This window comes from Mobula hypostoma, chromosome 14 (genome assembly GCF_963921235.1).
Source record: "Mobula hypostoma chromosome 14, sMobHyp1.1, whole genome shotgun sequence".
Taxonomy (NCBI): domain Eukaryota; kingdom Metazoa; phylum Chordata; class Chondrichthyes; order Myliobatiformes; family Myliobatidae; genus Mobula; species Mobula hypostoma.
This window is the reverse complement of record NC_086110.1, coordinates 76,164,837-76,283,314: the sequence shown is the minus strand read 5'-3', so window position 1 is coordinate 76,283,314 and position 118,478 is coordinate 76,164,837. Positions and strand designations below refer to the sequence as shown.

The 118,478-nt window shown below is 45.4% G+C and overlaps 2 protein-coding genes across 3 annotated transcripts; both read left to right on the top strand.

Annotated features, from left to right (window-relative positions):
• Positions 1 to 9,349: 9,349 nt before the first annotated feature.
• On the top strand, positions 9,350 to 48,585 carry LOC134356360 (protein SSXT-like). The gene is made up of 9 exons (XM_063067263.1): positions 9,350 to 9,477; positions 12,354 to 12,430; positions 21,463 to 21,547; positions 27,034 to 27,151; positions 34,786 to 34,986; positions 38,327 to 38,428; positions 42,677 to 42,796; positions 44,588 to 44,715; positions 48,451 to 48,585. Exons 1-9 carry the CDS (start codon positions 9,409 to 9,411, stop codon positions 48,475 to 48,477), a joined length of 927 nt encoding a protein of 308 aa, XP_062923333.1. The 5' UTR covers positions 9,350 to 9,408; the 3' UTR covers positions 48,478 to 48,585.
• Positions 48,586 to 63,050: 14,465 nt separating this feature from the next.
• On the top strand, positions 63,051 to 114,262 carry uba2 (ubiquitin-like modifier activating enzyme 2). Of its 2 annotated transcripts, XM_063067258.1 has the most exons (18): positions 63,124 to 63,229; positions 66,652 to 67,078; positions 71,810 to 71,893; positions 73,393 to 73,463; positions 81,719 to 81,783; positions 83,160 to 83,260; positions 84,709 to 84,830; positions 86,381 to 86,448; positions 89,768 to 89,889; positions 93,940 to 94,039; positions 99,632 to 99,795; positions 102,533 to 102,626; positions 103,718 to 103,830; positions 105,728 to 105,883; positions 106,896 to 106,992; positions 108,138 to 108,243; positions 110,658 to 110,794; positions 113,079 to 114,262. In XM_063067258.1, exons 4-18 carry the CDS (start codon positions 73,459 to 73,461, stop codon positions 113,249 to 113,251), a joined length of 1,623 nt encoding a protein of 540 aa, XP_062923328.1. In that variant the 5' UTR covers positions 63,124 to 63,229; positions 66,652 to 67,078; positions 71,810 to 71,893; positions 73,393 to 73,458; the 3' UTR covers positions 113,252 to 114,262. The 2 variants fall into 2 exon arrangements, with proteins under 2 accessions (XP_062923327.1, XP_062923328.1); XM_063067257.1 differs by lacking the exon at positions 66,652 to 67,078 and having other exon boundaries at positions 63,051 to 63,229.
• The last annotated feature ends 4,216 nt before the right edge of the window (positions 114,263 to 118,478 follow it).

Below are 118,478 nucleotides of genomic sequence, written 5' to 3'. Positions count from 1 at the left end.
CCCAGCATGATCCACTGTGAAAGTATCATCCTGTTTACGAATCTTAGTAATTTGATGTTTAACCGAATCGAATTTCAAATGGTTAGCCAGTAATTTACCCGATTTATCACTATGAATATAAAAATCACTCCTAGTTCTCATTAATTGATTTTCGATGGAGGATGTTAATAATAAACTATGTTCCAATTAGAATTCAACTCTATGTTTGTACAGCTCCTTACTGGGAGAAATAGCATATTTTTTATCGACTTCTTTAATTTTATCAACCAACAAAAGTATTTCATTGTTAACACGTTTTTTCAAACCAGCCGAATAGGAAATGATCTGACCACAGATATAAGCTTTAAAGGCATCCCAAACAGTTCCATTGGAAACTTCGTCCGTAGTATTAGTTGAAAAAAAGAAATCGATCTGCTCCTTTATAAATTTGACAAAATCTTGATCTTGAAGCAAAATAAGGTTAACCAGGATCTTGCGCAAGAGGGCAAGAAAAAGAGTGGTGGAGCTGTGGTAGGGGATTCCATGGTGAGGGGAATAGAGAGGAGCTTCTGTGGCCACAAACGGGACTCCCGTATGGTGTGTTGCCTCCCGGGTGCAAGGGTCAGAGATGTCTCGGGAGAGGCTGCAGGGCATTCTGAAAGGGGAGGGTGAGCAGCCAGCTGTTGTGGTGCGTGTAGGTACCAACGATATAGGAAGAAAGCGGGATGAGGTCCTACATCCGAATTTAGGGAGCTAGGAGATAAAGAGTAGGACCTCAAAGGTAATAATCTCAGGATTATGACCGGTGCCACGTGCTAGCCAGAGTTGGAATAACAGGATAGCTAGGATGAATATGTGGCTTGAGCGATGGGGCAGGAGGGAGGGTTTCAGATTCTTGGGGCGTTGGAACCTCTGGGGGAGGTGGGACCAGTACCGTCCGGACAGTCTACATCTGGGCAGGGCTGGGATCAATGTCCTATGGAGATTGTTTGCTAGCGCCGTTGGGATGGTTTTAAACTAATATGGCAGGGGGATGGGAACCCACACAGAAAAGATGAGGGAAGTGATGCAGAGACCAAAGCTAGAGTTAGTGAAGAAAAAAGTAAGAGTAGAGTGCATAAAAGTAAAAAGCAAAAATCACACAGGTCACTAGATTCTAAAAGGACATCGAGTATAAGGACACTTTATCTAAATGCCCGTAAGTATTAGAAACAAGATTAGTGAACTTGTGGCACAGATCAGTACCAAGTCATATGATTTAGTGGCCATTGCAGAAACCTGGCTGCAAGGTGGAGATGACTGGGAATTAAATATCCAAGGGTATCAGGTAATACAGAAAGATAGGCAAGAAGGCAGAGGAGGTGGAGTGGCGCTCTTAATTAAGGATGAGATCAGGGCGATTGTGAGAGACAATATAAAATCTACCAAGCAGAATGTTGAGTCCATCTGGGTAGAGATTAACAATAGTAAAGGGGAAAAAATCATTGGTGGAGTTGTCTATAGGCCACCTAATAAAAATATTGCAGTAGCAGAGGTGATTAACCAAGAAATAACTGAGGCTCGTGAGAATGGAATGGTAGTTGTCATAGGGGATTTTAATTTCCACATAGACTGGGTGAATCAGGTTGGTCAAGGAAGTGCTGAAGAGGACTTCATAGAATACATCCGTGATGGCTTCCTTGAGCAGCATATTAGTGAACCTACAAGGGAAAATGCTATCTTAGATCTAGTCCTGTGCAATGAGACAGGTAAGATTAACGATCTTGTAGTCAGGGATCCTCTTGGAAAGTGTGATCATAGTATGATTGAATTTTTCGTACAGATGGAGGATGAAATAGTTAGATCTAAAACTAGTGTGTTATGCTTGAACAAGGGAGACTACAACAGGATGAGGGAGAAGTTGGCTGATGTGGATTGGGAGCACAGGCTATTTGGTAGGACAGCTGAGAAACAGCAGAATACTTTCAAAGAGATTTTTCACAGAGCTCAACAAAAGTAAGGACAGTAAGTGTGGGGAGAGCCAGCCTTAGATAACTAAGGAAATAAAAGATGGTATCAAATTAAAAGCTCATGTGTACAAAGTCACAAAGAGTAGTGGGAGACTGGAGGATTGGGAAAACTTCAAAAAGCAACAAAGAACAACTAAACAAGAAATAAGGGAAGATAGAGTATGAAAGTAAATTAGCACAAAATATAAAAACAGATAGCAAAAGTTTTTATAAATATATAAAGCAGAAGAGGGTGGCTAAAGTCAACATAGGTGCCTTGGAAAACAAGAAGGGGAAATTGATATTGGGTGATAAGGAAACGGCTGAGGCATTGAACAACTATTTTGTGTTGGTCTTCACGGTGGAGGATACGTCTAATATGCCAAAGAATGATGTTATGGATGAAATGGGAGGTGAGGACCTCGATAAAATCACTGTCACTAAAGGGATAGTGATGAGCAAACTAGAGGGCCTGAAGGTAGATAAGTCCCCTGGTCCTGATGGGATGCATCCCAGGGTGCTGAGGGAATTGGCGGAGGTTATAGTAGACGCGTTGGTAATTATTTACTAAAATTTTCTAGACTCTGGGCAGATCCCGGCAGATCGGAAGACAGCAAATGTCACACCACTTTTTAAAAAAAGCATGTAGGCAAAAGACGGGCAACTATAGGCCAATTAGCTTAACATCTGTAGTCGGGAAAATGCTTGACGCTGTCATTAAGGAAGAAATAGCAAAACATTTAGAAAGGAGTGGTTCCATTAGACAGACGGATTCAGAAAGGGCAGGTCCTTTTTGACAAACATACTGGAGTTCTTTGAGGACATAATGAGTGCAGTGGATAGAGGGGAACAGGTGGATGTCGTATACTTGGATTTCCAGAAGGCGTTCGATAAGGTGCTGCACAGGAGACTTATGAATAAGATACAGATGCATGGAGTCGGAGGAAGTGTATTGGTATGGATAGTGGATTGGTTAACGAATAGAAGGCAGAGAGTTGGTAAAAATGGGTGTTTTTCCGGTTGGCAGTCAGTGGTGAGTGGTGAGCACGGGTCAGTGCTGGGCCCGGAGCTGTTTACCATTTACACTGATGATTTGGAAAAGGGGACTGAGTGTAGCATAGCAAAATTCACTGATGACACTGTAGGGTTCTCAGTAATATTAGCTGGACTGTTAACTGTTAATCGCTTATTACCAAAATGACTTCTCGTACTGTTAACTGCTGAGCAAGGTGTTCTCTGTAACAGCAATGTTTGGGTTATGCTATGTGATAATGGAAATTGTATTCATTTGCTAGCCGATGGAAGTCATGTTATGTTATCTTGTATATGTGTGCTGAGTTGAGGACGCGGGATTTTTTCAGGAGGCGTGCGGAGAGGATGGATGTGCAGGGAATGGACAGTGGTTCCAGGGCGGCAGATACTGGACCTCGGGGTTGGGATGGTGGCCAGAGTCTCGGAAGGACATTGTGGATGGAATCAGAGGCGTGAACTCCAATGTGTTAAAATCTTATATGCACAAGACTGATAAGTTACTTATGTGGCACCTTTTCTTTCAGTTGTTGCTACTAACCCATCACCAAAATTTGCTATAAAGTATAATTCCTTACTCGCACTTAGTATATTGTTTGATATTTGCGTCGTGGCTGATCATTGGACGCCTCACACCGTATGCGCACCAAAGCATTTGCACTGTTTGGCGGGGTTGACGGCTATTCATCCTAGGCAACGGGAGTCAGTTGGAGCAAAGGCCATTACAACACTAAACTGAGTGGAAGAGCAAATTGTACAGAGGATGTGGAGAGTCTGCAGAGGGATTATAGATAGGTTAAGTGAGTGGGCCCAGGTCTGGCAGATGGAATACAACGTTGGTAAATGCAAGGTCATGCACTTGGAAGGAATAATAGAAGAGCAGATTATTATTTAAATGGTGAAAGATTGCAGCATGCTGTTGTGCAGAGGGACTTGGGAGTGCTTGTGCATGAATCGCAAGAAGTTGGCTTGCAGGTGCAACAGGTTATTAAGAAGGTAAACAGAACATTGGCCTTCATTGTTAGAGGGATTGAATTCAAGAGCAGGGAGGTCACGCTGCAACTATACAGGGTACTGGTGAGGCCGCACCTGGAGTACTGTGTGCAGTTCTGGTCTCCATACTTGAGGAAGGGTATACTGGCTTTGGAGGCAGTGAAGAGGAGGTTCACCAGGTTGATTCCAGAAATGAAGGGGTTAACCTATGAGGAGAGATTGAGTCGTCTGGGACTATACTGTCTGAAATTCAGAAGAATGAGAGAAGATCTTATAGAAACATACAAAATTTTGAAAGGGATAGATAAGATAGAAGTAGGAAAGTTGTTTCCATTGGTAGGTGAGACTAGAACGAGGGGACATTGCCTCAAGATTCAGGGGAAAAGATTTAGGATGGAGATGAGTGGTGAATCTGTGGAATCCTCTGCCCAGGGAAGCAGTTGAGGCTTCTTCACTAAATATATTTCAGATACAGTTAGATAGATTTTTACATAGTAGGGGAATTAAGGGTTATGGGGAAAAGGCAGGTAGATGGAGCTGAGTTTACGGACAGATCAGCCATGATCTTATTGAATGGCGGGGCAGGCTCGATGGGTCAGATGGCCTACTCCTGCTCCTATTTCTTATGTTCTTATTTAGGCCATTCAGCCCATTAAGTCTGCTCTGCCATTCCATCATGGCTGATTTATTAACCCTCTCAACCCCTTTCTCCTGCCTTCTCCCTGTAACCTTTCATGTCCTGACTAATCAAGAACCTATCAACCTCCATTTCACATGTACCCAATGACTTGGCCTCCACAATGAATTCCACAGATTCACCACCCTCTGGCTAAAGAAATTCTTCCTCATCTGTGTTCTAAAGGGATGCCCCTCTATTCTGAGGCTGTGTCCTCTGGTCCTAGACTTCTCCACTATAGGAAACATTCTTTCCACATTTTCTTTATCCAGGCCTTTCAATAGTTGATACGTTTCAATGAGAATCCCCCCCCCCCCACATTCTAATAAACTCTCATGAGTACAGGCCCAGAGTCATTAAATGCTCCTCGTATGTTAACCCTTTCATTTCTGGGCTCATTCTCGTAAACTCACACTACCGTGCCGCTCACATGGACACAGATTATGTCAATTACGATAGGCAGAAACCCTGCATTGAGTGGGAAAACATTGCAGAGGCATGTGTAGGGAAAGTCTCCTTGCCAAATCAAATAGAAATTGTTAATCGGTTTATTATTAAGATACAGTGATAACATTGTTTTGCAAGCTATGCACAGATTATTTCCTCACATCAGTGCCTTGTAACAGAAGGGGAAAACAGTAACAGAACTCAGAATAAAACGTTAGTGACCGAGAAAGTGCAGGCAGACAATGAGGTGCAAGACGATATGAGGTAGACTGTGAGGTCAAGAGTACATCTTGTTGTACAAGATGATCATTCAAGGGTCTTAGAACAGCAGGAAAAGGCTCTCCTTCAACCTGGCGATACATGCTTTCAGCATTTTGTATTTTTTGCCCGATGGGAGGAGGGAGTTGGGAGGTGAAGAATGACTACAGTAGGTGCGGTCTTTGATTGTGCAAGATGCTTTACTGAAACAGTGAGAAGTACAGATGGTCCATGGAGGGGAGGCTGGTTTCTCTGATGTGATGTCCCGTGTCCACAACTTTCACAATGGAGTTGGAGTAGAAAAATGGAATGAATGCAGCCCGGGCAGAAGTGCCCATGTGACGCTGACAATGGTCGGAATTGTCAGCAAATGCAATAAAATCATTTCTGTCTGAGGAAGCAACATCAATGCAGCTGTTGATGTACTGGAAAAAAGTGTTGAGCTCACCAATGCCTCTACCTTCTTGGGAGGCTGAGCAGGTCTGGACTTTGCACATTATTTTTTTTTTAATTTTATTTTTATTTGGATAAGGAATTCACAAATATGTACTTTTTTCACACAGATAACCTTTTCCATTTTTTTATATGTATAAAACTACAATTATTTATACATTCTTAAGTACACATTGAGATGATATAAAAGGAAAATAAACACTTGAATAGATAATTATGTACTGTGGTAAATCTAACCTATTAGGCTAAGTAATGGAATTAGTTGTTAAGAAAAATGGTAATAATAGTTTCCATATAACCCTTCTGGACCATTTCCACTGGTCCAAAATGTTGTATATAAGCCTATGTAACAACCATTGTAGGTGTTTATATCCTAATTTGTTCATGCTTGCTCCTGCCCGGGACTTTGCACATTAATACACATCATTCTGCATTGCACAGTAGAGAGTATCCTAACAAGTGACATCACTGCGTGGTATGGAGACTGTACTGCGGTGGACAGGACATCATGGAAACTGTACTGCGGTGGACAGGAAGGCTCTACAACGGGTCGGCAAAATTTCACAACGTATCACTGCCGCCAGCCTACCCACCATCAGGGACATCTGTGCAGAAAGGTGCCAGCAAATTGCCAGTAACATCATGAAGGATCCCACCCACCCTGCTCAAGGATTGTCTGTCCCACTCCCATCAGGGAGGAGGCTACGTAGCATCCACGCCAGGACCACCAGACTCAAAAACAGTTACTTCCCCCAAGCGGTAAGGCTGGTTAATACCTCCACTCACAAACCCACCCCTCCACACCCCCAATCACCACTATATCATTTCCTGTCAATCACTCATATGTCTAGCACCACCTCATGGACAAACAATTAATCTATGAATACAAGTATTTATATTTATTGTGTTTTTATTATTGTGTTCTTTATCTTATTGTGTGTTTTTTTTTGGTTGCATTGGGTCCTCAGTAACAATTACTTCCTTCTCCTCTACACTTGTGTACTGGAAATAGCATTACCGCACTTGAATTTTCATTCTATGTGTTGTTGGTATACCAGAAAGAATTCAGGGAGCGGCCTCCAAGTGTCTCTGAAACTTTGACTCTCACTCTGTTCCAAAGGAAGAGGTGTGAACTGAGGTTGTGTGACTTCTCTCAGCTACACCTTCGTTCTGTAGAAAATGAGTGAAATTGGAGACTTGAGGGATGAGCAGGTGCTGGGATCAGGAGTGACAAACTGCTGGAGGGAATCACTGGATCCAGTACAATCTGTGTTGTGTTTGGGGGGGGGGCAGGAATGGGGATGGGAATGTCAACAAGATCTGGCAATCATGGAACAATGTGAAATTGACAACACAAGATTCTGCAGATGCTGGAAATCCAGAGCGACACATACTGAAGGAATTCAGCAGGTCAGGCGGCATTTATGGAGAGGAATAAACAGTCACTGCTTTTGGCTGAACCCTTCATCAGGACTGGAAAGGAACAGGGAAAAAGCCAGTACGTCCTTCCTGATGGCAGCAGCAAGAAGACAGCCTGGCCTGGATGGTTGAGTGGCGGGGGGGGGGCGGTCCTTGATGATGGATGCTGCTTTCCTGTGACAGTGCTCCGTGTAGATATGCTCAAAAGTTGGGAGGGCTTTACCTGTGATGAACTGGGTCATATCCACTACTTTCAATCTCCATTTTAAATATACCTAATGATTTGGCCTCCACAGCCACCTGTGGCAATGAATTCCACCGATTCACCACCCTCCAGCTAAAGAGATTCCTCATCTCTGTTCTAAAGAGAACTCCTTCTATTCTGAGGTTGTGCCCTCTAGACTCACCCATTACCACTCCATGTCCACTCTAGCTAGGCCTTTCAGCATTCGATCAGTTTCAATGTGATCCTACCTCATCCTTCAGAATTCCAGTGAGTCTACAGGCCCAGAGCCATCAAACGGTCCTCATGCATTAACTCTTTCATTCCCAAGATCATTCTCGTGAACTTCCTTTGAACACTTCCCAATGCCAGCACATCCTTCCTTAGATAAGAGGCCCAAAACTCTTCACAATACTCTACGTGCAGCCTGACCAGTGCTTTCTAAAGTCTTAGCAATATGTTTTTGCTTTTATATTCTAGACCTCTTGAAATGATAACATTGCATTCGCCTTCCTTACCACCAAATGAACCTGTAAGTTAACCTTTAAGGAGCCCAGCATGAAGACTCTCAAGCCCATTTGTACTTCCAATTTCTGAATTCATTCCCCGTTTTGAAAATAAGCTACACCTCCATTCCGTTTGCTAAAGCACACGATCATACACTATATTCCATCTGCCACTATTAGTTGGTGCAAGAAGTGAGAGTGAGGCAAAGTCTCATCTGTAACTGGAGGGGGAAGGATATCAAAGTGATAACTGGTGTGGAGTGGAGTGGAGAAAAATGGGGAGGGACGGTGAGAGTGGGAGGGAGGGAAAGAGAGTGTGCCTGTGATAATAAGGGCAAATGTGGGAGGGGAAGTGTCAGGATGATGGAGAATGAATGATGTATGATTGAGGAGAGTGAGTGCCAGTGAAGGAGGAAGGACTGAGAAGGGCATAGTGAAAGGTTGAAAGGAGAGAGAGAGAGTCAGAGTGGTGTGAGGAAGAGTGAGAAACGTCAAAGTGATGGGGGGAGAATGCACAGAGGGAGGGATAGAGGGTCCTAGTGACAGGGGGGCAGCTTGGAGGGAGGGTCAACAGGATGGTCATGAGGATGGTGGGGTGGGAAAGACAGAATCAAAGTTATGGGGGGGCAGTTTGAGGGACAGAGTCGGAGTGATGGGGTAAGGTTGTGGGAAAAGGGAAGGTCATGAGTGATCAAGAAGGAGGAGGAAAGAATGAGGGTCAGAATGATGGGAGGAGTAGGAATGTGTCAGAGTGATGGGAGAGGGAGTGTGATAGAGAGGAGGGTGGGAGTGACGGGAATGTGGTGGAATGGAGGGAGCAGAGGGGTCAGAATGACAAGATCACAGTGATGGGGATGGAGAGAGAGGGACAGGATCAGAGTGACGGGGAGGGAGGGAGATGGTGGGGGCAGAGGGAGAGGGACAGGATCAAAGTGATGGGGATGGAGGGAGATGGTGGGGAGGGACCAGGATCAGAGTGATGGGGATGGAGGGAGATGGCGGGGAGGGACAGGATCATAGTGATGGAGAGGGGGGAGATGGTGGGGGGTGGAGCGGGAGGGAACGGGATCAGAGTGATAGGAAGGGAGCTAGTGGGGGCAGAGGGAGAGGGACAAGATCAGAGTGATGGGGATGGAGGGAGATGGCGGGGAGGGAGATGGTGGGGGGCGGAGGGAGAGGGACAAGATCAGAGTGATGGGGAGGGGGGAGATGGTGGGGAGCGGAGGGGGACAGGATCAGTGATGGGGAGGGGGGAGATGGCGGGGAGGGACAGGATCAGAGTGATGGGGAAGGGGGGAGATGGCGGTGGGGGGAGGAATGTACGATCAGAAAGATGAGGAGGGAGGCACTGAGGGTGGGAGTGACGGATGGAGGGAGGTGTCACCCACAGGGGAGGAGCCGCCGCCGCCGACTGTCGGAGGAACTGCTGTCCCCGCCATGTCTGTGGTATTTGTGCCACAGCGGCTGCGGAGCAAATGTGAAATAAACCAGGCGACCATCCAAAAGGTGAGCGGGGCTGTGGGCCGCGCCGAGGCCTGGCTCCCGGGCCTGGGGCTGTGCGTGCGGCGGGCGGCTGCGGCCTGGAGCCGGGAGCCGGGATGGTGCTGCCACTCCGGGAGACGGGCCGTGAGCCCCGCGCTCTCAGGCTGTGGGGTGCCAGGCCCGCGTTGAACTTTAGTCGGACGCGATGATGTGGAAGGCGGGATGGAGCAGTGGATCTGATCCCGGGGTGAGGAGCGGCACGCAGTTTTTGGTGGAAGGCTTGGTTCGAGTTTGGGGGAGGGATTTTGGTCTTCAGCTTGCTCAGGAGGGTGCTGGGGTGGACGTTTGTCTTAGGTGTCAAAGTTGGGGGTCGGTTTCTAGGGTGGGATTTGGGTCCTGAGGTCGGTGGGTGGGATGGGTGTTGTGGATCAGGTTCTCGGGTGAATGTTGATGCTAGTTAGGGTAGGTTGGGTGACAGTGGGGATTGGGTGCTGGTTTGGATGGAGTGGGTGACAGTGGGGATTGGGTGCTGGTTTGGATGGAGTGGGTGACAGTGGGGATTGGGTGCTGGTTTGGATGGAGTGGGTGACAGTGGGGATTGGGTGCTGGTTTGGATGGAGTGAGTGACAGTGGGGATTGGGTGCTGGTTTGGATGGAGTGAGTGACAGTGGGGATTGGGTGCTGGTTTGGATGGAGTGGGTGACAGTGGGGAGTGGGTGCTGATTTGGATGGAGTGGGTGACAGTGGGGATTGGGTGCTGGTGTGGATGGAGTGGGTGATAGTAGGGATTGGGTGCTGATTTAAATGCAGTGGCTGTGTTGGGTGCTGGGGTGAGTGCGGTTAGGCTTTGAGTGCTGTTTGGATTGGTAGGTATTTTGGTTGCTGGGTTGGGTAGGAATGGTGATTGTGTGTTGGTTCAGGTAGAGTTGATGTTTGTGTTGGGTGCTGGGTGAGTTTTGTAATTCAGTTGTGCATCCAGATACTTGTAATGAGCATCTCTGCCTTCATCACCTTCTCAAGTTTCAGATCATCGCCCTCCTTTGGGTGGAAAGAATAATTCTTCTATCCCTTCCTAAACACTCCCTCTGTACCTTAAACTTGTATTTCCTTTAGTAAGACCAGTTATATTTTGTAAGTCAGATACAATAATGTCTAAAACATATTTGGACAGGTAATTGATTGATAAAAAGCATAGAGGCACACAGGCCTAGTGTAGGCAAATGGGATTAGTAGGCATGATTAGTATAGATGAGGTGGACGTCGTGGTGCCGTAGAACTCTATGATTCTAGGTTACGAGGATATAATCTCTAACAAACATCCCTCTTTGAAAGTGTATAAAGTTCAGTGAATTGCAGTTAGTAACACAACCGAGAGTCCTGCCACAAGATAAATTTGGATGCCACCATAGTGTAGCAGTTAGTGCAAAGCTATTACAGCTCAGGACATTCCGGAGTTGGAATTAAATTCCGGTGCCGTTCTGTAAGGAGTCTATGTATGTTCTCCCCGTGATCGCTTGGGTGTGCCCTGGTGCTGCGGTTTCCTCCCACAATCCAAACAGGCTGCTTAATTGGTCATTGCAAATTGTCCCGTGATTAGGTTAGGGCTAATCGGGGTTGTGGGGTTACTGGGACTTTGTGGCTCGAAAGGCCAGAGGACTGACTCCACGCTGTATCACTAATTAAATGAATAGTGTTTATAGACAGTAAGACACAGGAGCAGTGCTATCATTCAATCATTATCCCTCTCAACCCCATTCTCCTGATTCTCCCCCAAGCTTTCACACCCTGACCCTCCGCTTTAAATATACCCAATGATTTGGCTTCCGCAGTCCAATGTGGCAATGAAATCTGCAGATTCACCATCCTCTGTCTAAGCAACTTCCTTCTCATCTTTGTTCTAAATAGATGCCCTTCTATTCTGAGCTCTGCCCTCTGGTCCGAGACTCGCCCTCTATGGGAAACATCCTCTCCACATCCACTCTATTGAGGCCTTTCAGTATTTGGTAGCTTTCAATGAGATTTACCCCCTACCCCCCATTCTTCTAAACTCTAGCGAGTACAAGCCCTGAGCTACCAAACACTCCTCGTTTGTGAAGCCTTTCATTGCCGGGATCATTCTTGTGTATATTGGTACATACACTGCAACTTCCTTGCCAGGGCATGGAAACTCAATCGAATGTGTGGACTCCATCAAACTCTGCCTTGCTATGGACTTGTATAAGAAGAAGTTATTCTAAACTGCCATCTAATGAAGTCCAGTAAGCCATTTGTTTTCTCTTGAAGCCACTTGATCAGATTTAATATCATGGACGTATGACTTGAAGTTTTAGTAGCTCAGGAATAAATCATTCAGCCGGCATCTCCAACCTGCTCCATCAGTCAGTGTCCTGACTGAAATCTGTCTAACGCTGTTACCTCGTGGACTGTTTGTCCCATTCTCACCAGGGAGGAGGCTACGTAGTATCTACATTAGGATGGCTAGACTCAAAAACAGTTACTTTCCCTAAGTGATAAGGCTGTTGAACGCCTCCACCCACAAACTCACCCCTCCACACCCACAACCACCACTACTTTATCATTTCCTGTCAGTCACCTTATGTACAGACGCTCCTGTGCCAAGTGCCACTTTATGGACATACAATCAATCTGCATATATGAGCTGTCATATGTATTTATATGTATTGTGTTCTTTATCTCATTATGTTTTTTTTGTGTTGTATCAGATCCTGAAAAACAATTATTCCATTCTCCTTTACACTTGTGTACAGAAAAATGACATTAAACAATCTTGAATCTTGGATGTTAATGTCCCTGGGTCGAAGGCTGTATGTTAATCAACAATTTGTTACTATTGATTAGTTGTGACCGTTAGTAAAAGTGGCATTTTTTTGTGGTTTCAGTTACTTGATGAGAACAACCAGTTAATTCAGTGCATTGTGGAGTATCAGAACAATGGCAAAGCTGCAGAGTGCACCCAGTAAGTCACTGACTTTGTTTCTTTACTTAGAGATACAGCACAGTAACAGCCCCTTCCAGCCCAACGAGCCCCCACTGCCCAGTTGCACCCTGTGGCCAGTTAACCGACTAACCTGTATGTCTTTGGAATACGGGAGGAAACTGGAGCACCTGAAGGAAACCCACGCTGTCACGGGGAGAACGTACCAGCTCCTTACAGAAAGTGGCAGGAATTGAAACTGGGGTGCTGGCACTCTAAAGCAATGTGTTCGTGGGAGGGAAAATTGGTCCATCTGTGTGTGGGAGGACGGGAAATAGGCTTGTATTCCGTCATTGCATTGTTGTTGCTTGTGTTGGCCTGCTGGACATTGTGGAAATGCTATGTTGGTGTGGAATGTGCGGCAATACTTGGTTTGTGTTGGTTGCTGACACACACAGAGCATTTCAATGTATGTTTCAATATACAGGTGACGAATGAATCCAACAGCATTAATACTCAGAATCTGAATGAGTTGCTAAGTTTGTCATTATATTTAAAATGAATACAAAATATAAATTACGGAATTGTAAAGCTCATCATTTAAATATCAACTTACAATAAGTTCAAGGTATGCTTACTTACCTCCAGAACAAGGGGTCACAGTTTGAGGATAAAGGGGAAGCCTTTTAGGACCAAGATGAGGAAAAACTTCTTCACACAGAGAGTGGTGAATCTGTGGAATTCTCTGCCACAGGAAACAGTTGAGGCCAGTTCATTGGCTATATTTAAGAGGGAGTTAGATATGGCCCTTGTGGCTAAAGGGATCAGGGAGTATGGAGAGAAGGCAGGTACAGGGTTCTGAGTTGGATGATCAGCCATGATCATACTGAATGGCTCGAAGGGCCGAATGGCCTACTCCTGCACTATTTTCTATGTTTCTATGTTTACCTAAGCCCGTCGCCCCACTTGGGGCACAGTCTGTGGAAAGCAGCTTCCATAGCACTCTGTCCTGGGCCGGTTTTTCACATTATAGCCAGGTGTACTCCTTTGAAGATCCTTCCTCTCCCCGGGATGAGGTCTTCGGGGCTTCTGTTCATATTTCCTGTCCCAGAGGTGAGGTCTCCGGAGCTTCCGTTGGTATTTCTGTAGTTCTAGGTTTTTACAGGATGGGGTTGCTAGCCCCATGTACAACCCTCCTATTGCAGCCAGCTTGAGACCGTCTGTGGCAGAGTAAAGTTCATGGGATGACAGGTAGATTTACCTCATGATGGGGAAGTGAAGATATTGAGACTGTTTTCCTCATGATGGGGAAATGGAGATATTGAGACTGTTTTCCTCATGGGGGGGAAGTGGAGATACTGAAGCTGTTTTCCTCATGGGGGAAGTGGAAATACTGAGGCTGTTTTCCTCATTGGGGGAAGTGGAGATATTGAGGTTATTTTCCTCAGGGGGGAACTGGAGACCTTGAGACTGTTTTCCTCATGGGGGGGAAGTGGAAATATTGAGGCTGTTTTCCTCGGGGGAAGTGGAAATATTAAGGCTGATTTCCATAGCATTGGAAAGGGTATGGAGGAGATTTACCAGGATGCTGCCTGGTTTTGAAAGTATGCATTATGATCAGAGATTAAGGGAGCTAGGGCTTTACTCTTTGGAGAGAAGGAGGATGAGAGGAGACATGATAGAGGTGTACAAGATAATAAGAGGAATTGATAGAGTGGATAGCCAGCACCTCTTCCCCAGGGCACCACTACTCAATACAAGAGGACATGGCTTTAAGGTAAGGGGTGGGAAGTTCAAGGGGGACATTAGAGGAAGGTTTTTTACTCAGAGAGTGGTTGGTGCGTGGAATGCACTGCCTGAGTCAGTGGTGGAGGCAGATACACTAGTGAAGTTTAAGAGACTACTAGACAGGTATATGGAGGAATCTAAGGTGGGGGCTTAAATGGGAGGCAGGGTTTGAGGGTCGGCACAACATTGTGGGCCGAAGGGCCTGTACTGTGCTGTACTATTCTGTGTTCTATGTTCCTCATGACAGGGAAATGGAGATACTGAAGCTGTTTTCCTCATGACAGGGAAGTGGAGATACTGAGGCTGTTTTCTTCATGACAGGGAAGTGGAGATACTGAGGCTGTTTTCCTCATTGGGGGAAGTGGAGATACTGAAGCTGTTTTCCTCATGACAGGGAAGTAGAGATATTAAGGCTGTTTTCCTCATGACGGGGATGTGGAGATATTGAGGCTGTTTTCCTCATGACTGGGAAGTGGAAATTTTGAGGCTGTTTTCCCCATGTAGCTCTGTCCTCGCTTCCTCTCAATTAACAAACCACTACCCTGTGGTTACCTCTTTCTGATTTTGGAAATAGAAATTTCCTGCTAACTATGCTGAGGTCTTCATTAATTTTATAGACAATGAATAGATGTCTTGTCTCCCCCTAGCTCCTAAACGACGCCAGACTCATTAGCCCAGGAAAATCTCTGCACATTCACTGTTGCAGTCACACCTTCTCTGTGCCTTTCTGCACTCTGAAATGATAACTTTTCAGCCTGTTCCTTCTGCTCTGGCCATTGAAGTTTCTCATGTACCTTCCTCACCATTTCATTCACCCACCCAGCCGCCAGGTATCATAAAGTCATAGAGCACTACAGCAGAGAAACAGGTCCTTTGGCTGAGCTATCTATCTTCCTCATCCCATCAACCTGCTCCTGGACCATTACCCTCAATTGTGGAGCTGCTGTGGGAATGTTTTAAGGGTCAGTGTAGTGAGTGTTCAGTCTGTATACAATCCGTGGTGTATCTCGGTGGGGGTGGGGGTATGTTTAATGGGGGGTACAGTAGCAAAGTGGTTAGCACAACTCTTTACAGAGCCGGCGATCGTGGTTCAATTCCAGTCACTACCTTTAAGGTACGTTCCTGTCTCCCTGTGACCGTGTGGGTTTCCTCTGGGTGCTCCGACTTCCCCCCACATTCCTAACACGTATGGCTTAGTGATAGTAAGATGGGCCGCACTGTGCTGGCACCAGAAACATGGTGATACTTCTGAGCTGCCCCGGCACATACTCAGACTGTGTTAGTCCTTGAAAGATACAGTGAAATGCATTGTTTGTGTCAGTGTACACGTGACAAATAAAGCTCATCTTTAATGATTGAATTTGCCTCCTGGGTGAAATGGTTGATGTATTGTAGAGTCATGCTGCGGGGTTTGGGAGTGTAAGAACTGCTTTAGTCAAGAGTATTAACATGTCTGGGCTCGATTGTAACCTAATGCCAGCACCCAGGATTACTGCTGCTGTTGGCACAGATATTCGGCAGAAGGTTTCATTCCAGTCTGACGGGTTTGTGACAGAAAACTCACTGTTCATGTTCTCCAAAGCTTCTTGTATTTCTGTTACACCTTTCTTAGCTCTGTGCACCCTCGGAGCACCTCGCTATCCATAAAATGACCCAGTCCGTCAGTAAAGCCCTCTCCACAATTGAGTGTATCTATACAGAGTGCTATAGCAGGAAAGCAGCATCCATCATCAGAGATCCCCACCACCCAGGCCATGCTCTCTTCTCACTGCTGCCATCAGGAAGGTGGTACAGGAGTCTCAGGACCCATACTAGGAATAGTTGTTACCCCTCAACCGTCAGGCTTCTGAACCAGAGGAGTTAACTTCACTCATCTTCACAACCTCATCACTGAACTGTACCCACAACCCATGGACTCACTTTCGAATACTCTTCATCTCATGTTCTCGATGTTTGTTGCCTATATATTTAACATTATTATTGTTTCCTTTTTAATTTTTTTTATTATTTGGACAATTTGTTGTCTCTTGCACATTGGTTGTTTGTTCATTCTATTGGGTGCAGTCTGTCATTGATTCTGTTGTGTTTCCTGTATTCACTGAGAATGCTTGTAAAAAAATGAATCTCAAGGTTCTATAAGGTGACATATATGTGCTTTGATAATAAATTTATTTTGAACATTGAGTGTGTTCAAAATGTTACAAGTTAAATATCAGGTTTACATTCAAGTTTATTGTCATCTGTACATATATACAAGCAAATGAAACAATGTTCCTCTACACCACGGTGCACCCACAAAACATGTATCACACACAGCACATAAACAAAATATTACTACAAATAAGTTAACAGTAGACAGCTTGCTGTTTTAGTGACAAAGCTATTCATTAGTCTCACAGCCTGGGGGAAGAAGCTGTTCCCCAGTCTGACAGTCCCAGTCCTGATGCTCCTGTACCTCTTTCCTGACAGTAGTGGGTCAAAGAGATTGTGGGATGGGTGATACATAACACAAGGGAGGAGCATGATGGAATATACTTCATTTGTCTGGATAAGCTCAATACCCTTCAGAACAAAGTAGTCTATTGACATCTATCCACTATACTAAACATTCATTCTCTTTACTCTGGCACAGAGTAAATTGTAATTCAAAATTCATGGAGCACAGGTAAACAGTAAACAGCTTGCTGTCCTAGTCATGACACCTCAGTGGTGTCAGGGTATTCATTAGTCTCACTGCCTGAGGGAAGAAGCTGTTAACTCAGTCTGGCAGTCAGTCCCTGTCCTGGAACTCCTATATCTCCTTCCTGACGGTAGTGGGTCAAAAAGATTGTGGGATGGGTGGTAGGGATCCTCACCAATGCTTTGGGCCTTTCATCGACAACACTCCCAGTAAAAGTCACAAATGGGTGGAGGTGGGGGGAGTCTCCAATAATCTTCTCGGTGCTGTTTACTGTCCTCTGTAGGGTTTTGCAGTCCGATGCCCTGCAGCTCAGTACCACACAGTGATGCAGCCAGACAGGACGGTCTCGATGGTGCTCCTTTAGAAAGGAGTCAGAATATAGGCAAGGAGCCCAATCGCCTCAGAAAGTGTAGATGCTGCTGTGCTTTGACTAGTGAGGTGGTGTTGTGGGACCAGGTTAGATTGTCTGTTATGTGCAAACCAAGGAACTTTGTGCTCTTCACTCTCCACAGCAGAGCCGCTGATGTCCAATGGAGAGCGGTCGTCCTGTGTCCTCCTGAAGTCCACAATAATCTCTTGTTTGGTCCATGTTGAGACGCAGGTTGTCTTTCACGCACCCTGTGACAAGCCTCTCTACCTCCTCTCTGTATGCTGACTCACCATTGTTGCTGATGAGGCCAACCACTTGTATCATCGGCGAACTTGATGATGTGGTTTGAGCTGGGTCTGGCAGTGTAGTTGTGAGTCGTCGGTGGACTGAGCACACAGCCCTGGAGGGCCAAACGCTCAGCGTGGTGGAACTTGCAATGTTGCTACCAGCTTGGAATAACTAGGATTCTTCCATCAAGAATTCCAAGATCCAGTTACAGAGAGGGGTTTTGAGTCCACCAAGGACAGTTTACCCACCAGCCTCTGAGGGATGATCATCTTAAACACTAAGCTGAAGTTAATTAACAATGTCCTGGTGTATGAGGTGTCATTTTCCAGATGGGACAGGATGGAGTGCAGGACCAAGGCTATGGCATGACCAGTGGACTGGTTTGCGTGGTAGGCGAACTGGAGCAGGAAATGTAGTAGCCAGTTGGTGCACAGCAAGCTCCCAGGAGCAGCAACAATGTGATCAGGAGCTGAGAGTTGTTGATGTCTTTGCAACAATAAATCTGGGCACTTGACATGATACGAGCACCAGAGTCAAGGATAGCTATCATCAGGTTCTTGAACCAATCTGCACAACCCCAACACTACCTCAGTGACACAGCACTACAGACCACCTCTTGCAATGCCATGGACTTGTCTTTAATTACATACAGTACAGGCCTTTCAGCCCACAATATTGTAGTGGCTCTTTAACCTAGTCTAAGATCAACCTAACCCTTCCCTTCCACATAGCTCTCCATTTTTCTGTCACCCATGTACCCATCTACGAGATTCTGAAATGTCCCTAATGTATCTGCCTCTAATTCTACCCCTGGCAGTGGTTTCCATGCACTTAATGTATTTGTTAAAAAAAAACCCTGACATCCCCACGTATACTTTCCTCCAATCACCTTGCTATGAAGAGCACAAAGTTCCTTAGTGTGCACATAACAAATGATCTAACCAGGTCCCACAACACCTCCTCACTAGTCAAGGCACAGCAGCATCTACACTTTCTGAGGCGATTGGGCTCCTCGCTTATATTCTAACTCCTTTCTAAAGGAGCGCCATCGAGACCGTCCTGTCTGGCTGCATCACTGTGTGGTACAGAGCTGCAGGGCATCGGACTGCAAAACCCTACAGAGGATAGTAAACAGCATGCCCACTCACATTAGCCATTTCCACCCTAGGAAAAAGTCTCTGGCTGGCCACCCTATCTATGCCTCTTGTCATCTTTTATACCTCCAAGTCTCCTCTCATTCTCCTCTCCAGATCTCAAGCTTGCTCAACCTATCCTCATAAAACATGCTGTCTAATCCAGATAGCATCCTGGTAAATCTCCTCTGCACTCCCTTAAAGCTTCCACATCCTTCCTCTCATGAGGTGACCGGAACGGAATATAATATTTCATGTGTAGTCTAACTAGGGTTTTGTAGAGTTGCAACATTACCTTGTGGCTCTTGAACTCAATCTCCCGATTAAGGAAGGCCAACACACCATAACCCTATCAACTTGCATGGCAACTTTGAGGAATCTATAGACATGGAACCCCAGATCCCTCTGTTCCTCCTTGCTACTAAGAATCCTGCCTTAACCCTGTACTCTGCCTTCAGGCACAACCTTCCAAACTGAATCACTTCACACTTTTCACCTTCACTCTCTTTGGGTATCATCAAAGGCTCAGAACAACTTGAGTGCCATTTTGATTGATGCCACCTTCACCCCAGCTGCCAGAGAAGGGCAACTTAAGGTTCTCATTGCCAGGGTTTGGTGGGTGGGAATAAACGTGGGGAAGAGCTCTCGAGAAGCCTCTGACAACCAAACTGTATCAGTACCTGCTGTTCCTTTGGATTTATCAGTTGCATAGCGAGGGGGGCGGGGCCGCTACATGGGCAATAGCTTGCTCTTTATGTCATACTGCCCTGGCTTGCATATCACGTAGACAGCCAGGAAGCAGCATCCGTGGACAACCCTGACCAATGGAGGGCCTCAATTGAACAAAGCATCTCAAACCGTTCTCCTAGGAGTATTCTCAAACTCTGGGGCTAGCTCAAAACAGTTTTCCTGCGAGTGTTCTCAAACTCTGAGGCCAAGTTGCAGAAAGTGATGCTGGAAGAGCGGGATATTGAAGGAGAAGGAAGGTTTCTGTAGGGTGCTTCAGGACCAGAGCATGAGTGGCCGAAAGCACAGTCACCACGAGTGATGTGACAAGATTGGTGACGTACAGGGACCTTGGGAGGGGTGAGCAGGGATATTGGTTGCAAGAATGAGGCAGTCCATGGTATTCAGTTGTCATTTGCCTGTATGGCTCCACACTGTTGAATTATCAGCATGGTAGCATAGTGGTTGGTATAACATAAGACAGCGTCAGCAATTGGGGTTCAATTCCCATCACTGTCTGTAAGGAGTTTGTACGTTTTCCCCATACCCATGTGGGTTTCCTCTGGGTGCTCCAGTTTCCTCCCATCTTCCAAAGATGTAAGGGTTAGGGTTAGTAAGTTGTGGGCATGCTAGCTTGGTACTGGAAACGTGAAGATACCTGCGGGCTGCCCCCAGCACATCCTCAGACTGTGTTGGTCATTGATGTAAACAACGTATTTCACTGTGTCTTTGGATGTACATCTGACAAATAAAACTAATCTTTAATGTTTAATCTTTGCCACAGGATGATGAGGAGTGGGGAAGGGATGCATTAAGGTCTGGGGGGGAGGGGGGGGAAGATATCCATTCCAGAGCCCACCTGTCACCCTGTAGTCCTTGGCAGCACTGTCCGTGGTGCACGACCATAGGACATTGGAGCAGAATTAGCCCATCTGAGCCAGAGTCTGCTCTGCCATTCAACGTTGGCTGATTTATTATCCTTCTCAACCTCATTCTCCTGCTTTCTCCCCATAACCTTTGACACCCTGACTGATCAAGAACCTATCAACCACCGAATAAACTCTTCTCAGGCTTCCAGCCAGGTACAAGTATCAATTTTAACCAATGTTTCGATGACAAACTCTGCCATCTTCATCAAGGATGACGCCTAGACATATTCAGTCCGGTGGTATATATACCCCCATTACCTGTGCCTCCTGATTGGTTAATCCTCACCCAATCGGGTTTCCGTTGTCCTACCTTGTTTACAATTGATTTCCAGCTCTTACTTAGAACAAGACCACTGTCTTTGTTAAAGTTCTTTTTCTCTAGTTTTATTTCAATGGCTTCCTTCACCAGGCACTCCCAAGGCCCATTGACATGGCACAGTAGTTTCAAGTTCAAAGTACGTTTGTAATCAAAGTATGTATGCCATATACAACCTTGAGATTCATCTTCTTGCAGAAAGCCACAAAACAAAGAATCACAATAGAATGTGTGAAAAAGAAAGAACAAATCAAGCAAACAATAAAAAAGTAAACAATTAACACACAGGCATGAACCGGGTCCCAGAAACTGATATCACAGCCATGGAGACGGTTCAGCACTGCAGCTGGATCTGGAGCTGACGGCTGCAGGCCACAGCTGCAGAGTCAACTCAGTTCTGAGGCGAGTGAAGTGTCTTCGAGCAGTGAGCTGAGCAAAGGTTCTTCCTTTGCCCTCGCCCTGACACCTTGATCTTTTTAAATCTGGCTTGGCACTTAAAGTGGGCTAATAGTTGGTTTGTTTTTCACTCTTGGGTCTGGGCTCTGCTGCTGCCTTAATCTGGACCCAAGTCCACTTCAGTCATGGCGACAGTGGCCATCCCTGCATACTTCACCGTCCAGTTCGCCGAAACAACAGGTCATACAGACAACTCAAAAGCACACCTGCCAAAGGGAAATCACAGGTTGCAAATTGCAGTGATCATAGTTCTAAAAAAAAGAATATTCAGTAGAACTGTTAGTGGTTTTGTTAGCTGTCCACCAAAGGTTGCCATGTCTTGCCAGGGCCACTTGGGACTGGGCAGAAAGTTGTTTAAAGAATAAAAAATCTTATTGTTTCCGTACAGGTACCAGCAGATCCTGCATAGGAACCTCATCTACCTGGCCACAATAGCAGATTCCAGTCAGAATGTGGCAAGTGCCCATCCTGTGGTAAGTGATAGCAAAGTGAGAGATTGAGGGAAGCCAGACTGCTCGAACCCAGGAGATCTTTGGCCTGGCCTATCCTGTCCTGTCTGCCTCCTGCCTGGCTCTCTTACTTCTGTACCCCAACTATTAATATACCAATGGCTTATTGAGAAAGTAAGGAGGCATGGGATCCAAGGGGACATTGCTTTGTGGATCCAGAACTGGCTTGCCCACGGAAGGCAAAGAGTGGTTGTAGACGGGTCATATTCTGCATGGAGGCCGGTGACCAGTGGTGTGCCTCAGGGATCTGTTCTGGGACCCCTACTCTTTGTGATTTTTATAAGTGACCCGGATGAGGAAGTGGAGGGATGGGTTAATAAATTTGCTGATGACACAAAGGTTGGGGGTGTTGTGGATAGTGTGGAGGGCTGTCAGAGGTTACAACGGATCATTGATAGGATGCAAAACTGGGCTGAGAAGTGGCAGATGGAGTTCAACCCAGATAAGTGTGAGGTAGTTCATTTTGATAGGTCAAATATGACAGCAGAATGTAGCATTAATGGTAAGATTCTTGGCAGTGTGGAGGATCAGAGGGATCTTGGGGTCCCTCAAAGTAGGGCACTCAAAGCTGCTGTGCAGGTTGACTCCGTGTTTAAGAAGGCATAAGGTGCATTGGCCTTCATCAATCGTGGGATTGAGTTTAAGAGCCGAGAGGTAATGTTGCAGCTATATAGGACCCTGGTCAGACCCCACTTGGAGTACTGTGCTCAATTCTGGTCACCTCACTACAGGAAGGACGTGGAAACTATAGAAAGGGTGTAGAGGAGACTTACAAGGATGTTGCCTGGATTAGGGAGCATGCCTTATGAGAATAGGTTGAGTGAACTCGGCCTTTTCTCCTTGGAGCGACAGAGGATGAGAGGTGACCTGATAGAGGTGTACAAGATAATGAGAGGCATTGATCATGTGGTTAGTCAGAGGCTTTTTCCCAGGGCTGAAATGGCTAGCACAAGAGGGCATAGTTTTAAGATGCTTGGAAGTAGATACGGAGGAGATGTCAGGGCTAAGTTTTTTACATAGAGAGTGGTGAGTGCGTGGAATGGGCTGGTGGCGGCGGTGGAGGCAGAAACGATAGGATCTTTTAAGAGACTCCTGGATAGGTACATGGAGCTTTGAAAAATAGAGGGCTGTGGGTAAAGCCTAGGTAGTTCTAAGGTAGGGACATGTTTGGCACAGCTTTGAGGGCTGAAGGGCCTGTATTGTGCTGTAGGTTTTTTTATGTTTCTATGTTTCTGATTATTTTACCCCATCCCATTGCCAACAGTCATATGCCAAACGTGAATTTTTCCATGCTTAAGTCAATGTAAATTTATTATCAAAGAACTTGTGACATAGGAGCAGAATTGGTCCATTTGGCCCATTGAGTCGAGGCTGATTTATTATCCCTCTCAACCCCCCATTCTCCTGCCTTCTCCCCATAACATGTTACCATATACTACCTTGAGATTTACTTTCTTGCAGGCATTTACAGGTAAATAAAGAAATACAACGATTTAGGAAAAAGATGTGCAAAAGGCACGGTGGTGTAGCAGATACAGTGGCATGCAAAAATTTGGGCATCCCTGGTCAAAATTTCTGTTACTGTGAATAGCTAAGCGAGTAAAAGATGAACTGATTTCCAAAAGGCATAAAGTTAAAGATGACACTTTTCTTTAAGCAACACTCACAACATGCTGGAGGAACTCAGCAGGTCAGGCAGCATCTGTGGAAATGATCAGTCACGGTTTCAGGCCGAAACCCCTCTGCCCCTTCCCTCTTCAGTCCTGACGAAGGGTCTCGGCCCGAAACATTGACTGATAGTTTCCACGGAATCTGCCCGACCTGCTGAGTTCCTCCAGTGTGTTGTGAGCATTGCTTTGACCCCAGCATCTACAGAGTATTTTGTGTTTACACTTTTCTTTAATATTTTAAGCAAGAAAACTTTTTTATTTCCATCTTTTGCAGTTTCAAAATAACAAAAAAGGAAAATGGCCCGAAGCAAAAGTTTGGGCACCCTGCATGGCAGTACTTAGTAACACCCCCTTTGGCAAGTATCACAGCTTGTAAATGCTTTTTGTAGCTAGCTAAGAGTCTTTCAGTTCTTGTTTGGGGGATTTTCACCCATTCTTCCTTGCAAAAGGCTTCTAGTTCTGTGAGATACTTGGGCCATCCTGCACGCACTGCTCTTTTGAGGTCTATCCACAGATTCTCGATGATGTTTAGGTCAGGGGACTGTAAGGGCCATGGCAAAACCTTCAACTTGTGCCTCTTGAGGTAGTCCGTTGTGGAATTTGAGGTGTGTTTAGGATCATTATCCTGTTGTAGAAGCCATCCTCTTTTCATCTTCGGCTTTTTTACAGACAGTGTGATGTTTGCTTCCAGAATTTGCTGGTGTTTAATTGAATTCATTCTAACCTCTACCAGTAAATGTTCCCCGTGCCACTGGCTGCAACTCAAGCCCAAAGCATGATCAATCGACCCCCGTGTTTAACAGTTGGAGAGGGGTTCTTTTCGTGAAATTCTGCACCCTATTTTCTCCAAACATACCTTTGCTCATTGCGGCCAAAAAGTTCTATTCAAAAGGTTCAAAGGAACATTTAAACAAGCCTGATGCATTTTGAAACAAGTCCTGTGGACTGATGAAGTCAAAATAGAAGTTTTTGGGCGTAGTGAGCAAAGGTATGTTTGGAGCAAATTCTGGAAGCAAACATCACACCGTCTGTAAAAAAGCTGAAGATGAAAAGAGGATGGCTTCTACAACAGGATAATGAACCTAAACACACCTCAAAATCCATAATGGACTACCTCAAGAGGCACAAGCTGAATGTTTTGCCATGGCCCTTACAGTCCCCTGACCCAAACATCATCGAGAATCTGTGGATAGACCTCAAAAGAGCAGTGCATGCAAGATGGCCCAAGAATCTCACACAACCAGAAGCCTTTTGCAAGGAAGAATGGGCGAAAATCCCCCAAACAAGAATTGAAAGACTCATAGCTGGCTACAAAAAGCATTTACAAGCTGTGATACTTGCCGAAGGGGATGTTACTAAGTGCTGCCATGCAGGGTGCCCAAACCTTTGCTTCGGGCCCTTTTCCTTTTTTGTTATCTTGAAACTGTAAAAGATGGAAATAAAAAAGTTTTTTGCTTAAAATATTAAAGAAATGCGTCATCTTTAACTTTATGACTTTTGGAAATCAGTTCATCTTTTACTCGCTTAGCTATTAACAGTAACAGAAATTTTGACCGGGGTGCCCAATCTTTTGCATGCTACTGCTTTACAGCGGCAACAACCCAGGTTCAATCCCGCCACTGTCTGTAAAGAGTTTTAAGGTGGCAACAACCCAGGTTCAATCCCGCCACTGTTTGGAAGGAGTTTGTACGTTCTGCCTGTGACCGTCTGGGTTTCCTCCCACATTCCAAAGACATTTAGATTAATTGGTCACATAGATGTAATTTGGCGCTGCGGTTCGTTGGGCCTGTTGTCATGCTGCATCTCTAAAGAATTAAATAAATGAAAGAATAGGCATGTCCTTTTTCTAAAAAAAAGTTTTGCTTTTACTAATCTACTGTATTTTAAAGTAATTTGCTTGTTCGGCATTCCTGGCTCAGCACAATGCGAAGATATCCCTTTGTTACTAACATGTCCAGACAGACAGAGGCCTCTCTTTGTATATTTGTTCCAGCCTATGTCGTATATTTATCTATTTTCCTGGAGAGTTGTTGCCTGGTCTTGCAGTGGGACTCACGACACATTTAAATTATAGCACTGTGAAGGATTATTTTGCTCCACTTCTTAATATACAATCCTACTGTTGGGCTGGATGCAGTCCATCTGTTTACATTTGGTGTCCCAATTATAGTTCTATTAATTTGCTCGTTGTCTAAATTCCAGCTTATTAAATTGTCATGTTAAAATTTAAATAACTCTGGAAATTCTGATCAATGTATCCTCACTTTCCAATGTATTTCCGTTCCCTTGCACAGAATCCATCAAGTCTTCGGGATTAGTTAACCTCAAGTATATAATTTCCTCTGTATAGCTTTCCCTTGCTGTAATTTCTCCACTCCTTGCTGTTCTGCGAGAAAGGAGAGTAAATCAGCATTTAATAGAGCTGGCTGTATAAGATTATATTTGTTATAATCTAATCTCTTAACATTGTCAGTTATGTGGGAGGGAAGGGTTAGATTGATCTTAGAACAGGTTGGAAGGTCAGCACAACGTTGTAGGCTGAAGGCCAGGTACTATGCTGCAATGTTATGTGGTCAGTATTTCCTTTTGGGTGCCATGGTAGCATAGCAATTAGTGCATTGCTATTACAGCTCGGGCTGTTTCGGAGTTCAATTCCTGCACCATCTGTAAGGAGTTTTTTTTGTTCTCCCCATGACTGTGTGGGTTTCCTCCAGGTGCTCCAGCTTTTTCCCCACAGTTCAAAGATGTACTGGTAGGTCATTGGAAATTGTCCTGTCATTAGGCTAGGGTTAAATTGGTGGATTGCTGGATGGTGTGGCTCATTGGGCTGGAAAGACCTGTTCTACGTGGTATCTCTAAATAAAATAGAAAATAAAAACAGCACAATACCACCAAACAAACCCCGCCCTTTGACTCCCTCTCCCCCACCCCCACCATCAGAGATCACTAGTCCTCACCCTCAGGGCCCGCCGACTGTGCTCCTTGGCTATGAGGATCAGAGGTTTTCACCCTTAGTACCTCCATCCTCATCGAACTCACTGGAGTCCGACATCTGGACCTGCTGACTGACCTCTGACCCCGAGGCTCTCCGACCTCAGGGATCACCAGGCCTCTTCATCGGGACTACTGTTAAGGAATAGGGGTCGTTTAGAGTCGAACACTTGACCCGCTTTCCTTGGTCAGGTTCTCTCTACTGAGGTGTGATCAGAATCGGGTTTAATATCATTGGCATATGTCGTCAATGTGTTGTTTGTAGTAGTACATTGCAATACATTATAATGAAACTATAAATTACCATAAAAGGTATGTATAAATTTTAAAAATTAAGTATGTGGTGCAAAAAGAGAGGGAAAAAATAATGAGGTGGTGTTCATATGTTCACTGTCTATTCGTAAATCTGATGGTGGAGGGGAAGAAGCTGTCTTAAAATATTGAATGTGTGTCTTCAGACTCCTGTACCTCTTCCTTGATGGTAGCAATGAGAAGAGGGCATGTCCTGGGTGATGGGGGTCCCTAGTGCCCATGATGGAGCTGGTTGAGTTTGCAACTTTCTGCAGCTTTTTCCATTCCTTTGGAGTGGCCCCTCCATACCAGACAGTAAGAATGGTCTCCACGGCACATGCTGAAGTCCAGATTTACCATCACAAATAGTGGACACACTAGCCCATCCTACCCTACTGCACTATCATAGTGCCTCTCTTTCTCCTGATTGCCTGCCTTCAAGAACTCGTTGACCTCAGCAGAAGATACCTGCGACATCTAACATGTTCTCAACTTCAGGTGCTCAACCAGCCAATGGCAATGGGGCCAGGGGTAATGGATCCTGTCGGGAGAGCTGGAGATCCCATGGGAAGCGGAACTCCTCCCCCTGGACAAGGGAACCCTCATCAAATGGCAGGTGAGACTCTGATCTCTGGTGGAGCCTTTGGTTTGGGGAGAAGAGGAGGAGGTGGGGGCAAGGCTGGAGCAGGAGATGGCTTTACATCTTTACTTTCCTGAACTTCTGTCAACTTACTTTTTCTGGGAAGGGTGTAGCGAGAGGTATGAAACATCGAGACGAAGACTAAGCCCCCAGAAGCCAGCATTATCCAGGCAAGGATCGACTGCAGATCGAGTGCAGACACCCCAGGCAAGAAAGGTTTCCTAGGGACAATTACTTCACTAACTTCAAAGTGCCATTGGTTGTCAGCTTGTAGTTTCTATTGACTTTAATACCTGTATTGTGAATGGTGATTGTTCTTGCAAGTAAGGAATTCAAACATGCGTACTTTACCAAATGGTCATTATCCGTAACTGCTTGGCAATTCTGTGTAAATATGAATTTCTCTGTTCAGAATTTAGAACAGTGTAGTGACAGGGGCCATGCTGTTCACTTTGAGCACAACGAGAGTAAAGTGCGATTGAGTCATAAATGTGTGTGTTCCAGATCTAGTAACTTTATTTCTTTATCAATATTGACAGCACTGTTGATCAAAGTTCAAAGTAAATTTATTATCAAAGTACTTATAGGTCACCATAAACAACTCTGAGATTTATTTTCTTGTGGGCATAATAAATCCATAATTGAATAATAGCCAAAATAGAATTAATGGAAGACCGCACCAACTTGTGCATTCGACCAGAGTGCAAAAGACACAAACTGCAAGTACAAAAAGAAAGAAATAATAATAATAAAATAAACAATATATATTAACATGAGATGAGGAGTCTTTGAAAGGTTGTGAGGAACATTTCAGTGATGAAGTGAAGTTGAATGAAGTTATTCTCTTTGGTTCAAGAGCTAAACAAGTTCAGATCCCAGCCTGACTGTCCAGAAGACCAGTCTGTAAAAGTGACCATGGAACAATGCGATTGTGTTGAGACAAGGGAAAATCTGAGCAGCAGACACCAGATGCTGGAGGAGCTCAGTAGGCCAGGCTGCATCTAGGAAAAGAGTTCAATCGATGTTTCAGGCTGAAACCCTTCAGCAGGGCTGGAGAAAAGAAGCTGAGGAGTAGATTTAAAAGGTTGGGGGAGAGGAGAGAGAAAAACACAAGGTAATAGGTAAAAACTTAAGGGGGAGGGGATCAAGTAAAGATCTGGGGGGGGCCCCCTCCTTCACCATTTCCCATCCGCTTTTCCCCCCTCTCACCTTCTCCTTGCCTACCCATCACCTCCCTCTGGTGCTCCTCCCCCCTTTTCTTCCATGTCCTTCTGTCTCTTTTACCAATTTATTTCCCAGCTCTTTACTTCATCCCTCCCGCTTCAGATTTCACCTATCACCTGGTGTTTGTCTCTCTCCCTTCCCCCACCTTTTAAATCTATTCCTCAGCTGCTTTTCTCCAGTCCTGCCAAAGGGTTTCAGCCTGAAATGTCGACAGTACTCTTTTCCTTTGGTTGTGTTAAAACCTGTCTCTTGCTTTACACAGGGGTCTTTGGGTGCAAGCCCACAGATCCCTGAAAATGGCAACACAAGTAGAGAGGTTGGCAAAGAAAGCATAGAACATGCTTCCCTTCATCAGTTAGGGCAGTGAGTACATAGTAAGTCAGGAAGTCATGTTGTAACTGTATGAAACGATGGATGAGTGGCATTACATGCAATTCAGATTGCCGCAGTACAGTCCACGGATGTGTAGACTTTGGAGAGAGTCTGGGAACGTTTTCCCAGGGTGCTGCCTGGATTAGAGAGTTTTGGCTATAACAAGAGATTGGACATACCTCTCTGCTTTTCCCTCTATTTCCCGAGGAGACTGAGGTCCTTTAACATCTGCCGGACGATGCTGAGGATGTTCTACGAGTCTGTGGTGGCCAGTGCGATCATGTTTGCTGTTGTGTGCTGGGGCAGCAGGCTGAGGGTAGCAGACACCAACAGAATCAACAAACTCATTCGTAAGGCCAGTGATGTTGTGGGGATGGAACTGGACTCTCTCACGGTGGTGTCTGAAAAGAGGATGCTGTCTAAGTTGCATGCCATCTTGGTCAATGTCTCCCATCCACTACATAATGTACTGGGTGGGCACAGGAGTACATTCAGCCAGAGACTCATTCCACCGAGATGCAACACAGAGCGTCATAGGAAGTCATTCCTGCCTGTAGCCATCAAACTTTACAACTCCTCCCTTGGAGGGTCAGACACCCTGAGCCAATAGGTTGGTCCTGGACTTATTTCATAATTTACTGGCATAATTTACATATTACTATTTAACTATTTATGGTTCTATTACTGTTTATTATTTATGGAGCAACTGTAATGAAAACCAGTTTCCCCCGGGATCAATAAAGTATGACTATGACTATGACTATGACTAACGCAAGGGGAGATCTGAGAGAAGTTTACAAAATTATGAAGGGATAGAAAAGGCAGTTCACATTCAAGTTTAATTGTCATTCAACCATACAGATAATTTACATATTACTATTTAACTATTTATGGTTTTATTACTATTTATTATTTATGGTGCAACTGTAAGGAAAACCAATTTCCCCCCGGATCAATAAGGTATGACTATGACTAAATACAGCCGAATGAAACAGAGTTCCTCCGGGGCTGAGGTGTAGAGCACAGAACCAACAGTCACACACAGCGAACAGCACAGTAACAGCAACAGAAGAACATATGGTTACAAAAATAATGCAGTCCAAGCCCCGAGTGTCACGGACTGTAGATTGATGGTGCAGGGGATGTTGCCCTGGAGTCATGTTTCTTCAACAACAGCCCATCACACGTGAGTGCAGCTGCAGACGAATGCAATCCAGCTTGTCTCCCACAGAGTGAACGCCAGAGGGCAGCCCCAACCCAGCACACCCACAGATGCTCTCTTCCTGGGATCTGAATTCTAGAGCTCATTTAGATTTATAGATTTAATTAGAAAGTTTGAAAAAGAGATGTGGGGTAAGATTTTGTTTTAAGAGTAGTGGGTACCTGGAATGCACTGCCAGGGGTGGTGGGTGTACAGACGTAATAGTAGCATTTAAGAGGCTCTTAGAAAGACACATGAATAGACAGGGAATAGATGAAATATGAGGGCAAACTAGTCAATAATATAAAGTAGGATACCAAAAGATCTTCAGTTACACGAAGAGTAAAAGGGAGGTGAGAGTTGATATTGGACCACTGGAAAATTATGCTGGTGAGGTAGTAATGGGGGACAAAGAAATGGCAGATGAACTTAATGGGTACTTTGCATCTGTCTTCACTGTGGAAGACACTAGCAGTGTGCTAGAGGTCCGTGAGTGTCAGGGAGCAGGAGTGAGTATCATTGTTATTACAAAGATAAATGTGCTGTGCAAATACAAAGGTCTTAAGTCACCTGGGCCACATGGACTACGTCCCTGAGTCCTGAGAGAGATTGCTGAAGAGATAATGGATGCATTGGTCATGATCTTTCAAGAATCACTTGATTCTGGCATGGTCCCGGAGGACTAAAAGATTGCAAATGTCACCAAATTCTTTAAGAAGATAAGAAGGTAAAAGAAAGGAAATTACAGGCCAGTTAGCCTAACCTCAAGTGGTTGGGAAAGTGTTGGAGTCCATTATTAAGGACAGGGTTTCGAGGTACTTGGAGACTAATGATAAAATAAGTCAAAGTCAGCATGGTTTCTGTGAAGGGAAATCTTGCCTGACAAAAAAGTTAGAGTTCTTGAGGTAGTAACAAGCAGGGTGGACAAAGGAGAGGCAGTGGATATCATTTACTTGGATTTTCAGAAGGCATTTGAAAAGATGCCACACATGAAGCTGCTGAACAAGATAAAATCCTATGGCATTACAGGAAAGACATTGGCATGGATAGAGGAATGGCTGACGGGCAGGAGACATTGAGTGAGAATAAAGGGAGCCTTTTCTGGTTGGCTGCTAGTGTTCCTCAGGGGTCAATATTGGGATCGCTACTTTTCACATTGTTTGTCAATGATTTGGATAATGGAATCGATGGCTTTGTGGCAAAGTTTGCAGATGATATGAAGATAGTTGGAGGGGTAGCTAATGCTGAGGAAGCAATGCAATTGCAGTAGGACTTAGACAAATTGGAAGAATGGGTCCATTGTTATTTGTCAATTATATCAATGATCTGGATGATAATGTGGTAAATTGGATCAGCAAATTTGCTGATGATACAAAGATTGGAGGTGTAGTGGACAGTGAGGAAGGTTTTCAAAGCTTGCAGAGGGATTTGGACCAGCTGGAAAAATGGGCTGAAAAATGGCAGATGGAGTTCAATACAGACAAGTGTGAGGTATTGCACTTTGGAAGGACAAACCAAGGTAGAACATAGAAATGGTAAGGCACTGAGGAGTGCAGTAGAGCAGAGGGATCTGGGAATACAGATACAAAATTCCCTAAAAGTGGTGTCACAGGTAGATAGGGTCGTAAAGAGAGCTTTTGGTACACTGGCCTTTATTAATCAAAGTATTGAGTATAAGAGCTGGAATGTTATGATGAGGTTGTATAAGGCATTGGTGAGGCCGAATCTGGAGTATTGTGTTCAGTTTTGGTCACCAATTTACAGGAAGGATATTAATAAGGTTGAAAGAGTGCAGAGAAGGTTTACAAGGGTGTTGCCGGGACTTGAGAAACTGAGTTACAGAGAAAGGTTGAATAGGTTAGGACTTCATTCCCTGGAGCGTAGAAGAATGAGGGGAGATTTGATAGAGGTATATAAAATTATGATGGGTACAGATAGAGTGAATGCAAGCAGGCTTTTTCCACTGAGGCAAGGGGAGAAAAAAACCAGAGGACATGGGTTAAGGGTGAGGGGGAAAAAGATTAAAGAGAACATTAGGGGGGGCTTCTTCACACAGAGAGTGGTGGGAGTATGGAATGAGCTGCCAGACGAGGTGGTAAATGCAGGTTCTTTTTTAACATTTAAGAATAAATTGGACAGATACATGGATGGGAGGTGTATGGAGGGATATGGTCCGTGTGCAGGTCAGTGGGACTAGGCAGAAAATGATTCGGCACAGCCAAGAAGGGCCAAAAGGCCTGTTTCTGTGCTGTAGTTTTTCTATGGTTTCTATGGGTAAAAATGTGGCAGATGGAATACAGTGTTGGGAAATGTATGGTAATGCATTTTGGTAAAAGGAACAATAGTGCAGACTATTATCTAAATGGGGAGAAGGTTCAAACAACAGAGGTGCAGAGGAACTTAGGAGTCCTTGTGTAAGGCTCTCAGAAGGTTAATTTATAGGTTGAGTCTGTGGTAAAGAAGGGAAATGCAATGTTGGCATTTATTTTAAGAGAAATAGAACATAAAAGCAAGGAGGTAATGCTGAGCCTTTATAAGACACTAGTCAGGCCGCACTTGGAATATTGTCAACAATTTTGGGCCCCACATCTCAGAAAGGATGTGTTGTCATTGGGGAGAGCCCAGAGGAGGTTCATGAGGATGATCCCAGGAATGAAGGGATTAACAAATGAAGAGTATTTGGCAGCTTTGGGTCTGTACTCACTTAAATTTAAAGACTGCATGGGATTTGTATTGAAACTTACCAAATTTTAATAGGACTAGATAGGGTGGACATGGAGAGGATGTTTCCTCTGGTGGGGGTATCCAGAACTAGAGGATACTCTCAACCTTTTAGAACAGAGGTAAGGAGGAATTTTTTTAGCCAGAGAGTAGTGAATCTGTGGAATGCTCTCTGAAGACCGTGGGTATATTTAAGGCAGAATTTAATTGTTTCCTGATCAAACTCAGTGCAGCAAAGAATATGGTGAGAGGGCAAGTGTATGGAGTTGAATGGGATCCGGGATCAGCCATGATGGAATGGTGGAGCAGACATGATGGGCTGAATGGCCTAATTCTGCTCCTCTGTCTTATAGTCTTATGAGCCGTAGTGCCCAGCAACCTACCAATTCAACCCTAGCCTAATGGTAGGACAATTTACAATGACCAATTAACCTACTAATCTGTAGGTCTTTAGACTGAGGAAGGAAACACAGTCATGGGGAGACATACTAACTCCTTACAGAGGACCGTGGAATTGACGCCCTGAGCTGTAATAGCGTTGTGCTAAATGGGATTTGACACAAGAGATTCTGCAGATGCTGGAAATCCAGAGTAACACACACAAAATGCTGGAGGAACTCAGCGGGTTAAGTAGCATCAATGGTGGGTATTCCCAAACTGGGTTCCACGGACCCCTCGGTTAACGATAGGTCATTGTCAATCTATGGAGAGGAATAAACTGTCGACATTTCCGGCAAAGACCCTTCATCAGGACTAGTTGGGATTCGTTTAATTTGCTATCATAGTGGGCACAGACATGATGGACCACAAGGCCTGTTCCTGTACTGTACTCTTCAGTGTTCAGTCTGGTTCAATAATCAGAATTATCTTTAATGTCATGGGCATATGTCGTGATTTTTTCGTTTTGTAGCAGAAATGTGTTACAATATATATGCAGCAGAGATATGTTACAATATATAATTAAAGACTGTAAATTACTGTAAGGAATGTAGTTAATAAATTAAGTAGTGCAAAAAGAGAGCAGAAAATAGTGAGGTAGTGATCATGGGTTTATTGTTCATTCAGGAATCTGATAGCAGAGGGAAAGAAGCTGTTCCTGAAACATTGAGTGTGTGTCTTCAGGCTCCTGTACCACCTCCTTTGATGGTAGCGATGAGAAGGGGGCATGTCCTGGGTGATGGAGATCCTTAATGCTGGGTGCCACCTTTTTGAGGCATGTTGTTCAGTCTGTCTGAAGACCCACAACAGCATGGCTCCCACTCATCTACCATCAGAAATAATCAAATGAAGCTTCACTGTAAGAGTTATCAAATCAATTTCAGCAGTCCCTCCAATTTCAGCTTTGCTATTCATTTGGAGGTTTTCATCTAGTTTGTGGGTGTGTGTGGCAGGACAGAAGCAGTGAGATTGTCTTAACCCATAATAAATAAAATGATTGGACCCAGATCACATGCAAACTTATGGCTCAAACATACCTTATTTTACTTGTGCACAAGGAGAACAGCATGGGCCCTGTCACTGCACTGCTTTGAACAGAGAAATGTTGTTTTATACAGAATTTGCTCATCAGTTACGGGTATTGACCATTTGGTAAATTGTGTATGTTTGAATTCTTTACTTGCAAGACCAGTCACCATTCACAATAGGTGTGTTAAAAGTCAATGGAAACTGTGAGATGACAACTGATGACACTTTGAACTTAGTAAAGCAATTGTCTCTCAGTTGTGTGAGTTTCACATCCTTCCATTATTCCTATCTTGTCTGTCTCTGGCGCCACCTACTGTGTAAAGAGAACTATGTTCTTCAAAGATTTTTCTAGAAAAGGTCTCTTTTCAGAGGCCCCAGTCGTCCAGTTAAATACAAATTGACATAGTCACCCTTGCCTGTCTTGTCTAGTGGTCTCACTTCAAAGACCTCCCTTATCTGGATTGACTATACAGCGCTGCAGTCAACCTCATATGGAAATTGTCTTTAACCCTTACCATACCGCAACTCCCACAAAATCAATTGTCTCCTGGGAAAAGTAATAGGAAGAACACTTTTGTTGCCTCCAACTAACCTTTGTTTTTCTCACCTCCCCCCCCCACGACAGGTGGCGCCCCCTTTCCCCAGGCTCATTGCCAACAGGTTGCACCCAGCACTTCGATGGGTTTACCTGCTGGTAGCCACGGCAACATGGGGAACTTCAACCAACCGGCAGCTCCTCCACAGAACATGCCAGCCCAGGAGCAGATGGGGATGAGCATGGGCTCATCCCTGGCAAATCACCTGCAGCCAGGCCCTCACAACCCAGGTAGGTGTCAGATATTTATTCTAAATACAGGAAATTCAGAGCAACACACACGAGATTCAAGATTGTTTCATGTCATTTCCAGTACACGAGTGCAAAGGGGAACAAAATAATTGTTACCCTGGATCTGATGCAGCACAAAACAAAACACGAGAATATAAAGAGCAAATATTTTTTGAAAATAAATACAAATACATAAGATATCTTGTATACATAAATTAATTGCATGTCCATAAAGTGACACTAGGCACAGGTGTGTCTGTATATCAGGTGACTGACAGGAAATGATGAAGTAGTGGTGTTTGGGGGTGTGGAGGGGTGGGTTAGTGGGTGAAGGTGTTGGTCAGCCTTACTGCTTGGGGAAAGTAACTGTTTTTGAATCTGGTGGTCCTGGCGTGGATGCTATGTAGCCTCCTTCCTGATGGGAGTGGGACAATCAGTCCTTGAACAGGATGGGTGGGATCCAGAATACTGGAGGAACTTAGCAAGCCAGGCAGCATCCGTGGAAGGGAATAAACAGTTGATTTTTCGGGCTGAGACCCTTCATCAAAGGGAGGAGAAAGAAGCCAGAATCAGAAAGTGAGGGGAAGGGAAAGAGTACAAGCTGGCAAGAGATTGGTGAGACCAGGTGAGGGGGATGGGGAAGGTGGGTGCGTGGGGTGGGGGATGAAGTGAGAAGCTGGGAGGTGATAGCATGAAGAGGTAAGAGACAGAAGAAAGAGGAATTTGATCGGAGAGGAAAGTGGACCATGGGAGAGAGGGAAGGAGGAGGGGCACCAGAGGGAGGTAGTAGGCAGGTAAAGAGAAGAGAAGGTGTGAGGGGGGATCCAGAATAGGAATGGAAAAAGAGAGAAGGGAGAGGGGGAGAAATTCCCAGAAGTGGAGCAATTATCGGCCTGTGAGTTTGACGTCAGTGGTGGGTAAATTAATGGAAAGTATTCTTAGAGATGGTATATATAATTATCTGGATAGATGGTCTGATTAGGAACAGTCAACATGGATTTGTGCATGGAAGGTCATGTTTGACAAATCTTATTGAATTTTTTGATGAGGTTACTAAGAAAGTTGATGGGGGTAAAGCGGTGGATTTTGTCTATATGGACTTCAGTAAGGCCTTTGACAAGGTTCCACACGGAAGGTTAGTTAGGAAGGTTCAATCGTTAGGCATTAATATGGGAGTAGTAAAATGAATTAAGATGGGAGACGCCAGAGAGTAGTGGTGGATAACTGTGTGTCACATTGGAGGACGGTGTGTAACAGTGTGCCTCAAGGATCTGTACTGGGTCCAATTTTGTTTGTCATATATATTAATGATCTGGATGATGGGGTGGTAAATTGGATTAGTAAGTATGCAGATGATACTAAGATAGGTGGCGTTGTGGATGATGAGGTAGGTTTTCAAAGCTTGCAGAGAAATTTAGGACAGAAGAGTCGGCTGAAAGATGGCAGGTGGAGTTTAATGCTGAAAAATGTGAGGTGCTACATTTTGGTAGGACTAATCAAAATAGGACATACATGGTAAATGGTAGGGCATTGAAGAATGCAGTAGAACAGAGGGATCTAGGAATAATGGTGCAGAGTTCTCTGAAGGTGGAATCTCATGTGGATAGGGTGGTGAAGAAAGCTTTTGGTATGCTGGCCTTTATTAATGAGAGCATTGAGTATAGGAGTTGGGATGTAATGTTGAAATTGTATAGGGCATTGGTAAGGCCAAATTTGGAGTATTGTGTACAGTTCTGGTCACTGAATTATAGGAAAGATGTCAATAAAATTGAGAGAGTACAGAGGAGGTTTACTAAAATGCTGCTTGGGTTTCATCTCCTAAGTTACAGAGAAAGGTTGAACAAGTTAGGTCTTTATTCTTTGGAGTGTAGAAGGTTGAGGGGGGACTTGATAGAGGTGTTTAAAATTATGAGGGGGATTGACGTGGATAGGCTTTTTTCATTGAGAGTGGGGAAGATTCAAATAAGAGGACATGAGTTGAGAGTTAAAGGGCAAAAGTTTAGGGGTAACATGAGGGGGAACTTTACTCAGAGAGTGGTAGCTGTGTGGAATGAGCTTCCAGCAGAAGTGGTTGAGGCAGAAAATTAAATTGGATAGATACATGGACAGGAAAGGAATGGAAGGTTATGGGCCGAGTGCAGGTCGGTGGGACTAGGTGAGAGTAAGAGTTTGGCACTGACTAGAAGGGCCGAGATGGCCTGTTTCCATGCTGTAATTGTTATATGGTTATATGGTTAAATCGGTATCACACCATGAGGTGTTCCTCCTCCAACCTGAGTAAGGCCATGGGCCAACTTGTCAGAATGGGAATGAGAAGTGAAATGAAATGAGGAGCGACTGGGAGATCCAGCCTTTTGTGGCGCATGGAGCAAAGGTGCTTGACGAAGCGGTTCCACAAACTATATCAGGTCTCATAACGTAGAGGAGGCTGCAGCAGGAGCATCAAACAGAGTAAATGACCCTGAATTATTCTCTTGCTCTCATTGCGTTTGAGGACGTGCAGATGCAGCTATGTGTGCTGTGAAATCAGCCAGATGGTAGTTGTTGATGAGAGCTCGTTCACTGGGTTAATGACGACAGATTTCATTCATGTGGAGCACACGACTGTCTGACAGCTCCAAGGTCATCTTGCATTAAACAGATTGTAAATACTCGGATGCTGTGGTATGATTTTTATTTGCAGTCTTGGGAAAATTGGCCCCATTACAGAACCTAATATGACTGGTAGTTTTGTATGTTAGTGTTCACTCCTGACCCTGATCTGGGTAGTGTCTGTTTATCGCCATTGTAAAAGAAGGTGGCATCCATGATTAAGCCCCCCTCGCATCACTCAGGACATGTCCTTTCTCATTGCTGCCATCAGGGAGGAGGTACAGGACACACTCAACATTTCAGGCACAGCTGCTTCCCTTCCACCTTCAGATTTCTGAATGGACAATTAACCCATCAACACTACCTTAATATTTTTTCTTCTTCTTTTTCAATGACTTATTTAATATATATGTATTGTTGTGCCATAGTTTATTATTATTATTATATATTACAATGTACTGCTGCTGCAAAACAACATATTTCACAACATATTCCAGTGATGTAAAACCTGATTCTGAATTTCCCCAGTCTTAGCTACACATCACTCCCTGAATGATTTTAAGAGACTCTTACACAGACATGTGGATGGAAAACAAAATGGAGAGCTACTTGGGAGTGAAGGGTTAGATAGATCTGGGAAGAAGTTAAAAGGTCGGCACAGCATTGTGGGGCGAAGGGTTTGCTGTACTTCTCTGTTCTGTGGTCATGGTTTGAGCCTTTTACCCTTGTGTTTACCTGTTGGTGTCAGCTCCACCACAGCAGCAAGGATCCCAGGGAGAATTCTTCACCCAGCAGTTCAAGCAGTCGCAGGCGCCGGCCGACGGAATGAACCTACAGCTCTATTCAGAAGGTAATCCAGCAACTCCGGTTAGGGACGTAGTACAGGTTTCCCCCACCGTCCGAAGGTAGAGCGTTCCTATGAAACAGTTTGTAAGCCGGAATGTCGTAAAGCGAAGAAGCAATTACCATTTATTTATATGGGAACATTTTGTGAGCGTTCGCAGACCCAAAAATAACATAGAAACATAGAAACATAGAAAATAGGTGCAGGAGTAGGCCATTCGGCCCTTCGAGCCTGCACCGCCATTTATTATGATCATGGCTGATCATCCAACTCAGAACCCAGCCTTCCCTCCATACCCCCTGACCCCTGTAGCCACAAGGGCCATATCTAACTTCCTTTTAAACTTCCATAACCTACCAGATTATGCCAAATAACACATAAAACCTAAAATAACAGTAACATATAGTAAAAGCAGGAATGATATGATAAATCCACAGCTTATATAAAGTAGAAATACTTTCCACAATCATTGCCTGAACTGTTCTCCTTAGTGAAAATCTCACGCAAGCGCCGTTGGCAAAAACACGATGCAAGCGCTCTCCAGTAACCTTTGAGCTATGAAGCTGCCAAATCGTACCAAACAACACGTAAAAATACACAGCCTATATAAAGTAGAAATAATGTATGTACAGTGTTGTATCACTTACGGGAATCGGGAAGACAGCTTGCCGAGCACACTGAAGGTGGTGTGTTAGACTGAGTCATCGGAGCTTGGGTGGCGCAGTGGCCCCCACCCTCTGGGCCGCCAACTGATACCGATCCGCGAAGCATGCAGGGGTACAGCGGTGGCCGGGAGGCACACAGCACATCTTTAAGAAAAAAGCCGAAATAAACATGCTAATTAATTACGTGCCGGGCGGCCCCTAATTAATTAGCATGTTTATTTCAGTTTTTTTCTTAAAGATGTGCTGTGTGCCTCCCGGCTACCACTGCATTCTCCGTGAATCAGTATCTGTCTGCTGCCTGGGGGTTGGGGTGGTGGGACACTGGGGTGTCATCTCATCGTCGTCTGTTTCCATCAGGTCAAGCAGCTCATCTTCTCCTATGACTGCCGGCCTTGATGTCGAAGGTCGAGGTTTGTTGTCTGCTGTGGCTGATGTGGAAGGCTTGCCTGACTGCTGAGCCTCGCGCATTTTTAGATCATACAGTTCTTTGTAAAGACTCAAACCATCTTGCAAATATGCCCTAAACCGACGTACCCTTTCAAAATTAAAGTCGTACTTTATCATTACTCATTCGGTTTCGATTGTTATCCTTTCCTCTTCCAATTGCATCAGCTCTTCATCTATCAGTTCTTGGTCATGGGATGCCAAAACCTCTTCAACATCATCTTCGTCAGCTTCCACAAGCCAAACTCACTTTGTCCTTAATTCATTCACCACGATCGAAACGCTTAATTATGTCTAGTTTTACGCTGAGTGTAACACCCTTACAAGCTCTTTTAGGCTTTTCCGATACCTTAGAACTCATCTTGCAAACAGATGCTCACATGCACGTGTTTAAGCAATGCCGGCTAGAATGCTGTTCCGAATCCGGGGGAGAGCATCTGCTTGGGGCGCGCGCTGATTTTTATCACACGCTGCTTTTTTTGTAACAGTGAAAACACCTTCTGTTAGCGAAAACAGGGAACTAATGTAGGTCTTTCGTAACAGGTTTTGTAAAGCGAACGTTCAAAAAGCGGGGGGAGGGCACCTGTATAAGGAATCACAGGGGTTGGGTGTTCAGCTCCCCCATTCCATCACATCATGGGTGATCTCAGCTCCAGGCCAGGAAGCTTTGCAAGTCTCTACCGCAGAGAGCTGTGGAGACAGAGTCACTGCACAGCGACTCTGTCAGCAAGATGGAGGCTGGCAGGGATTCATTCTGCCAAGGTGGGCACAGGAAGAGCACGGGAAAGTGGCTTTGAGGCCAACGTTGAATCAGCCATGGCCTTACCAAATGCAGGCAGGCTTGATTGTTCATTACTGCCACAGTACCAAGATACAGTGAAAAATTTGTCTTGCAGTAATTCATTACACAGTGAGGTAGTACAAGTGATTCAAAGTACCTTTATTATCGGTGTGCATACATTATACAACAGAGTGCAGACTAAAGTGTTACAGTTGGGAAAGTAGTGCAGGTAGTCAATAAGGTGCAAATTCATGACGAGGTACGTTATGAGCATTCCACCAGGATGCTGCCTGGATTAGAGAGTATATTTTATGAGGACAGGTTGAGCGAACTAGGGTTTTCTCTTTGGAGCAAAAAAGGATGAGAGGTGTCTTGTGAGAGGTGTATACAATGATAAGAGGCATAGATAGATTAGACAGCCAGAGACTTTTTCCCAGGGCAGAAAGTTTAATGTGATTGGAATATAGCATAGGGGGCGTCAGAGGTAGGCTTTTTAACAGAGTGATGGGTGCACAGAACACCCTGGCAGGGGTGGTGGTCGAGGCAGGTGCATTAGGGATATTTAACAAACCCTTAGATAGGCACATGGATGAAACGAAAAGTGGAAGGCTAGGTGGAAAGGAAGGGTTGAATTGATCTTGGAGTAGATTAAAAGGTCGGCACAACATTGTGGGCCGAAGGACCTGTACTGTTTGATGTTATTGTACTTCAGGACTCTTCACTAGTCATAACAGCAAGGTAGAACCTGAGGTTGAGCCTGGTGATAAACGCTTTCGGGCTTTTGTATCTCCTGCCTGACGGGAGAAGAGAGAATGCCCAGGGTAGGCAGGGTCTTTGATTATGCTGCTTCTTTACTGAGACAGTGAGAAGTGTAGAGAGAGTCCATGGAGGGGAGGCTGTGTTCACAACTCTCTGCAGTTTTACAATGGCCTCCTCCTCCTGTTCCTAACTTTCCTTGTGATTTAATTGAAGCTTTAAAATAGAAAAGATTGAAGGGAATGAATAAGAGAGAGAATCTGTTAGCTTGGCCTTAATGTGTTTTGTTTCAATCTGGGGTGTGGTTTAGTCCATTTTTATCAGGGACCATTTTATCTGCAAGGTTTTGAAAATGGAATTCTGTTAGAGGGGCTGGGGTGCACAGGAGCATAGCAGTTAGAGTAACACTTTATAGTGATAGCAACCTGGACTCAGTACCCACCAGAGTCTGCGAGAAGTTGTACGTTCTCCCCGTCACTGAGTGGGCTTGCTCTGGGTGCTCCAGTTTCCTCCCATATTCCAAAGACATACGGGTTAAGGTTAGTGAGTTGTCGGCACCAGAAGCACGGCGACATCCTCGGACTGTGTGGGACGTTGACACAAGCACTGCATTTCACTGTGTGTATTAATATAGATGTGACATATTAAATCACTCTAATCCCAGTAGGGAGTAGAGGAAATGTTGGCACAACATCGCGGGCCATGTTCTATATTATCAAACTCAGGGATCTCGTAACTGTGAGGTGGAACCTACCCTTGAGCCTGATGGAGTGTGCTTTCAGGCTTTTGTATTGTATTTTAGAGAGACAGCATGGAATAGGCCCTTTGAACTGTGCCACGCAGAAACCCCCAGCAACCTCTGATTTAACCCTAACCTAATCACAGGACAATGACAATGACCAATTAACCTACTAACTGGTACGTCTTTGGACTGTGGGAGGAGACTGGAGCACCCGGAGGAAAAACACACGCGTTCTGTGGGGAGAACGTACCAAGTCCTTTCAGAGGATGCTGGAATTGAACTCCAAACTTCGACCTCCCCCCCTTGCACTGCCCATTATGCTACTGTGGCGCAATGGAAGAGGTGGTAAAGAGAGAATGTCTGGGTGGGGGGGAGTTTTAATTATGCTGGCTGCTGTACTGAGGCAGTGAGCCCAGTGGAGTTGAGCGATTGTTGGTTCAGCTATCGATCTTCAGAGCCCTGTGCTTAGAATGGCTGTGAGCGGAATGCTGTGGCAGTGAAAGGAGACCTTTCAGCTGGGCTGATATTTTTAATTTAATTTTATTTTATTTGGAGATGCAGTGCAGAACAGGCCTTTCCAGCCCAAAAAGCTGCACTGCCCGGCAACCCATCGATTGAACCCTAGCCGAATCTCGAGACAATTTACAGTGACCAATTAACCTACTAACCAATACGCCTTTGGACTGTGGGAGGAAACCCACGCATTCACAGGGAGGACGTACAAACTCCTTGCAGAGCTAAACTCTGAATCCTGACGCCCCGGTCTGAAATAGCGTCACGCTATCCGCTACGCTTCTGTGTCGCCCCTTGTCGCGGCTTTCAGCAAGGAGAATTTGCCTTGCCTGATGTTCGTTCTCTTCTTGCAGGTAACAACTGGTTTGGACCCCAGCAGGGGCCTTTCCAGCAGAACTCCAGTGCTCACCAGCAGACCTTCTTTCAGCAGTTCCCCAACCAGCAACCACTGACCAGCACTCCTCAGGAATTCAGTGAGTCACCCGGTGCACAGATTCTGGGATCCAGCCCCGGAGGAGGGAGAGAGCAGGCTGTATTAACCCTTATACTGAGCCCAGTCTCAGCTGCACTGAAGACAGGCACAGTTCAGTCATAAGGGGCAGAATGGGGCCGTTCAGCCCATTGGGTCTTCCATTTATTATTCCGCTCATCACCATTTTCCTGTCTTCTCCCCGTAAGCTTAAACGCCCATTTTAACCAAGAACCTATCAACCTCCACTTCAAACATACCCAATGACTACTGTCTGTGGCAATGAATTCCACAGATTCACTACCCTCTGGTAAAGAAATTTCCTCTTCATGTTCTGAATGGACATCCCTATATTCTGAGGCTGTGCCCTCTGGTCCTAGACTCCTCTTCTATAGGAAACAGCCTCTCCACATTCAGTCTATTTATAAGACCATAAGACATAGGAGCAGAATTAGGCCATCTGGCCCATCGAGTCTGCTCTGCCATTCAATCATGGCTGATCCTTTTTTTTTCCTTCCTGAACCCTAGTTCCCAGCCTTCTCCCCGTAACCTTTGATGCCATGTCCAAATCAAGAACCTATCAATTTCTGCTTTAAATACACCCAATGACCTGGCCTCCACAGCTGCACGAGGCAACAAATTTCATAAATTCACCACCCTTTGGCTAAAGAAATTTCTCTGTATCTCTGTTTTGAATGGACACCCCTCCATCCTGAGGCTGTGCCCTCTTGTCCTAGACTCCCCCACCATGGGAAACATCCATTCCACATCTACTCTCTCTAGGCCTTTCAACATTCGAAAAGTTTCAATGAGATCCCCCTTCATCCTTCAGAATTCCAGCGAGTACAGGCCCAGAGCCATCAAAGGTTACTCATGATAACCCTTTCATTCTTGGAATCATCTTTGTGAACCTTCTCTGGGCCCTCTCCAATGCCAGCACATCTTTTCTGAGATAGGGAGCCCAAAACTGTTCACAATACTCAAAGTGAGGCCTCACCAGTGCCTTATAAAGCCTCAGCATCATATCCTTGCTCTTGAATTCTAAACCTCTTGAAATGAATGTTAACATGACATTTGCCTTCCTCACCACCGACTCGACCTGCAAGTTAACCTTTAGGATGTTCTGCACAAGGACCCCCAAGACCCTTTGCATCCCAGGTTTTTGGCCTTTGAATATTTGTTATGCTTCAATGAAATCCCCCTCATTCTTCTAAACGCTAGCCAGAGCTATCAAATGCTCCTCACACATTAACCCTTTCATCCTTGGTCTCATGAACCTCCTCTGGACCCAAACCAGTGCCATCAAATCCTTTTTTAGATATACAGTGCACACAAAATGCTGGAGGAACTCAGCAGATCAGGCAGCACCTAGGGGAATAAACACTTGATGTTTTGGGCTGAGATCCTTCATCAGGAGTTTTTAAAAGATAGAAACGTAGAAAGATAGAAAACCTACAGCACAATACAGGCCCTTCGGCCCACAAAGCTGTGCCAAGCATGTCCTTACCTTAGAACTACCTAGGCTTACCCATAGCCCTCTTAAGAAAAAGTCCTGATGAAGGATCTTAGCCCAAAACATCAAACGTTTATTCCCCTATGTGCTGCCTGATCTGCAGAGTTCCTCCAGCATTTTGTGTGGACTGTATATCTGAGATAAGGAGCCCCAACCTGCTTACACTGCTCCAGTACAATCTGACCAATTCTAAATCTACCCTCAACACTGCAATCTTCTGACCCCAATGATTCCTGACCGCTCAGTTCATCGACTAATTGACTTATTTTCTGCTTCTTACAGATCCTGCACAGAACTCTCAAGGACAATTTAGAAGCTTTCAGCAAGATCCGGGGCAACAATACGCAGCGTACAGACCCCAACAACCTGTCGCAAACGCAGCCCAGCCACAGGCCTTCCAGTATGGGCAGGTACGGGAGGGTGCAGGGCCCCAGTCAGAGAGATAGCTGGGCAGCATGGTAACGCTGTTACCACCAGCAACACGAGTTCAATTCTGCCTGCCAGGAGATTTTACACTTTCCCTGTAACCGCACGGGCTTCTCCTAGTGCTCCCATGGACGTATGGTTTAGGGTTAATGCTATGTCGATCAATCCCTGCCTTTCCAAACAGCAGTTACCATAACGCTATTACAGCGCCAGAGACACCGGTTCAATACCTACCATTGTCTCCCACGCCCTAACAATGGCTGGGGTCGTAGGTCAATTGATCACGTGGGTGTAATTGGGCAGCATGGGCTTGTGGACCAGAAGGGCCTGTTGGTAAATAAAATAAAAAGTAATAAAATACGTCAGAGGCCTCCATTGCTTCGAATCAACCATGGATGTTGCGTCCCAGCTGTATACGTGATACACAAGCTAGGGTGGTACAACATGGAGAGCAAGCTGTTGCCCCTGCAGCAGGCTCTCCCCCTCTCCACACAGCTGATGAATCCAAAGGAACGGCAGAGACTGATAAAGTTTGGCACCAGTGGTGTCACAGGAGTTACCAGTCAGCATTGAACTCAATGTAGGACTGCCTTAGGGACTGCAGCTCCGGATTTTCTCTCGGGGTTATTCTTGAAGCCTTCCACTTGAGTGGGTATAGCCACAAGGCAGTGGAGATCAGCGTTTTCCTTCTAAGTGAGCTGCCAACTACAGCTGACAAGCCCCATCTGCCTGAAGTGACTGGCTTTAAGGCACCAGTAACCTGCCTTTGCCCCTTCTCCTGTCAGTAGAAATTGTTCCACTAGTCTTAGTAGCTAAACCACACGCGAAGTCCAAGAGCTGGACTTGGTTGTCAGAGGCTATCTGAGAAACACGCCATTAGGAGCATTTAATAGGTAGTGGGAGCTTTTCCCAGTACACCCACCCTCCGGCTATAATAACCTTAAGGAGCCTTTAAGAAATGTAGGTGTTTCACGTTGGTCCTAGGCCCTCTGGTTCATCACTGTCTTGCCTTCATTATTTTTCACGTTGGTCCTAGGCCCTCTGGTTCATCACTGTCTTGCCTTCATTATTTTTCCTCACCACCTATTCTTTCTCAACCCTCAGTGGTGACAGGGCTGTGGTTTTTCCTGAAGTAGGGTGGGTTTCTGATCAGGGGGAGCACCCTGCATTTGCAATTAGTGGTTCCCTGGAATTCCTGGTTATTTTCATCAGGCAGGTCCTGGTGTTTTCTGGCAGTGAACACAGACAGTACATTACAGCACAGTACAGGCCCTTTGGCCCACATTGTGTCAGCTTTTTAAACTACTCCGAGATCAATCTAACCCTTTCCTCCGTTTTTGCATCATCCAGTTAGCCTATCTAAGAGTCTCTTAATGTATCTTCTTTTCCCACCGCCCCGACAGCATTTCACACACCCACCGCCCCTGACAGAGCATTTCACACACCCACCACCCCCGACAGCACATTTCACACACCCACCGCCCCCGACAGCGCATTTCACACACCCAACACCCCTGACAGAGCATTTCACACACCCACCACCCCTGACAGCACATTTCACACACCCAACACCCCTGACAGAGCATTTCACACACCCACCGCCCCCGACAGCGCATTTCACACACCCACCGCCCCCGACAGCGCATTTCACACACCCACCACCCCTGACAGCGCATTTCACACACCCACCACCCCTGACAGAGCATTTCACACACCCAACACCCCTGACAGCGCATTTCACACACCCAACACCCCTGACAGAGCATTTCAGACACCCACCACCCCTGACAGAGCATTTCACACACCCACCACCCCGACAGCGCATTTCACACACCCAACACCCCCGACAGAGCATTTAACACGCTTACCGCCCCCAACAGCACATTTCACACACCCACCGCCCCCGACAGCGCATTTCACACACCCAACACCCCTGACAGAGCATTTCACACACCCACCGCCCCTGACAGAGCATTTCACACACCCACCGCCCCTGACAGAGCATTTCACACACCCAACACCTCTGACAGAGCATTTCACACACCCACCACCCCTGACAGCGCATTTCACACACCCAACACCCCCGACAGCGCATTTCACACACCCACCGCCCCCGACAGCGCATTTCACACACCCACCGTCCCCGACAGCGCATTTCACACACCTACCACCCCTGACAGAGCATTTCACACACCCACCACCCCGACAGTGCATTTCACACACCCAACACCCCTGACAGAGCATTTCACACACCCACCACCCCTGACAGCGCATTTCACACACCCACCGTCCCTGACAGCGCATTTCACACACCTACCACCCCTGACAGAGCATTTCACACACCCACCGCCTCCAACAGCGCATTTCACACAGCCACCATTTCCTGTGTGGAAAACATCCCCTCTGACATCCCCCCCTTTACTTTTCCCCAATCAAATTAAAATTATGCCCTCTCGTATTAGCCTTTTCCATTCTGGGGGGAGAAAGTCTCTGGATATTCACTCTATCTATGCCTCTTCTCATCTTCTACACCTTTATCAAGTCATGTCTCATCCTCCTCCTCTCCAAAGAGAAAAGCCGAGCTCACTCAACCTTTCCTCATATGACATGCTCTGTAATCCAGTCAGCATCCTGGTAAGTCTCCTCTGCACCTTCTCTAAAGTTTTCACATCCTTCCTGTAATGAGGAGACCAGAACTGAATGCAATATTCCGAGTGTGGTCGAACCAGTGTTTTGTAGAGCTGTTGGTTTTTATATTATTTGTCAATCTAGAGTCTCTCCGGGGTGGATGGCACTGGTCTCAGGGTAGTCAGTGGTCTTTGGCTCCCTAGCTCATGGACAGAAGATTGATCCAAAACCAAAGTTTGAAGTACATTTGTTATCAAATTATGAACACCATATAGAACATTGAGATTTGTCTTCTTGCAGACAGCCACAAAACAAAAAAAACAATAGAATTAATGAAAAACCCCACACCACAAAGACTGTCAAATGTCCACTGTGCGGAAAACAGAAGTACAAAAAATCGTGTAAGACAATAAAAAAGTAAACAAATAGTACTCAGAACTGCAGAGTCCCCAAAGTGAGTTCATAACCATGTTGCCAGTTCAGCGCTGACAAGAAATGCTGACAGTCCAGGAGCCCCATGGCAGTAGGCCACAGCTGTGGAGCCCGGTTCAGCGCTGGGATGAGTGCTAATGGTTGTGGGGTCAGTTCAGTGTTGAGATGGGTAAAGCCTCAAGGAGCAGTGAGCCAAACATTGGTCCGTCCTCTGCCCTCGACCTTGGCGCCTTAATCTTTTAATCTGGCTCAGCACTTAAATAGGCTAAACATCAGTTTGTCTTCCAGTCTCGGGCCTGGGCCCCCCAGCACCTATCTGGCCCAAAGTCCGCTCCAGCAATGGCCGCTGCAGGTGTACCTGCATTCTCGAGAATCCAGTTTGCCAAATCCTTCAGGATACCACAAAAATGCAAGGTTGTACAAAGGGTTCAAATTCACATCCCCCAAATGGAAATTACAGGTAGTGGATTACAATGATTGTTGTCCAGCAAAAGTATACTTAGTAGAATTATTAGCAGTTTCCTTAACTGCCTGTAAAGCGTCATTGTGTCCCACCACTGCTATCGTCACTACCTTTTGTAATCATCATGTTTACCACCCTCTCCCCACCCCCCCTCCGCTCCCGTTTGCCTTTGTGACCTGAGCATGCTTTACTGCAGGGAGCTGCCTTTGGAGGATTCCAGTGACTGGACGTGGACTGAAGGACTGCCTCTCACTGCAGACACCGGTGCAGCACCATCAGGCAGAGCTCTGGAAGCCAGGGAGCCCCTTTCCACCTGGATGCAGCCCTGGGATGCTGAGCAGCAGCAGCACCTGAAGACAACCTGCTCAGCCCCTCTCAGGGGACGTCATTGCCACCTCCAGTTTGTGTCTGCCCTGGAGACCTCAGCATCCATCCATGGGTTATCCCACGTGTGGCCTCCCCATTTCTCTACCTTCTCACTCCCTTCTGCGCACACTTTCTCCCACCCTCTCTGATCCCTTTGCTATCAGATGTATTTAAACCACATTTCCCCCCGCCCTCAATCCCCTGGCTGTCACACTTTCCCTGCCCCCTCACTCCGACCCAAATTCCCTTACTCATCATTCTGCCCTCTCGCATTCTCTCCACTCCCAAACTCTCTCCCTTCATCCCTTCACTCCCCTCCTTCCTGTTCGCTCTTTCCCCTCATCCCTACTGACACCCGCCATACTGTCGCTCTCTCCTCACTGCTACACTCCCCTGTCTCCTCCCTCTTCTCCTCCATCCCTATCACTTCACAGTCCTCCTCACTCTCTCCCTCACCCCCTTCTGTCCTTCACACTTTCCCCACCATCTCTCCTGCGTTTTGGAATCTTACTGGTACATTGTACCGATCTCAAGGAACGGAGTATCATCCAGAGGTTTCTTGTGATCTGATCTGGATCACCTCCATCCCCATTCCCTTCTCTCCTGCCACAACCCCCCCCCCCGGCCGTCCGCTTCTCCCGCGCCCCCCCCGGCCGTCCCCTCCCGCCATCTCCTTCCCCCGCCCCCCCATCCCCTTCTCCCGCCCCCCCCCACCGTCCCCTTCTCCCGCCCTCCCGCCGTCCCCTTCTCCCGCCCCCCCCTTCTCCCGTCCCCCGCCGTCCCCTTCTCCCGTCCCCCGCCGTCCTCTTTCCCCATGCCATTCCCTTCTCCCCCCCTCAATCCCTCAGATTAGGCATACTCCTCCTGTCTTTCTCCATCCTATAAATCTTTGCGAATCAAGCATTCTCTGGAACGAACCAGCTCCATCAGCCTCCACTGCCTTTTCAGATGGAGGGTCCCCAATTAGAGCAGCTTGCTCATTAACAAAAATTCCCGACGTCTTCCCTCTCCTCTTTCAGCCGAGGAGTGGTTGGTTAAGCTCATCACTTCTAATGGGGCTTTGGCTGCTGACAGAGTTCTCTCTCCTGAGCCAGTCTTTCACATTGTCTCCAGGTGTAGCCTGTCTTCAAAGATCCTTCCTCTCCCAGGGACGAGGTCTCTGTCGGTATTTTTGTGACATTTTTATGGGATGCGGTTTCTAGCTCCTTTCACAGCTGGGCTTGCGATGTCCATGGCGGTGCCTTCATCACAAATCCTCCTGCCACTGGAGATCCCCCCCCCTCCCCAAACTTAATCGATCCCTGGCCTTCAGCAATCTCCCAAGCATGGAGAGCGGGGCAGCCTCTAGCACCCCTCTGGAGGACAGAGAGGGACCAAATCCGTGAGAACCCGTGGCCTCAGCCATGGAGACGCTGTCTCCCACCTGTAACCTATGCCATCCCCTCCTCCGTGTCCTGGGCTCTGCTGCTCTCAGAGTGAGGCAGCAAACGCGAGCAAGCCCACTCAAAGCACATTGCTGATAAGACCATGCTGGAAGAGGCCACATGTGGGCGAGTGACCCTGGATAGAAACCTGTGGCTGCTCACCCACACTGGGGATCGTTACAAAACGGTTTTAATTTTGTAAAGTTTAATCATTTGGGTATCTGGTACTTTTTAGGGTGATGTGATTTGTGTCGTATTGTGAAGTTTAAAATGGTTTGGAAGAGTGAGGTTGAATTTGTATCTGGGAATATGTTGGGTGTGAGAAATGCAATTGTTAAATTGCAGCTAATTATTAAAGTGTTGTTAATAACGTTTATTGTTGATGTGTGATTTAGAGATGCACTGTGGAACTGGCCCTTCCAGCCCACCAAGCTGTGCTGCCCAGAAACTCACCAATTTAAACCCTAGCCTAATCACAATTCACAATCACCAATTAACCTAATCACTGGTCTCTGGTCTGTGGGAGGAAACTGGAGCACCCTGAGGAAACCCACCATGGGAAGGAACGTACAAGCTCCTTACAGGGAGTGCCGGAATTAAACTCCCAGCTGTAACACCCAGGACTGTAATGTGCTAACCACTACGCTACCATGGCACGTGTAACTGAACTGACTCATTCCAAACATCCTCTCCATTTCCCCTTTGTCTACTTGCTTACTTAAGCCCATCACCCCTACTGGGGCAGAGGCCACTGACAGTAGCTCGCCAGAGTCCTCTGTCCCGGGCCAGGCTTTCACGCGTCCCCAGGTGTAACCCATCATCAAAGATCCCTCCTCTCCCAGGGTATGAGGTCTGGGGAGTTTCTGTAGCTCTGGCTTTTTACGGAGTAGGGCTGCTAGCCCCATGGCCAATCCTCCTTTCGCACTTGGGCTTGGACCAATCATGGCAGAGTTCCACTCTTTCTAGGCTTTAAATATTAGATATTCAATGAGATTCTCCCCCCCCCCCCATTAAACTCCATTGAGTAAAGACCCTGAGCTGTCAAATGCTCCTCATATATTAACCTGTTCATTCCCAGGATCATTCTCATTAACCACCTCTGGACCCTTGCCACTGTAGACACATCCTACAGCAGTTCCCCAGTGTTATTTCTGAGCTACACTCTCTGGGGGGGGGGGCGTGGTTGGAGAAGTGTTGAAAGCATTTAATTGGAGTAAGGGGAAATACGAAGCTATCAGGCAGAAACTTTTAAGCATAAATTGGAACCAGATGTTCTCAGGGAAACGTACGGAAGAAATGTGGCAAATGTTCCGGGGATATTTGCGTGGGGTTCTGCATAGGTACGTTCCAATGAGACAGTGAAAGGCTGGTAGGATACAGTTCACTTCACTTACGACTGTGTACCTGCATTTAACACCAATACCATCGTCAAATTCGCAGACGACACAACGGTGATCGGGTTGATCTCCAACAGAGACGAATCAATGTACAGAGCGGAGGTACAGAACTTAGTGAGCTGGTGCTCAGAGAACAACCTGTCTCTTAATACAGCAATGACTAAGAAGCTAATTATCAACTTTGGAAAGTCACGGGATGACGAGTGCACTCCAGTCTACATTAACGGAGACATAGTGGAGAGAGTGACCAGTTTCAGGTTTCTGGGAATACATATCTCAGAAGACCTGACATGGTCCCTAACACCACAGCAATAGTTAAGAAAGCACAGCAACGCTTGTTTTTCCTCAGGACGCTGAAGAAAGCTGGTCTACCTGAACAGATGCTGGTGACCTTTTACTGCTGCACTATAGAGAGCATCTTAACATACTGCATCTCTGAGTGGTATCTCAGTTGTACAGCAGCTGATAGGAAAGCACTTCAGCGGGTTGTCTCTAGCATACAGAAGATCTTTGGGACACAGCTCCCAGCCCTGGAGGACACCTACAGCTCTCGCTGCCTAAGGAAAGCTACAAGCATCTGTAAGGACAATACACACCCATGCAATCATCTGTTTGAACTTCTTCCATCTAGCAGACGTTATAAGATTTTCTATGCCCGCACTTCCAGACTGAAAAATAGCTTTTTCCCCAGAGCTATAATTGCTTTGAACCAATCGATTAAGCATCATCCATAAATTTGTTATATTGCTACTTTAATACTGGTTTTATGGCTGTCACGCATCTCAGTTGTGCTTTTGTACTGCTGGACTTGGCTTGTACAGGCTGGTTACTTAATTTTATTTATTGTTTGTTTTATTTATTTTATAGCATTGAGTATGAGAGTTGCAAACTCATTTTTGCTGTATTGGTGCATGACAAATTGTACTATGCAATGACAATAAAGATATTTCATTTCATTACAGGAACCGTGGTGTACAAAGGCTGTTGTAAATCTAGTCTAGAAGAAAAGAAGAGCTTATGAAAGGTTAAAAAATAACAACTAGGTAATGATAGAGATCTAGAAGATTATAAGGCGAGCAGGAAGGAGCTTAAGAAAGAAATTAGGAGAGCCAGAAGGGGCCATGAGAAGGCCTTGGCAGACAGGATTAAGGAAAACCTGAAGGTATTCTGTAAGTATGAAGAGCAAGAGGATACGATGTGAGAGAATAGGACCAATCAAGTGTTACAGTGGGAAAGTATGTATGGAACCAGAGGAGATAGCAGAACTACCCAATGAATACTTTGCTTTAGTATTCACTACGGAAAAGGATCTTGGCGATTGTAGGGATGACTTGCAGTGGACTGAAAAGCTTGAGCATGTAGATATTAAGGAAGAGGATGTGCTGGAGCTTTTGGAAAGCGTCAAGTTGGATAAGTCACCGGGACCAGAGGAGATATACCCCAGGCTACTGTGGGAAGCGAGGGAGGAGATTGCTGAGCCCCTGGCAATGATCTTTGCATCATCAATGTGGACGGGAGAGGTTCCGGAGGATTGGAGGGTTGTGGATGTTGTTCCCTTATTCAAGAAAGGGAGTAGTGGTAGCCCAGGAAATTATAGGCCAGTGAGTCTTACCTCAGTGGTTGGTAAGTTGATGGAGAAGATCCTGACAGGCAGGATTGATGAACATTTGGAGAGGCATAATATGATTAGGAATAGTCAGCGTGGCTTTGTCATACCTTACGAGCCTGATTGAATTTTTTGAGGATGTGACTAAACACGTTGATGAAGGTAGAGCAGTAGATGTAGTGTATATGGACTTCATTAAGGCATTTGATAAGGTACCCCATGCAAGGCTTATTGAGAAAGTAAGGAGGCATGGAATCCAAGGGGACCTTGCTTTGTGGATCCAGAACTGGCTTTTCCACAGCAGGCAAAGAGTGGTTGTAGATGGGTCATATTCTACACGGAGGTTGGTCACCAGTGGTGTGCCTCAGGGATCTGTTCTGGGACCCCTACTCTTTGTGATTTTTATAAATGATCTGAATGAGGAAGTGGAGGGATGGGTTAGTAAAATTTGCTGATGACACAAAGGTTGGAGGTGTTCTGGATAGTGTGGAGGGCTGTCAGAGGTTACAGCAGAACATTGATAGGATGCAAAACTGGGCTGAGAAGTGGCAGATGGAGTTCAACCCAGATAAGTGTGAGGTGGTTCATTTTGGTAGGTCAAATATAATGGCAGAATATAGTAGTAACAGTAAGACTCTTGGCAGTGTGAAGGATCAGAGGGATCTTGGGGACCGAGTCCATAGGACACTCAAAGCTGCTGCGCTCTGATGGTGGTGTCTGAAAAAAGGATGCTGTCCAAGTTGCATGCCATCTTGGTCAATGTCTCCCACCCACTACATAATGTACTGGTTGGGCACAGGAGTACATTCAGCCAGACTCATTCCACCGAGATGCAACACAGAGCGTCATAGGAAGTCATTCCTGCCCGTGGCCATCAAACTTTACAACTCCTCCCTTGGAGGGTCAGACACCCTGAGCCAATAGGCTGGCCTGGCATTTACATATTACTATTTAATTATTTATGGTTTTATATTGCTTTATTTATACTCTATTCTTGGTAGGTGCAACTGTAACAAAAACCAATTTCCCTCGGGATCAATAAAGTATGACTACTATACTAAGTTAAGATGGCCTTCATCAATCATGGGATTGAGTTTAAGAGCTGAGAGGTAATGTTACAGCTATATAGGACCCTGGTCAGACCCCACTTGGAGTACTGTGCTCAGTTCTGGTCGCCCCACTGCAGGAAGGATGTGGAAACTATAGAAAGGGTGCAGAGGAGACTTACAAGGATGTTGCCTGGATTGGGGAGCATGTCTTATGAGAATAGGTTGAGTGAACTTGGCTTTTTCCTTGGAGCGACAGAGGATGAGAAGTGACCTGATAGAGATGTATAAGATGATGAGAGGCATTGATCATGTGGATAGTCAGAGGTTTTTCCCCAAGGCTGAAATGGCTGGCATGAGAGGGCACAGTTTTAAGGTGCTTGGAAGGTAGGAGTAGATGTTGGGTAAGTTTTTTATGCAGAGAGTGGTGAGTGTGTAGAATGGGCTGCCAGCAATGGTGGTGGAGGCAGATATGATAGGGTCTTTTAAGAGACTGCTGGATAGGTACATAGAGCTTAGAAAAATAGAGGTTTCTGGGTAACCCTAGGTAATTTTCTAAGGTAAGGACATGTTTAGCACAGCTTTGTAGGCCGAAGGGCCTGTATTGTACTGTAGGTTTTCTATGTTTCTCAGGCTGGTGTCACGCTACACCAAAAGGTTCACGAACTCAGCTCACTAAGTCAGAAAGTCACAAACTCCAAATATCTACTTAAAACTATTTATTAGGACAGAGCAAGTATTAAAATACTTACAGTATCTAGCATGCACGGGTACCTCTCCTTGCACCACACCTCCCAATCTACCGAGCCGTGGCACCGTTCATGCCCAGCCCATCGGTGAAGCCTGGAGAACTACCCCAATGCTCTGCTTGTGTACCCTATCCAATGATATGGAATACTGCAGTGTGGACCAATATTGGCAACATCTCAAAGCACTGAACCAGACCATTCTTCACCAGCCCCACCCTTGTGTTCAAGTAACATTCATGTTCTCATGGTTCTTCCCACAGGCTATTGCATTCTTATACTGTGTTCCCATCGTCAAAATCAAAGCTCCTTCAGCCACTTCTGTTACGTTCAAAGCCACAGTGGTGGTGAGACATTGGACAAACACAAATATGAACACTTTACAATACAGTCCACAATGGCGGTGAGACATTGGACAAACACAAATATGAACTCTTTACAACACAGTTCACAGCGGGGATGAACATTAGACAAACACAAATGTGAACTCTTTACAACACAGTCCACAATGGCGGTGAGACATTAGACAAACACAAATATGAACACTTTACAATACAGTCCACAGTGGTGGTGAGACATTGGACAAACACAAATGTGAACTCTACAATACCGCTGAGGCCACCCCAGTCTCATCAGGGCCAGACAATAAGAACCATCAGACATAGGAGCAGGTTTAGGCCAATTGGCCGGTTGAATCTGCTGTGCCATTCTGACACAGTTTACTTATTGTTCCCTCTCAATCTCATTCTCCTGCCTGCTCCTTGTGAGCTTTCCAATGAGCTTCCTGTTGAGTGGAGTTAATCAGGATGAACTAAGGTCACCCATGTTAAGAATTAGTGGACCGTACCTGTGTTGGTGAAGGGTTGGAGGCTGACTCCCAAGGCGTCTCTGACTCATTTGCTGAAGTCAACAACAGCATAGGCCTTGTCCTCATCTTCCATTCCATCATTCAGATGCCTATCACCCCTACCGGGGCATAGGGCACCACCAGCAACTTGCCAGAGTCCCCAGACAGGGCAGTCCTTCACCTTGTTTCCAAAGTGCAGCCCATGTCCAAAGATCCTTCCTCTCTGAGGGAATGAGGTCTTCGGAGCTTCTGTTGCTGTCTCTGTCACTGGGCTTTTACAGGATGAGGTTGCTAGCTCCATGTCTATCCCTCCTGCTTTCACAGCCGGGCTTGGTGGAGTTAGATAGCTCACTTGCCTCTCTTTATATTTCTTTGTGTTTTTTTTTTCCACAAATGAAGCTGTCTGGTTAATTGAAACAACAACATAAAGAGCAAATTCTAAAGGAGAAATGAAATCTTATGTTTGGGTCCTGGCCATGGTGAAGTTTTGAAATTTAACTTTAATTTCTTAGCAATGGCTCAAGGAACACTCATAGTTCCAAGGTAAGTCAAGGAAGGCAGTAATGACGCAAAGGTAGAAGCCTTGCCAACAGAAGGTGTTGGAATCACAGCTCAGGGGAATGATGAATCTCAGGTCAAGAAGTTCTTCTATTTCCTTCTAGCAGTGAACTGCTGGTTGAGCAATTCCAATGCACGGGAAATATAATAGACTGTAGAGAGCAGTGGACACTGCGCTTCACACCAAAATGACAGCATCTACAGAAGGTAGTGTCTATCAGAATCAAAATCAGGTTTGTTATTCAATTTGTCCCTGGGTGTAGCCCATGGAAAATCCTTCCTCTCCCAGGAATGAGGTCCCTGGAGCTTCTGCTGGCATTTCTATAGCTCTGAGTTTTTACGGGATGAGGTTGCTAGCCCCATTCCAACCCTCTTCTTTTCACATCCGGACCTGGGACCATTCATAGCAAAGTTGGGCCTTGCCCTGAACCTCAGTGAAACAAAAGTCCTTAGCCTGTCCTCACAGCACTCTCTGACAGTCAAGGTTTAAGGTGAGATTGGAAACAGGAAGCAATTCCCTTGGAATCTGTTGTGGGAAAGCCGTCTGCCGGTGAAAATCACTGTTGCTTTCAATGTGTCGGTATTGCCCTGCTGGTAAATGGGGTAAGTGCAAAATCCAAAGTTCAAAGTGAATTTATTATCAAAGTATATATACACCAGCATTATACTGTTTACTCTTTAACTTGTATCATTTATGCTCTTAATTATTTGTTAATTTATTTATGATATTGCTTTGTGTTATGTACTGTATGTGAGTTATATGTAACGTGTTTAGCACCTTAATCTGGAGGATAGTTGTTTCATTTGGTGATATACATGTGTAGATTGTAGGTGAATCATATGTACTGTGTTGAGCACCTTAATCCAGAGGATTGTTGTTTTGTTTGGTGGTAGACATGTGTACGGTTGACAATAAATTGAACTTGAACCCTGAAATTTATTTTCTTGAGGGCATTCATAGTACACACAAAGAAACACAATAGAATCAATGAAAAGCTGCCCAAAGCAGAGGGACAGACAACCAAAGTGCAAAAGACAACATTTGCAAATACAAAGGAGGGAAAAATAATAAATAAATAAATAAATAAATAAATATCAAGAACATGAGATGAAGAATCTTTGTAAGAAACTCCAGAGGTTGTGGGAACAGTTCAGAAATGGGGTGAGAGCCTGATGGTTGAGATGTTATATCTATTCCTGAAGCTGGTGCTGAGGATCCTGTACCTTTCTAATGGCAGCAGCAAGATGAGAGCATGTCTTGGAAGATCCCTGATGATGGATGCTGCTTTCCTGCAACAATGCTCAGATCCCAACTGGAACAGAGCTGAACCCTTGCTCTGCTATGTGGTTCTGAGGCTTGGGGGACTGCCAGCTCGAACCCCACATCCACTGATAGAATAAGGGAACATATTTTTGTTTGTTAATTTATTTGTGTAACGTTACTTTGTGTTGCTTGTGAGTTAATATGATTGGGAATAGTCAGCACGGCTCTGTTAAAAGCAGGTCGTGCCTTATGAGTCTGATTGAATATTTTGAGGATGTGATTAAATACATTGATGAGGGTAGAGCAGTAGATGTAGTGTATATGGATTTCAGCAAGGCATTTGATAAGGTACCTCATGCAAGGCTTATTGAGAAAGTAAGGAGGCATGGGATCCAAGGGGACCTTGCTTTGTGGATCCAGAACTGGCTTGCCCACAGAAGGCAAAGAGTGGTTGTAGGTGGGTCATATTCCTTCTGCATGGAGGTTAGTGACCAATGGTGTGCCTCAGGGATCTGTTCTGGGACCCCTTCACTTTGTGATTTTTATAGATGACTGGGATGAGGAAGTGGAGGGATGGGTTAGTAAATCTGCTGATGACACAAAGGTTGGGGGTGTTGTAGATAGTGTGGAGGGCTGTCAGAGGTTACAGTGGAACATCGATAGGATGCAAAACTGGGTTGAGAAGTGGCAGATGGAGTTCAAACCAGATAAGTGTGAGGTGGTTCAATCTGATAGGTCAAATATGATGGCAGAATATAGTAATAATGTTAAGACTCTTGGCAGTGTGGAGGATCAGAGGGATCTTGGGGTCCGAGTCCATAGGACACTCAAAGCTGCTGCGCAGGTTGACTCTGTGGTTAAGAAGGCATATGGTGCATTGGCCTTCATCAACCAATTGAGTTTAAAAGCTGAGAGGTAATGTTGCAGGGTCCTATATAGGACCCTGGTCAGACCCCACTTGGAGTACTGTGCTCATTTCTGGTCACCTCATTACAGGAAGGATGTGGAAACTATAGAAAGGGTGCAGAGGAGATTTACAAGGATGTTGCCTGGATTGAGGAGCATGCCTTATGAGAATAGGTTGAGTGAACTCGGCCTTTTCTCCTTGGAGCGAAGGAGGATGAGAGGTGACCTGATAGAGGTGTATAAGATGATGAGAGGCATTGATCGTGTGGATAGTCAGAGGCTTTTTCCCAGGGCTGAAATGGCTAACATGAGAGGGCACAGTTTTAAGGTGCTGGGGAGCAGGTACAGAGGAGATGTCAGAGTTAAGTTTTTTACACAGAGAGTGGTGAGTGCATGGAATGGGCTGCCAGCAGTAGTGGTGGAGGTGGATACGATAGGGTCTTTTAAGAGACTCCTGGATAGGTACATGGAGCTTAGAAAAATAGAGGGCTATGGGTAACCCTAGGTAATTTCTAAAGTAAGTACATGTTCGGCACAGCATTGTGGGCCGAAGGGCCTGTATTGTGCTGTAGGTTTTCTGTGTTTCTATATGTACTGTGTTGTGCACCTTGGTCCAGAGGAAAGTTGTTTCATGCGTACAGCTGAATAACAATAAACTGAACTTCAAAGTTCAAAGTAAATTTAGTATCAAAGTACATTTGTGTCACCATATACAGCCCTGAGATTCATTTTCTTGTGCATATTCCCAATAAATCCTTAAAGGAATAATAACCAGTATAGCCTTAATGAAAGAACACATTGACCTGGCCTTTCAACCAGTGTCCAATAGATAACAAACTGTGGAAATACAAAACACAATAAATAAGTAATAAATATGAAGAACTTGAGATGAAGAGTCCTTGAAAGTGAGTCCGTTGGTTGTGGGAACAGTTCACTGATGGGGCAAGTGAAGTTATCCCCTCTGGTTGAAGATCCTGAAGGTTGAGGGGTAATAACAGTTTCTGAACCTGGTGGTGTGGGTCCTGAGGCTCCTGTACCACCTTCCTGATGGTAACAGTGAGAAGAAGGTATGTCCTGGGAGCTGGGGGTCCCTGATGATGGATGCTGCTCTTCTGCAACAACGTTTTATATAGATGGGCTCTTTACCCACGATGGACTGGCCATACGCACTACTTTTTGTAGGATTCTCCATTTCAGGCTGAAATGCAACCAGTCGATGTACTCCCTACTGCACAGTAAATCCGCAAGTCCTCCGAGAAACTAACACCGAGGAATTTAAAGTTGCTGACCTTCTCCTCTGATTTGGACTGGGTCATGTTCCCTCGACGTTCCCTCCTCCTGAAGTCAATAACCAGCTCTTTGGTTTGCTGACATTGACATCGTCACTAGCAGGTCGGGCAGCTTCCGTGGAAACAACTAGTCAACGTTTCGGGCCGAGACCCTTCATCAGGACTGTAGGGGGAAGGGGCAGAGGCCCTATAAAGAAAGTGGGGGGAGGGTGGGAAGGAGAAGGCTGGTAGGTTCCAGGTGAAAAACCAGTAAGGGGAAAGATAAAGGGGTGGGGGAGGGGAAGCAGGGAGGGGACAGGCAGGAAAGGTGCAGAAGGAATAGGGGAAAGCACAATGGGTAGTAGAAGGAGGCGGAACCATGAGGGAGGTGATAGGCAGCTAGGGGAGGGGGCAGAGTGAAACTGGGATGGGGGAAGGGAGGGGGAGGAAATTACCGGAAGTTGGGGAATTCAATGTTCATGCCAAGGGGCTGGAGACTACCTAGACGGTATATGAGGTAGCACACATCAAAGTTGCTGGTGAACACAGCAGGCCAGGCAGCATCTCTAGGAAGAGGTACAGTCGACGTTTCAGGCCGAGACCCTTTGTCAGGACTAACTGAAGAAAGAGCTAGTAAGAGATTTGAAAGGGAGAGGGGGAGATCCAAAATGATAGGAGAAGACAGGAGGGGGAGGGATGGAGCCAAGACCTGGACAGGTGATTGGCAAAGGGGATATGAGAGGATCATGGGACAGGAGGCCTGGGGAGAAAGACAAGGGGGGGGAACCCAGAGGATGGGCAAGGGGTATAGTCAGAGGGACAGAGGGAGAAAAAGGAGAGTGAGAGAAAGAATGTGTGTATAAAAATAAATAACAGATGGGTTACAAGGGGGAGGTGGGGCATCAGCAGAAGTTCGAGAAGTCAATGTTCATGCCATCGGGTTGGAGGCTACTCAGACAGAATATAAGGTGTTGTTCCTCCAACCTGAGTGTGGCTTCATCTTTACAGTAGAGGAGGCCGTGGATAGACATGTCAGAATGGGAATGGGATGTGGAATTAAAATGTGTGGCCACTGGGAGATCCTGCTTTCTCTGACGGACAGAGCGTAGGTGTTCAGTGAAACGGTCTCCCAGTCTGCGTCGGGTCTCGCCAATATATAGAAGGCCACATCGGGAGCACCGGACGCAGTATATCACCCCAGCCGACTCACAGGTGAAGTGTTGCCTCACCTGGAAGGACTGTTTGGGGCCCTGAATGGTGGTAAGGGAGGAAGTGTAAGGGCATGTGTAGCACTTGTTCCGCTTACAAGGATAAGTGCCAGGAGGGAGATCAGTGGAGAGGGATGGGGGGACGAATGGACAAGGGAGTTGCGTAGGGAGCGATCCCTGCGGAAAGCGGGGGGGGGAGGGAAAGATGTGCTTAGTGGTGGGATTCCGTTGGAGGTGGCGGAAGTTACGGAGAATAATATGTTGGACCCGGAGGCTGGTGGGGTGGTAGGTGAGGACCAGGGGAACCCTATTCCTAGTGGGGTGGCGGGAGGATGGAGTGAGAGCAGATGTACGTGAAATGGGGGAGATGCATTTAAGAGCAGAGTTGATAGTGGAGGAAGGGAAGCCCCTTTCTTTAAAAAAAGGAGGACACCTCCTTCGTCCTGAAATGAAAAGCCTCATCCTGAGAGCAGATGCGGCAGAGATGGAGGAATTGTGAGAAGGGGATGGCGTTTTTGCAAGAAACAGGGTGAGAAGAGGAATAGTCCAGATAGCTGTGAGAGTCAGTAGGCTCATAGTAGACATCAGTGGATAAGCTGTCTCCAGAGACAGAGACAGAAAGATCTAGAAAGGGGAGGGAGGTATCGGAAATGGACCAGGTAAACTTGAGGGCAGGGTGAAAGTTGGAGGCAAAGTTAATAAAGTCAACGAGCTCAGCATGCGTGCAGGAAGCAGTGCCAATGCAGTCGTCGATGTAGCGAAGGAAAAGTGGGGGACATATACCAGAATAGGCACGGAACATAGATTGTTCCACAAGGCCAACAAAAAGGCAGGCATAGCTAGGACCCATACGGGTGCCCATAGCTACACCTTTAGTTTGGAGGAAGTGGGAGGAGCCAAAGGAGAAATTATTAAGAGTAAGGACTAATTCCGCTAGACGGAGCAGAGTGGTGGTAGAGGGGAACTGATTAGGTCTGGAATCCAAAAAGAAGCGGAGAGCTTGAGACCTTCCTGATGAGGGATGGAAGTATATAGGGACTGGACATCCATGGTGAAAATAAAGCGGTGGGGACCAGGGAACTTAAAATCATCGAAAAGTTTAAGAGCGTGAGAAGTGTCACGAACATAGGTAGGAAGGGATTGAACAAGGGGGGATAAAACCGTGTCAAGGTATGCAGAAACAAGTTCGGTGGGGCAGGAGCAAGCCACGTCCCATTCCCATTCTGACATGTCTATCCACGGCTTCCTCTACTGTAAAGATGAAGCCACACTCAGGTTGGAGGAACAACACCTTATATTTCGTCTGGGTAGCCTCCAACCTGATGGCATGAACATTGATTTCTCTAACTTCCGCTAATGCCCCACCTCCCCCTCGTACCCCATCTGTTATTTATTTTTATACACACATTCTTTCTCTCTCTCTCCTTTTTCTCCCTCTGTCCCTCTGACTATACCCCTTGCCCATCCTCTGATTTCTCCCCCTCCCCCTTTTCCTTCTCCCTGGGCCTCCTGTCTCATGATCCTCTCATATCCCTTTTGCCAATCACCTGTCCAGCTCTTGGCTCCATCCCTCCCCCTCCTGTCTTCTCCTATCATTTTGGATCTCCCCCTCCCCCTCCAACTTTCAAATCTCTTACTAGCTCTTCCTTCAGTTAGTCCTGACGAAGGGTCTCGGCCTGAAACGTCGACTGCGCCTCTTCCTAGAGATGCTGCTTGGCCTGCTGCATTCACCAGCAACTTTGATGTGTGTTGCTTGAATTTCCAGCATCTGCAGAATTCCTGTTGTTTGCGGTATATGAGGTGTTGCTCCTCCAACCTGAGCTTAGTCTCATCAACACACGTAAAAGTTGCTGGTGAACGCAGCAGGCCAGGCAGAGGAGGCCATGTATAGACATGTCCGAATGGGAATGTGAAGCAGAGATGAGTGGTTCAGAGGACTATCGCCGGCCCCGATGGGGAACGCCGAGTCGGGAGGTCCGGTTGCCGGTCCCGGTAGGGGGCGCCGAACTAGGAGGACCGCGTGCCGATTCCCGGTAGGGGGCGCCGTGTTTGGAGGACCGTTTGTCAGTCCCGATAGGCGGTGCCATATTAGGAGGACCGGTTACCGGTCCCGGTAGGGGGCGGTGCTTAGGGAGGCCACGCCGAAATCCCCGGCTTTTCCCGACGAGCGCTGTCCGCGCCTGGGCCTTTGGCTGTGGAAGATGGCGCTGGTTGGTCCCGTCTCCCGCGCTCTGGCCGAGCGCTTGTCCCGCTGCCGGTTGCTGGTGGTGGGCGCTGGCGGTATCGGCTGCGAACTCCTCAAAAACCTGGTGCTCGCTGGCTTCAGAGACATCGAGGTGGTAAGGACGGGAAATCGGCGGAGCGGGTGGGCGGGAAAGGCCGGGTGGGCTCCGGGGCCTGGGCCTCACCTGGAGCTTTGATGCCGGCGGTGGAACCTCGCCGACGACAGGTGCGGCAAGTGGAGCAGGGGACCGGGTTCAGGCACTGGTCGGTGGGTGGGGGTCCTGTCCGGTCCCCGGTTGGACGGTCAGGGATCGGATCCGGGTGTGGAATTGGAGCTGGTCAGTTCCCTGAGCAAAGGGGGAAGTCAGTTCCCTGCTGGGGAAGAACGTTGTTGTGTCCTGGCTGATGCAGAGGGGCCACGGAGATCTGTCAGGCTGGTACGTGAGGTGGGGATTTATTTTATTTTCTCTTGCAACTGGGGTCGGAGGGCACTGGACTGGAGCTGAGGGTTGAGGGCAGGAGTTGGAGCTACGATCCCCTGATAGGGACCATTTCTTTATGTCCCAGTGGTAACACCACTGTGATGGTGGGACACAATGGCTAATGTCTACACATCAAGATCAAGCTTTCCGTGTTTAAAGCTGTTCTAGTAGTGTAGTTCTGGGAGGAACTTCGGTCTTCGATGTTATTCCTTGAGAAATCTCTCAAGTTTAGAGGGAGGGAAAGTTTAAAAGCAAAGGAACAGAGAGGGGCAACACAGAAAAGCGCTGGAGGAACCCAGAGGGGCAGGTAGCATCTATGGAGGTAAATGAAAAGTTGTTGAACAGAGAAGAGGCTGAAAGTGAGGGACTGGGTTTCAGAGGGAAGTGGTAAAGAAATTAAGGGAGGCAGTTAACGGAGGGATGTGTGATGGGGGAAAGTGTTTGCAGTGTCACGTATGAGTGTGTGTGTGTGTCTGTAAGGTAAGTCTGCACAGCAGCACCTGGATTTCCTGATGCTTGGACCAAGGCCTTCCTCTGACAAGCTTCTGTGAAAAGGCTTCCAAAACTCAATATTGTTCAATGTAATTTCGAGTACGCAACTGTAAAGGAGAACAAAATCCGAATCTGATGCAGCACAAAAAAAAAACAGTAAGATAAAGAACACAAATATAATTAAAAATACAGTACACATAAGTAGAAAAGATAGCAAATGATGCTTGGCACAGGAGTGTCTGTACATAAGGTGACTGACAGGAAATGATAAAGTAGTGGTGGTTGGGGGTGTGGTGGGGTGGGTTAGTGGGTGGAGGAGTTGATCAGCGTTACTGCCTGGGGAAAGTAACTTTTTGAGCCTGGTGGTCCTGGGGTGGATGCTATGTAACCTCCTCCCCTGAGCAGGGTGGGTGGGATCCTTTATGATGTTATTGGCACTTTTCCAGAACCTTTCTGTAGATATGTCCTTGATGGCAGGTAGGCTGGAGCTGGTGATGTGTGGGGCAGTTTTGACTACCTGTTATAGAGCAGTTTCTGTACCATGCAATGATGCAGCTTGTTAGGATGCTCTTTACTGTGCATCTGCAGAATGCCCTAAGTACAGATGTGGAAAGTCCAGCTCTCTACTCAGAAAGTAGAGGAGTTTGCGAGCTTTCCTGATTGTGTATAATGTATTTTGGGACCACGAGAGGTTGTGCAAGATGTGCACTCCCAAGAGTTTGACGTTGTTTGCAGTTGCCACAGCTGTGCCGCCAACATGAGTGGTGTGAGTTTTCCTGAAGTCGATAACCATTTCCTTTGTCTTGTTGACATCGAAGAGGTAAGAGTTTGAGCAAGTGTGCAGCAGCACAATGGTTGTTACTGCATAAACCAGCAGAGTCCTGGACTATTCATTCAGAGACAAGCAAAATTTAAATTCCTACTATTTAACTTTTTAGCTTTATTGACTGTTAGTAACAGTTGAAGACCCAACAGGAAATCTGCCTCTGTCATTAGAGTGTACAATGGACATTGATAGCATCCACCCCAGCAAATAATCTGTATAATGTTACGTACCCCGTAACTGGGTTGCCAAACCAGCAGAAATGGAACACGTGTTGGAGTTTGTGATTACTAGGAACTAATAAAGTTTTATTAAAGAAATAAGTAATACAGTACACTAATCGCAAGGATATAAATGTAACAGGCTAGCAATGATAATACACACATATACACAGAAATAGGGTAATAGGAATCAACCAAGCTCTATCGCAGTCTAGGGGTAAAATGATCAGTCTTAAGTGAAGCAGAGTTCAGTTCAGTCTAATGCAGTTCGAAGTTATCGCTGTTGTACCGTTGGAGAGAGAGAGTGAGAGATGCAGTTGGTTTCGGGCAGACCTTTTGATGTCTTCTGATCCCGCTGTGGTCACCGACTGTGACCCCTCTGTTCCGGATACGATTGTTCTTCAGTGGTGAACCCGGCACGCAGGCAAGGGCGGACACACAGCAGGTTCCCACCAATCGTACCTTTTCACCCTGTGAGCCTCTGACCGATTCCCGTGCCCTGGTCCTCCAAACTCCCAGCACCTTGTGGGGCACACTGCTCTTTCCAGGGTCCCATGCCTTAGCAAACCTGCTATTTTTATCCCCCTGCTGGGGTATCACCTGTCCATCAAATTTCAAACAGTTCAGGTTCAAAGCAAACGGCCTGTCGCAGACGCCAACATTGGAATTGTGTTTCTTTCTCGTTAATCTCTCTCTCCTCTCTTATTAGCATTTTGAATGTTTCTCCATTGTCTTCCGTTACCTCTCTCATTAGCATCATCCGTTCTGCAGTTCTGCTTGGCGTCACACATGACAATAATAAGTGACACAGGATGGAACTGTAATCCCACACAGCTCTTGTTCTGTCCAGACACTCGTGGGCAAAGCCCCGGCTCCCCCGGCCCACCAGTGAGCACATTCATGTGGAGCACTCTCACAAGAAAGCAGCATCCATCATCTTCCCATCCCATCCAGGCCGTGCTCTCTCTCGTTACAACCGTCGAGGAGGAAGGACAGGAACCTCAGATCCCACACAGCTGGGTTCAGTAACAGTTATTACTCCTCAACCATCAGGCTCCTGAACAAATGTGGATAATTTTACTCACCTCAACACTGAACTGATTCCATCTCCTAGAGACTCAGTTTAAGGGCTCTACCATCCACGTTGTCAATATTTTAAATTTGCACAGTTTGTCTTCTTTTGCACATTAGTTGTCAATCTTTATGTATAGTTTTCATAAAATTCAATTGTTTCTTTATTTTCCTTTAAATGCCTACAAGAAACTGGTAGCATATACCTACTTTGATGATAAATTTGCTTTGAACTTTGATCTGCAGCTTGCCATTGTGGAGTTCGCAGTCTGCCTGTCACGGGATAGGCTTCCCCCTCCGTCTTGAAGAGCTGCGGTGTGGCTGGTTGGTTGGCCATAGGGTCAGTTGTTGGGCATGTGATTACAGGGAAATAAGTTCAAAGATTCAAAGTGCATTTATTATCAAAGAACTTATAAATTATACAACCTTGAAATTTGCTTGCTTAATAGGGAGTTGCAAAGCAAGGAACTCAAAATAAATTTAAAAAAAGACCAACCCCCATTGCCCACAAAGCAAGAGAAAAAAAATCCAAACAGATCATGCAAGCAGTGGAAGCGAGCAGCAACGACAGCATTCTCAACCAAATTGCGTCCTTAGTCCAAATCCCTGGAGTGGGCTCAAAGCCTCATGTGATCCAACCTCGACCGACTCTCGACACCCTGCCTTTCCAGTCTATTTGAGCCGGCGTTTCGATTGCCAAACAGCAGACAATCCAGACCTTCGCATTGGTACCCGGGTCTCATCGTGGCGAATTGCTCCGGGCCTAGAACACACCACCCAGTGATTCGCTTCAGACCTTGATTTCGCTGCCAAAGAAGCTGTTCTTGACCTTTCTGGATTGGCTTGACGCTTAGAGTGATCCACCATCACACCCAGGTTAGTTGGACGGGTATCAGAACTCCTCCATCCTGTCTTCTCCCCTCCGAATCGTTCACTCCAACCAGCACGACTCCAACTCCAAGTGCGTCATACCAGCAAGGCGCATCTCTCGTTCGCTTCGCCCTCACTCACCTCTTCATTGTTTGCAGTGATAGTTTACCACAGTTTGTTTCCCAAAAAAAATTATTAGTAAATTTTTTAGTGGAATTCCAAAACACAAGTAAACTGTCACACTTCTTCAGTAGAATTGATGGATTTTTCTTAGACCCGGTAGTGATTTGATGGTCTGAATGGTATGTGACTTGAATCTTAAAAAGAAAGTGAAGCAATAGAGGAGCTAAAGAAGCAGATGTACATATTTTATCCAATGAAAGTTGAGTACAGAGAGGTGCCGGAAAAGGGCCAGTAACATCATGAAGGGTCCCACCCACCCTGCTCATGAATGGTTTGTCCCACTCCCATCAGGGAGGAGACTACATAGCATCTGTGCCAGGACCACCAGACTCAAAAACTGTTACTTTCCCCAAGCAATAAGGCTGATTAACACCTTCACCCACTAACCCACCCCTCCACACCCCCTATCTTATGTATTTATATTTATTCTGTTTTTAAAAAATCATTGTGTTCTTTATGTTATTGTTACGATTCTGAGTAACAATTATTTCATTCTCTTTTACACTTGTGTACTGGAAATGACATAAAACAATCTTGAATGTTGAGTAACACACCCATAATGCTGGGTGAACTATGCAAGCCAGGCAGCATCTGTGGAAGAGAACAGTTGACATTTCAGGCCGAGACCTTTCATCAGGACTGAATGTTGAGTAGTAGGTTTTTGACTTTCGACGTACAGATTTAGCCAGACCTCAGTGTTTTTTGTATTGTGTGACCTGACCCGGTGCACAATGCCTGACATTCCAAAGTGTCCTGCATCAAGAGTGTGTTCACCAGGTTTCCAGTGGCGGTCCTGACTGGATGAGTAAAGATGTACCGAGAAATTGAATTCTGTGTGTGAGGTGATTCATCCTCAGCATCTGGGAGATAGATGCACAATGTTAGGACCGCAGGAACCACTGAGAAATGCTGGGACTCAGTATACAACCCGTCTTTTGTCATTTGACCGTACGTACATACAACCAAACAAAACAGCGTTCCTCCGGACCACAGTGCACCCATACAACGTATATCACACACTGCACATAAAGCAAAATATTGCCATGAATTAGTTAATAAAATATACAATTCAGAATGCATGTAGTGCACAGCACAGGTAAACAGCTCAGTGGTGACAGGGTATCCATGAGGATGATGGCACAGATGATTACGATGATTACTTGCCTTAATGACCAACATATTGAATATAAAAACAGATTTTATAAAGTTCAAAGTAAGTTTATTATCGAAGGGCATTTATGTCACCATATACAACCCTGGGATTAATTTTCTTGCGGGCATACTCTACATCCAAGAAAAATAATAGAATCACTGAAAGACTGCACCCAAATACAAAGGGAAAAAAAGCAATAAATATCGAGAACCTGAGATGAAGGGGCCTTGAAAGTGAGCCCAGTCATGGGAACAGTTCAGAGATGAGGCGAGTGAAGTTATCCCCTTTGATTCAAGAGCCTGATGGTCGAGGGTAATAATTGTTCTGAAACCTGGTGGTTCAGAAACCTGAGGCTTCTGTACCACCTCCCTGATGGGAGCAGTGAGAAGAGAGCATGGTCTGTGTGGTGGGCATCCTTGATGCATGCTGCTTTCCTGTGACTGCGCTCCGAGTAGGTGTGCTCATTGGTGGAAAGGGCTTTAGCCATGATGAACTAGGCCATATCACTACTGTTGGTAGGATTTTCCATTCAAGGGCATTGGTGTTTCCATACCAGGCTATGATGCTGCCAGTCGATATACTCTCCACTGCACATTTATAGAAAATATCATGCCAAATCTTCTCAAACTTCTAAGGAAGTAGAGGCACTGCTGTGCTTTCTTTGTAATTGTACTTGTGTGTTGGGCCCAGGACAGATTTTCTGAAATGACACTGGGGAATTTAAGGTTGTTAACTTCTCCAACCCTGATTCCAGATTGTTGGCGATGTAATAACAATGCACTAACCAATAAGCTGTCAAACTGCTGGAAGGATTGTTGCCCAAATCAGAGGTGTATACAACCAAAGGGCATAGGTGTTGGGACAGGGGAAGAATTCATTCACCCTGTGGATGGCTGTGATCTGAAATGTACTGCTAGGGTCTGGTGGTGGGTGCTGAGTCTTTCCCAGTATTGTAGAAATATTGAGCACTTCAATCACCAAGGCATCAAACGCTCAGGACCAAAATGAGGTGTGTAGATGGGTAGATAATGGTAGGGGTGGACCTAGATCATGGGAATCTCAGTGAAACCTACTGAATAGAGTGCATGGAGAATCTAGGACCAGAGGGCACAACGTCAGAATAGAATGATGTCCGTTTAGAACAGAGATTAGCAATTTCTTTAGGCAGAGGGAGGTGAATCTCTGGAATTCATTGCCACAGACGGCTGTGGAGGCCAAGTCATTGGGTATATTTAAAGCAGAGGTTGATAGGTTCTTGATTAGTCAGTGTCAAAGGTTACAGGGAGAAGGCAGGAACTTTGGGTTGAGAGGGATAATAAATAGTCACAGAATTCTATAGCATAGAAAGATGCCCTTTGACCCATCTAGGCTGTCCCAAACTATTAATCTACCTGGTCCCATCAACCTGCACCCCGACAATATCCTTCCATGCCTTCATTCACGTACCTGTCCAAATTCTCTTAAATGTTAAAATCGAACCCTCACCTACCACTTCTACTGGCAGTTCCATGTTCTCAGCACCTTTCCCCTCGTGTTCCCCTGTCGTTGTTGGAATAGTGGAGCAGACTCAGTGGGCCAAGTGAACTAATTCTGCCCCTGTGCCTTATGGCCTCTGGTCTTCTTGTTGGATGACTCCATGACTCTTTGCTGATGGGCTGAATAGCTCCCGTTGTAATTTTTTTTTAGTTTAAGATTACAAAATCATTTAGATGGAAGAACTTGTTTAAGAATTAGACATCAGGGAAGCAGGCCTTTCGGCCCAGCTTGTCCATGCTGACCAAGATACTGAATGAGCCATTTTCCAGCACCTCTACACCTTTCCTCTCCTCTTAAATGCTGTACCCATATCTGCCACTTCTCTCAGCACCTCGACCAATAGACCTGCTCTCATGCTCCATATCCCACTCCCTTTTTAAATCTCTCCTCTCTACTTAAACCTGTGTCCTCTAGTTTCAGACTTCACTATCCAGGGGAAAAGTTTGTAACCGTCCACTTTATCTGTGTCCTTCAAGTGTAGGTCAGTCCATTACAGAGGCAGTAAACAGAAATTGCATAAATTTAAATTAGCATAAATTATTCATACCTTACACGGCAAAATAAAACTAAAACATAACTTCAGTGCAACATTTCAAATTCTCACTAGGTCGGATCCAACATGAAGGCACGAAGATTGATTTTTCCAACGTTGGTAATTTGCCCCCTCCCGCCCTTTGCTCTTCGCTTCTCCATTCTGGCTTCTTGTATCTTCCCCTCATCTGTTTATCACCTTCCCTTGGTGCCCCCCCCCTTCCTTTCTCCTATGGATGACTCTCCTCTCCTATCAGATTCCTTCTTCAGCCCTTTGCCATTTCCATCTATCACCTCTCATCTTCTTACCTTCCTCCCCCACTGACCTGGCTTCACCATCACTCTCCAGTTTGTCCTTCCCCTCCCCCTTCTTTTTCTGGCATCTTCCCACTTCTTTTCCAGTCCTGATGAAGGGCCTTGGTCTGAAACGTCAACTGTTTATGCATTTCCATAGGTTCCTGACCTGGGATTCTCCAGCTTTTGTGTGTGTTGCTCTGGATTTCCAGCATCTGCAGAATGGCTTGTGTTCAAGGGAAATACAGTCTGCAGCAGTGTTAGGGTTTTTCATGTCAGTTTAAGAGCCTAATGGCAGCAGGGAAGAAGTTGTTGTGGAGGTGTGGGCCTTCAGGGTCTTGTACCTCCAACCTGATGGCAGCTTCAAGAAGAGAGCATGGTCCACAGACCCCTTGCTTAATGATATTGGTTAATGTCATAAAAGAGGTTGGGGACCCCTGGTCTAAATAGTGGGATTCTTGATGATGGATGTTGTCTTCCTGAGTCATTGCCTCTGGTTCTTCTTCTGAAGCCCATCACCCCAACTGACAGCAGCTCACTAGAGTCCTCGGTCCTGGGCTGAAGGTTGATTAGCCCTGTGCCTTCTGCTTCCGCCTCATGGCTGCATACGTTTCCTAGGCAAAGGTTTTTGGAGCTTATGTTGCCATTTCTGTAGCTCTGGGTTTTTACTGAGTAGGGTTGCTATCCCATTTGTAGCCAGGCTTGCGGCCGTCCGTAGCAGAGTTAATGTCCTCGGTGGGGAAAGCTATACCCATGATGGATCTGGCTGAGTCCACCATACTGACTGGCCTCTTGCTCTCCAGTGTGTCCAAATTTCCTTTCCAGGCCGTGATGCCTGAAAAGTCAGTCATAATCTTCTTCACCTTTTGTACAACTTGGCTTGCTCTGCTCCACAGAAAATAGTGCAGGTCCATCCAGCCCCTCCTTGTAACTCAAGTCCTCTGATCCTGGTAATATTCCTGTGAATCTCCTCTGCAACTTCTTCAGCTAAACAATGCTCATCCTCTAACTTTTGTTCCTATCTGTTTTTATGCTTCTAGGTTGACTTGGATACAATTGATGTCAGCAACCTCAACCGGCAATTTCTGTTCCAAAAGAAACACGTTGGAAAGTCAAAAGCTCAGGTAACATTTGGCCTGTTGCTTTCCCCTCATCTTTGATTTGTTATCTGGAAGGTAGTCCAGAGGAGGTTCACGAGAACGATTCTGGGACTGAAAGGGTTAATGTGTGAGAAGTGGTTAATGTTTCTGGGCCTGTGTTTGCTGGCATTTAGAAGAATGAGGGGTGATCTTGTTGAAACCTAGCAAATATTGAAAGGCCTAGATAAAGTGAGATAGGGTGGATGTTTCCTGTAGTGGCAGAGTGTATGACCAGAGGGCACAACCTCAGAATAGAGGGGCGTCCATTTAGAACAGAGATGGGGAGGAATTTCTTTAGCCAGAGGGTGGTGAATCTGTGGAATCAATTGCCACAGACAACTGTGGATGCCAAGTCATTGGGTATATTTAAAGTGGAGGGTGATAGTTTCAAGTGTGTCAAAGGTTATGAGGAGAAGGCAGGAGAATGGGGTTGAAAGAAATTATAATCAGCCATGATGGAATGGTGGAGCAGACTTGATGGGCTGAATGGCCCAATTCTGGTCCTATGTCTTATGGTCTAAGATTTGATTGAAGTCTTTAAGATTATGAGAGGCACAGATAAGGTTGGGGGGGGGGCGGGAAGAAGTTTCCCTTGGCAGATGAGTCTGTAGAGAAGGACACAGATATAAAATGGCAGGTAGCGTAAGAAGTTTGTACACACTCCCTGCGACCATGCGAGTTTCCTCCAGGTGCTCCGGTTTCCTCCCATGTTCCAAAGACGTACAGGTTAGGTTTGGTAAGTTGTGGGCATGTTACGTTGATGTTGGAAGCATAGCGACACTTGCAGGCTGCCCCAAGCACATAATGTTGGTTGTTGATGCGAGCGGCTGTATGTATGACAAATGAAGCCAATGTAATCTTCCGTGCATCTTTATCCTCTGAATTAGCCCAGCATGAGGGACCTTATCAAATAGCTTACTGAAGTCCACTGTCTTAGTCTTATCAAGCATCTTAGTTACCTCCTCACAAAACTCAGTCATGTTTGTCCACCCCTCACAAAGCCATGCTGACTGCTGAATACTCTGCCTATGTCATAAAACAAGGGAGAACACAGTACTCCAAGTCTTGTCTAATCAGAGTTTACAGGGCTACCTCAGGACTAGGCTGTATGTTTACAGCTGGTTACACTAAGATATAAGCCATAGGAGCAGAATTAGGCCATTTGGCTCATCGAGTCTGCTCTGCTATTCCAACATGGCTGGTTTATTATCCCTCAACCCCATTGTCCTGCTTTCTCTCTATAACCTTTGACACCCTTACTAAGCAAGAACTTATCAACCTCTGCTTTAAATACACCCAATGACTTGGCCTCCACAGCCATGTGGCAATGAATCCCACGGATTCACTACCCTCTGGCAAAAGAAATTCCTCCTCATCTCTGTTCTAAAGGGATGTCCTTGTATTCTGAAGAAGGTAAGCACATCCATTGCTGCTTTGGGTGGGACAGAGCTGTGATGTTTGACTCTAGTTTATTTGGTTTGCAGGTGGCTAAGGAGAGTGCCCTACAGTTCTGTCCTGATGCCAAGATTACCGCTTATCATGACAGCATCATGAAGTAAGTCTTACTTTTCTGGGAAACTGAGGCTTGCTGTACAACAATATGAGTCATAGAATTAAATTAAAATAAAAAGCTGCAGATACTGGAAAGCTGAGGTAAATTCAATCAGTTAAGGCAAGATTTGTGAAAGGAAAAATACTTATATTCGAGAGCGGGACCCTTCATCTGAACTGGGAGAGAGAAAAGTTGCTTTTTTTTCCCAAGGTATCAAGTGTAGTTATTATCCAAGTATGTATACAATATACAGCCTTGAGATTTATCTCCTTGCCACAAAGCAAAGAAACACCATAGAACTGGTTTAAAGAAAACCCCCGCACAACAAAACTATCAGATGCGTGGGGAAAAAGCAAATTGCGCACACGGCAAAAAGTGAACTAATAACTCACAAAACATGAAGCAGTAGAGTCCCCAAAAGTGAGTCCACAGCTGCAAGCTGCCGAGGCAAGCTAAGCCAGTCCATGAGCCGATGGCTGCGGCCACAGCCCCCGAATCAGTCAGTTTAGCATTCTGTCAATGGCTGCAGACCTTGATCAAATTGCGCAAATGGTAAAGCACATTCAGAACGAGGACATTAAACATCAAACTGCTGTGGAAAGTTCAAGTCCAGAGCTACAAATCACCGATGTGATCGCACTTTTGCTGCGTAGACTCCTGCACCTTCTGCCAGCAGCAGTGAGAAGGAGACCAGTCAAACGAGGTAGATGGCGCTGAACACCCGTACACTTCCCTCTTTCTGCATCCTTACACAGATGCTGCCTTGCCTGCTGTGTGTTTCCAGCATTTTCTGGTTTTCTTAATTAGAGTAGTATGTTTTAAAGTGATGATTTGTCTTCTGGTCTATCTGTGAAATGTTTGTTAGTAATTCTGAAAGGTGAGACCAGGTATCGGTCTCCATCAATCTCAAGTATCAAGTATCCTCAAGTATCGCAGTGCTTCTGCCCTAGATCAGTTGTTGCTCTTGCTATCTCACTGATTCTCTTCCCTATCTCCTTCCCTTTATTCCCTGCTTCACTGTCCTCTCCTATCAGATTCCATCTTCTTAGCCTTTTGTAACTTCCACCTATCATCTCCCAGCTTAGTGCCATTCCTACTGTCCCTCTCCCCCACTTTTCCCCTACCTGGATCCGCCTATCACTTACTAGTTTTTGCTTCTCTCCCCACCCCACCCCCGCCACTTTATATCTCCTGAAATAGGGTCACAACCTCAGACATCCCACCTTGCAAAAACTCATTTCAGGGAGGTAGTACCACCACCCTCCCCCCCAACCCCGGTCAACCTCCAAGGGTGTATTTGGACATTTGGTTATGAAAGAACACAACAATTTATTTGATCACATATTGAAACTATATATATATATATATTCATTCCTTGTTGAGTATTTTGTTGGCAGTCTCAATATTAATAGCTAAATGCTAATGTAAATAGCTTTTCTATTTCTTTTGCAAACTTTCTTTGTACTATGATGTGGCTTGCTTGGCAGATTTCAGCATTTTGCCGGAAGTCTCAACCTCATAGTAGTCTGTGTCAATGAATTTGTTAATTTTGCAAGACATCAGATTCACAAGTGTTTTGTGAGACAACTGACTTCTGAATTCTGTCTTAATGTGACGCACCATGCAGAATGCCCTTTCTACATCACAATTAGAATTTGACAGCACCAAAAGCAGCTTCATCAACTGGCAGAGCTCTTTGAATCTCAACTTATCATGGAGTCGTTTTTTTATTCTATTACAACTTTAAGCAAGTCTACAGGGAGTTTGGCCTCATCACGTAGGACATCAATAGAGTAGCTCCTTAGCAGCCAGCCACCTAGGTTAAATAACGTTAGCTATGCTAATGAACGAATGACTCCTGTTAAACTCACCTCAACATGTCTTTTACAGTCATTTAACCCACCATGGGCAATAGAAAAGTCACTGTTGCAAACAGTGCAGCGAGTAACACTGTCATTATTTTTCACCCCTATTAGGCAGGGGTACACTTTAGTGTAGTCTGGGGTGATGTACGTTTTATATTTTCTTTTTTTTGGAACACTCTGCCATGGTGCTGCAGGACACTGAACTGATGGACAATGAAAGAGAGAGAGGTTGACTATAAAGCCCGCCCACAGAGAAAACTGATAGGTCTACTTAGCATGAAGAGCGACCAATCAGGATGCTCTCACTGTCACTCTCTCGCTACGTTTGTCACTTTCTCTCTCTCCCTCCCCCCCTCCCTCTCCCCCTCCCTCTCCCCCCCCCTCTCCCCCCTCCCTCTCCCCCCTCCCTCTCCCCCCCCCTCCCCCTCTCCCCCTCCCTCTCTCCCCCCTCCCCCTCTCTCCCCCCTCCCCCTCCCCCTCCCCCATCAAAAAAAAATCAATTTCCGGGATATTGTATATAATTTGCGGGCATCAGGGAGCCACTGTCAATGTGCGGGAGACTCCCGGGTCTTCCGGGAGAAGTGAGATGTCTGCAACCTGAAATGTAGACTGTTTATTCCTCTCCGTATTCCTGACCTGCTGAGTTCCTCCAGCATTTTTTGTATGTCTTTGGGGTATGGGAGGAAAGTGGAGCACCTGAATGAATCCCCTGTGATCACAGGCATCATACATATAGCAGCCATTTTGATGAGCCCTAGTAGCTGCACCAAAGTCCTCAGTGTTATGAGGACAGATTTGTAGATAAAAGTTCTGATCATTTTTGTATGAAGTAGAATTGATCTGGTGAATGGACAATGTTTTAGGAACAGCCTCTTCCCCTCCGCTATGAGATTTCTGAACGGTCCATGAACACTACCTCACTAATTGGCTCTCTTTGCACTACTTTTTATATCTTTCTTTAAAAAAAATACCAGGAGTTGTGTGCTGCTACAATACAACAAAATTCAGCGAAAGTAAACCTGATTGTGAGTCTGATTTCATAGATGCCGTCTGACCCGCTGAGTTCCTTCAGCGTTGTGTGTTGTTCCTGATTTCTAGTATCTGCAGTCTGTTGTGTCTCCATTAGCCTTTATTTGTTGTCCTTTGTAACCCTCAGCACATCCCACTTCACAGCCCAGTGAGCGTCAGAGCAGTGACGTGCTGCTTATACTATTTTGGCTCTCAGCACAACAATGTAATAAGTGTTACGTACCAGCAGCAATAGATCACAAATTGAGTCAGGCTTTAATGTTAAAACCACTATATTTATTAGTATCTACTCAAAATATAGAAAATTAAACGAAATAAACAGAAGTTAACAGTGTTATGTGTGTGTGTGGCTCCCAAACTGTCAAGCTCAGGAACAGTCCTTAAAGTCTTAAGATGGCAAACTAGAAAGGTCCAGTAAGTTAGTGGAGAAACTTGTAAATCCGCATTAAAATGTGGAGAGGTGATTACGAAGTATTCCACAGGTTCCATGCTGGGAAAACGAAGTAACAGTCGACGAAGATCTTATCCGTCGAGTCGTCTGGAAATCCACGTAGAAATATCACAAGGTGACAGTCACGGAATATACCCTGGCACAGTGGTTACCACATAACATGCCCGAAACCTTGTAAGGGTTAACAAAGGTGGTCGCCACAGGGTACTCCAACAAAATCCACATATGGATCATAGGAAGTGACAGTCACACATCTATTGTGCACTGGGTGCTGTTGATCAACCCAATTCTCTGGGCATGGGAAAGTATCAGACTTTACCCATTGCTGCAGCAAGCTACTGCTAGCAACTTGCAGTCCAAAACTGCCCCCCCCCCCCCGCTTCTCTTCTCCTCTGAAAGTCCCAGCGGTCTGTCGCAGCTTGTTATAATGATGTCATAGTTCCGCCTCATCCAGGCGTTTTAAAGTGACACCCACAGTAAATGAAACTGTGGTCACGTAACATAAGAAACAGATAATCTGCACTCTTGTAAATATTGGTCGAAGGGTGAATATTAATTCCAAGATACTGGGAAGAATTTCATTTGAAGGATTCGTTATCTCATTTTATTTAGTAACAGTTTGTTAGCATAGCACTTTACAGCCACAGCTATATTTAATTGAGGTGCCTTCACTGCGGAAGACAATAGCAGTGTGCCTGAAGTCCATGAATGTCAGGGAGCAAGAGTGACCATTGCTATTACAAAGGAAAAAGTGCCAGGCAAACTCAAGTAAGGTGGGTAAGTCACCTGGACCAGATGGGCTACGTCCCAAAGTCCTGAGAGTGGTTGCTGAAGAGATAACAGATGTGTTGGTCAGTATCTTTCAAGAATCACTTGATTCTGGCATGGTCCCAGAGGACTGGAAGATTGCAAATGTCACTCCGCTATTTAAAAAGGGAGAAAGGCAAAAGAAAGGAAATTATTGTCCACAACAAACAACAGGAATTCTGCAGATGCTGGAAATTCAAGCATAAGACGAAGGGTCTCGGCCTGAAACGTTGACTGCACCTCTTCCTAGAGATGCTGCCTGGCCTGCTGCATTCACCAGCAACTTTTATGTGAAATTATTGTCCAGTTAGCCTAACCTCAGTGGTTGGGAAAGCATTGGAGTTTATAATTAAGGATAAGGTTTTGGGGTACTTGGAGACTAATGAAATAAGTCGAAGTCAGCATGGTTTCTGTAAAGGGAATTTGCCTGACAAATCTGTTGGAGTTCTTTGAGGAAGTAACAAGCAGGGTGGACAAAGGAGAGGCAGTGGATGTCATTTACTTGGATTTTCAGCAGGTGTTTAATATGGTGCCACACTTCAGGCTGCTTAACAAGATAAGGTCCAATGGCATCGCAGGAAGAATTCTGACATGGATAGTGAAATGGATAACAGGCAGGAGGCAGCAAGTGGGAATAAAAAGGGACTTTTTCTGGTTGGCTGCCAGTGACTAGTGGTGTTCCTCAGGGGTCAGTATTGGGACTGCTGTTTTTCACATTGTTTGTCAGTGATTTGGACAATGGAATTGATGGCTTGTGGCAAAGTTTGCGGATGATACGAAGATAAGTGGAGGGGTTGGTAGTTAAGGAAGCAATGTGATTGCAGCAGGACTTAGACAAGTTGGAAGACTGGGCAAAAAAGTGGCAGATGGAATACAGTGTTGGGAAATGTATGATAATGCATTTTGGTAAAGGGAACGATAGTGCGGACTATTATCTAAATGGGGAGAAGGTTCAAACGTCAAAGGTGCAGAGTGACTTTGGAGTCCTCATGCAAGGCTCCCAGAAGGTTAATTACAGGTTGAGTCTGTGGTAAAGAAAGCAAATGCAATGTTGGCATTTACTTCAAGGGAAATAGAATATAAAAGCATGGAGATAATGCTGAACACAAACGAGAAAAGCAGCAGATGCTGGAAATCCTAACAACACACACAAAATGCTGGAGGAACTCAGCAGGCCAAGCAGCATCAATGGAAAGAAGTACAGTCAATGTTTTGGGCCGAGACGCTTCAGTGGGACTGAGGAGTAATTTAAAAGATGGGGGAGGGGAGAGAGAAACACAAGGTGATAGGTGAATCCTGAAGGGTGAAGGATGAAATAAAGAGCTGGGAAGTTGACTGGTGAAAGAGATACAGGGCTAGAGAAGTCTAATAGGAGAGGACAGAAGGCCTCTCCTAGAAAGAAAAGGCAAAGGAGCACCAGAGGGAGGCAACGGGCAGCCAAGGAGATAAAGTGAGAGAGGGAAAAGGGGATGAGGAATGGTGAAGGGGGTGGGTGGGGTGCGGGTGGCATTATTGGAAGTTTGAGAAATCAGTGTTCATGCCATCAGGTTGGATGCTACTGAGATGGAATATAAGGTGTTGTTTCTCCAAACTGAGTGTGGCCTCATCACAACAAAACAAGAGGCCATGGATTGATATATGGAATGGGAAATGTAATTACAATGGGTGGCCACTGGGATGTCCTGCTTCTTCTGGCAGAGCTCCCAGCGGCCACCCATTGTAATTACACTTCCCATTCCCAATCCCATTCCGATATGTCAATCCATTTATTCATCATATTTGTTTAAGGGATGTAAACGTCATTGGCAGTGCCAGTATTTATTTTCCAAGGCACACAAAATGCTGGAGGAACTCAGTATCTATGGAGGGAAATAAACAGTCAACATTTTGTGCCGAGACTCTTCTTCAGGACTGGAAAGGAAGGGGGCAGAATTGGAAGGTGGGAGGGTTAATTGTAAAAGATGGCAGGTTTTAACCAGGTGAGGGGGAAGGTGCGTGGGTGAGGGAGGTGGAGATGAAGTGAGAAGCTTGGAGGTGTCAACTGGAGAAGGAGGAATCTGATAGTCATGGAGCAATGCAGCACAGGAAGAGGCCCTTTCGCTCATCTAATCCATGGGAGATCATTTAAATTGCCTACACCCATCAACCGGCACTGGGATCGTACCCTCCATACCCCTACTATCCACGTATCTATTCAAATTTCAAAGAGAAGGGGTGAGAGGGAAACTAGAATGGGCAATGGATAAAAAGAGAAGGGGTACGGAGGGAGGAATTACCAGAGGCTGGAGACATTAATGTTCATGCTATTAGGTTGGAGGGTACCCAGCCCACCATCTTATTCTGGCCCTTCCCCTCTTTCCACCACCTTATTCTGGTATCTATCTCCTTCCTTTCCAGTCCTGATGAAGAGTTTTGGTCCAAAACATTGTTTCTATTGATGCTGGGTTCCTCCTGCAGTCTGTGTGTGTTACTCTGGATTTCCAGCATGTGCAGAACATCTTATTTAACATAGAACATTACAGCACAGTACAGACCCGTTGGCCCACAACGTTGTGTTGGCCTTTTAACCCTTCCACATAGCCCTCCATGGTTTCTATCATCCATGTACCTTACTGAGAGTCTCTTAAGTGTCCCATATATGTCTGCCTTCACTGTCCATCCTTGTTTGCCCTCAGTACTGATGGGTCAGCAGTCACATACAAGTCAGAGTGGATAAGTTGGCAGATTTCCTTGAAGGAGATTCATGGACTGTGCAGGTTTTGACAACAATTTGGTAGTTCCATGGTTACTGTTACTGAGACTAACTTTTCTATTTAAATTCTACATTTATTTAATGACTGGAATTTAAATTTTAACAGCCACCGTGTTGGAATTCAAAATTATTTCTCTGGATCAGTGGTCTAGACCTTTGGTAGCTGGTCTAGTAAATTAACCACTCTTGCATTGCTGCCTTCCAAAGGCAACTGGAGGTGACTATTATCACTGATTCTGGATGCAATAAGAAATATTTTGCACATCCAGTGGTGTCTGTGAGAAAGACATCGAATTCTGATGGAAGCTCAACCAGCCTGAAGCTTTACTCTGTTTCTCCTCGGATGCTGCCTGACCTCCTGTGTATTTTCAACATTCCCTGCTTTTATTTCATATTTGCAGCATCTGCAATTTGTTAGTTTTTAAGGTATGCTTATCTTGTCCATGCTGACTGTAAATGAAAAATGGTCAGTGCAGATTAGAGCAAAGAATTAAAATGAAAACAGTTTCTGTATTCTTAACTGACATGGATTCCAGCTGAACACATCTCATTTGCTTGGAAGATACTCAGAGTTCACTGTATCAAGACTCCTCATTCCAAAGACATGAGGGTTAGGGTTAGCAAGTTGTGGGCATGCTATATTGGCGCCAGAAGCATGATGATAGTTACTGGCTGCCCCAGCACATCTTTGAACTGTGTTGGTCCATAATGCAAACTGTGCGTATCTTTACATGTTTGGATGTACTTGTGACAAATGATGCTAACCTTTAAAATAATGATCATAGGAATTAAATAATTCCTATTTATTCATTCAGTCATTTATCTTATCATCTATTCTAGAGAGATGGCACGGAACAGGCCCTTCTGGCCCAATGAGCTGAGCTGACCAGTAACCCACCTATTTACCCTAACCTAGTCCCAGGACAATTTGCAATGACCAATTAACCTACCATCTGGGACATCTTTGGCCTGTGGGAGAAAACCGGAACATCCGGAAGAAGCCCATGCGGTGATGGTCAGAGAGCACAAACTCCAACGCCCTAGTGTCGCGTTAACTGCTACATTACTATGACACTCAAACCTCTAGGAAGGTATTTATCTCCAGACGAGTTTGCACAGCAAGTTCTGGATTTGCCAGCTTGAGATTTGATGGCCTTGACTATTGCCCTGAGGTCAGTTTTACCTGCTCACTTGACTTACGATCATATTCCCTGCATTTATCACTTTTAAGTAGTGGGCTCTGGGGCTAAAGAGCAAAGGGTTGTGAATTGCCAAGAGAGAACACAATTTAACGTGGAGGTACTGTCATAGGTGATCTTGTTTCCAACTTGGACTTACGTTTTTATTTTCGCAGCCCAGACTATAATGTGGAATTCTTCAGGAAGTTTACGCTTGTGATGAATGCTCTGGATAACAGAGGTAAGCAGTTCTGGGCCTTGGGCTTGTCTTGTTCTCAGCCTAAATGATGGATGCAAAGGAGACTCAAAAAAAATACTGACTACTCTGTAAAAAGTTTCACTTTCCTAAGTGTGATCTGCTCATACAAATACTTGAATGATAAAAATATTACACTCACCTGAGCTACGGGAGGAGGCCTTTTAACCTAAACAGGATATTGTTTTAATTTGCTTGGACCACAAGACAAAGAGATTCAGGCCATTGAGTCTGCTCTGCCATTCCATCATGGCTGATTTATTATCTCTCGATCCCATTTTCCTGCTTTCTCCTCATAACCTTTGAGACACTGACTAATGAAGAATCTTATCAACCTCCATTTTTAATATACCCAATGACCAGGCCTCTCAGCTGTCTGTGGCAATGAATTCCACAGATTCACATCCCTCTGGCAAAGAAATTCCTCCACACCTCTGCTCTGAGTGGATGTCCCTCTATTCTGAGGATGTGTTTTCTGGTCCTAGACTTCCCCAATATAGGAAACATCCTCTCTATTTGATAGCTTTCAATGATATCCTAGTGAGTACAAAGCCAGAGGCATCAATCCCTCCTCATATATTAACCCTTTCATTCCTGGAATATTCTCTGGACCCTCCATAACTGATCTGTACTTCATTCCATTTATTGGCCATTGATCTACATTCTTTGAGAGCAGCAATATAATAATCTGTTTTTTAACAGTTTCCCTACCACTGATAAGCACCTGGAACATAAATAGTTCCCTGTTTCCCCTCCTTCCTTCTTTCCTGAGCACTAAGGATTGCCTCAAGGGGAAGTTCTACTAATGGAAAAATTTCTCTCCATACCTAATCTATCCAGTATAACATGGGAGGGAAGTGTTAGATTGATCATGGAGTAGGTTCAGAGATTGGCACAACTTTGTGGACCGAAGGTCCTGTATGTTAATACATTTCAGGGAAAATCAGTGAGGTAATGGGATTACCCTGTGAGCTAGAATGGATGTGATGAGCTAGGTGACAGCTTCCCATGTCAGAAAGAAAAGCAGTTCCTTTCCCCAAGCAGTAAGGGAGATCAACAGCTCCACTCCTCCACACCCCCAACCACCATTACTTTATCATTTCCTGTCAGTCACCTTGTGTACAGACACTCCTGTGTCTAACATCACTTTGGGGACATGCAATCAATCTATGTATATAAACTATGTATTGATATTTATTGTTTTATTTATTATTGTGTTCTTTATCTTACTGTTTTTCTTATTTTGTTTTCCTTTACACTTGTGTACTGGAAAATGACACTAAACAATCTTGAATCTTGAAGCAGCAGTTTTTGCTTCAGAGCTGAGTTTGCAGATCCCTAATGTTGTTGTTCTCCTTCAGCTGCCCGTAACCACGTGAATAGAATGTGTTTGGCTGCTGACATTCCTCTTATAGAGAGCGGGACTGCAGGATACCTCGGTCAGGTCACTGTCATCAAAAAGGTGTGGAATGTCTTTTAAATATTGTGGTAATCGGTGTTTAAGTCCAAAACTTTCTACCCTTGACTGCTTTTTTTTTTGTCTCATTGGGATCTGAGTGGCAGCTTTTTGTCCCAGTGGGAGTTCTCACTTGAATATTTGAAGATAGAGGTTGCCACGCATTGATGTACACCATCCTGGCCATTTTCACTGGGTGGTTATCAATTGTTGGGGTTGTTTCCTCACCCCTGTGAGGGCTGGTAGCACTTAATGTAATTTAATTTAGAGATACAGCACGGTAACAGGCTCTTCGGCCCAGTGAGCTTGTACCACCCAGTTACACATACGTGACCAATTAACCTAGTACCCTGTACATCTTTGGAATGAGGGAGGTAAAGGAGAATGTGGAAGAAATCCACACAGTCACGTGGAGAAAGTACAAACTCCTTACAGGCCATGATGGGAATTGAACCCCAGTCACTGGCGCAGTAACGCGATGTGCTACCAAGCCACCCTTATTGAAGGATGGTTCAGGTTAAGGTCAGCAAAACAGCACGGCATTTGCTGCTTGTAAGTGGTTGAGGTTGACGCTGAGTATTCTTAAAGTCCCAAATTGGGATAAAACTCTACCTTGACCTCAAGCTTGAGCAGTTACCAAAATAAAAACTTTACATTTCAATATTCAAAAAGTTCAAAGTAATGTATGTCACCATATACAACACTGAGATTCATTTTCATGCGGACTTTTACAGTAAATACAAAGAAACACAATAGAGTCAATGGAAGATTGCACACTGGAAGACAGACAAACCAATGTGCAAAATACAACAAACTGTGCAAATGCAAAAACAGAAAAAATAATAAATAAATAAACAATAAATATTGAGAACATGAAAAGAAGGGTCCTTAAAAGTGAGTCCATAGATTATGGGAACAGTTCACTGATGGGGTAAATAAAGTTGTCCCCTCTGGTTCAAGATTCTTGATGGTTGAGGGGTGATGATTATTCCTGAACCTGGTAATGCGAGTCCTGAGGCTCCTGTACCACCTTCCTGATGGCAGCAGTGAGAAGAGAGAAGAGAGCATGACATGATGGGGGTCCTTGATGATGGATGCTGCTTTCCTGTTCCATGTAGATGTGCTTAATGGTGTGGAGGGCTTTACCCGTGATGAAACCAATCAATATACTCTCCACCACACATCTATAGAAATTTGTCAAGGTTTTAGATGACACACCAAATCTTTGCAAACCTCTACGAAAGTAGAGTTGTTTTTAAATTAACTTAAAGGACTTGTAACACAAGACAACTCGCAGTTAATACTCTAGTTTCTAAGGATCTCATAACCATTTCTTCTCTGTGCTGTTGCTTTTCATGTTATCATTCACTAGTTTCTCCCCAGTTCAGTGAAAGTCTGGAATCTGGCATGTGTCTGCAGAAATTAAATTGTTGTTGTGAATTGCCTCTCTGCAGGGAATGACGGAATGCTATGAGTGCCAGCCAAAACCAACGCAGAAAACATTCCCTGGGTGCACAATCCGAAACACTCCGTCAGAGCCCATCCACTGTATCGTGTGGGCAAAGTACCTGTTCAAGTAAGGATTGTGATCGCGATTAGTGTGAAGTTAATCTGATGCTGCTGTACTGTGCTTGTTTAAAACACATTAGGGGGCAGGATCCCGTGCTCTGTGAGGGAGGGAATGGCTGGTGCTCTGTCTGTCTGCCTGCCTCTCTCCCTCTCTCTCTCTCTCTCTCTCTCTCTGTCTCTCATCTATATAGAGATGCAGCACAGTAACAGGCACTTCTGACCCAGCAGTCTGGCCACCCAATCATACCCCATGTGACCAGTTAACACGCTAACCCATGCATCTTTGGAATATGGGAGGAAACCAAAGCACCCAGAGGAAACCCACATGGTCACGGGGAGAACGTATAAACTCCTTACAGATAATGGTGTGAATTGAATCCAGGTCTCCGGCGCAGTAGTAGCGTTATGCTAACTGCGATGTTACCATGTTCCCAATTTAAACAAGGCAGCTTGGGAATGGAATTTTGAACCCACATTCAAACCATTTGTGTGCTGGTAGCCTGGTAGATTAGCAATCACTTGCCCCCCCCCCCCACCCCCGGGAAACTGACTTCAGCATATTTGCAAGTTGTGGCGAGGCACTTTACAGTGTAACTGTGAAGCGTGGTGAGTTGGTGTCAAAATACCTTGAATTCACTCATCCCTTCAGGAAGGGGAACCTGCTATTCTTGTCCAGTGCCCCCATTGTGTGTGATTCTTGTTTCCGAGCAACCAGAGCTGTGAATTATTCCATGACCTGTGGCCAGTCATTCCCACTTCCTGCAACCCATCCGTAAAAGAAAGGAATTGCAAGTGGGGGTATAGCTTAAAAAATTGTATACAGCCAATGGATTCCTGCTTCTGAGAGGAGTTTGAACAAGATCCTATGTGATAAATGCATTTGACCCACTAAGATGCAAACACTTAACCCATCTGTTAGTCATAGAGTCACAGAACACTACCACACAGAAACAGGCCCTTTGGCCTGTCTAGTCTCATCAACCTGCACTTGGACTATAGCCCTTCATGCCCTCTCCATGTACCTCTCCAACTCGCTGTTCTGAGCTAATCAAACTCCCAACCAACTGTTCTCACTACTTGCTTCTGGTATTTAATATCTTGTAAATGTTCTGGCTGTCTCATCTGGGGGAAAGGATGTGGCCCTTTGGGGTTTGTCGAGTGGGTTTGAATAATCAGAGCACCACAGAGAGTGGGAGGAACTCAGTGGGACAGACGGTATCTGCGGAAGGATATGGACAGTTAACATGTTGGGTTGAGGCCCTTCATCTGGACTGGATAGGAAGAAGGAGGAGGAGAGTCATAGCCAATACAAAAGGGTGGGGAAGCAGTGGAGCCAAAGCCCTGTCGAAAAGAGGAGGAAAGTTTCTGCAGGGAAGGCATTCCTTGAGGAGACTTTGCTGTGGAGTGGCACCATGAAGACTGGCAAGAGTCTTCAGATACTGGAGATCTGCTTCCGGTTCCAGCATCCCATCTGCAGCCTCCTCTGTCTCCATCTGACCAATCAGAGTGCGCCTTTGAAGGCAGGTGACCAGAATGTCAATGCTTTTGTTTCCTCAGCCAATTATTTGGAGAGGAAGATGCGGACCAGGAGGTGTCACCTGACACAGCGGACCCAGAGGCTGCCTGTAAGTAAAGATGAAGAGTAGCTTTATTTGCAACATGTACATTAAAACATGGAAACATAGACTCTGAGAATGTGCTGGGGTGGCCCATGTTTGCACTGGTGGAGACACTTTTACTGTAATCGCCGTAAGCATGAACAAAGGGATGTTAGCCTTGCCAGCAACAAGTCCTGAGGTAAACTCCAGATTTTTCGAACATCTTAAATTATTAGTCAGGGTAATGAGTTCCAGAGCAGTGAGGTAATGTTGCAGCTCTCTGAATTTCTGGTTAGACCACACTTGGAGTATTGTGTTCAGTTCTGGTCTGAGCCTGCCTGGGATAGAGAGCATATTTTATGAGGAAAGGCTGAGTTTGCTAAGGCTTTCTCTTCGGAGTAAAGAAGGGTGAGAGGTGAATTGATAGAGGTGTACTAGGTGATGTGAGGCATTGATCGAGTGGCCAACCAGACTTTTTTCCCAGGACAACAAAGCTGATACGAGAGGGCATGATTTTAAGGTGATTTGAGGAAAGTATAGACTATATTACATTATTTATCACGTGTACATAAAAACTTGTGATGAACTATGTTGTTTGCATTAACAACCTCCACAATCTGAGGATTTGCTGGGGACAGCCTGCAAGTGTCGCCACACATTCCAGCAAATGCTGACAATATTCAGCAAAACAACATACAAGAAGCAACAACAGCAAAACAAACCCTTTTCCTTCCCACCCCATCCACAAACACAGATGGGCTTCCAACCTCAGGACAGGCTATCTCCATTTTTCAGTAACGCACAGACGTGTGTGTGTGTGTGTGTGTGTGTGTGTGTGTAGTGTAGTGTAGTGGTGGGAGAGGCAGCTACATTAGAGCCATTTAACAGACTCCTAGATAGGCATGTGGATGAAAGTAAAATGGAGGGCTATGCAGAAGGGTAGGGTTAGTGTAGGTTAAAGGGGCTCCACACATGTGCCTCCCAGGGCTGTGTGCTGAGCCCATTCCTGTATATTCTGCTCACACATGACTGCATGGCCAAACACCCGAATAATCACTTTGTAAAGTTCACCAGTGACACAATGGTGGTGGAGCTCATTGCCAACAATGATGGGGCGGCCTACAGCAGTGGTCCCCAACCACCAGGCCGCGAGGAAACGATATGAGTTGGCGATATGAGTCAGCTGGACCTTTCCTCATTCCCTGTCACACCCACTGTTGAACTTGAACGCACGTGAGGTTGTTACACACGCATCATCCATGTCAGCGCGGGAAGGCGATCAACTGCTTGAGCTTGCAAATGACGGTGGGCTGAAAAGTATGTTTGACATAACATCTCTGCCGGCATTCTGGATCGAAGTCGAGGCTAAATATCCTGAGATAGCCGGGAAAGCACTGAAAACGTTGCTTCCCTTTCCAACGTATCTCTGTGAAGCGGGGTTTTCTGCAATGAATGCAACGAAAACTAAATTGCGGAAGAGACTGGACATAAGGAACCCCCTTCAAGTATCGCTGTCTCCCATCACCCCTCGATGGGACCGTCTTGTTGCAGGGAAATAAGCCCAGGGCTCCCACTGATTCAGCGATATTGGTGTGTTGCAATGATTTTATATGTTCATAGGAGGAAAATATGCGCTGTGTTTGATATTAAATTCAGTAGATAAGCCCTTTTAGAAACAAAATTGAGTGTATTAGCCACTTATAAGTAACATATAGTTGATTTATCACCTGTATTCCAGACGTGATTAACATCTCCCCCCCGCCCCCCAGGGTTGCCAGCTGTCCTGTGCTAGCTGGGACATCCCGTATACCGTATATTGGGCTAAATTGGTTTGTCCCATATGGGACTGTCCTTGTCCTGTCTTTCCCCCGCTAAGGTAGAGTGTTCCTATGAAACCTTTCGTGCCGAAATGGCGTAAAACAAAGGAGCAATTACCATTAATTTATATGGGAAAAATTTTTGAGCGTTCCCAGACCCAAAAAATAACCTACCAAATAACACATAAAACCTAAAATAACACTAACATATAGTAAAAGCAGGAATGATATGATAAATACACAGCCTATATAAAGTAGAAATAATGTATGTACAGTGTAGTTTCACTGAAGGGAATTGCGAAAACCGATTTGTAGGAAAAAATCGGCACGTGCACGCAAGCCCAAGTCATGTATGTGCATGTCACGCATATGCACACAGGTGTCCACGCAAGGCTTCATGGTCATGGTAGTCTTTCTCAGGGTAAACACAAGTGTCTCATATTTGACTGCTACTCTTGTCCCTTATTTGAGAGTGAGAAAATTGGCAACCCTACTTGAACCCTACAGCGAGACAGTTGGCACCCCCCTTCCCCCCCGGTCCGCAAGAAAATTGTCAATGTCTAAAACTGGTCCGCGGTGCCAAAAAGATTGGGGACCCCTGGCCTACAGAGAGGAGGTGTCAGAGCTCAAGACCAGGTGCCAGGCAAATAACCTCTTACTTAATGTCAACAAGATAGATGAAATGGTTATCGACTCCAGGAGAACTCACCACTCACCCCCGCCCCCCACCCCTGTTACAGCAGTGGCAACTGCGTACAGTTTCAAACTGCTGGGAGTGTACAACATGCACAACGTCTCGTAGTCCAAGAACGCATTCTACAGCGTCAGGAAAGCCCACCAACGCCTCTACTTTCTGAGAGCTGGACTATGCACAAAAATACTCACATCATTCTACAGAGGCCCACTAAAGAACATCCTGGCAAGCTGTATCGCTGTATGGTATGAAAACTGCACTGTAACAGATAGAAAGGTTCTACAATGGATAGTCAAAACTGCCCAATGCATCACCAATACCGGCTGATCCGCTATCAAGAACATCTGTACACAAAGCTGCTGGAAAAGAGCCAGTAACATCAGAAGGATCCCAGCTACCCTGTTCACGGATTGTTTGCCCCACTCCCATCAGGGAGGAGGCTACGTAGCATTCATGTCAGGACCACCAGACTCAAAAACAGTTACTTTCCCCAAGCAGTAAGGCTGATCAACACCTCCACCTACTAACCCACCCCTCCACACCCCCAACCACCACTACTTTATCATTTCCTGTCAGTCACCTTATGTACAGACACTCCTGTGCCTAGTATCACTTTATAGACATACAATCAATCTGTGTATATAAGCTATCTAATGTATTTATTGTGTTTGTGGAGTTTTTTGAGCTGATTAGATCTGGGTTAACAATTATTTTGTTCTCCTTTATACTTGTGTACAGGAAATGACTTTAAACAATCTTGAAATGTCAGCACAGTATTGTGGGCCGGAGGACAAGTAATGTTCTATGTTGTGAGTGTGTTTGCATCTGTTGACAGGGGAGTTGTCGGATGCAGCAGCAAGGGCAGGAGCTTCCAGTGAGGATGGAGATATCAAACGTGTTTCAACAAAGGACTGGGCCAGGTCAACTGGCTACGATCCTGTCAAAATATTTAACAAGGTATAGTCATTGAGAGTTCTGGGTTTGTCCCCTGTTTAGTACTGAAGTATTAGTGGACTCTTTTGCCCAGGTTTAAATGGTGGCTTGCAATCATCTTTCAACAACTAAAGATTGAAGATCTATTGTGGCCACATTTCCGCACTACATTGTGTGACTAACACAGCTAGTGATTGCCTCTCATTTGCCTCATCAAGTTGAAGTTTAATTGTCATGAATACAGCCAAATGAAACAGCATTCCTCTAGGGCCAAGGTGAAAAACACAGTACTGTACTAACAGCACATAGCACATGTGGTCACAATAGCAGAAAAACAGACAGTCACAAAAAGAAGCCCAGGTCGCCAAGTGGCATGCCCTGTAGATTAATGTAGATGGTATGCTGTCCTGGTCCAGCTTGTTCTTCCCCTGAGCAAATACTGGAGGGCAGCAGTGAAAGGAGGGGCCAATATGGATTCCAGTGCACACAGCAGACCTTTGCTCTCCCCCTCACTTCCTCCGCCGTCTCCTCCCTTGGGCAACTGCAGTAGGTGACACCACGGCACAACTGATGGCCTACTCTATGCCATATTGAAGCAATGCAACTCCCCCACCATCAGTCTCCCCAGTGAACCTATATTACCAATATTCAGCATGGGTGGCACTTTGCCTAGACCACTCTCAGCTGTGCCTTTGTTATATCCTAATGCTTTTGTGATCCAAAGGTCCTTCAGAAGTCAAGACTAAGGCATAAAGCTTATTGCCAAGCAATTTTATTACTTGTTATAAGACAAATGTAATTCTCTCACCAGGCTCGTTACAAGTTTGGTTTGACAGCTGCCTCTGCTAACAACCTTGTGACTCAGTGGTGAGAAAGCCACCTTTCATAAACAATTATGTCTAGGGTTAGTATGATTTGGGGTTCAAGCAAACAGGAAAGTTGGGATGTTCTGATTAACAGAATGTTGATTGAGCGAATGCTATGTTAAATACTGCCCATACACAATTATTGGCCAACAAGAAGTAACAGATCGTACACCACATAAAATTTTAAAAGAAAGTATATTTATTAATTTCATCTTTATCAAATAGTTATTAGGAGAAAGAAAAGAAAAAAACATTACAGTTAAACCAGTCCAAATGTGCACATGACCATTGGAGCTCGTCTCTTCCAAAAGCTGGGTATAACCATTGCTCTATATACTGAATTCTCATCACCAATCAATGGTAGAGCTTCCCATCTTGGACTCCTTCATCTCACGAAGCACTCCTTGCAATCGCGTCTTCCCATCAGATTGAATCCCATGGGCGTCTTTCCCAATCTTTACCACATCTCCTGCCAAAAGACCATGAACTAGACTACTGTCCTTCAGAAAACTCTCCTCCACAGCGCTCTAGAACCTTCTGTCACATCCCACAATCCTGACTGGTTGACTCACATTACAAAGTTAGACAACATGGGTCCTTATCTTAGCTGAAGTCAAACACATTTTCCAGCACAGCAAACTGTTTTAACAGAAAACTGATAATGTAAACTACCTCACAGCATAGCAGTGGAAATCTTCACCAGAGCATTATACAAAGAAAGATAGAGGAGCTGAGAGAACAAAGAAAATATCAGAAAAGGCGGCCATGGTCTTCTCACACTTACTAGACTAACTAGTTAAGCCCATCACCCCTACTGAGGCATAGATTGCCGACAGCAGCTCACCATCATCCTCGGTCCTAGACCAGTTTTTCAATTTGCCTCCAGGTGTGGCCTATCTTCTTGGTGTCAGCTTCATGGTTGCATTGTCAGGAGTTCCTTGGTTGGGCTGTCTTCCACTTTCCCTGAGGACTCCACCTTAGTGCTTGCCTGGTTATGTTGGTACTGGGCTTACGCAGAGTGTGTCCTTTACTTTAATTGTTCGTCCACTGCCAGCTGTTGTGTCCTCTGCCGTCGATATTGCTGATTACTTCTGGCTGGCAGATCCAGAGAATTTTTCTCAGACAGCTATTAATGAACGTCTGCCTACTCAGACTAGAAATAACACAAATTTCAGTGATATCAGTTGATCTATAAAATAGTCAGGTTCCTTAAGGTTACCGTAGCTGGGGGAGGTAGTGAGAATAAGGTCCCACTACCTATTAAATGCTCCCAATGGTGTGCACCTCAAGTAGTCTCTGACAACCACGCCCAGCTCCTGGCCTACACGTGTGGCTTAGCTACTAAGTTGGCAGCTCTTCTAGGAGAAGAAAAGCTCTGATCTTAAACCTCTGTTGCCTTGAGCTATGGGGAAGGATTAGATTAAAGTCTGTCACGAGCCTTGTGGGCCATTAGGCCGGTGCTTATGCTGGTTTCCGTGGCGTGAAGCAACTGAGAGTAAGAGACTCTTTCCCCCGCCCCCAGATAGGACACCAGTCTGTTGCTAGATTAACACCCAGCATTTTTGCCTTTACCCATTCTCAGCTGGGTAGACTGGAGCATTGTGTAGTTAAGTGTCTTGCTTAAGGACACACGCTGCCTCGGCCGAGGCTCGAACCCACGACCTTCAGATCGCTAGTCCAGTGCCCTAACTACTTGGCCACGCGCCACACATGGGGAAGGCTTCGGGAATAAACCCCAAGGAAATATCTGGAGTTGGGGGACCTAAAGCAGTCCTATTGAGCTCTACGCTGACTGGCAACTCGTGCTAACTGCCGGTACCAAACTGTATCGGTCTGTGCCATTCCTTTGGATTCATCAGCTGTGTGGAGAGGGGGGAACCTGCTGCAGGGGCAACAGCTTGCTTTCCACGTCACATTAGCATAGCTTGTGTATACACTGACAGCTAGGTCACACTGGTTTGATCCCAACCAATGGAGGCCTCACACTGAAACATACATTGAAATACATTGTTTGCGTTAATAACCAACACAACCCAAAGGTGTGCTCGGGGCACCCCACAAGTGTCGCCACACGTTGAGAGCATGCTGTGCTGGCGCTATAATATTCAGCTGAACAACAGCAAAACAAGCCCTTTTCCTCCCTCCCACCTCACCCTCACCCTCACACAGACCTCTGACCCCAGCACGTTCCGCTCCACACCTCCAGTACACTTGCAGACTCAAATTAAAAAGGAAACAATTAGCATAGCACCCGATTACAGTGCCTTACTGTCAGGTCAAAGAATCTATCCACAGATAGATCAGGATTTGTAGCTCGTGATTTTCTTTGCCTTCTATGTTGAAGGAAGGGTTAGTCATTCAGTAAAGTGGGAAGTTGTTAGTCATAATAATAGTTTGCGCATCAACTATATTCACCGTATACATTCCAGTGATCAGGAATTTACTGTGGTGTGTGGGTGAGGATGCACCATGCAACAAAAATAGCAATATTCAATAGTTCAAATTTACCAAATGAAACAATATTCCTCCAGACCATGGTGCACCCGGAATGCATATCACACACAGCACACAAAACAAAATATTCAAAATGCATGTAGTGCTGTGCCCTAGTGATGAGACGTCGGTGGTGGCGGGGTATTCGTTGACTCACAGCCTGAGGGAAGAAGCTCCTGCACATCCTTCGTGGTGGTTATGGGTCAAAGAAGTTGTGGGATGGATAATAGGGATCCTCAACAATACTTTGGGCCTTCATCTACAACGCTGCTGCTAAATGTCACAAGACCCCGATGATCCTCTCACCGGTTTTTACTGCCTTCTGTCAGATCTTGCGGTCCGAAGCCTTGCAGCTTCTGTACCACACAATGATGCAGCCAGGCAGGACGCTCAAAGGTGTTCCTGTAGAAAGTTGTTAGAAGGGGGGTGGGGAGCCTTGCATACCTCAATCTCCTCAGAAAGTGTAGATGCTGCTGTGCCTTCTTGACTAGTGAGGTGTTAGATTGCCTGTTAAGAGCACACCAAGGAACATTGTGCTCTTCACTCTGTCCATAGCAATGGAGAGTGGTTGATCTGTGCAGTTCTGTAGTTAGAGAACTGATATAGAATAAAATGTGCATAAACACACAAGTATATTTACAACGAAAGTAATACAATCAACTCAATCAGGTGATTTTTGAGTGTGTAAAATCCTTACTACCTGATTCTTTCTCAGCTTTTCCGAGATGATATAAAATACCTGCTCACAATGGACCAACTGTGGCGCAAAAGGAAAGCTCCTGTCCCGTTGGACTGGGCTGCTGTCGAAAGAATTGGTAAGTTTGCAATCAAATAGAAGTGCTGGTCTTTTTCCTTTTCTTCCAACCTCAAACGCATTGACATGTCTTAACACAAAAGTCTGTGTGCACTTAATACCTTGGAATATCGTCCCTTCGTGGTCACTCCACCAGCGTAGTCTGGAGAAATTCCACATGCTGCACTTATTTCACACACAGTAACCAGTTATCCCACCCTTGTCTGCCTTCCTTGGATAAGGTAAGATAGATGAGCTTGATTTGTCCCGTGTACGTCGAAACATACAGTGAAATGTGTCATTTTGCTTCAGCAACCTACGCAGTATGGGGATGTGCTGGGCGAGGCCCACAGGTATCACCGAGCTTCTGGTGCTGGACCGCAGGCCCACACCTTACTAGCCCTAACCCGTAGTCTGGAATGTGGGAGGAGACCGGAGCACCCAGGGAAACAGAGGGAGAATGTACAAACTCCTTACAGACAACGGCGGGAATTGCTGGCACTGTAAAGTGTTGTTACACTAACCACTAAGTTACCCTGATGCTCATGCTGCCATTCTGCCATCTGCAGAGGAGTTTGTCAAGTCAACTGAATAATCTTCCAGCACAGTCATCTGCTGACATTGTTTATGAAATTGAGAGACATAGATACCCACTTTCCCAAGGTATTGAATACTAGAGGCAAGAGGCAAGATACTAGCTTTAAGGCAAGAGAGGCAAGATTTTTTTTCTCCCACACAGTAGTAAGTGTTTGGAACACACTACCAGGGAAAATAGTGAAACAGACACAATTACGATAATTAAGGGGCATTTAAACTCTTAATAAAACTCTAATTGCAACTTTATAAAACTCGAGCTGGGCATACATCTGGTGTATTGCACATAGTTCTGGTTGCCCTATTATAGGAAGGATATTGAGGCTTTGGAGACAGTGCAGAAAAGGTTTACTAGGATGCTGCCTGGATTAGAGGGCATGTGCTATAACGAGAGGTTAGACAAACTTGGGTTTTCTCTAGAGTGGCAGAGACTGAGAGGAGATCTGATGGAAGTTTATGAGATTATAAGAAGCAGAGGTAGAGTAGGTAGACAGTATCTTTTTCCTAGGATTGAAATGTCTAATACCAGAGGGCATGCATTAAGGTGAGGGGGTAATTTCAAAGGGGATGTGAGGGGAACTTTTTTTTATTGAGAGTGGTAGATGCCTGGAATGTGCTGCCTGGGGTGGTGGTAGAGGCAGAAATGTTAGCGACGTTTAGGTAGGCATATGAATGTGAGGAAAGTGGAAGGATATGGACATTGTGTGGGCAGAAGAGATTAGTCAGCCATTTGATTACTAATTTAATTAGCTTGGCACAGCATTGTGGGCCAAAAGGCTGTGCTGTAGTGTTGTATGTTCTAGAAAGAACATGAGCCTGTGGGGAATGTAGAGATATGGGGTATCAGATATGTAAGCAGATAGGTTTCGTTTAATTTAGCCTAATAGTGATCACAAACAGTGTGGGCTGAAAGGCCTGTTGTGCTGTATGAGATAACTGCATAACATTTAACCATTACTTTTGACGTTCCCCTCCCCTTTGGCACCCGCAGTGAAGATGAGTGAGAGAGGGTTCAGAGTAGGTTTATGAGAGTTCTTCTGAAAATGAAAGAGTTAAAATACAAGGAGCGTTTGATGGCTCTAGGCCTGTACTTGTTGCAGTTTTGAAGAATTGTGGGTGGAGAGGGAATACAGGACTGAAGGTGTTGTATTTGAATGCACGCAGTACAGTTGCAGATTGGCAGCTATGCCTAATTCAGTAGGCATCACTGAATTATGGCTGAAAGAAGATTATAGTTGGGAGCTTAATGTCCAAGGATGCACATTGTATCGAATAGACAGGCAGGAAGGCAGAGAGATGGCATTGGTCTGTTGGTAAAAAAAATCATTAGAAAGAGGTAACATAGGGTTGGAAGGTGTTGAATCATTGTAGATAGAGCTAAGGAACTGCAAGGGTAAAAAGACCCTGGCGGGAGTTGTATACACACTCCAAACAGTAGTAAGGAAGTGGTCTACAAATTATAATGGGAGATAGAAAATGCACACCAAAAGGGCAACTTTAGAGTCATCATGGTGGACTTCAGTATTCAGGTAGATTGGGAAAATTAGGTTGGTGCTGGATTCCAGGAGAGAGAATTTCTAGAGTGCCTATGAGATGGCGCTATTTATTTAGAGCAGCTTGCAGTTGAACCCACTAGAGGATCAGCTGTTCTGGATTGGGTGTTGTGCAATGAACCAGAATTGATTTAGAGAGCTTAAGGTAAAAGAACCTTTCATCTTGGGGCAAGTGATCATATTATGATCGAAATCACCCTGAAATTTGAAAAGGAGAGTCAGATGTATCAGTATTACAGTGGAGTGAAGAGAATTACAGAGGCATGAAAGGAGTTGGCCAGAATTGATTGGGAAAAGAACGCTGGCAGGGATGATGGCAAAGCAGCAATGGCTGGAATTTCTGGAAGCAATTCGGAAGGCTTTATACATCCCAATGAGAAAGAAGTATTCTAAGGAAAGATGACACAACTGTGGTGAACAAGAAAAGTCAAAGCCAACATTAAAGCCAAAGAGAGGGCATATATTAGAGTGAAAATTAGTGAGCAGTTAGAGGATTGGGAAGCTTTTAAAAACCAAAAGAAGGCAACTGAAAAAGTCATTAAGAAGGTACAGATAGAATATGAAAGTAAGCCGGCCAATAACATTAAAGAAGGTACCCAAAGTGTAAAAGAGTGGTGAGAGTGGATATCGGACCGCTGGAAAACTATGCTGGAGAGGTAGTAATGGGGGATAAAGAAATGGCAGATGAACTGAATTTTGCATCAGTCTTCACTGGAAGACACTAGCAGTATGGTGGAAGTTCCAGGTGTCAGGGTAATGAACTGTGTGAATTTACCATAACTAAAGAGAAGGTTCCTGGGAAACTGAAAGGTCTGAAGGTGGTTAAGCCACCTGGACCACAGACTCAACATGCAAATTAGCCTTTAGGGAATCTTGCACAAGGACTCCAAGCCCCTTTGCTTCTCAGTTTTTTGTATTGTTTCTCCATTTAGAAAATAGTCAACCCTTTAATTTCTTCTACTAAAGTGCAGTACTATGCACTTCCCAATTCTGTGTTCCATCTAGTATTTCTTTGCCCATTCTCCTAATCTCTGTAAGACCTTCCATAGCCTCTCTGCTTCTTCAAATGACCTGTACCTCCAGCTGTCTTCATATTGTCTGCAAACTTTGCAACAATGCCATCAATTCCATTATCCAGATCATTGACATGTAACGTAAGAAGAATTGGTCCCAACACAAAACCCTTGTGGAACACCTCTAGTCACTGGCAGCCAGCCAGAAAAGGCTCCCTTTATTCCCACTCTTTGCCTCCTGCCGATCAGCCACTGCTTTATCCGTGCTGGAATCTTTCCTGTAGTACCAAGGGCTCACAGCTTAAGCAGCCTCATGTATGGCCTTGTCAAAGGCCTTCTGAAAATCCAAGTACACAACATCAACTGATTCTCCTTTGTCTATCCTGCTTGTTATTTCTTCAAAGAATTCCAATGGATTTGTCAGGCAAGATTTTCCCTTGAGGAAACCACGCTGACTGGCCTATTTTATCATGTGCCTCCATGTACCCTGAGACCTCACCTTTAATATTGACTCCGGTATCTTCCAAACCACTGAGGTCAGGCTAACTGGCCTATAGTTTCCTTCTGTCTTTCTCTCTTCTTAAAGAGTAAAGTGACATTTGCAATTTTCCAGTCTTCCAGACCCATTCCTAAATCTAGTGATTCTTGAAAGATCATTTCTAATGCCTTCATGATCTCTTCAGCCACCTCTTTCAGAACTCTGGGGTGTACATCATTTGGTCCAGGTGACTTATCTATCTTCAGACCTTTCAGTTTCCCAAGAAATTTCTCTCTAATTATGATAACTTCACACACTTCGTGCCCCCCGACACCCTGAACTTGCACCATACTGCTAATGTCTTTCATAGTGAAGTCTGTTGCAAAATACTTATTCAGTTCATCTGCTCTTTCATTGTCTCCCATTACTACCTCTCCAGCATCGTTTTTCAGCTGTCTGATATCCACTCTGTCCTGTCTTTTACACTTTATGTATCCTTCAGATAATCAGAGTGCTGGAAAACGATGCTGGAGAGGTAGTAATGAAATAGCAATAAATGCTGGCTTAGTTGGTGACACCCACATCCTGTAAATGAATAAATAAACAGGAATTTTTGGTATCCTCTTTAATATTAATGGCTAGCTTACTTTCATATCCCATCTTTACCTTCTTAATGACTTCTTTAATTCCCTTCTGTTGATTTTTAAAAGCTTCCCAATCCTCTAAATTCTCACAAGGCAGGAGATTGGGGCTGAGAGAAAAATTGAGTCAGCCATGATAAAATAGGCCACAATGGCCTAATTCTGCTTCTATGTCTGTGGTGTTATCTCATTGAAACCTATTAAATATTGAAAGGCCTAAATAGAGTGGATGTAGGGATGATGTCTCCTATAGTGGGGGTGTCTTGGATCAGAGGGTGCACCCATAAGAATAGAGGGGCATCCCTTAGTAACTAAATGGGCTGAATAGACAATTCTGCTCCTCTGTCATATGGGAGGGAAGACAGAAATGGTGGCTTCATCTTTAAATAAAATGCCATTCTGTTAAACACTGAATGACAAGTAGTGGCATGGTGGTCTTGTAACAAATACTGGCCCAGAAATGCATGCTTTTTACATCAGACCAACAGGGTGGATTGCTTTTCAAAGGTCCTGACTCTTCAGTCATTTTTTTATCAAAAGAGAATGCATTCCTGTATATTCTATACTTAACATTAGATCTGCTATCAGCTAGACCAGGCGTTGGCTTACCTGTAGTTTAACAAAGGATTATTGAAATAGATTGGACTGACATGCAGTGCATCTAGGCCGTGATCTGTTTGTCAGATGCTGCTCCACCTGTAGATGGCGATGTCATACCGCTTTCTTTGTGGATTTTGTAGTAAGCATGGAAGCTGAATGAAGTGGGATCCTGGATGTGTATCTCCAATCCACTGGCATGGGTACACCAAACCGAGGCACGCCCACCTGCCGTTCAAGTGTTTCTCTACGGAGTAAAGTCCTTGCTTCCTACCCAGCCACATAATTGCCTGTGTGAGGGCATTTTCATTGTGCAAACAGACTCATAAATATAAAAATTAGCTTTATTTGTCACATGTACATTGAAAACATCGAAACATACACTAAATGTGTCAACGACCAACACATTCTGTTGATGTGCTGGGGGCAGCCTGCAAGTGTTGCCATACTAACCCTAACCTGGTTGTCTTTGGACTGTGGGAGGAAACCCACACTGTCATGGGGAGAAGTAAAGTAGAAGCTGCTTACACACAGCGGCAGGAATTGAACCCCAACTGGTGATCATTGACTGAATAGTGTTGCCCTAACCGCTACGCTACCATACCATACTGACCAATTAACTGGCTGAATTACTGAAATCGTATCGATCAATTCTCCTGTGTTTTTCACTTATTGACCTGTACAGGTACTTTTCCTCTCCCATGCGGCCATGGTAAACATTTTGTTTGTGTCATTTAGAGACCGGCTTATCGCTGCAGCAAACGGGCACCTCTCAGGCTGGTTTGAAGGATCAGCAGGTCCTTGGTGTGAGGAGCTACGCACACTTGTTTGCACAGAGTGTTGATCACCTCAAAGCCCGTCTGGCTGAGAAGGGGGATGGAGGAGAGCTGGTCTGGGACAAGGTCAGAATAAGTGCCTGTAATATTTCTATTCTGAATCTGGGACTTTACTTTGACACCCTCTGGAATTGGGTCATGTTTCTCTTTTCGGAACCAGGTTTAAATTTCCCTAGTTAGAACAGAACAGAGTGGACAGCATGGGTACAAGCCCTATGGCCCACAATGTTGTGTCAACCGACTCCAAGATCATTCTAAGCCATCCCTCCCACATAATCCTTCATTTTTCCATCATCCATGTGCCCATTTGGCTTTTTTATCATGTTGCTGGGCCAAGTGGTCTGTGCAGTGCTGTGCTGTTCTATGTCCTTTATGTATTTTCCCTGGCCTTCATAAGGACCTGATGCCGGGAAGTTTTACGTAGCCTTCTGGCCCTATGTTCGGTAAGCTCAATGGTTTGGATTCCCATCCTCCCCACAAATGAGCTGCTGAAAAGAGATCTTCAACCTTTTTTAAAGATGAAGTTTATTTATCATATGCACATCGAAATGTACAGTGAAATACATTGTTTGCATCAAGGACCAACACAGTCCAAGGTTGTGCTGGGGACAGCCCGCAAATTTCTCCGTATTTACAGCACCAACAAAGCATGCCGACAATTTACCGACCCTTACTAACCTGCACATCTTTGGAATGTGGGAGGAAATCAGAGCACCAAGGGGAAACCTGTGTGATTGGGGAAAGAATGTATAGACTCCTTACAGACAGCAGCAGGAATTGAACCAGTCACTGCTGCTGTAAAGCATCACATGAGCTGCTGTGCTACTGAGCTCCCCCTCTGTCAGCGGTGTAGTCACTGAATAAGCCAAATGGGCCTCTCTACTAGTGACCTGTTGCTACTTCAGACTGAACTGGGCAGCCACCAGACATGGAGATGTGATAAGTGGGGGAATGCGGCCGCACAAGCTGTCTAGAGCAGAGATCAAAGGCTGGAGGACGGAATGGAGATGGTGGAGCGGTACAGAGGTAGGCTAACAAGGTGTATAATTAAACACCAAGATCCTTAAATGCTTAAATGCAGATTGGAAAAATTGTCCTAATCTCTCACGGTATTATGTTGAAGTTTTGTAAGACATTGGTGAGGACTAATTTGGAATATTGTGAGCAGTTTAAGTCACCGACCAGCAGGAAAGATGTGAGTAGGATTGAAAGAGTGCAGAGAGAATTTACAAGGATGTCACTGGGATTTGGGGTCCTGAGTTATAGAGAAAGATTGAATAGGTTCGGACTTTATTTCCCGGAGAGTGGGAAATGAGGGGAGATTCGATAGAGATATACAAAATTATGAGGGGTACAGACAGAAAAATTACAAGCAGGTTTTTTTCTACTGAGGTTGGGTGGGGCTATAACTGGAGGTCAAGGATGAGGGGTGAAAGGTAAAATGTTTAAGGGGAACATGAGGGGCAACTTCTTCACTAAAAGGGTGGCGAGAGTGTGGAATGAAATGCCAGTGCAAGTTGTGGATGCAGGTTCGATTTCAAAATTTAAGAGAAATTTGGATTGGTACATTGATAGAAGAGATGGAAGAGCTAATGTTTGGGTGCATGTCAATGGGTCTAGACAGATCGACAGTTCAGCATGGACTAGATTGGCCAAAGGGCCTCTTTCTGTGCTGTAGTGTTTTATGAATCTGGCACCGATATAGCATGCCACAACTTACTAACCCTAACCTGTGCATCTTTGGACTGTGAGAGGAAACTGGAGCACCCAGAGGAATGCCATGCAGTCACGGGGAGATATCCATACAGATAGGGGTAGGAATTGAACCCTGATCACTGACCGCTGGCACAGTCATAATCTAACACTAGCCACTATGCTACCATACTGCCTTGACGTTCAATTATAAGTCCATAAGACGTAGGACCATTCAGCCTGTCGAGTCTGCTCTGCCATTCAATCGTGGCTGATTGTTTTTTCTTTTCCCTCCTCAGCCCCACTCTTCGGGCTTCTTCATGTAATCTCTGATGCTGTGTCCAATCAAGAACCTATCAGTCCCTGCCTTAAGTACACCCAATGACCCGGCCTCCACAGCTGCCTGTGGTTACAAATTCACTACCCTCTGGCTGAAGAAATTTCTCCACATCTCTGTTTTAAATAGGCACCCCTCCGTCCTGAGGCTGTGTCCTCTTCTAATAAACTCCCCCACCATGGGAAACATCCTTTCCACATTTGAAAGGTTTCAATGAGATCCACCCCGCCTCCCATCCTTCTAAATTCCAGCAAGTACAGGCCCAGAGCTGTCAAATGTTCTTGTATGATAACCCTTTCATTCCTGAAATCATCCTTGTGAACCTCCTCTGATCCCTCTCCAATGCCAGCACATCTTTTCTTTGATAAGGAGCCCAAAACTGTTCACAATATTCAAGATGAGGCCTCACTAGGGCTTCATAAAGCCTCAGCATCACATCCCTGATCTTGTATTCTAGACCTCTTGAAATGAATGTTAGCAGATCAGAAATTTACAATTGGGCTGTTGGTCTGGAACTACAGGGCATTGTTGTGAGGGGGGATATGGTGGGTGAAGTTATCTATACTGATTCAGGAGTTTGATGGTTGAAGGGTAATAACCGGTCTTGAAGCTGGTGGTGTGGGTCCTTGGGTTTTTCGGCCTCAATCTTGATGACAGCAGTGAGAAGAGAACAGGGACGAAATCCTGGGGATCTGTGATGGTGGATGCTGCTTTCTGGCAACGGTGCTGCTCGTAAATACGCCATTTAGTTTGTTTGCTTGATTGTGTTCCCAGGATGATCCCCCGGCCATGAACTTCGTGACTGCAGCTGCTAACTTGCGAATGCACATCTTCAGCATCAGTATGAAGAGCAAATTTGATGTGAAATGTAAGGTTTGCATATTAAATATTCCATAAGACATAGGAGGGGAATTAGTACCCTTACTGTCAACCTTTGCTTTAAATATACTTAATGACTTGGCCTCCAAACCTGTCTGTGGCAATGAATTCCACAGATTCACCTCTCTCTGGATAAATAAATTCCTCACCTCCTTTCTAAATGGATGTCCCTCAATTCTGAAGCTGTGTCCTCTAATCCTAGACTCCTCACCCCCCCCCCCCCAAACACGCAGTAGGAAACATTCTCTCCACGTCCATACTATCTAGGCCTTTCAATATCTGAATAAACCTGGAACAACGTTTATGTTCTGGAGGGCACCTGTTTTTTCCATTTCTTATAATGAGGGTCCTCCTTTTCCGAGCGGTGAGTTCATGTTGGCTGCTTCACTGAATCCAGGTACCTGTAAGATTGTTTACATATATTATTTAGAGGTACAACATGGTAACGGGCTCTTCTGGCCCAACAGGTCCACGCCATCCTGTTACACCCATGTGATCAATTAAGTAGTCTTTGTAATGTGTACGGAAACCCATGGGGAGAAACACAGGGAGAACATACAAACTCCTTACAGAGAGCGTAGTCTTGGTAATGTGTACGGGAACCCATGGGGAGGGGGGAGGAACACAGGGAGAACGTACAAACTCCTTACAGAGAGCGTAGTCTTGGTAATGTGTACGGGAACCCATGGGGGGGGGGGAGGAACACAGGGAGAACGTACAAACTCCTTACAGAGAGCGTAGTCTTGGTAATGTGTACGGGAACCCATGGGGAGGGGGGGAGGAACACAGGGAGAACATACAAACTCCTTACAGAGAGCGTAGTCTTGGTAATGTGTACGGGAACCCATGGGGAGGGGGAGGAACACAGGGAGAACGTACAAACTCCTTACAGAGAGCGTAGTCTTGGTAATGTGTACGGGAACCCATGGGGAGGGGGAGGAACACAGGGAGAACGTACAAACTCCTTACAGAGAGTGGCAGGCAGGAACTGAACTCAGGTTGCTAGCACTGTAATGTTATTCCACTAACCATCGCCATACTTTGATCAGCAGTTTTGCTAATTTGACTTCTTCCTTTTAGCCATGGCAGGAAACATCATTCCTGCTATCGCCACCACTAACGCAGTGATAGCTGGCCTGATCGTTTTGGAAGGACTGAAGATTCTGTCCGGGAACCTAGAACAATGCAGGACAGTAAGTGTGGGGAGAGTGAGGAGGATACCTCAGGTCTGGTCACTTGGCTGCCAGGATGCTACTTCCTCAGTGGTGTCCAGGGAAGGCTGGTTCAGGTACAAACCTGGCAGAGAAAATTTACGAGGATGTTGCTGGGTCTGGAGGACCTGCATTTTATGAAAAGATTGAGTAGGTTAGGACATTATTCCTTGAAACGTAAAGATTGAGGGGAGATTTGATAGAGGTATACAAAATTTTGAGAGGTATGGATAAAGGTAAATACAAGCACGCTTTTTCCACTGAGGTTGGGTGTAACTGCAACTGGAGGTCATGGGTCAAGGATGAAAGGTGAAATGTGTAAGGGGAACATGAGGGGACATTTCTTCACCCAGAGGGTCATGAGAGTGTGGAAAGAGATGCCAGCACAGGTGATGCATGCAAGCTCGATTCCAGTGTTTAAGAAATTTGGATAAGCACATGGTAGGGGTACGGAGCACTGCGGTCCCGGTGCAGATCGTCTGTTTAAATGGCCTGACTTGGACTAGATGGGCTGAATGGCCTGTTTCAGTTCTCTACTGTTCTGTGATGCTATAGTGTGGATAACTTTCAGGAATAGCTGTGAAGAAGGGGAAGGATGAGAGTAAGGAAGGAGTTGGGATGCTATGTTGAAGTTGTATAAGACGTTGATGAGGCCTAACTTGGAGTATTGTATGGAGTTCTGGTCACCTACCTACAAGAAAGATATTGATAGAGTGCAGAAAAAAATTACAAGGATGTTGCCGGGACTTGAGGACCTGAGTTATAGGAAAAGATTGAATAGGTTAGGACTTTATTCACTGGAGTGTAAGAGAAAGAGGGGAGATTGATAGAGCTATACAAAATTATGAGGTGTATTACTAGGGTAAATGTAAGCAAGCTTGAGGTTGAGTGAGACTAGAACTAGATGTGATGGGTTAAGGGTGAAAGGTGAAATATTTAAGGGGAACATGAGGGAAATCTTCATTTGGTGGGTGATGAGAGTGTGGAGTGAGCTGCCAGCACAAGTGGTGGATATGGGTTTGATTTCAGTATTTAAGAGAAGTTTGGATAGACATGTGGAATGTGAGCCAGTGGACTCACTTTCTGGATCTCTGCAGCTCGTATTCTATGTATTTAATTTTTTTTTACTATTTGCACCATTTGTCCTTTGGCACATTGATATTTGTTGGTCTTTGTGGTGTGTTTCTTAGTTTTCTGGCTGCCTGCAAGAAGATGAATTTGAAACTTGTATATGGTAAACATACTTAGTTAATAAATTTGAACTTTGAATGGGAGGCGATTGGTGGTCCAGATGGAGAAAGCTGTTACTAGGCAGAGTAATGGTACAGCATGAAGTAGATGGGCTGAACAGCTTGTTTCAGTGTTGTAGTGCTCTATGACTGTAAGATGATTTAGGATTGTTTTATATCATTTCCAGTACACCAGTGTAAAGGAGAATGTAACTCCAGATCCGATACAGCACAAAAATAAACAGTGATAAAAGACAGTACGTGTAAATATACAAGACAGCTAATATACGTGCATTGTTTGTGTGTCCATAAAGTGACTCTGACAGGGGATGGTTGGGGTGTGGAGGGGTGGGTTAGTGGCCAGAGGTGTTTATTAACTTTATTGCTTGGGGAACGTAACTGTTTTTGAGTCTGGTCCTGGCAAGGATGTTCCCTGCCTGAATCACTCTCACTGGATCACTCCCCTTCCCCAGGTCTGGAGATGATATTTGTCTCTATTGCTCCTCGGTAGATCAGCACTTGGTAAGGCAATGCCTATTTTGGGACAGTTATGTGTCTCTGGAGAAGGGGTTGTGATTTCTGCAGCTTAGGCTGACGTGGAAATCTGTTTCCTGTCAACACTTGTCAACCCTGGTCTTTTACCAATGCAGATCTTTCTGAACAAGCAGCCAAATCCCCGGAAGAAGCTGCTGGTTCCATGTACCCTGGACCCTCCGAATCCCAGCTGCTACGTGTGTTCAGTCAAGCCTGAAGTGACCGTCAAGCTCAACATCCAGAAAGTGTCTGTCCAGTTGCTCCAGGACCGGGTAAATTGTGTGGGTGGGTGTGTGCATGTGCGCGTGCGCCTTTTTTAATGTCTCACTCACTCACGCTCTCTCTTTCACCCCATTAAACAACCTTGAATCCTTTAAGATCAATCTAACCCTTCCCTCCCATGTAGCTCTCCATTTTGCTATCATCCATGTGACTATCTAAGAGTCTCTTCAGTGTTCCTAATGTACTGTATCTACCTCTACCACCACCCCAGCAATATGTTCCATGCACCCACTAGTTTTAAAAAAAAAGCAACCACCATCTCTGACAACCCCCATCTGCATTCCTCCAATCATCTTAAAATCATGGTCCTCTTAGCTGTTTCTGCTCCATCAGGTAACCTCTCAGCCTCCTCTGCTCCAGGGAAGACAGAGCCTCTCAACTCTCTGCAAACTCTAATCCTGGTGAATCTCCTCTGCACTGTCTCAAACACAAATCCCCTTTTAAAGTAGTCCTATCCACTTAAGTTCAACATATTCATCCTCTGCCCTTTTTAGTTTTTGGCAGTGACTTGATTCTCCCTGGAGTGTTGACAATAAGACCATAGGAGCAGAATTAGGCCATTTTAGCCCATCAAGTGTGCTCTGCCATTCCATTATGGCTGATTTATCATTCCTCTCAACCCTATTCTCCTGCCTTCTTCCCGTAACCTTTGATGCCTTAACTAATCAAGAGTCTATCAAGCTCCACTTTAAATATACTCAATAACTTGGCCACCACACCGTCTGTGACAATGAATTCCACAGATTCACTATCCACTGAAATTCCTCCTCATCTCTGTTCTGAATGGACATCTCTCTCAAGTGAGGCAGTGCTCTCTGATCCTAGACTCTCTCGCTATAGGACTCATCCTCTCCACATCCACCCTCTATATTTATTCTTCTCAGCTCCAGTGAGTACAGGTCCTGAGCTATCAAACGCTCCTCCTTGATGTCTGAATTATTTGGCATAAAGTGGAAGATTCTGTAACAATGTGTTAAGGAGTGCTTTTCTGTTCTTGATCAGATTTTGAAGGATAAATTTGGAATGGTGGCTCCAGATGTTCAGATAGAGGACGGCAAAGGAACAATCCTCATCTCCTCAGAGGAAGGGGAAACTGAAGGTATATTACTGGTTCATTGTGTTACCTGGCTCGGCTGAGGACAGCCACACTGAGTCAGAATGCCGTGGGTTCACTGCCACTTGAGGGACAACGTGAGGGATGATGTTCTGTCCAGTCCCATTGGACGTATTGAGACATACCACTGAGGCTTTGCTCTCAGATTGACATGAAAGATCTCATAAACACAAGAGATTCTGCAGGTGCTGAACATTGGAGGAACTCAGCAGGTCAGGCAGCATCTGTGGAGAGGAATAAACCGACAACATTTCAGGCTGAGACCCTTCATTAGTGCTGGAAAGGAAGGGGGCAGAAGCCAGAATAAGGTTGGGGAAGGAGGACAAGCTAGAAGATGATAGGTGAAGGTAGGTAGATGGGGGAAGGGAGGAAAGAGGTAAGAAAACTGGGAGGTGATAGGTGGAAGAGTTAAAGCGCTGCAGAAGGAGGAATCTGATAGGAGAGGAGAGCGGACCATGGGAGAAATGGGAAGAGGAGGAGGAGAACCACAGGGAAGTACAGGCTGGTGAGGAGAAGTAAATCAGTCAGAGGGGAGTCAGAATGGAAAAAGAGAGAAGGGGGAGGATGAGAAATTACCAGAAGTTAGAGAAATTGATGTTCATGTTGTCAGGAAGGATCTCATGCTACTATTTGAGATGCAGTGCAGAACAGGCCCTACTGGTCCTTTGAGTTGTGCTGCCCAGCAACCCTAGATTAACCCAGCCTAGTCACGGACTATTTACAATGATCAATTTACATAGTAACCTGTGCATCTTTGGACTGTGGGAGGGAGCTGGAGCACCTGGAAGAAACGCACGCATTGCTTGGGGAGAACATACAAAGTCCTTACAGATGATGTCAGAATTGAACTCTGACGCACTAAGCTGTAACAGCGTCATACTAACCGCTATGCTACTGTGGTAGTTCTGTTCCTTAAAGAACATCATTTGGAGTAAGGAGCTAGTTGCTGAATGTGAGAACATCCTGTCCATAAACTCCTAAAATCACAACAGTGTCCCTGCTTTAGATCTTCTGAGGTCAGTAATAAAGGATGGGAACCGCAAGTGAATGATTCTGGCCAAACTGCTGTGATCGCTCAGCAAAGGCAGAAACCTGTCTGTCTATGATGTATCCATCATTATCTATTGCAGCAAACAATAACAAGAGCCTGTCTGAGTTTGGCATTCGCAATGGAAGTCGTCTGCAGGTCGATGATTTCTTGCAGGACTACACTCTGACAGTGACACTGCTGCACAGGTGAGAAGCCATCACGTTTGTCATCGTAAGTGAGAAAATGCTCAATGCTTTTGTGGACTTGATGTGAGGATCAGGTTTAAAAAGATAATCTCTTACAGTTTATCTCTGATATATGTTAACTGTGGACCTGTTTTTTGTACTGCGGACCGGTTTAATATTGATAATATTCTTGCGGACCGGCCAACCGGGGGGTGGGGGGGGGTAGGGTTGCCAATGGACAAGAATAGCAGTCACATACGTTGTTTACCCCTTGAAAGACTACAATGACCATGAAGCCTTGCGCGGGCACCAGTGCGCATGCGTGTACGTGCCGATTTCTTTTCTACAAATCGTTTTTGGCAATTCTGTTCGGGGGGGGTTAATCACAAACGGAATATAGGTGATAAGTGGCTAATACACTCAATTTCGTTTCTAATACGGTTTATCTGACAAATTTAATATTAAACACACAGCGCATATTTTCCTCGCATGAATAAAGTGATAAGTCAATTATCAAGGGAGGACAGGGGAGCTTGAAGTAAGTGTTGAACGAACTTCCAGTAGGAGTGGCAGAAGCAGGTTTGATATTATCATTTAAAGAAAAATTGGATAGGTATATGGACAGGAAAGGAATGGAGGGTTATGGGCTGAGTGCAGGTTGGTGGGACTAGGTGAGAGTAGCGTTCGGCACGGACTAGAAGGGCAGAGATGGCCTGTTTCTGTGCTGTAATTGTTATATGGTTACATAAATCACATATGGTTATATAAGTCACTTATAAGTCAATAGCATCATAACATTTTAAGTAATGTTTGGATATTAAACACACACCGCTTATTTTCCCCGTATGAACATATAAAATCATTGCAACACACCAATATTGCTGAATCAGTGGGAGCCCTGGGCTTGTTTCCCTGCAACAAGACGGTCCTATCGAGGGGTGATGGGAGACAGCGATACTCGAAGGGGGTTCCTTATGTCCGGTCTATTCTGCAGTTTAGTTTCCATTGCATTCATTGCAGAGATACGTTGGAAATGGAAGCAACGTTTTCAGTGCTTTCGTGGCTATCTCAGGATATTTAGCCTGGACTTTGATCCAGAATGCCGGCAGAGATGTTATGTCAAACATACTTTTCAGCCGGCCGTCATTTGCAAGCTTGAGGAGTTGATCTCCTTCCCGCGCTGACATGGATAATGCGTGCGTAATGACCTCACATGTGTTCAAGCTCAACAGTGCGTGACAGGGAATGAGGAAAGGTGCAGCTGACTCCTATCACCAAATCATATTGTTTCCTCACGGCCCGGTAGCACATGCTTTGCCGCCCGGTGGTTGGGGACCGCTGATTTACATTGAAGTCTCCAAGCCAAATGGTGATGCAACCAGTCAGAATGTTCTCCACAGTACATTGTAGAAATTTGGTAGTGTTTGGTGATGTACCAAACCTCCTGGCCTCATAATGAAATTGGTGCTTGGAAATAGGTACCGAGGGGGTGTCAGGGGTAAGTTTTTCACACAGAGTGCTGGATATGTAGAATGCACTGCTGGCGACGATGGTGGAAGCAGATACAATAGGGTCTTTTAAGAGCCTCTTATAGGTACATGGAGTTAGAAAAATAGAGGGCTATGCGCTAGGGAAATTCGAGGCAGTTTCTAGAGTAGGTTACATGGTCAGCATGATATTGTGGGCCGAAGGACCTGTAATGTGCTGTAGATTTCTATGTTCTATGAAGTACCGCCACTGGTATGCCTTCTTTGTAATTGCATTAAATGTGTTGGGCCCAGGATAGATTCTGTGAGAAGCTGACCCCCAGGAACTTGAAGCTGCTCACCCTTTCCACTGCTGACCCTTGAATGGGAACTGGTGTGTGATATTCCCCTGGGCCTTGTCTCAAGATTTTCTATCCATTCCCTGCCCTGGTATCATATGGTCACCCACTGGTAATTCAGGACAGTGAGCTGAGAACAGAAGTGACTGCAGCCAGTTAGACTACACCAGACATTGTATCCTTATCTAATTTAGCCAGTGTTGGGAGAGGAGAACTGGGATACTGTGATGAACGGCGTGTCCTGAAGTAGTTGTAATCTGGAAGTCCAGTCTAGCAGGAGAATCAAACTTGCCCACTTCTTTGCGTGTTCTTCAATACAGATTATTGGTCACATGTACATCAAGCATACAGTGAGTTACATCATTTTGCATCAGCGACAAACACAGCATCCCCACAGCTCACTGACCTTAACCTGTACGTCTTTGGAGTATAGGAGGAAACCCAAGCAGTCACAGGGATGACGTGCAAACTCCTTACAGGCAGTGACAGGAAACGAGGAATCTGCTTATTTGGGGGGGGGGGAGTGTGAAATACTAATGCTGGGTTGTGTTTTGAAATGAATTCCTTGGCTGCTGACCTGTACCTTGAATTTTGTGTTGATTACTTGAAGCGAAGACCTAGAGAAGGACATTGAGTTTGAGGTGGTTGGCGACGCCCCTGACAAAGCCCCTCCCAAACAGAGTGAGGAAGATGGCAAGGCCATTACCAACGGCAGCGATGATGGAGCCCAGCCGTCTACCTCCAAAGGTAAGAGTCTCCCACCTTTATCCTATCGCCCGTCATCGTCAACACTGAAATGCAGAAGCCTTACGAGCCACCACACAGTGATAGGCCACTCACAGATTCCTCATCTGGCAGCAAGGGGATATCAGCAGCGATCAAAAGGCAGGCAGTTGGCGCTGAACTCTCGCTTGCCTTCCGCATTCGCCTCAATGTCTCAATCTTCCTTTATACTTTAGTTGGCGTTATCGGCTCACTTCCTGGAATCTTCTCGGAGACAGCAAAGCACTAGGTCACTCAATCGATCACCAAGCTGTAAATCACAGGCCCTAACAGTTCCAGAAACACATTTAAGATGAAAAACAGACATAAAAGAAGTAGAATAAGCAGTTATTCTCCAGTGGTCTTATCTCTCTTCTTCCCAAACCACAGTGACCCCCCCCCCCCCCCCCCGGTCCAATCCACTCAAACGCTTATTGGAGAAGATTATTAGAGACAGGTTTATGAGTATTTGAAGAAGCATAGTCTAATGCGGGATAGTCAGCATGGCTTTGTGAGGGTTAGGCCATGCCCACAAGTCGATTGCTTTCTTAAGAGGATGTGACAAAGCACATGATGGATGTGGTGTATAAGAATTTTAGTAGGGGAGTTGATAAGGTTCCCCATGGTAAGTTCTTTCAGAAAGTCAGGAGGCATGGGATCCAGGGAAAGTTGTCACTGTGAATTCAGAATTGGCTTGCCCATGTAAGGCAGAGGGTGGTAGTAGATGGGGAGTATTCTGCTTGGAGGTCAGTGACCTGTGGTGTTCCGCTTCTGGGACCTCTGCTCTTTGTGATCTTTATAAATAACTTGGCTGAGGAAGTTTGCAGCTATCATAAAGGTTGATGGAGTTGTGGATGGTGTAGAAGAATATTGTAGATTACAACAAACTTTGACAGAATGCAGAGCTAGGCTGAGAAGTGGCAGATGGAGGTCAATGGTGTGAAGTGATTCACTTTGGAAAGTTGAACTTGAAGGCAGTACTGGGTTAATGACAGGATTCTTAGCAATTTGGAGGAACAGAGGGATCTTGGGGTCCATATCTATAGATCCCTCAAAGTTGCCATACAGGTTGATAGAGTTGAGGTGTGTTAGCCTTTATTTGTTGGAGGATTGACTGTAAGAGCTGAGAGATAACATTGCTGCTCTATAAAACTGCTCAGACCACACTTGGACAGTTCTGGTCACCTCTTTGTAGATGTGGAAACTTTAGAGAGGGTGCAGAGGAGATTTACCAGGATGCTGCCTGGATTGGAGAGGGTGCCTTACGAGGAAAGATTTAGCAAGTTAGGGGTTTTCTCTTTTAAGCCAAGGAGGATGAGAGGGGACTTCATGATGATAAGAGGCGTAGTTTGAGTGAACAGTTGGCACCCTTTTCCCTGGGCGAAAGTGACTAATGTGGAAGAGAATAACTTTAGGGAGATTGGAGGAAAGTGGAGTTGGGGGGGTGTCCGTGATAGTTTTTTTTGCACAAAGAGTGGTGTTGTGTGAAATGCCCTGCTGGGGTGGTGATGGAGACAGATATATTAGGGGAGTTCAGCGAGAGGCACATGGATGAAAGAAAAATGGAGGACTATGTGAGAGGGAAGGGTTACAATGATAATAGGTTAAACATTGTGGGCTGACAGGCCTGTACTGTTCTGTAACGCTTTATGTTCTATACCCCATGTCATCCACTCAGTTACCATCCCATAGCTCGCCATCCACTGATCAGTGCGTCATTTGTTGTACAGCTAAAGCTAACTTCACTGTAAACCTTGTGACTCTCCTGCACCCTATCTAGCTTAAATGCCTGATGCATGATTAACAAATCTGGGTAAATAGCTGAAGAGGGGTATTGTCAGATCTGTGGGGAAAAAGCTCGAAGTTTTTTAAAATAAGATACAGCACGGTAACAGGCCCTTCTGGCCCAATGAGCCTGCTTACAGCCACGTGACTGATTAATCTACAAATCCATCTGTTGGAATGTGGGAGGAAACCCAGGCAGTCACAGGGAAAAGGTTACTCCTTACAGACAGTGGCAGGAATTGAACCGAGATTGCTGGGACGTTATGTTAAGCACTACACCACTGTGCCCCCCCCGCCCCCAAAAAACAAAAAGGTTCTCATTGTAGAAGGTCCTGTGGTTGGGTTAGTGTTAATTAGGTGGATTGCCGGGCAGTTCAGCTCAATACCGGAAGGACCTGTTCCTTGCTGTATCTCTAAAATAAATGAATAACTTCTCTGATGGCGCATCATTTCCCTCCCTCTATAACCTGGTTCTGTTCCTCAGCTGCAGGGCAGGATGACGTGCTTATTGTTGACTCCGATGAAGAGGTGCCCTCATCCAGCGGAGCTGAGAGCCGCAGCCTGAAGAGGAAGCTGGACGACCAGAGGGAAGGTGTCAGTGTTAAGCGGATATGTCCCATGCAGGAGGAAGATGACGACATCATCGCGCTGGACTGAGCAGCTCATCCCCCTGACCCTTTCGTCCTGGTGTCACACTGTGCTGTCAGGTAGACTATAAGGTGGGATGGGGAGTTTTTAGTTAGCGAAATGGACATATTGAACAGAGGGCTCAGTGATGTCCCAGCCTTAATCTATCAGGTCAGAGTATTGGGCTAGGGGAGGGGGGGGTCGGAGAGATGCAAGGAGCAGCTGAGAAGAGCACCTATTCAACAGGTTTGGAGACGATGTCTGTCACATTACTGGATATAAATTGTCACCCAAATCTTTTGGTGCACTGCCTCATTGTAAACACTTCTCAAGCACCAGCTTAACCTGCCTTCCCTCTCCCTCTTGGCTCATGAATCTTCATATAGAATTCGCTGTTGAAGAAGTATTAAACCCTTCCTCTTTGTATAACTTAAGCTCAAACAGCGGTGTGTTTTGTATATTGCTGTAAACACTCACTTTCTCCCCATCTCTGTTTGTATTTCCTGACATCGGAGCCCCTTTTGTCAATTCCAGGGCCTTCCCTTGTGTCTTGTTACACTTTGTAGTTATTTATATGTGACTTTTGTATAACACAAATATCTTAACTTCCATTTCCACAAACCTCAGTGATCAGATTGTGCCCGGAAGCCCCGAGGATCGGAATGTGTTGGGGCCTGTATCCAGGAGATTTCTGTGACAATGAAGTCCCTAGTTGGTTAAGATGGACTGCACACTGTAGTGAGGGCGTCAGAGAGGCAGGGCATTTTCAGAAGAGCAGTCACCGTATTCCATAGGGAGGCGAGAAAAATAGATTGGAATTTGCATTTGGACTGTTCTACATCCGGTACTGATCTGATCAACCTACTCAACGTTTAGAGAGAGAGAGAAATACATGGCTGATGGTGTAGCTGGAGGTATTTTTGTAGCAAATTTTCATTGTTGTTTCAGTACAGTTTTTTTTGTATCCAAATCGACTATAAACATAAAGAAATGCTTTGTTATCAATGGCAGTTTTCCTGATTAAAATATTGATTGTGTAAAGTGCTCGTCTCTTCTAGGTGAATCAGTGGCGAATAATGAATTCACAGAATATTTTCAAGATGCATTTTGAAATCAGTATGTTGAAGAACCCAGCAGGGACAATGATCTTCAGGATCTTGTATCATGCACAGCACTCCAACCCTCTCCAATCTGTGAATCAGAATAAGGTTTACTGTCATTGACATCATCATCCAAACCCCTCCAATCTGTGATCAGAATAGGGTTTACTGTCATTGACATCATCGTCCAAACCTCTCCAATCTGTGAATCAGAATAAGGTTTACTGTCATTGACATCATCGTCCAAACCTCTCCAATCTGTGAATCAGGATAGGGTTTACTGTCATTGACATCATCGTCCAAACCTCTCCAATCTGTGAATCAGGATAGGGTTTACTGTCATTGACATCATCGTCCAAACCTCTCCAATCTGTGAATCAGGATAAGGTTTACTGTCATTGACATCATCGTCCAAACCTCTCCAATCTGTGAATCAGGATAGGGTTTACTGTCATTGACATCATCGTCCAAACCTCTCCAATCTGTGAATCAGGATAGGGTTTACTGTCATTGACATCATCGTCCAAACCCCTCCAATCTGTGATCAGAATAGGGTTTACTGTCATTGACATCATCGTCCAAACCTCTCCAATCTGTGATCAGAATAGGGGTTACTGTCACTGACATTTATTGTGAATTTTGTTGTTTTGTGGTAGCAGTACAGTGACATAAAGAACTGTATTATAAACAACAGTGTTGGTTGTCTGTGGTATCCATTGATGACAGAAAATCTGTGCAGGGAAGTTTGTAAAGTGGAAAAGCCATTGCATTACACTCTCTCAACCTTGGATGTCCGGGTCCAGTGCTATGAATAGCTGTCACAGCTGGAGACTTCTTGGTTGCAGCGGATGACCATGATTTCTCCATGGAGCGTTGCAGAATTTTCCTGGCCGTTGGATCACATTGTACACCTCTACCACCCAGTCCGCCAGAGCTGACTTCACACGGTGTGTGAGGCCCACCCAGTCCGCCGGAGCTGACTTCACACGGTGTGTGAGGCCCACCGCCTATGCCTACCCAGTCCGCCAGAGCTGACTTCACGTGGTGTGTGAGGCCCACCGCCTATGCCCACCCAGTCCGCCAGAGCTGACTTCACATGGTGTGTGAGGCCCACCCAGTCCGCCGGAGCTGACTTCACATGGTGTGTGAGGCCCACCGGCTATGCCCACCCAGTCCGCCAGAGCTGACTTCACACGGTGTGTGAGGCCCACCCAGTCCGCCAGAGCTGACTTCACACGGTGTGTGAGGCCCACCCAGTCCGCCGGAGCTGACTTCACACGGTGTGTGAGGCCCACCCAGTCCGCCAGAGCTGACTTCACACGGTGTGTGAGGCCCACCCAGTCCGCCGGAGCTGACTTCACACGGTGTGTGAGGCCCACCCAGTCCACCAGAGCTGACTTCACACGGTGTGTGAGGCCCACCCAGCTAAGCCTGCTTGTCAAAATGCTGTACAATAAGAAATTTTAAAAAAATAATCAAGTAGTTCAGAAAGAGACCAAACTAGTGAGGTAGTGTTCATGCATTCGTGGACTGTTCAGAAATCTGATAGCCATGGGGAAGAAGCTGTTCCTAAAATGTTGAATGTGTATATCTTCAGGATCCTGTATCTCCTACCTGATATTACCGATGACAAGTGCTGTACTTAGCTCGATGGCCTAATCTCCCTCTTAAAACTCTCATCTCTGACCTTAAACCTACGCCCTCCTGTTTTTTGACCCCCCCGCCCACTCTGGGGGAAAAAGATGACATACTGTCATTTGTCTATGGCTGCCACGATCTTGTATACCCCCATGAGGTTACCCGTCTGCTTGTAACTCAGGCTCCAAGTCCAGACAACATCCGGTAAACCTCAATACTCCAAATGTACAATCGATTTTGGTCACCATGTGAAAGATGAAAGATATCATTAGACTAGATATCACAACCCCATTGTAGTTGTCAAATATGGTCAATATTTCCTAACCTACCTTCCTTCCAGAAACTGAAAAGATTGGAACATGTGTGCATATTTAAGTAAGTTCAAATAAAAGGGAGCATAATTACCATCATCATTAACCCTTCCCAGTTGTTCTGTGTTCAAATCGAAGGGGCAGGACTCCTTTGTGCCAGATGAGGTTATTCAAGAGGATTATCGCAGGTATTTTTCAAAGCATCATGCTCCCTACTGCACAAGGGTCCATTGGTAATCAGAATCAGGTTTAATTATCACTGGTTATTTCATGAAATTTGTTTTGTTACCACAGCACATTGCAATATATAATTTAAAAAACTAAATTACAATTAGAAATATAAATTTAAAAGTACATGGGTTCATTGTCCTTTCAGAAATCTGACGGTGGAGAGGAAGATGCTGTTCCTGAAACATTCGAGTGTGTGTCTTCAGGCTCCTGTACCTCCTCCCTGATGCCCTGATGGTAGCAATGAGAAGAGGGCATGTCCTGGGTGATGGGGGTCCCATGACAGATGCTGCTTTTTGAGGCATCGTCTTTTGAAGATGTTCTTGTTGCTGGGGAGGGCACTGCCCAAGATGGAGCCGGCATAGTGGCATAGCAGTGAAAACACTGCTGTCAGGCATGTCTTGATCCACGGACATTAGTTGAGAAATCCTGAGCACTCCCTGCAAAATCCGGCTGACCTACTTACCTGTTTGTCTGGTTCCATCTCTACCTGCATCTGACTCAAGTTCGATTGTTTAATGTTATTTCCTGTACACAAATATGAAGGCAAACAAAAGAATTGTTACTCTGGATCTGATGCAGCACAAAAAACACACACAATAAATAGGGTAAAGAACACAATGATAAAAAGAAACACAGTAAATGTAAATACATAAGATGGCTTATGTACACAGATTGACATTATGTCCCTAAAGTGACACTTGGCACAGGAGTGTCTACATAGGGTGACTTACAGGAAATGATAAAGTAGTGCTGATTGTGGGGATGGAGGGGTGGGTTAATAGATGGAGGTGTTGTTCAGCCTTGCTGCTTGGGGAAAGTAACTTTTTTTAATCTGGCGTGAGTGCTATGGAGCCACCTCCTTAATGGGAGTGGGACCAACAGTCCACGAGCAGGGTGGGTGGGATCTTTCATGTTACTGGTTCTTTTCCGGCACCCTTCTGTATATTTGTCCCTGATGGTGGGTGGGCTGATGCATTGGGCAGTTTTGAACACCCATTGTTGAGCCTTCCTGTCCTCCTGTGTAATGACTTTTGTTTGTTTCAGTACTTTTAAACCTGGCCCTGGCCACGTGTTCAATGACTAACACTAAATTGCTGTCTTCAATCCCCAGTGTTGCTGTTTGTATGACCAGCAGAGCATTGCCAGCATTTTCTGAGCCCTGCCTTTCTTTATGGTCACCGAGTGTCTTCACTCAATCAACTTCCTACACCAGTAACTGCATGCAGGAACTGTCTCCCCTCAAAGCAGGGAATTCATCCTCCAGTCAATACACACAAGGTGCTGGAGGAACTCAGCAGGTCAGCCAGCATTTGTGGAAATGAATACAGTCGAGGTTTATCAGGACTGGAAAGGAAAGGAGAAGATGCCAGGATAAATGGGAGAGGGAAGGGAACGGAGGGCAAGCTAGAAGGTGAAAGGTGAAGCCAGGTGGGTGGGGGAGGGGGAAAGTAAGAAGCTGGGAGGTGATAGGTGGAAAAGGCAAAGGGTTGGAGAGGAGAATGAACCATAGGAGGGGGGACAACAGGGGGAGATGATAGAAGAAGGAAGGGGGAAATCATCGGAGGTTGGAAATCCTCCAGTCACCATCCACCACTATACATTCTGTTGCAGTGACTACCCACCACAAGAAACTTTGCAGAAACACCTTCAGATTCATTAATTTATCATGCATACAGTAATAAACGAGATTCTGCCAAACCAGAGTAACACAAAATGCTGGAGGAACTCAGCATCTATGGAGGCAATAGAGTTTCTCCAGCATTTTGTGTGTTGAAACATACAGTGAAATGTGTTGTTATGTGTTAACAACTAACACAAACTAAGGATGTGCTACGGGTCAGCCTGCAAGTGTCACCACACATTCCAGTACCCACCCAACTATATACATACACACACACACTCTCTCTCCCTCCCTCCAACCCACACAGATCTTCAGTGGTCTTTATTTATTAAGATACAGCATGGAACAACCCTTCG

Coding starts and splice junctions, on each gene's coding strand:
- uba2 (XM_063067257.1), top strand. CDS start 63,092: ATGGCGCTGGTTGGTCCCGTCTCCCGCGCTCTGGCCGAGCGCTTGTCC. Junction 94,040..99,631: donor GGCTGCTGTCGAAAGAATTG/GTAAGTTTGCAA, acceptor TGTGTCATTTAG/AGACCGGCTTATCGCTGCAG. Junction 105,884..106,895: donor TCCAGTTGCTCCAGGACCGG/GTAAATTGTGTG, acceptor GTTCTTGATCAG/ATTTTGAAGGATAAATTTGG.
- LOC134356360 (XM_063067263.1), top strand. CDS start 9,409: ATGTCTGTGGTATTTGTGCCACAGCGGCTGCGGAGCAAATGTGAAATA. Junction 21,548..27,033: donor TGGCAAGTGCCCATCCTGTG/GTAAGTGATAGC, acceptor TCTCAACTTCAG/GTGCTCAACCAGCCAATGGC. Junction 42,797..44,587: donor CAGCACTCCTCAGGAATTCA/GTGAGTCACCCG, acceptor TGCTTCTTACAG/ATCCTGCACAGAACTCTCAA.